We start from the raw sequence: 144,179 nt of genomic DNA, 5'->3' as shown, positions 1-144,179 counted from the left end.
ATGATCTACACACTACTATTTAGTGCTCTTTTGAGCTGGGCCTGAGAAAGCTCATCCTGTCTGTTACAGATGTTGATGTTAACGTGGTTGTTGATTCTGTGATTCTTATTAAATACTCCTTGTGTTTCCTGTTACATCATTGGCCCCTAGCGGCGGGCGGGGTGCACCCCCTGATGGACCCGTTGGCGTCGGGGTCTCCCCTGGCCCGCCTGCCCTACCCAGGGGCAACGCTGGGCACCCCCATCCTGGCACACCCCCTCACTGAAAGCGAGGTGCTACGACAACAGCTCTTCGGTGAGGAAAGGCTTGTTTTTTCAGTCAGTTTGTTTATGTTTCTGTCTGTCTGCCTGTCTGTCTGTCTGTGTTCTATCATGAATATGATACCTAACTATCTTTCTGTCACTATCTACCTCACCTGTCTCTCCTCTTCTCCGCTCCTCCTCTCACCTGTCTCTCCACTCCTCCTCTCACCTGTCTCCCCTTCTCCACTCCTCCTCTCACCTGTCTCTCCCTTCTCCGCTCCTCCTCTCACCTGTCTCTCCACTCCTCCTCTCACCTGTCTCTCCCCTTCTCCACTCCTCCTCTCACCTGTCTCTCCCCTTCTCCACTCCTCCTCTCACCTGTCTCTCCACTCCTCCTCTCACCTGTCTCCCCTTCTCCACTCCTCCTCTCACCTCTCTCCCCTTCTCCACTCCTCCTCTCACCTGTCTCTCCCTTCTCCACTCCTCCTCTCACCTCTCTCCCCTTCTCCACTCCTCCTCTCACCTGTCTCTCCACTCCTCCTCTCACCTGTCTCTCCCTTCTCCACTCCTCCTCTCACCTGTCTCTCCACTCCTCCTCTCACCTGTCTCTCCACTCCTCCTCTCACCTGTCTCTCCCCTTCTCCACTCCTCCTCTCACCTGTCTCTCCCTTCTCCACTCCTCCTCTCACCTGTCTCTCCTCTTCTCCACTTCTCCTCTCACCTGTCTCTCCTCTTCTCCACTCCTCCTCTCACCTGTCTCTCCCTTCTCCACTCCTCCTCTCACCTGTCTCTCCCCTTCTCCACTCCTCCTCTCACCCGTCTCTCCTCTTCTCCACTCCTCCTCTCACCCGTTTCTCCTCTTCTCCACTTTTCCTCTCACCTGTCTCTCCTCTTCTCCACTTCTCCTCTCACCTGTCTCTCCTCTTCTCTACTTCTCCTCTCACCTGTCTCTCCTCTTCTCCACTCCTCCTCTCACCTGTCTCTCCTCTTCTCTACTCCTCCTCTCACCTGTCTCTCCTCTTCTCCACTCCTCCTCTCACCCGTCTCTCCCTTCTCCACTAATCTCACCTGTCTCTCATCTTCTCCACTCCTCCTCTCACCTGTCTCTCCCCTTCTCCACTCCTCCTCTCACCTGTCTCTCCTCTTCTCCTCACACCTGTCTCTCCTCTTCTCCACTGCTCCTCTCACCTGTCTCTCCTCTTCTCCACTCCTCCTCTCACCTGTTTTTCCTCTTCTCCACTCCTCCTCTCACCTGTCTTTCCTCTTCTCCACTCCTCCTCTCACCTGTCTCTCCTCTTCTCCTTTCATCTGTCTCTCCTCTTCTCCACTGCTCCTCTCACCTGTCTCTCCTCTTCTCCACTCCTCCTCTCACGTGTCTCTCCTCTTCTCCACTCCTCCTCTCACCTGTCTCTCCTCTTCTCTACTCCTCCTCTCACCTGTCTCTCCTCTTCTCCACTCCTCCTCTCACCCGTCTCTCCCTTCTCCACTAATCTCACCTGTCTCTCATCTTCTCCACTCCTCCTCTCACCTGTCTCTCCCCTTCTCCACTCCTCCTCTCACCTGTCTCTCCTCTTCTCCTCACACCTGTCTCTCCTCTTCTCCACTGCTCCTCTCACCTGTCTCTCCTCTTCTCCACTCCTCCTCTCACGTGTCTCTCCGCTTCTCCACTCCTCCTCTCACCTGTCTTTCCTCTTCTCCACTCCTCCTCTCACCTGTCTCTCCTCTTCTCCTCTCCTCCTCTCACCTGTCTGTCCTGTTCTCCACTCCTCCTCTCACCTGTCTATCTCGTTCTCCACTCCTCCTCTCACCTGTCTCTCCCTTCTCCACTCCTCCTCTCACCTGTCCTCTTCTCCCCTCCTCCCACCTGTCTCTCCTCTTCTCCACTTCTCCTCTCACCTGTCTCTCCTCTTCTCTACTCCTCTCACCTGTCTCTCCTCTTCTCCACTTCTCCTCTCACCTGTCTCTCCCTTCTCCACTAATCTCACCTGTCTCTCCCTTCTCCACTCCTCCTCTTACCTGTCTCTCCTCTTTTCCTCTCACCTGTCTCTCCTCTTCTCCACTGCTCCTCTCACCTGTCTCTCTTCTTCTCCACTCCTCCTCTCACCTGTCTTTCCTCTTCTCCACTTCTCCTCTCACCTGTCTCTCCTCTTCTCCTCTCCTCCTCTCACCTGTCTCTCCCTTCTCCACTCCTCCTCTCACCTGTCTCTCCTCTTTTCCTCTCACCTGTCTCTCCTCTTCTCCACTCCTCCACTCACCTGCCTCTCCTCTTCTCCAATCCTCCTCTCACCTGTCTCTCATCTTCTCCACTCCTCCTCTCACCTGTCTCTCCTCTTCTCCTCCTCTCAACTGTCTCTTCCCTTCTCCACTCCTCCTCTCACGTGTATTTCCTCTTCTCCACTCCTCCTCACCTCTCTCCCTTCTCCTCTCACCTGTCTCTCCTCTTCTCCTCCTCTCAACTGTCTCTTCCCTTCTCCACTCCTCCTCTCACGTGTATTTCCTCTTCTCACTCCTCCTCACCTCTCTCCCTTCTCCTCTCACCTGTCTCTCCTCTTCTCCTCCTCTCATCTGTCTCTCCCTTCTCCACTCCTCTCACCTGTCTCCTCTTCTCCACTCCTCCTCTCTCCTGTCTCTCCTCTTCTCCACTCCTCCTCTCACCTGTCTCTCCTCTTCTCCACTCCTCCTCTCACCTGTCTCTCCTCTTCTCCACTCCTCCTCTCACCTGTCTCTCCCCTTCTCCACTACTCCTCTCACATGTCATTCCTCTTCTCCACTTCTCCTCTCACTTGTCTCTCCTTTTCTCCACTCCTCTCACTTGTCTCTCCCCTTCTCCACTCCTCCTCTCACGTGTCTCTCCTCTTCTGCACTCCTCCTCACCTCTCTCCCTTCTCCACTCCTCCTCTCACCTGTCTCTCCTCTTCTCCACTACTCCTCTCACATGTCATTCCTCTTCTCCACTTCTCCTCTCACTTGTCTCTCCTTTTCTCCACTCCTCTCACTTGTCTCTCCCCTTCTCCACTCCTCCTCTCACCTGTCTCTCCTCTTCTCCACTCCTCCTCTTACCTGTCCTCTTCTCCACACCTCCTCTCACCTGTCTCTCCTCTTCTCCACTCCTCTTCTTACCTGTCTCTCCCTTCTCCACTGCTCCTCTCACGTGTCTCTCCTCTTCTGCACTCCTCCTCACCTCTCTCCCTTCTCCACTCCTCCTCTCACCTGTCTCTCCTCCTCTCATCTCTCTCCTCTTCTCCACTCCTCTCACCTGTCTCTCCACTTCTCCTCTCACCTGTCTCTCCTCTTCTCCACTCCTCTCACCTGTCTCTCCTCTTCTCCACTTCTCCTCTCACCTGTCTCTCCTCTTCTCCACTTCTCCTCTCACCTGTCTCTCCTCTTCTCCACTTCTCCTCTCACCTGTCTTTCCTCTTCTCCACTCCTCCTCACACCTGTCTCTCCTCTTCTCTCACCTGTCTCTCCTCTTCTCCACTTCTCCTCTCACCTGTCTCTCCTCTTCTCCACTCCTCCTCTCACCTGTCACTCCTCTTCTCCACTCCTCCTCTCACCTGTCACTCCTCTTCTCCACTTCTCCTCTCACCTGTCTCTCCTCTTCTCCACTTCTCCTCTCACCTGTCTCTCCTCTTCTCCACTCCTCCTCTCACCTGTCCTCTTCTCCCCTCCTCCCACCTGTCTCTCCTCTTCTCCACTTCTCCTCTCACCTGTCTCTCCTCTTCTCCACTCCTCTCACCTGTCTCTCCTCTTCTCCACTTCTCCTCTCACCTGTCTCTCCTCTTCTCCACTTCTCCTCTCACCTGTCTCTCCTCTTCTCCACTTCTCCTCTCACCTGTCTCTCCTCTTCTCCTCTCCTCCTCTCACCTGTCTCTCCACTTCTCCTCCCACCTGTCTCTCCTCTTCTCCACTCCTCTCACCTGTCTCTCCTCTTCTCCACTTCTCCTCTCACCTGTCTCTCCTCTTCTCCACTTCTCCTCTCACCTGTCTCTCCTCTTCTCCACTTCTCCTCTCCCCTGTCTCTCCTCTTCTCCACTTCTCCTCTCACCTGTCTCTCCTCTTCTCCTCTTCTTTTCTCACCTGTCTCTCCTCTTCTCCACTCCTCCTCTCACCTGTCTCTCCTCTTCTCCACTCCTCCTCTCACCTGTCTCTCCTCTTCTCCACTCCTCCTCTCACCTGTCTCTCCTCTTCTCCACTTCTCCTCTCACCTGTCTCTCCTCTTCTCCACTCCTCCTCTCACCTGTCTCTCCTCTTCTCCACTTCTCCTCTCACCTGTCTCTCCTCTTCTCCCTTTCCTCTTCCCTTTTCTTTCCCCCTCCAGGCGCTCCGTTCCGTGAGCTGCCCCAGCCCTCCTCTCTGACAGGTTCCATGTCAGCGGCCCACCAGCTCCAGGCCATGCAGCAGGCCCAGAGCGCAGAGCTGCAGATCCAGAGACTGGCCCTGGAACAGCAGTGGATCCACCACCACCACTCCCTCACCCAGGACGAGTACTACAGGTAGCCTACTAATGGGACCAGGGGAGCTGGGTGGGGTGTGGGGAGACTGTGTCAGCTGGAGGTGTGTGTGTGTGTGTGTGTGTGTGTGTGTGTGTGTGTGTGTGTGTGTGTGTGTGTGTGTGTGTGTGTGTGTGTGTGTGTGTGTGTGTGTGTGTGTGTGTGTGTGTGTGTGTGTGTGTGCATCATCCCTGACCCTGTCTCTCTTCTCTCTTCCTCAGCCACTTAAAGAAGGAAAGCGACAAGACCCTGTAAGGGAGGAAAAGAGAGGGGGAACAAGCCCACGGATGACAAACCCACAGGAGGAAGAAAGGAGAGAAATATCTGCAAAGGAAGAAGAAAACAACAAAACAGAAGCACTAAAACAATGAAGGAAGCATCATACTGTAGGAACCTGAAGAGAAATGAACGGATTGAGAAACCTGATGAAAAAAGGGAGAGAGAAGTGAAAACGTTGCTCACAGTCTGTGTTGTCTGTACTATACCATAGCCCCAGACTCTGGGCGCATCACAGCGTATGTTGTACGACTCCAGTCAGTTTTGTATTGTGCCCTGTATGGTATACTAGGTGGGAGCAGCAATATAATACAGTACAGTCTGGTGTAAATGACCTTATGCCAGGAAGAATGTGTACATGAGGCTCTCTTTTATGTCATTGCATGTAGCTAGGCGCTTATTGTGAACTGGTTGAACTCCTGGTTCTATTTTTAGTAATCGCCCTCTCTTTCCTAACAGATGGGTGGTGTGTGAGTATGCATGAGATCAGCGATTAAGAAGTGTCATATTATGTTAACGATTAATAGTATTGTTATTATTATTCATGTCTGTTTGTTGATAATTCTATATACATATTATTTGTATTGTTATTTTATTTTATTACATTTTCATGGTATGGCGGTTTCTTTAGTTTTTTATTGTGAAACGAGATGCAAATGAAGGAAAAAGATAAACTACATAATTTTTTTGGGGGAAAATATATGATCTCTGATGTGGTTATGTACAGTATGTTCTCTCCTCTCTCTCTCTACACGAACACGTGCATTTCTGTCTTGGTTTTTATATAAAACACACATAAAGCATACAGTGACAGTCAAAAGTTTGGACACACCTACTCATTCAAGGGTTTTTCTTTATTTGTACTATTTTCTACATTGTAGAATAATAGTGAAGACATCAAAACTATGAAATAACACATGGAATCATGTAGTAACCAAAAAAGTGTTAAACAAATCAAATATATATTTTATATTTGAGATTCTTCAAAGTAGCCACTCTTTGCCTTGATGACAGCTTTGCACACTCATGATATTCTCTCAACCAGCTTCATGAGGTAGTCAACTGGAATGCATTTCAATTAACAGATGTGCCTTGTTAAAAGTTAATTTGTTTGAGCCAATCAGTTGTGTTGTGACAAGGTAGGGGTGGTATATAGAACATAGTCCTATTTGGTAAAAGAACAAGTCCATATTATGGCAATAACAGCTCAAATAAGCAAAGAGAAATGACAGTCCATCATTACTTTAAGACATGAAGGTCAGTCAATACAGAAAATGTAAAGAACTTTGAAAGTTTCTTCAAGTTCAGTTGTAAAAACTATCAAGCGCTATGATGAAACTGGCTCTCCAGTTTGCGCTTAGTGGGACTATCATTTGTTTTTCAACAGGATAATGACCCAAAACACACCTCCAGGCTGTGTAAGAGCTATTTGACCAAGGAGAGTGACGGAGTGCTGCATCAGATGACCTGGCCTCCACAATCACCCGAACTCAACCCAATTAAGATGGTTTGGGATGAGTTGGACCGCAGAGTGAAGGAAAAGCAGCCAACAATTGCTCAGCATATGTGGTTAACTCCTTCAAGACTGTTGGCAACGCATTCCAGATGAAGCTGGTTGAGAGAATGCCAAGAGTGTGCAAAGCTGTCATCAAGGCAAAGGGTGGCTGCTTTGTAGAAATCTAAAATATATTTTGATTTGTTTAACAGTTTTTTGTTACTATGTGATTCCATGTGTTATTTCATAGTTTTTATGTCTTCACTATTATTATTCTACAATGTAGAAAATATAAAACAATAAAGAAAAACCCTTGAATGAGTAAGTGTCCAAACTTTTGACTGGTACTGTATATCGAATTCCTTTCTTCTCCCTCACCGAACTGTCTCACTCCCTTTCTCTCCCTTCTCCTCTCTCCCTCCCTCTCTCCTTCCCTCTCTCCCTCTCCATTCCCCCTCTCTCCCTCCCTCTTGCTCTCTCCTTCCCCCTTCCCCTCTCATCTCTCCCTCTCCCCCTCTCGTCTTACCTTCCCTCGCCCCCTCTCCTCTCTCTCTCCCCTCTCCTCTCCCTATTTCCTCTCTCCTTCCCCTCTCTCTCCCTCCCTCTCTTCTTCCCCCCCCCTCTCTCCTTCCCCTCCCTCTCTCTGGGTGAGTGCAGCTAATAGGAAAAATATGTATGGGATGAGTGTGAGACAAGAACGTTGTGTAGCACCAGTGAGCACCAGCCCTGTACAGCCAACATTCCAGACCACACTGTAAAAGAAAGAAGGAAACTGATAGGAGGAGCTGGAAGCGTGTGATTTACCGATGCTGTTAGAAGCTCAGGGCTGACTGTGTTCTAGGCTAAATGTGACAAATGCCTCTGTGCTGTTTAGAATAAATGCTCCTATAGTTTGTATTAATAATGTTTCAACCACAAAGAGGCAACTTCACCCTCTTCATACATTACATGTGATGGTGTGACTTACGATTCCCTCTTTATACCAAGTGAAGTTAAAACCATACAGTATTTACATGGTAATTGCATATGCAGCTGGACCGTACTATGTTAGCATGCTACAGTCTGACTATTCACATAAAACTGTTTTACTTTGATCTCTATTTACAGATAGGAACTGACAGGGTGGGTCTTTGCCTTATATTCTGTTTATAGTGCTGTATAGTCAGCCATGCTACCATTCAGAAAAGCTACTGTACTCTGTATTAACCATAGGAATAACATGCATTCAACAAGAGTTCATTAGTAGTAAAGAAGTAATCAGAGGTATATTAGTGTCACACAGTGTTTAACTGGCAAGTGCTATTAGCCTTCTCCTGCCCTCATGTTGAGCTGAGATATTCCATGGTAAGTTGGTTGTGTGGTGTTTAAAGTCACCTTAGATAAGTATGTTGGCAGCATTCCGTATTGTAGCATCTACAGGACGATCCTGACATTCCATTCTGATGACATCAGGGAGATATTCTTAGAGCCATCCTTCACCAGGGCGAGTGAGAAGGACAATGTCAAAGACATAGAAATAGGTTGCATAGAATAAATAGATGTCATTTTACATGGCCTGTCCATCATTGCAGCTTGGGTAACACAGAAGTTCTGCCAAACAAATTGTTACAGTGTAATTACCATTTTATCATGTAATTTCTAAGTAAATGGACATTTCTGTGCCAGGCTTCCCTCGGCTTTCAATCAGGCAAGACTTTTTGTCAATGGTGCTGTCTGTTCTACCGGTAAGTGAACTACTTCTGTGATCACAGAGCCATGGACTGACTGACAGGCTGCCTTGTTTATATACTAATTGGAGTCACAGGCGTTTCAATGTTTCTTGTTTTTGCCAATCTGGTGAAGTATTCTCAGTGTCAGTCAAAGGGGGAGGCTCAGGCTGCACGACACTGAAATCTAATAACTACTCCCTTAGTCGTATGAAAACACACATATAAACCCTCACTCATTAACTCACTCATCCACTCACAAGCTGAGAAATATGCTGTCATGTTGCTCCATGTGATTAAGAACACAGACTCACTTGCCCGTGCGCACACACAAAAACACACACACAGAGACCTTTGTGTCTGAGAGAACCCTGAAGGCGACCAACACTACCTCCCAGACTCGCGACAGACACACATACCAGCGACAGACAGACAGACCAGTGAGCTGTGTTGACAGAGAAACCGCCTCACAGATACCAGTGTTTGCATCACGTTGACATGGAGCTGTGCCGGCAGTGTGGAGAAACCTCAGCTGGACAGGAGTCAGACGTCATCTCTGAACAGTCCACCACCTAAAGGACATCCAGCCAACTTGACACAACTGTTGGACACATTGGAGTCAACATGGACCAGCATCCATGTGAAACGCTTTGACACCTTGTAGAGTCCATGCCTGACGAATTGAGGCTGTTCTGAGCGCAAAAGGGGGTGCAACTCAATATTGTACACTCAGTGTATATTCAGTGTGTTAGAACAGTTAAGACATAGTCCTGTGTCTTGGTGAGCATTTAGAATTCACATAGAAGGCCAGGATCACGCAACACTGCCAGAGAAGATAGAAAATAGCAGGTAAAGACACTTTAATACACATTTTATCAACATTTATTTTGTGCCAATCGGAATGTCTGCAAAGGTGAAATCTTCTAGAATACATTTGGGGGTTTTCTGCAGCTGTATAAAAGGTAGAGAACTGGGTCACAGACCTACTGTATGTGGCAAGTTAATGTGCTGACTGACCTGTGTCTTCTTTGCACATAAAAGGGTTATAAGTGAATTGAAATACAATATCAAATCCATTACCTTCACAAAAAAGGTACAAAAATATAAAAAGCAAACCAAACAAAAATAACCATTGTTTTCAAACCACTCACTCGGCATATAGGAGGTCACTGAAAGTAAAATTCCATCTCATCACTACAGATTTAGGCCAACAGTTCATTTTTCAGCGCTAGCAGCTTGGGCTTCAGTTTTCCATCGTCGAGGTTCAGGAAGACTTTCTGCAGAGGTGCTGCCCAGGGCTTTGGGGTAGTTCAGATGGAGGGAGTAGAGTAGCCCAAAAACAACCACGAGAGCGTCTGGCCAGGAGCGGGAGTTAGTCATGACGATCTCATCCTCAAGGACAACGGATACATGGGCCGGTCTGATGGGTATACCACCCACCACCTCATTGTGCTGGCCCACCACTGAGAGAATGGAAACTCCATCCAGAATACCAGGGTTGATGAGTTCTCCCACCTTAATGACAGAGGAAAAAACTAAGTTTAAAAAACACAATACGAAAGAATGCATTGATAATGGTACAGGCTGTAAAACCAGGTGAATACCTCGCCGATTTTGAAGACATCAGAACTATCCTCTCGTAACAACAAAGGGAGACCAGCCAGGACTGCAGAACGGGCCCCGGTGATGTTCTTTTCTCTCTGTGAAGTGAACTAAAGAGAGCACATTTCACAATGTCATTTAGCATTTAAATAATCCAGCAGGTTGAGCTCGTCAACCCCAACATAGGAGTAATCTAATCTGGTTCCAGTCACAGCTAATAGTTGAAGCACATATCCATGTAGCGCATGGGTGGCCAATCTTATGCACAAAAAGCAGGTGTGGCTGCAGGCTTTTGTTCCAACCAAGCAGTAAACAAAGTATTGGTTAAAGATTAGTTGATCAAGTTGAATCAGGTGTGTCACTGCTTGGTTGAAACAAGAGTCTGCAGCCACACCAAGATTGTCCATCCCTGATCAAGTGAATCCCACTGACCTGCTCGTTGCATACTCTCAGGATGCTTGAGAACTTCCTCATGGGTGGTGGACTTCCCCTCCTTCTCCCTGAACAGGGTCAGCAGGCGGGGCGTGTGGTGGTCCAAGGCAGTGTAGAACGTCTGCTGCAGGCTCTGGTTGGGGATTCTCTGAAACTCAGCATGTACCTAAAGCAAAAGACAAAGCACACAGAACATCCCAATTTATGGCAGTCAGGCAAGTTGAGTCTGCCCTGAGAATTTTGTTACTGATAACCATGATTTGTGAGTACAACCAGAAGCCCATGTGACATATATCAAAAAGGTCTGAACTGCAATGGAAATGTAGATTGTTATGAGCACATGAATGGACAAAGAAAACTTTTCTTAGTCTGCTTAACCTGGACTTCGAGGAAGAGTGCTGGCCAGCGTGTTCTGAGATGCTCTACCGCGGGACTGGATTTAACTATTTCTTTGCGTCGGAGAGCAAATGTCTTCTGCGTGTGTTGATTGATGAGTGGCAGGTCTCGGTTTTCTTTCATCAACTCGTGGACCATCTCCAGCCTGTTTCTCTGTCACTTGGGTATGCGATTAAATTGAAGATTGTCCAAGCCATCCTATCAAGAATGTTGTGTTTTTGATCCCTTGTTATTTTCAGCACCGTTTCATGTCTCAGATATGCACAATTGCCCTCTCTCAGAGCAAACTCAACCTCCATCGATAAAGTGGGTATGACAAATACTTCAGGCCACCTGCCTAACCGCTCTGGTGGGGCGTCCTGTAACTCGCTGGCTGAGACTCCGGTTAAACCGAGGTCTGTATCACGTTGTATTCGCAAAACTTTCACCGTAGCCCTAGAAGGCAAGTCTTCAATGGTCTCTAAGTTGTAGAGCTCATTGTTGAAATCAGGGTCTTCATAAAGAAGACTGAAATCAAACTTCAGATGCAGCTTCTCCTTGAGCGTTGACATCAGCTCATTCAGTGAGTCAGGTTGAGAGGCCAGAATCACTTTCTCTATTCTGTTGTGGTTGAGGATAACTTTCAGTTTGATGGCTTCATTTACAAACCCTTCTGTGTCTATTTGGAATGTGAAATCTGAAGAAAAGAAAGGACACAGCGTCACCGGGGCTTAAAGCCACAGACTGAACTATTTCCATATAATTTCCACTAATAAAATGCCCCTTGATTTCGAAGAGTATTACCTAAAATACAGCTAACAACAACCGCGCGACTGTGTTATAATAAATTGTTTGCTGAAAGGGATAGCTATACGCCCACTGACCAACGCTATGGCTTGGTGATATGTGTTGAGAGCTGGTCAGTGAACCCACCTTCAGAAGTGGATACTTGGTCTGGATCTTCTTTGGAATCAGACTCCAGCCTTTGAATGTGTTTTTCAACCTCACTGATCCAGTGTGAATCCTCTTCCTCTTTACACTGTGCTGCTCAGGGGCAACCTGCACCACAGTGATCGTAGCTTCAGCCTGCTGCTGGCAGTCTGACTCTGGAGGGAAGGAGAAACAGTTGCACATGTAGATCTGTTAAAGTTGGAATCCGTTTTGGTAAAACGGCCACATCCGTTTGCGATATTACAACAACAAAGATGTCACTTCAAACAACAAAGAATGTTTTATTCCCTCAGAGAGCATTGCCTGTGTGATAGAACAGCAGTGTATGTAACTACTACTATTTTCGTCTATTACTTTGCTCAGCCTGGTCTCAGACTAGACGTAACATTGTAAAAGTAAATCCTGGATGTTCAAATGAGTATCATATGTTAAAGTTTGGTATGGTTAAATAAGACAGAAGGTTACTTAAGGCAAAAACGAAAGGGGGGTGGTTGGTCAGGTTGAATGGATGGGCGTATAATGGAAAAGTCTAGTAACCCAAAGGTAGCATGTTCTAATCTCATCACAGACAACTTTAGCATTTTAGCAACTTTTCAACTACTTACTACTTTTTTGCTACTTTGCAACTACTTAGCTAACCCCTCCCCTAACCTTAACCATTTAACCTAACTCTTAACCCTAACCCCTATCCTGTCTAACGTTAGCCAGCTAGATAAAATTAGCATTAGCCACCTAGCTAACTTTAGCCAAAACAAATAGGAATTCGTAACGTTTTGCAAATTCATAACATATTGTACATTTAGCAAATTCATAACATCACACGAATTGTAAATGAGTAACATACACAAAATGGATAATGGACATCCACAAATTATTACATACCATATGAAACGTAACAAAATACTAAATGGAACGTTTCGGAATTACGTACAGAATAATATGAAACGTTGAGACCAGGTTGCATTGCTGGATGCTCGTCTCCTCCTTTTCAAAAACAAAACCGGAATAAATGCAGTGGCGCTGCTTCACACTTTGAGGATCTCAGCTCTAAGGCCAGTTCCTGGACTTTACTATAAATGTAGGTTTTGTAACCGGCACTTTCAATGAAGATTCGCCATTGACAAACATTTTGGATCTGAGTAGAAAGCTTGCTAACGTTATTAGATAGACACCCGTGTAGCTACCCCTCCCATGTTGTATGTGGTTAGACGCTACAAACAATTGACTGTATGAAGCTACATATCTCCTTTATGCAACATCAACAGTCCACGAAGACGTTCTTCTCCTCTTCGTACGGAAAACGTCTACCTGGTACTCTGCTATCGTTTTTTCTAAGAACCCAAATATCTCGTCAGCAGCCGCTGTTAATTTATGGTTGAGAAATTCTCTCAACAACTATCTTTTAGACAGTTTTTATTGTTTATTATCTTCCATGCAAAATTAGCATGCACTTCTGCAGAAGATAAACACAGAAGCGCATGCCCCTCTGTGTAGGGCATCACAAATGATTGACTATCGCCCTCTGCTGGAGTGGAATGCGACAGTCTTCTTCTATGATATCATGGCGGTCCGCGAAAACAAACGTTTAAAGTGCATGTCGCCACCTACTGTGCTGGAGAATGCGATCAATCATGGTCTGCCTAATTCTGTACTACCAAACAATAAATCCCTACTAACTTCTACCCCCCCCAAAAAAAACTGCCACACCACCACAACCCATTAAACTTGATCTATATCATGCTGAAACAATCCACCCTTAAGACTATTCAGCATGTCTACAACCATTTCAACAGTAACATCTGTTACTCCCAATAACAACTTTTGCAGCATCCACAATAACCTTCAACTTGGCATTTCTGCTTTCCACAACCTGAGTCGTGTTGATAACCTTACCAATGAAAGCTAACTTTATTCACTATCAAAGTGTCCTTTGACACAGCACATTCATAAGCACAAGATTTCTGAACAGGTCTCGAAACCATGCCAGGTCCAGCAGAAGCACCAGCCCGACATTAGGTCCACTTAGTAAAGTAAGCTCCGTCATGGAAGCTCCACCATGGAAGCTCCATCATTCCACACTGTAGTTCCACTAATCTGTCTTACAGCCTCTGCATACGATACATCATGACTGATTCTATAGCTCTGAGTCTCTCTCTGCACCTGGGATCCACCAAATGCTGCACTATGCGCCCCCCCCCCCCCCCCCCCCCCCCCACACACACAATTACCTTCACATTGTTCTCACATTCACTGTAATCATGTTCCCCACATATTTCTGTCCTTTACACTGAGCAGCTACATGTCCCATTCTTCTGCATTTAAAACACAGCATTGGGGATGGGACAAATTCTCTGACATTGAAACTGATGAATCCTTTCTGTACTTGTCTAGGTAAAACCTTCTCAAACATCAGCAGCACTGATAAGCCTCAATCACTCTGCTTCCTGTCACATTTCTGTAATATCATCTATGGACATAGATATTGGGACTGCAGTGATGATTCCCCTCAACCTAGTATTGGCGCCAGGGACATTACTTCTAATATTCTTCCCATTAAAACCTCTTTGGGCTAGGGGGCAGTATTTTGACGTCCGGATGAAAAGCGTGCCCAAAGTAAACTGCCTGTTACTCTTGCCCAGAGGCTAGGATATGCATATAATTAGATTTGGATAGAAAACACTCTAAAGTTTCTAAAACTGTTAAAATTATGTCTGTGAGTATAACAGAACTGATATGGCAGGCGAAACCCCGAGGACAAACCATCCCCCCCAAAAAATAAATTCAGCCTACCACTGTTTCTAATGGCTTATTATGAGGCTTAATCCTCCCATGTTGCAGTTCCTAGGGCTTCCAACAGTCTTTAGAAAGAGTTTCAGGCTTTGGGAAAATGAGCTAGAATTTGTAGTTTTTCTAGGTGGCTCCCATTTTGGCTGTAATGTTTTCATGCACGTGGATGAGAACGCGTTCTTTGTTGTTTATCGCCGGTAAAGACAATAACGATTCTCCGTATTAAATTGTATAGTTTATTTACGTAAGTTTGATTATAAACGTTGTTTGACTTGTTTAGATAAGTTTATTGGTAACGTTTGGGATTCATTTTGTATGCATTTTGAAGGAGGGAAACCGGTGGATTACTGAATGAAGCGTGCCAGCTAAACTGAGTTTCTATGGATATAAAGGACTTTATCGAACGAAAGGACCATTTGTGATGTTCCTGGGACCTTTTGTAGTGCCAACAGAAGAAGATCTTCAAAGGTAAGGCATTTATTATATTGCTATTTCTGACTTGCTGGTTGAAATGTTTTTCATGTTTTTCATGCTTTTGTATGCAGGGCGCTGTCCTCAGATAATCGCATGGTGTGCTTTCGCCGTAAAGCCTTTTTGAAATCTCACACAGCGGCTTGATTAACAAGAAGTTAAGCTTTATTTTGATGTATAACACTTGTATTTTCATGAATGTTAAATATTTATTTAAATTTCGCGCTCTGCAATTTCCCCGGATGTTGTCGAGGTGTGCCGCTAGCGGGACGCCTAGCCATAACAGGCTTTCCATCAGGCTACCACAAAATATGAACAATCTACCATTTCCTATGAACTGGGCTAATCTGACTTCACCCATCTCTTTCTGTATTGCATTGGTTAGTTGGATAGGGTGTAAATGAGGCCCTGTGGTCTCATCAAACACAATCACCACTTTCCACTCCCACACATTATTACTCTTGCTTCTTACCTTTGCCCTCTTTATGCTTTCTTTACTAGACCATCCACTACTTTCAGTGTCAACTCTATGCTTCCTATGTCTTTCCACTACCGACCATTCCTTGATCTGCATCCTCCCACTCCAGACCATCAGAACTGACACCCATTCTGTTCACATTCCAGCACAACTGTTGCTTCTCCAAAATGTTCTCCATTTCGTCCACACTACTTGCCTCCATCTCGGCTGTCAGACTTCCAAACTTCTCACGCATCAACAACTCATTCACCCAGTTGACTCCACACAGTTCTCCAGGCACGAAGTCATTCAAACAAACCTCAAATCTTGTGCATCACAACACAACCTCCAAGCGAGCGCGTCCTCCTCTAGCTGACCGAACTCCTCTTTGGACGTCCCTACCCCATGGAAATCTTCTTGGGACGTCCCTACCCCATGGAAATCTTCTTGGGACGTCCCTACCCTATGGAAGTTCTTCGTTTCGTGCAACAGGGTCTGTATAACTCAGTATAACTCACCAGTATAACTCACTAAATGATTAGTGTGTAGATGCAGCCATTTGATAGACAGCTCAGAGATATTTCCACTGCCTTTACAGAGAATTAAAAGTGCTTTTATTTAAAGATTGGAGCCTGTGTCCTTTTCCTAACACTTGTATTGATTTCATCAAATAATGGTTGCTGTTCCCAACATGATCCCGCAATGCTGCCAGAGAAGAGAGAAGCTAAAAAAAAGACACTTCAATGAACACATTATCAGCCATTTATTATTTTCAACATTGGTTGAAAGAAGCAGCTCTCATTTCAGGTGGTATATTTAGTTACCATTGAACATAGCGTAACTGTATCATACCAATTCTCTATACATGTAAATACACATTAAATTATTATTCTTTTTTTCCCCTTGGTGCATTTTGGCATTAGGCTCAGAGGTAAGTATGACATTTGGTGTATGGAAGATCTTGCCACATTAAACACAAGGGAACAAACATTCTGAATACTAGGCTGTTTGCAACATCAGGGCAGATGTGACATATTACCATATATGAACAAGACATATTACTCAAGACCAATGCAAGGTTTATATACAGACAGAGAACAGTGGATCACATCATGTCCTCTGTGTCATCCTATAACTAATGAGCAGGGACTCCTGTTGCTCAGAAACACACTAACTGCTCTCTGTAAGAACGTGATATTAATCAGAGAGCAGTGTCCTGAGGAGGGCTATCTCCTGATTCTCCTCTCACATGTCTCTGTCTGCTGTCTGATTCTCTGTTCCCACACAGGGAACAGTCATGTGTTCTCCTCCTTGTAAACCCTCTTCATGTGGCTCCGTATGGTCTGAATCCATTGTGGCATTGGCCACATTCATGACACCTATATGTTTGTGAGCTGTCTGATGCTTCTTTAACATACTTGATGTGGTAAAGCATTTTCTACACACAGGACACATGTATGGCTTCTCCCCTGTGTGAGTCCTCATATGCACTATCAGAGATGTATTCTGGCTGAAACATTTGCCACAATCTTGGCATTGATGTGGTTTCTCCCCTGTGTGGCTCCTCATATGTAAGTTTAGGTGTCCGCGCTGAGTAAATCCTTTGCCACAATCATGACAGTGAAATGGCTTCTCCCCTGTATGACTCCTCAAATGCCTTTTCAGGAAAGTATCCCAAGCAAAATATTTACCACAAATATGACAACACTTTGCTCCGATGTGAGTTTGTAGGTGATCTATCATACTTTCTGTGGACTGACAGAATTTCCCACACACACCACAAACATGTTCTTTATCCTGTGTGTGCGTTTGCACGTGATTTAATAAAGAAGCCATGGAGTCAAATTGCTTTCCACATACCTTACAACTAGGAGCAGCATCCCAGCTTACACTGGGTCTTGAGTGTGATTTTAGATGGTTCAATTTCCTGTCCTTAACACTATGAGAACGCTGTCCTTTTACTGTCTTTGTTCTCTTTGATTTGAGTGGCTTTAACGTTAGACCTGACAGAGGTCCTCCACTCTCCATCCTGTCAATATGTCCTCTGTTTTCACTCTGAGCTGCAGAACACTCTCTATCTACTGCAGAAAAGGGCTGAGACTCTCTGGTTGGTTCTGATACACCATAGTCTTCTACATAAGGTTCTGTTTTGATCTGTTCAGTTGAGGTGCTGGGTAGAGAGTATCTCTCTTCATGTGAGAACTGAGTTGGGTCCTGATAATAGTCACTTGATACACAGCCGTAAGAATTTATAAACTCGTTGAAATTGTTCTCATCCTCCTGACTGGTCCTTGGTTCATTCTGTTCATCTTTCATCCGTGTGGGTTCTGGGTCCTTCTGCCCCAGACTGGGGCTCCACTCCTGCTGTTCATCAGACACGGTGACCGTGAGCTGCTGGAGGTCTGGAGATAATGGGGAGAAAAACTCAAAAACTGACTTGAGGCGTAGCTAGACTTACGATAATTATATTTTTACAGACCTTGGTTTTGTAAATACTCTACCAAATGTATTAAATTGAAAGCTAATCGTAATTCATATGAAATTAACGTTATTAAAACAAACACACACCTGCTCGTCTATGTAACTTGATCTGTGGCTTAGAACGAATATCCAGCATGCTCCGTAGACGCCTGTTCTCCTCCTTTGTGTGAGAAACCTCTTCCTGGTACTCTGCTATCGTTTCTTCAACGACACCAAATATCTCTTCAGCTGCCGCTATTAATTTCTGGTTGAGAAACACTCTCAGGTACTCCATTTTAGACATTTTTTGAGAAGAAACGCTATCTAGCTAGCCAGGTTAGCCAGCTAGCTACCAACGTAAACAAAGTCAACAAGACAAAGAGCGCTGTCAGTCTTTGTGCGTGCACGGTATAATACATTTTGCACTGTCGCCCCCTACTGGAGCGGCAGGCACAGGTCGTCGCGATCCTGCAGGTGGCGCCAGCTGTGCTGCTTTTGAGAAGAGGGCTGATTACAGTTTTTCTCAGTCGCTTTGGTGCATTTTTCACATCATCCCTAACATGTGCAAAATAATAAGTGCATTTCTCAGAACAATTTGTACAAACTGTAATATACAATAGATGTGTTTCTAAAGCTAGTCAGTCACTAAAAATCCTTAGTACATCTCTCAAAAGTAAATATTCATGCCAATGATCATGTCAGTGTCATCAGAATGATAAGTCATTGAGTCATTGTTCACGAACAAGGTCGTCAAAATGTTTAGGCATGTTGTCAATGGAACTGTGTACTTTGATAGTATTATCTGATGTAAACTTCGGCTACAGTTTGGATGACAGTTACTGTATTGAAAATGCACAAGGCTGCACTTCTATGGCGTATATCAATTTCAACAGTACTATTTACATATTACTGTATGTGGGTTATTGACTGAAAGAGACTGGACAACCCAGGGGGCACAAAGGAAAAACAACTAAATTAGAAAGAAACACAGGAAACCACCCCTAAGGCACAACTTTGCCCGCAGCGCTGTTCTAGTGCTGTCTCTACACATCCAGACGTTCCTGTCTGTCGGCCCACATATTCTCATCCACATCACACCGGATATTTTCCCTTCCGATGCAACGTGGAAAGAATCTTTTGGAATGCCTTATCCATCCTCTGCAGGCGTCTACTGTGATGTCCTCACATGCTGCATCCATTGCAGCCAGCAGGGTCATCTGTGTGTGTGGCTGATGATCGTACACCTTCCACCTCCATGCTGAAAAGAACTCCTCAATTGTGTTAAGGAATGGTGAATAAGGTGGGAGGAATTCTATGAGCATCCTCGGGTGGGTCACAAACCATTGCCTTATGATGTTTGATCGATGGAAACTCACATTATCACAAATGACCACATACTTTGGCAAATCCTCTCTAAACAGACCCCTCTCATCATCAGGGATGAGAGCCCTGTAGAGAGTCTCTAAAAAGTTGAATAGATGCTGGGTGTTGTATGGCCCTATAAGGGGGATATGGGTTAGGACACCATGCTCCAAAATAGCAGCACACATGGTGATATTTCCTCCTTGTTGGCCTGGCAAATCCACAGTAGCTCTGTGACCGATGATATTCCGACCCCGCCTTCTGCATTTGGTCAGGTTGAAGTCAGCCTCATCCATGTATACAAAGTCGTGAGAGGGTTCACTTGATTCCAACTCCATTATACGCTATATCCCAGAACACACAGTTGAATTTGTTTTGGTAAGGAAGAGTGACATAAAATGTACATACACTGCTCAAAAAAATAAAGGGAACACTTAAACAACACAATGTAACTCCAAGTCAATCACACTTCAGGGAAATCAAACTGTCCACTTAGGAAACAACACTGATTGACAATAAATTTCACATGCTGTTGTTCAAATGGAATAGACAACAGGTGGAAATTATAGGCAATTATCAAGACACCCCCAATAAAGGAGTGGTTCTGCAGGTGGGGACCACAGACAACTTCTCAGTTCCTATGCTTCCTGGCTGATGTTTTGGTCACTTTTGAATGCTGGCGGTGCTTTCACTCTAGTGGTAGCATGAGACGGAGTCTACAACCCACACAAGTGGCTCAGGTAGTGCAGCTCAACCAGGATGGCACATCAATGCGAGCTGTGGCAAGAAGGTTTGCTGTGTCTGTCAGCGTAGTGTCCAGAGCATGGAGGCGCTACCAGGAGACAGGCCAGTACATCAGGAGACGTGGAGGAGGCCGTAGGAGGGCAACAACCCAGCAGCAGGACCGCTACCTCCGCCTTTGTGCAAGGAGGAGCAGGAGGAGCACTGCCAGAGCCCTGCAAAATGACCTCCAGTAGGCCACAAATGTGCATGTGTCTGCTCAAACGGTCAGAAACAGACTCCATGAGGGTGGTATGAGGGCCCGACGTCCACAGGTGGGGGTTGTGCTTACAGCCCAACACCGTGCAGGACATTTGGCATTTGCCAGAGAACACCAAGATTGGCAAATTCGCCACTGGCGCCCTGTGCTCTTCACAGATGAAAGCAGGTTCACACTGAGCACATGTGACAGACGTGACAGAGTCTGGAGACGCCGTGGAGAACGTTCTGCTGCCTGCAACATCCTCCAGCATGACCGGTTTGGCGGTGGGTCAGTCATGGTGTGGGGTGGCATTTCTTTGGGGGGCCGCACAGCCCTCCATGTGCTCGCCAGAGGTAGCCTGACTGCCATTAGGTACCGAGATGAGATCCTCAGACCCCTTGTGAGACCATATGCTGGTGCGGTTGGCCCTGGGTTCCTCCTAATGCAAGACAATGCTAGACCTCATGTGGCTGGAGTGTGTCAGCAGTTCCTGCAAGAGGAAGGCATTGATGCTATGGACTGGCCCGCCCGTTCCCCAGACCTGAATCCAATTGAGCACATCTGGGACATCATGTCTCGCTCCATCCACCAACGCCACGTTGCGCCACAGACTGTCCAGGAGTTGGCGGATGCTTTAGTCCAGGTCTGGGAGGAGATCCCTCAGGAGACCATCCGCCACCTCATCAGGAGCATGCCCAGGCGTTGTAGGGAAGTCATACAGGCACGTGGAGGCTACACACACTACTGAGCCTCATTTTGACTTGTTTTAAGGACATTACATCAAAGTTGGATCAGCCTGTAGTGTGGTTTTCCACTTTAATTTTGAGTGTGACTCCAAATCCAGACCTCCATGGGTTGATAAATTGGATTTCCATTGATTATTTTTGTGTGATTTTGTTGTCAGCACATTCAACTATGTAAAGAAAAAAGTATTTAATAAGATTATTTCTTTCATTCAGATCTAGGATGTGTTGTTTAAGTGTTCCCTTTATTTTTTTGAGCAGTATATATTGCATGTTCCTTCCACAGCAATGGAAATGTGTGCAGTTTATGCTTACTGTACTATGTATCACTATAAAATGTTGCTGTAAAGTAGTTACATAGATATATGTTTTACCTGTACATACTGGTACCGTAGCTCCTTAACTCTGTCCTCATTCCTTTGGAATGGTACACGGTACAGCTGTTTCATACTCATCTGGTTTCTATGCAGCACCCTGTCGATGGTTGAGATGCTAACCGTATGGATGTTTTCAAAGACATCATTGTCTTCTATAATGGTCCTTTGTATTTCCCTGAGTCTCATGGCATTGTTTGCTCGGACCATGGTGCAAATAGCCTCCTCCTGTTGAGGTGTGAAAAGGCGTCCTCTGCCACCGGTTTGAGGTAATCTTGCAGTCCTATGTGGGGAAAAATGCAGTGATGCATCGCACACTTTCACATAGACAAAAACTATGCGAACACACATTTTACTGTAAAACATACAGGTGGATGCATGTAAGGTGCAGTATGTATCTGTATAGAGTATATTTCTGTATGCTGTGAAATACAAGTGGACTACTGTAATATGAAGCATTGTAGGAAGTATACAGTATACTGCTTATATACAGTAACTGTGCACTGTACATTGGTGGACATACCTGTTCTCTCTTCGAAACGTTTGAACTATTGAGGACACGGTTGATCTCCCAATATTCGGCTGCACCCTTCGAACCGCCTCAGCCATTGTAAGGCCATGATTGACACCATTGTCTACAATAGTGGCCCTTATGTCATTAGATATGCGCCTATGTCCTCTTCTGCCTCTTCCTCTGTTTTGCCTTCCACCATGCATCCTTGCTCCTCTTCTTCCTCCTCTTGGCTGTTGACCCTGTTCGTTTCCTGGTCCATCCATTATTGGAAAATTGCAACTCTGTGTTGTGGTCTGTCTATATACAGTGCCTTGCGAAAGTATTCAGCCCCCTTGAACTTTTCGACCTTTTGCCACATTTCAGGCTTCAAACATAAAGATATAAAACTGTAATTTTTGTGAAGAATCAACAACAAGTGGGACACAATCATGAAGTGGAACGAAATGTATTGGATATTTCAAACTTTTTTAACAAATAAAAAACGGAAAAATTGGGCGTGCAAAATTATTCAGCCCCTTTACTTTCAGTGCAGCAAACTCTCTCCAGAAGTTCAGTGAGGATCTCTGAATGATCCAATGTTGACCTAAATGACTAATGATGATAAATAGAATCCACCTGTGTGTAATCAAGTCTCCGTATAAATGCACCTGCTCTGTGAGTCTCAGAGGTCCGTTTAAAGCGCAGAGAACATCATGAAGAACAAGAAACACACCAGGCAGGTCCGAGATACTGTTGTGGAGAAGTTTAAAGCCGGATTTGGATACAAAAAGATTTCCCAAGCTTTAAACATCCCAAGGAGCACTGTGCAAGCGATAATATTGAAATGGAAGGAGTATCAGACCACTGCAAATCTACGAAGACCCGGCCGTCCCTCTAAACTTTCAGCTCATACAAGGAGAAGACTGATCAGAGATGCAGCCAAGAGGCCCATGATCACTCTGGATGAACTGCAGAGATCTACAGCTGAGGTGGGAGACTGTCCATAGGACAACAATCAGTCGTATACTGCACAAATCCGGCCTTTATGGAAGAGTGGCAAGAAGAAAGCCATTTCTTAAAGATATCCATAAAAAGTGTTGTTTAAAGTTTGCCACTAGCCACCTGGGAGACACACCAAACATGTGGAAGAAGGTGCTCTGGTCAGATGAAACCAAAATCAAACTTTTTGGCAACAATGCAAAACATTATGTTTGGCGTAAAAGCAACACAGCTCATCACCCTGAACACACCATCCCCACTGTCAAACATGGTGGTGGCAGCATCATGGTTTGGGCCTGCTTTTCTTCAGCAGGGGCAGGGAAGATGGTTAAAATTGATGGGAAGATGGATGGAGCCAAATACAGGACCATTCTGGAAGAAAACCTGATGGAGTCTGCAAAAGACCTGAGACTGGGACGGAGATTTGTCTTCCAACAAGACAATGATCCAAAACATAAAGCAAAATCTACAATGGAATGGTTCACAAATAAACATATCCAGGTGTTAGAATGGCCAAGTCAAAGTCCAGACCTGAATCCAATCGAGAATCTGTGGAAAGAACTGAAAACTGCTGTTCACAAATGCTCTCCATCCAACCTCACTGAGCTCGAGCTGTTTTGCAAGGAGGAATGGGCAAAAATTTCAGTCTCTCGATGTGCAAAACTGATAGAGACATACCCCAAGCGACTTACAGCTGTAATCACAGCAAAAGGTGGCACTACAAAGTATTAACTTAAGGGGGCTGAATAATTTTGCACGGCCAATTTTTCAGTTTTTTATTTGTTAAAAAAGTTTGAAATATCCAATAAATTTCGTTCCACTTCATAATTGTGTCCCACTTGTTGTTGATTCTTCACAAAAATTACAGTTTTATGAGATGCACCTTTGAGCAATTTAGACAACTGGTTGATTGTTGGTTGAACTAACACTTTACATTCCTTCATGAGTGAGGGTCAATTTCACCTGCACCATTCATCAATTCATGTTTTTGTACAAAAGGTCTAATAGAAATGTGTAAAACTATGCTTGACAGTTTATGACAAATAGTTCAACAATTTTGCATGTAATGGCTTATGCAAGGAACTAATGCCTAGATGTTTTGAGGGGAAAGACTATTCAACAGAGAACCATCTACTATATTTTGATCAACATGACATGAGCAATTGAAAATGTGGAAAAAAGCTGACACTTGTACATTATCAATTGCAATATGTACAAAAGCAATTGCAATTTGTTCAAAGGAATAAGAAATTGCTTTAATGATGTGCACAAGAGACTAGATGATTTGGAATTTGTACAAGTAGTATCAAGAATGGCACTTTTGATCTAAGAAATGCACCAAAGCGACTGAGAAAAACTGTAATAGGCAAAATGAATTCACCTCTAATCCCTTTTCATACTAATCATTGATCAGATTGAATAAGTATTTCCCAATCTATTGTTGGAGGTCCTCCAGTGTGCGCATTTCTATTAAAGCCCAGCACATAGACCTACATGTAGTAGACTGCAGAGCTGGTGGCACTGCTACAGCACTACTGGTGCAAATCTGAAGTTTAGATCAACCCTAGATCACAAAAGTACACAAAAAATAAAATACACCATAATGCTATTACTAATTCAACATTCTCATGTCTGCAATTAATTAAAGGAAGAGAAGAGGAGTGATGTACCGTGCCTTCAGAAAGTATTCATAACCCTTGACTTATTCCACATTTTGTTGTTAGTTTGAATTCAAAATGTATTTAAAAAAAAAAACTCTCACCCATCTACATACAGTACCTCATAATGACAAAGTGAAAAATGTTTTTAAAAATACATAAATATCTCATTTAAATAAGTATTCACACCACTGAATCAATACTTTGAAAAAACACCTTTGGAGGTGATTACAGCTTTGAGTTGTCTTGGGTATGTCTGTATCAGCTTTGCACATCTGGATTTGGGGATTTTCTCAAGCTCTGTTAAGTTAGATGGGGAGCGGCGATGAACAGCAATCTTCAAGTCTTTCCACAGATTTTCAATGGGATTCAAGTTTGGGCTTCAGCTGGGCGACTCAATAACTTTTATTGTTCTGAAGCCATTCCAATGTTACTTTGGCTGTATGCTTAGGGTCACTGTCCTGTTGGAATGCAAATCTTCACCCCTGTCCAAGGTCATTTGCACTCTGATCAGGTTCTCATTAAGTATTTGCATGTATTTGGCTCCATTCATTGTTTCATCCATCCTTACCAGTCTTCCAGTCCCTGCTGCTGAAAAGCATCCCCATAGCATGATGCTGCCTCCACCATGCTTCACAGTAGGGATGGTGTTAGACGGGTGATGAGCTGTGTCTGGTTTTCTCCAGACATAGCGCTTTACATTCAGGCCAAAGTGTTCAATTTGTCTCACCAGACCACAGAATCTTTTGCCTTATGATCTGTCTTTCACATTCCTTTTTTTGCAAACTCCAGGCATGCCGTCATGTGCCTTTTTCTCAGGAGTGGCTTCTGTCTGGCCACTCTCCCATAAAGCCCAGATTGGTAAAGTGCTGTAGAGACTGTTGTCCTTCTGGCAGGTTCTCCCATCACAGCCAAGGAACTCTGAGTGGTCATTGCATTCTTGGTCACCTCCCTGACCAAGGTCCTACTTGCCCGGTTGCTCCGTTTGGTTGGAAGGCAAGCTCTAGGCAGAGTCTGGGTAGTTCCACATTTTTTTCAATTTCCCAACGATGGAGACCACTGAGCTCTCAGAAACTTTCAACACTCTAGACATTGTTTTATACCCTTCCCCAGCTATATGCCTCATCACAATTGTATCTCAGAGAACTACAGAGTTCCTTGGACTTCATGGTATAGATTCTGCTTTGACATGCACTTCTTCTTTAAGTTTTTATTGGCGAATCGCAACCAACTGGCAGGTGCATACACCACCACCTACTGTTCTGGAGTGTGAGGCCGGTCACGACCAAAATATACCACTATATTCTCTCAACTAACCCTGAATTTCTAATAAAATAAAATAATTCCCTACAAACCTCACTACTCCCGTCATCCCCACATAAAATACCACCTTCTCCCTATTCCCGTACAACCTCTCTGACCCTGTCAAATAACCTCTCCCTTTCTACATCACACATTTCACAAAATAATGTTCAATTTCCTCTACCATACAGCCATTACACATTCCAGTACCATGCTTCCCTATCAATTTCCAAGAGGAATTCAAATCCATATGCCCTAATCTCATCCTACACAACATAACTTCCTCCCTTCTGTTCCCATTATATGACACTCTCCCCCGTACAGATTTCCTTGTACTATAAAAATGCCTGCCCTTACTACTTTCATCCCATTGTCTCTGCCAGCAATCTAACCCATTTTTCAGAATCAATGTTTTCATTTCCTCTCTACCCAACTGCACCTGTATATCCACAATATTATTTTTCACTGCTTTTTCTGCTATTATATCTACTATATCATTTCCATTAACTCCTTTATGAGCTGGAATCCAACAGAACTGAATTTCAATACCATTTCTTTGTAAGCCCAACAACAGCAGCATTATTTCTACCCATAAATCCTCATGTTCTGACTTTCAAATCAAAATCTAATTTTATTTGTCACCAACACACATTTAGCACGTTATTGTGGATGTAGCGAAATGCTTTCCAGATCTTAAACGACACAAAACAGATGCAGAGTCCGAACATATTGCTATTCTTCCTGGTTGCACCCCTATCCATTGCAATCCAACAATTATCACCACCATTTCTGTTGAATCTACAGATAAATCATTTGTTAGCTTCTTGCATAGATTAACATCGAACTCAGGAATAAATGCACCTGCTCCTGTCTTCCCATTCATGGGATACTTTGAACCATCTGTATGCACTGCAAGACAATAATAAAACTGATTAGTAATATATTGATCCACTATTGTTGCTACATGATCTTGTTCACACCACAGGTTCTTTGATCAGGCTAAAATCGACATGTGGTCTTGTATAAAACCACAGTGACACATTTCCTATTGCCACAGCTGGCCCTATAACAAGCTCCCTGAGTCCATCTTTACAAACCCCTTTTCCAAATCTCTAGGTCAAAATCTCTCTCTTGATGTCTTTCGTATTACCAGCAGTCTTCCAATACTGTCAGTGTAGGATGATCTACCTTACTACCCTTCAGTCTTGCCCAGTACGCTTAACTCTAATTGATAGTGGCATTTCCCCAGTATCTACTTGTAAAGCCTCAACCGGTGTAGTTTTAAGGCACCATCGCACATCCTGAGTGCCCTAGATTGCCTATCTGCCCTCTCTGACATGCACTGTCAACTGTGTTACCTTATATAGACAGGTGTGTTTCTTTCTAAATCATGTCTGAACAATTGAATTGGCCACAGGGGGACTCCAATCAAGTTGTAGCAACAGTTCAAGGATGATCAAAGGAAATTGGATGCACCTGAGCTAAGGGGTGTGCATACGCCAATGAGATATTTCTGTAATTAATTTTCAATACATTTCTAAAAACATGTTTTCACTTCGTTATTATGGGGTATTGTGTGTAGATGGGTGAGAAAAAATGAATCAATTTTGTATACAGTCTGTAACACAAAATGTGGAATAAGTCCAGGAGTTTGAATACTTTCTGAAGGCACTGTATTTCATAGAAATAAAGCCAGTCAATTCAGAGAACTACATGTTTTAATGCACCTCTTGTATTGTCTGAAAGACCCTCCCTACACAGGAAACTACTGCCATGTTGTCAGGAGGATTTTCATCAGGTTGTCATTATGTTTTGTGCCTCTTGTGAATATTCTCGTACCTTCTAGGGGACTTCATCCATTTGAAGCATTTAGCAGCAATCAAATCCAAACAAATGTATTTTGTGACACGCTTTGTAGGCAACAGGTGTAGACTAACAGTGAAACATAATTGCACTGTCTTACAGTCAGTGGATTCAAAACAGGTAAAACAACCACATATTAACAGTCACTGCGAGTAAAAACTTTCCTCAATAAAGCGGCTGAGTGAAACATGTATCACAAACAAGGTCCACTGTCAGTATTTTCTACACTAAACTATTCTGTGCATTGTCATTATGTCTTGCCAAACTTCCAGTCTATGCAAAGCCTCTGCCAGCCATGGCAGTGACGCCTTCTCTTCCATGTGAAATCTCATGCCAGGTTGACTGGGTGCTAGTGCTGAAATACGTCACAAAGATGGCAATGATATGGTTTTTCCCATGTGGATCTTCATGTGTAGTTTCCAGTGATAATTTTGCTTTAAGCCTTGGCCACAATACTGCCCGTATATGGTTTCACCCCTGTATGAGTCCTCATGTGGACTGTCAGATCAGGGTTTCTTATGAAACATTTCCCACAAACAGGGCAGCAATGTGGTTTCTCCCCAGAGTGGCTCTTCATATGCACAGCCAGGTTTCCACTCTGACTGAATCCTTTGCCACAATCATGACAGCGAAACGGCTTCTCCCCTGTATGACTCCTCAAATGCCTTTTCAGGAAAGCATCCCAAGCAAAATATTTACCACAAACATGACAACACTTTGCTCCGATGTGAGTTTGTAGGTGATTTATCATACTTTCTGTGGACTGACAGAATTTCCCACACACACCACAAACATGTTCTTTATCCTGTGTGTGCGTTTGCACATGATTTAATAAAGAAGCCATGGAGTCAAATTGCTTTCCACATACCTTACAACTAGGAGCAGCATCCCAGCTTACACTGGGTCTCGAGTGTGATTTTAGATGGTTCAATTTCCTGTCCTTAACACTATGAGAACGCTGTCCTTTTACTGTCTTTGTTCTCTTTGATTTGAGTGGCTTTAACGTTAGACCTGACAGAGGTCCTCCACTCTCCATCCTGTCAATATGTCCTCTGTTTTCACTCTGAGCTGCAGAACACTCTCTATCTACTGCAGAAAAGGGCTGAGACTCTCTGGTTGGTTCTGATACACCATAGTCTTCTACATAAGGTTCTGTTTTGATCTGTTCAGTTGAGGTGCTGGGTAGAGAGTATCTCTCTTCATGTGAGAACTGAGTTGGGTCCTGATAATAGTCACTTGATACACAGCCGTAAGAATTGATAAACTCGTTGAAATTATTCTCGTCCTCCTGACTGGTCCTTGGTTCATCCTGCTCATCTTTCATCCGTGTGGGTTCTGGGTCCTTCTGCCCCAGACTGGGGTTCCACTCCTGCTGCTCAGGGGAAAACACCTCATCAGACACAGTGACAGTGAGCTGCTGGAGATCTGGAGAGGAGAGGGATGAAATAGAAAATTCAAGAGCTGACTTGACGTACCCAGCTAACAACAAAATGTTCCCACAACTTTATTTGAATATTTCCTTAAGCGTCTCATTCGGTCATTAACTAATGTTTTCTTAGGAATGTTCCTGGGATGTGCAAGGCATGTTTCCAAGAGACCATTCCCTTAATGTCAAGTAGAACATACCCAGAACATGGTTACATGTTCTCAGAACGTAATATATTAATGTTCTAGACATGTTTCATGAGAATGTTGCAAGAACATTTATGTCTCCAGTTTTCTGCTGGTTAGGAGAATATTCCATCAATGTCCCACCAAACATACACAGAACATGGTTGTCATGTTCTCAGAACATGAGATATTAATGTTCGAGGCATGTTTAATAGGAATGTTGCAAAGACATTTGTGTCCACAATATAAAATGTTTTACACATCACGACTTATTACTGTTGCCAAGCCAATTAAGGCCCTGATTGGTGAACCACTGATCCATTCACAACTCTTTGTCTGTTGGCAAGGTTAGGGATACTCATACACAGAGTGCTTTTAAAATACTGTGTTTTCATCTTCCATATTTGACATACATAATTACATTGTGCATGTTCAATTAATCAGTAATTATTATTCAACATGTCCACAACTGGGATTTGAACTCTCAACCCCTTAATTCATGGTACTCCAATCTTCCTGCTACACCATCATGTCTGTGTAAAGTAGGCTGTCAGTTAACGGATTATTCTCTTATTTCTTTTTTATTTTCTTATTCCAGCAATTTAAGGGCTTTCTCTATAGTTGCCTAATATTGATGGGTCATATTAACCTGTTTTAATGATACTTCTGAATCACTATGATCAATAAAATATTTTCTTGGGTGTACTTTTAACAGAGATTTACTTCAAACACTGGTGTGTTGTAACTGTTGCCAAATAATGACTAACATATTGCTAAGAATGTGAGAGTAGGTCGACTCTCCTGCGGGTCTCAAACCAAGGCCACTAGCACCAATGACGAACAACCTAATGACTGTCCCAATGAGGGTTATTTCTAGGGCAGGGCTCGCCAACCCTGTTCCTGGAGAGCTACCCTCCTGTAGGTTTTCATTCCAACCCCAGTTGCAACTAACCTGATTCAGTTTATCCACAAGCTAATTAGGATAATCCGGTGTGCTAGATTAGGGTTGGAGTGAAAACCTACAGGATGGTAGCTCTCTGGGAACAGAGTTGGATAGCCCTGCTCTGGCATGAGCTCATTGGGAAAGGGGGATACCTAGTCAGTTGTACAACTGAATGCCTTCAACTGAAATGTGTCTTCCGCATTTAACCCAACTCCTCTGAATCAGAGAGGTGCAGGGGGCTGCCTTAATTGACATCCACATCTTTGGCGCCCAGGGAACAGTGGGTTATGTGCATTGTTCAGGGGCAGAAAGACAGATTTTTACCTTGTCAGCTCAGGGATCCAGCAACCTTTTGGTTACTAGCCCAACACTCACCAATAGTTAGGCCCTGTGAAGAAGAAACCCTCCTCCCTAGACACTTGAGTAGACCTGAAACAACTTGATATGTGTAAGCAATGGGGTGAATGAACTTTGAAGTAACTCTCAGTTCTGTTAAAAGTACACTCAAGACAAACGTATTGATCCTAGTGATTGAGGAGTATCATTAAAACAGGTTAATATGCCGCACAAACATTAGATAATATAGAAAGCCCTTCAATTGTTGAAATAAGTCAATCAAATCAATGATGAGAGAATGGTCCAATTAACTGATAACTGACACAGACATGGTGGTGTAGCAGGAAGATCTGATTGCCATGAACCAATAGGTTGTGAGTTGAAATCCCAGGTGAGGACATGTTGCATAATAACTACTGTATAAATCAACATGCACAATGTAATCATGTATATGAAATGTGGTAGTTGAAAACAGTGTGTTAAAAGCACTGTGGGTGTGTGAGTAACCCTCATTTTGCCAACAGACAAAGAGCTGTGAGTGGATTACCAATCAGGGTCTTAATGGGCTTGGCAACGGTAACAAGGTGTAATGGTTTTTGGGGGGAGAACGTTTCTTTCGGGATAAATCAGGCGACATACTGACAACTGATACACAGAAATGTTATTGCAATGTTCCCATGAAAAGTGTCTAGAACATGAATATCTTACATTCTGAGAACTTGGCAACCATGTCCTGTGTATAATTCGTGGGACGTTGCTGGAATATTTTCCTAACCCTCTGAAAACCGGACATAAATAAATGTTTTTGCAACGTCCCATAAAGCGCGTCTAAAGCATTAATGTTATATATTCTGATAACATTGTAACCACGTTCTTGATAAGATCTGTGTGACATTAAAGGGAATGTTCCACCTTCAACACCAAAACATGCTAAACGGGTTCTCAGAATGTTTTTGCTAACAAAGATAGAATGTTTCCTTAACTAAAGGAAAACTGGACATTCAAACATGGGACGATTACGGGTAACAAAAAACAATTAAAAACTCAGCTCTAGAATTGTTAGCCGGGTAGTTAGTTGGGTTTAAGATTGAGTAACCTTCTTACAGATATTGGAACTATCTACACTTAACATTGTATTACATTGATAGCTTATCGTGTCTCATATTAAATGAATGTTGAAAATACAAACAAACCTTGTCTATGTAACTTGATATCTGGCTTAGTACGGATATCGAGCGTGAGCCGTAGACGACTGTTCTCTTCCCTTGTGCGAGAAACCTCTTCCTGGTACTCTGCTATCGTTTCTTCAACGACACCAAATATCTCCTCAGCTGCCGCTATCAATCTCTGGTTTAGAAACATTCTCAATAACTCTATTTTAGACATTTGTAGAGAAGGAACGTTGGCTAGATAACTACCAAGTCGAAAATATAAAGAGCGCTGAGGCGAAGCGAGAGGTTTCACTGTCCCCTAACTCTGTCCAAAACAAGCCCAATGCGTTTACATGGGTTTATTTTTTTTACCCAAGGTCGTCGCCTACCATCCCATTGTTATGGCGGAGACATGAGCATCTCGTCATTATATAGTCTTTGTGCGTGCACGACATAATACATTTTGCACTGTCGTCCCCTGCTGGAGCGGAAGGCGCAGGTCGTGAAGCTCCTGCAGTTTGCACCAGTCTATTCTGCCTTTGAGAAGAGGACACTGATTACTGAGCAAAATTAATGAATCTCTCGTCATTTATCAGATTGAATAAGTATATCCCAATTTATTGTTGGAGTTCCTCCAGTGTCTTTACATTTCTATTCTAATCCAGCAAATATACCTAAATGTAATAGACTGCAGAGCTGGTGGCACTGCTACAGCACTACTGGTGCAAATCTGAAGTTTAGAGCAATCATTGCCTCCCTAGATCACAAAAGTACACAAAAAATAGAATACACCATAATGCTATCACTAATCCAACATTCTCATGTCTGCAATTAATTAAAGAAAGAAGAGGGACATATTTCCTAGAAATAAAGAATGACAGTAGATTTCGGGAATGAGATGTTTTAATGCACTTCTTGTATTTTCTGAAAGACTCTCCCTACACAGGACGACTGTCATGTTGTCATGAGGTTTTTTGTCGGGTTGTCATTATGTTTTCTCCCTCTTGTGAATGTTCTTCTCGTATCTTCTAGGGGAGTTCATCCATTTTAAGCATTTAGCAGCAATCATTTCCTTATGTATGTTTTTCATAAAACAATTATATGGTTTCTCTCCTGTGTCAATTGGACTTCTTGCATTTACATTTTGCTAATTTAGTTGACACTCTTACCCAGAGTGACTTAGTCAGTGGATTCAAAACAGGTAAAACAACCACATATTAACAGTCACTGCGAGTAAAAACTTTCCTCAAAGCGGCTGAGTGAAACATGTATCACAAACAAGGTCCACTGTCAGTATTTTCTACACTAAACTATTCTGTGCATTGTCATTATGTCTTGCCAAACTTCCAGTCTATGCAAAGCCTCTGCCAGCCATGGCAGTGACGCCTTCTCTTCCATGTGAAATCTCATGCCAGGTTGACTGGGTGCTAGTGCTGAAATACGTCACAAAGATGGCAATGATATGGTTTTTCCCATGTGGATCTTCATGTGTAGTTTCCGGTGATAATTTTGCTTGAAGCATTGGCCACAATATTGGCACTTATATGGTTTCACCCCTGTATGAGTCCTCATGTGGACTGTCAGATCAGGGTTTCTTATGAAACATTTTCCGCATACACGACAGCAAAACGGCCTCTCCCCTGTGTGAATCTTCATGTGTGTGTTCATATAAGATTTACTGCTGAAACATTTCCCACAAACAGGGCAGCAATGCGGTTTCTCCCCAGAGTGGCTCTTCATATGCACAGCCAGGTTTCCACTCTGACTGAATCCTTTGCCACAAAACTGGCAGCGGTACGGTCTCTCCCCTGTATGAATCCTCTTGTGCGCTGTGAGATCTGGATTTTTTCTGAAACACTTGCCACAATCAGGACAGCGAAACGATTTCTCCCCTGGGTGAACCTTCATATGATCATTCAGCTCAGCACTCCCAGGGAAAAATGCACCACAAACATGACAAACTCTAGCTCCAACGTGGGTTTCTAGATGATCTAACATACTTTCTGTGGACTCTAAGTGTATTCCACAAACACCACATAGACATTCTTTGTCCTGTGCATGCTTTCTTGCATGATTCACTAAAGAAGCTAAGTAGGAGAAATACATTCCACAACATTTACAGTGGATATAGGCACTTTGTTTTCTTACTGTCTGTGATCTCTTTGAAGGTGATCTCTTTGATTTAAGTGGCTTTGAACCTGACAGAGGTCTACTCTCTACCCCTTTGACACATTTCATGTTTTTACTCTGAGCTGCAGAAGACTCTAGATTTTCTGCAAATAGGGGCTGAGACTCACGGGATGGTTCTGATACTCCATTGTCTTCTGCATCAAGTTCTGATTTGACCTGTATCATGTTCTGTTCAGTGGAGGTGCTGTGTAGAGAGTAGTTCCTCTGTGCAGTTGAGGTGCTGGGAAGACAGTACGTCTCTTCGTAGTCTTCACTTTGGGTTTCATAAAGAAGCGAGGACTGAGTCAGCGAGGACTGAGTCAGGTCCTGGTGGTTGTAGTCATATTTCAAAGATGACTCTAGTTCCTCCGGTTCCTCTTTTATCTGTATGTAATGTGGGTCTTCCTGCCCCAGACTGGGGCTCCACTCCTGCTCACAGTGTTGCTGCTCAGGGAGAACCTCCTTTTCAGATACAGGGTGAGTGGGCTGTTGGATGTCTGGAGGGAAGGATTGAGAATTAAATAAAACATCTAAAATGTTGACATGAATAGTATTCTAGTTAGACTGCTAGCTAGGTATTTAGATACTAACATAGCTAGCTAGCTACATTGTCATTGGTCGATAAATCATGACATTGATCAGTTGACATATGCAAAGACCGTTTAAAATATAACAGCTAGCATCCTCAGTCACACACCTATTCTGTGTAATAGTATATCTGGTTTAATAACGATATCCAGCATGCTACGCAGACGGCTGTTCTCTTCCTGGTACACTGCTATCGTTTCTTCAACGACGCCAAATATCTCCTCAGCTGCCATTGTCAATCTCTGGTTGAGAAACATTCTCAATAACTCTATTTTAGACATTTTTTAGAGGAGAAAAGTTGTGTCAGCTTGCTAGCGGACAATTACAGGAACATTTACAACAACATAGCGTTAACAAAGGAGGGCGTTCCTTTGAGCACGGCGGCAAACACATTTTGCACTATCGCCACCTGCTGGAACGGAATGCGACTCCGGTGCTTCAAATTGTCCTTTTTCTCGTCTAAAAAGCTTATTTGGGAAGGGAACGGGAAACAGTCAATCAGTTGCACGTGGTCAATTTCACGCCATATGTATTGAATTCAAAATAAAATAAATCGTGAACATGAAAAATAAAGTTGAGAATGTAAACATTATATTTTCGAGGACGGGTGAAATAATGGATAGAATTGTAAACAAAAATAAGACATCAAAAGCAAAACCCCAAAACGTGTAAGCAAATCATTTTAAAGCGAGTGCAAAACTCTATGACAAATGATGATAATATATATATATATATATATATATATATATATATATATATATATATATATATATATATATATATATATATATATATATATATTTGAAAACAAATGCGAAAATCGTTTTCTGTGAAACTTTCCCAGCAACCAATTATATTGAATTCATTTTGCCTACGCTCTTGCCTGCATGTACTACCTTTTGGTTACGCTACTCGTATCTTTGCTTTCGATGTCTGTTTCTTTGATTTCACTGCCAGTCTTTTCGATTGCGAGTTTTGGCATTACTTTCCGTGAAGGGCGGGGTTTAGAGGAGGCTAAAACAATGAGTTTCCATTGGTCCGCTAGTTTTGGAGTGACGGTTCGTCTTAACCCAATAAATAACATGTTAACGATTTATTTTATTTTGAACTCAATACATATGGCGTGAAACTGACCCTATACAGTGGCACATCTGAATGCATTGAACCGAAATGTGTCTTCCCCATTTAACCCAACTTCTGATTCAGAGAGGTGCGAGAGGCTGCCTTAATCGACATCTACGTCATCGGCACTTACGAAAAAAGATTGCAGTCAGAGTGCAGTACTGCGTCCAAAATAACAGCTTTTTTTACTGGCGAAATGTTGCAGTGTAATTGCAGTTAGAGTGCTGTATAACTACAGTTCAGTTATTCTGCATCCAAAATACCACAGTGAACTGCAGTTTCTGCAGTTTAAAAACAGCAATCATTTTTTGTAAGGGGGAGCAGTTGTTGGGGGTTAATTGCCTTGCTCAAGGGCAGAACAGCGGATTTTTCCACCTTGCCGGCTTGAGGATTCAAACCAACAACCTTTTGGGTACTGGACCAACCCGCTTAACAGCTAGGCTACCTTGATTTTTCAATCAATGACCTGTATAATGATTCTTATTTGAAAAGATCAGTGTTCGCCCTGGATAATGCATTATTCATTTTAAAAAAATGTACACCCTTATTCTCCCCAATTTCGTGATATCCAATTGCGATCCAATTACGATTTTGTCTCATCGCTGTAACTCCCCAACAGGCCCGGGAGAGGTGAAGGTCGAGTCATGCATCCTCCGAAACATGACCCGCCAAACTGTGCTTTTTAACACCCACCCGCTTAACCCGGAAGCCACCCGCACCAATGTGTCGGAGGAAACACTATTCAACTGACGACCGAAGTCAACCTACAGGCGCCCGGCCCGCCACAAGGAGTTGCTAGAGCGGGATGAGCCAAGTAAAGCCCCCCCGGCCAAACCCTCTCCCAACCCGGACGACACTGAGGAAATTGTGCGCCACCCTATGGGATTCCCGGTCGAACCCGGGTCTGTAGTGACGCCTCAAGCCCCTGGATACTGCTTTTATCAATCCTAACCATCTCAGGTCTATGATTACAGGAGGACACAATAGGCATATTCTTCATCACATCCTTATGGGCCTTGGCCACTCCAGAGCCATGTATTTAGAATATCTAAATACATGGCTCTGGTCACACTATAACCTTAAAGGCAGCATATACTAAAACAATATACTATACACTAATTGTTAACACTCACACTTTGTGTCCATCTCACCAGATTACACAGCTTCTCTCAGTTGTACCTGACTGAAGGCATCATTTCAGGTTCTGAGGGACAACTACGACACTGTCCTCACAGCCAAGAACCAGCTCCGGAGCCAAAATTATGCTTTGACTTCAACTCAAGCTGAGCTACAGAAAATGAACAGCTATGTGGCTGTGGTTAAGGACCAACTGGAGAGAGACTACATGTAACTTGTCGCAACCAAGGACCAGTCAGAGAGGCAACACAGAGATCTTGCTGCTTCTCATAACCAATTAGAAAGAGAGTATGAAGGCCTACTGACATCCAACAACCAATTGCAAAAAAACGACATAGACCTGACGGTATCTAAAAACCAACTACAGAGAGAGATAAAAGATCTCACATGAACCAGAGAACAGTCACAGAGAGAACACCTGAACATCAGTGCAGCTTAATGCCTCGGTCACACCGACAGCTTCATTGCATTTTGGTACACCAGAAGTACATTCATTTCCAATGGAATGCTGCATTTGCCTTCCAGCATTGCAGAGGCAGTTGCAGTGCGTTCTGTGTGGTGCATACGTTGGATTTATCAAACTGTATTCCTAGACTGCTCGACAGAAATGGTAGCAGAAGGTAAATGTTGAACTTTTGTTGCAAACATATCCAGATGATGCTGCGTACCATTTTGCGCAAAGACGCTGTTGGTGTGATCAAGACGTTATGACCAGTTGAGGTGAGAGCATGTGAGGGTCGCAGAGACTAGAAACCAACTTCAGTTAGATCTCATAAGTCTCTTTGAAACGGAGGGGATTTTGAACAGAGACTTTGTTGTCATGGCGAGGGATAGGAATTCCCTTCAGAAGATGCCTACAGAGCTGGTCAACTTCCTGCCTGTGGACCGACACTGTCCACTCAGAGACCAGATCACCCAAGGTCAGCAGTGTCTTGATTTATCTGTCCTTCTACATCTATATGCATGAATATGTTATTGTGTGTGTTTGTGAAATGTGCATGTATATGTTCTTGTGTGTGTATGCGTGTTTCTGTATGTTTGTGCATGTGTGTGTGCAATGTGCATGAATGTGTTCTTATGTGTGTGTGTGTGTGTTCGCGTGTTTGTGTACATTCGCCTCACACACCTTGTCTTAAGAGCTGGAAGATTTTGTCCTCCAGGTGTTACTTCTTCTCCACTGAGAGGAGGAGCTGGAGCAGCGATCGGGTCGACTGTGTTCAACAGGGCGGAGACCTGGTGGTCATTGACAGTCCAGAGGAACAGGTGAGAGACATTGTATTGGAGATGAGCAGAGGTGGGTTAGATCTATGGTGCAAGGTGGTTGGGCCCCAAGACAATCTTTACTCTGGTAATAATACAGGACATAATATGCATAGATTATGGCCATTGGATGTATAGAAAATCAATGTATCTCTGTGGACTCCCCCAGGTAGAAAGAGCCCAGTGTAGTGAATGTGAGGGGAGACAGTGTGTGCCTCCACCCTCAGAGAGACCAACCCTTCTCGGAGCTGGAGAAGAGACCTGCAGCATCATGTCCGGATGGATCTGTGAGAGCCCCGCGCTCATATAGTCAGCATTGCGATATAGACACACACATACACAGAGCACATTTATATGTAGCCTTAAAATCCTCCAATAAAATAGCATTAATACATGATCGGGCGTGATTTCTTGTGGCAATAGCATAGCGATGCTGGTCATAGTACAAGGTGAAAACAACATGTACATGAGAGGATATTTATTAGATATTCCGGGAAAAATTATCTGATAGGTCACTATACTGTTTTGAATCTGCAATACGGCCTCATTCACGTTGTTCATGTATAAAATGAGTAGGCCTGACTACAGCATTATCTTCGTCTCCTCGCCAACACGTCCTAAAAATGTAAGTGCAGTGATTGGTTACTGCTTGTTGTTCTACTGCCAGCTCTGCGTGCGAGACGAGGCGTATTCATTAGTTGATTCAGTTGCAAAACGTTTTGTCTGTTGATAAACGGTTTGCAACAAAAACGAGAGTTTCTATTGGACACATTTAGGCAGGTCCCTCCCCACTTCGTTCCGTTTCTGTTTCATTTTTTCTGTTTGCTTCAGTTTGGTTCCTAGAGTAAACTGTTTCCGTTTTGCAACAGACAAAACGTTTTAGAACCGAATGATTAATGAATACACCCCAGCTGTGTTGACAACACCGACCATCGTCGAACAACGAAGGCGAGTTTCACAAAATAACACATTATTTAGCTTTTTGCAACGATTAACAATACTATATTGACAATGAATTACCGCCTTTTTAGTCTTTACATGTATTTGAACGTCTTGATTCATCTTCATGGTATAGTCAGCTGTTGTTGTTGCTAGCTAGCGATAATTTCGTAGCTAACGTTAGCTAGCTAGCTACCCAAATGGTTCCTCCAGCTGGAACTAATTATGTTGATGTTTCCATCTAGCCTGCTATCAAATCGAGACAAATGTAGCAATGTATGAGGGACCATCTCTATTTTGGACCGTTTTGAAGGGCTGTCAATCTAAATGTAAAGTGCATTTTTCTTTCTCCCAGCAGTGGATCGTCTGTTACATAACGTCATTTGTTGCACTGTCAACACAGTTTGTACTTACAAGGTATGGTGGCTCGGCAAGATCTCGAGCTCTCCAACGTAGCCACAACGAAAACGAAGTAGCTTTGTATTTCACATCTCCACATCGCTTATTATTAGACAGCTGCTTGCGTTTTAAAGCCTGTAACAGTGCATGCCAATATCTTATGGTCCATTCGCGTTGTGGCTGCTGGCTGGCTTGTTATTTGATACCTGCTAAACCTAGCCAGTCCTGTTGTTTAGTTTGACATTTTGAGTCGTTACTTCATTGCTACCCACATTGTCTAATTCACTTTATTCTTATCACATAGAAACGTCTGGCCAAGGTGCATTGGGAAAGGATAGCTAGCTAGCTTGTTAACAATGGCAACCATGCGTCGTCCAAGGTACTCTCTCCGAGACTCTCTGTACTGGGATGAGACTGAGTGCCTGACGTACTATGGGATGCTCTCTCTACACGAGATGTTTGAAGTTGTCGGTTCTCAACTGACAGAGACAGACGTTGAGGTGCTGTCATTCCTCTTGGATGAGACCTATCCGGCTGGAGGGCACCCCTTGGACCCAGCTGGCTGGACCAGCGAGCCTGGTGAGGAAGACCCTGAGGCCAGTAAAGGAGTCTCTCCCAGCCCAGTGCTCCTGGAGGCCTGGCGGCGGTTACAGCCCAAGGGTCCTGCCTTGGCCTGCCCTACCGCTGCCCGCCACAAGCCCAAGAGTGGGCTAGAACTGCTGCTGGAGCTGGAGAGACGTGGGTACCTCAGTGAGGGTAACCTGGAGCCCCTGTTGCAGCTGCTGCGAGTCCTGACGCGACACGACCTCCTGCCTTTGGTGTCCCGCAAGAAAAGGAGGACAGGTAAGGGACTGTAACAGAGTGCTGTTCATAACTGGAAGCCAACATGCAGTAATAGAGATAATGTTGTCATAAATAAATACTGCACAGATACACACTGCATGTCCACTCGTGTATACTATCCAACCACACTGCTTTTGATAGAGGAGATCAGTCTCTCCTTGAATTACTTCTCCCAGCTGTGTGTTATCTGCCTGTCTGTCTGCACTCTGCTGTGTCAGTGTCTGACTTTAATCTGCCTCTCAGTATCACCAGAACGTTTCAGAGTGGACTACGGGACAGAGGACAGAAGACAGGTTTGCACATCTGGACTGACTGACCCCTGTGCACAGACAGAATCACATGACGAACACGCCACACAGCAATGGAGGGGGGGTAAGCTACACTCCGGCACAATCTGTGCATGCCTGAACTTGTCTCTAAGAAGTGTCTGTAACTGTGTCTCTAAGAAGTGTCTGTAACTGTTTCTGAAATTGTCTGGATTTGCACCAGTTAAGCATTGCTGGATTTGTGTCTGTCCAATAGGTGTTGACTCTGCCAGGCCAACGCCCGCCCCCCTACGGAAGAAGAGGGGTAAAGGCCGCCGCTGGACCAGCAAGCCCACCGCCCACAGGAGAAGAACGGGCATCCCCGAAACGCCTCCCCCACCTATACCTGAGAAAGTGACCTGCGGTAAGACCAGCCTCCATGCCATTCTCTTTCTCTCTAGTTTCCCTTCCATCTCTCTTTCTCTATTTTCTTTCCATCTCTATCTTTAACCCACTTGCTCATTCACCACACTCTCTCTTGGTTCCTCTCTTGCCATTATACATGTGTCTGAGTCTCTCTCTCTCTGGCTTACATCCATTTTCTATTTCACTTCTAATGAGAAGCTGTAAGCACCATCACCCCAACAGCCCTTAATAACAGTGATGATACTAAAAATCAGCCGAGCTTCTGCCATATCAGAATGTCCCAGTCACCACCTTGTCTCACCAGTAAGTTTGAACTTAAAAATGTCCATATCAAGCAACCTTAAATCCAGCCAGTGCCGTGTTCATGTCCTCACATAAGATAACGACTTCAGTTTGCTCCCTCTGCTCAGCTTATACCCTGACCATAAGCTGACCGTCCCACCCTTGCTGGTTTGAGAATGGTTTGCATGGGCCTCCTGGGAGATCAATACTACCCTGCAGGCATGTTGGACTGAGTGGGCTGTGCTGTAACAATACTGTGAGAGCAGAGCATGTGTGAATGAGTGACCGCTCATCAGTAAATACAACCCATACTGACTGGCTGTGTTTGACCTGGCTTAACCCCTCAACCTGGTCATCATATGCTCTCTGTGGTGGTAAAACTGTCTCACACTCAAACATTATCTATCACCAGGGTTTCAGACAGCGTTTTACACACTCCCAGGGTCTTTGATAGTGTGGCAGGGAGCACACAAACATCCTCACAATGGAGGGATTCTGTAGACGTCCACACAAGGATAGTCTGCTTGCACGGCCAAGCAGAAAACAACAACCTGAAACTGAATGAAATGAAATGGATCTGGTCTGTTGTTTCGTGATGACCGTAGCACAGAGGGGAATTGGGTTGGCTCGCCTACAACTCCCATCTATCAAATATACTAGTCCTATGTCAGCGATTGTCTTCACCATTACCCACTAGTGTCTCAAACTAAATAAGCATCCAGCCTTAATACTTGCCTTTTACCTATCCTGGCCATTCAGATAATGTGGAGGAAACAATGGAAGGAAGCCTCTTTAGGCTATTGAGATGCACCCTGAGAGGAATTCACACACCCAATGCACAGCCGTGTGAGTCAGGGTTTCTGTCTGAGCTCCACACAGCACAGCAGGTTTAGTGTAGTAGTGGGACATGGCATTTCAATGTGGCATTTAACCTTAAACTCACAAGCGTGTTACATTTCGGCATCAACCCACAAGCTCATTAAACAGAGCAAGTTACTCTGTTCTGTGCAGACCAAAATAATGTTAAGCTGCCTTGCTCTTTTGTGACAATACTTGTGGGAAAAATGTATGCTTTAGACCTACATACCATAGCTGCCACACAAGGTTGGAATGCTGCCTCGTAATAACTAGCCTGTGGTCCAGACTGAGGCCCAGGGGAAGGACAGTTAGAGTTTAGAAGACAGTAAACCACCTGTCTTTCACTTTATACGTCCGCTATACGCTTGTCAGCCGAGCTTGTCTTTCTTCTTCATATAGCATAACTACTAGCCTGGTCCCAGATCTGCTTGTGTGATCATGCCACTCCTTGTCACTCATTTTGCATGACAAGGAGTGGAATGATATCTCAAACAGACTGGTATCCAGGCTACATAACTACTGCTGGTGTTCCAAAAAGAGAGATTCCTACCCTTTCTCCATTTTTCTTTCCCTTCTCTCACTTTTCATCTCCCCCACATATCTCTCCCTCTCTCTCTTACCCAGTTTTTTTCAGCTCCTGTTCTTAAGAACCCTGCCTGGTAGGTCTCCTGTCCCTTATGTTGGTAGTACTGTCTGTCTTCTCCTATCCCTAACATAAAGTCTACAGAAAGTCCCGCTGAATTTCTGAATGTGTACTGAACATATAAGTTGAATTGATAGCCTCACACTTGCTGACATCTTCCCAGACCAGGGCCCGGTTTCTCAAAAGCATCTTAAAGCTAAGTTTGTTAGAACCTTCGTAGGAGCATTATTACATCTCAGAGCTGTTTCCCAAAACCATCTAACGCCTGTCTCAGAACACTCATAGAACAGCTAAGTGGGTCTTTATATGCTTTGTTTTTGCCCTCCCGCGTCACTTTATACACAGAAGAGCTCCGTTAAACTTAGAATCACATGGCTTATCCGCCTCTGTGACCATGATAACTTCAGAAAAAAGTTGACAGCAAATACAAGTTGGCAATGTCTTTGCAATTGATACAAACAAGCAGCGTATAAAAATATGCTTGAAATTAAAACAGATGTGCACATGAAAATATATATACAGTAGGCTAAATGGCTATTTCAATCATTTATTGAGTTCTATTTTGCTACTGTACTTGTAGGCTACAGTCTGTAATTTGTCTGTAATTATTTTATCCTGTGTAGCCTAATGCGTGGAACAATGTGCCATTTGGTGATTTAGTGCATTATTACAGGGTAAGGATTAGAATCAGACTCCTAAATATTGGAAGCCATAGGTGATAAGCTTCTAGGAGCTGATCTGTCTTCAGTATTGTGGAATAATTTGGATGTTAAGGTAAGATTTGAGTGGAGAAAGCTGATCTGAGAGCAGCGTTGCCTTTCTTTCAATACTATCAGTATCGACACAAGCCTCAACGACTCGCTTAGCGACCGTTCTCTCTGCATGGGGTTTTGGGAAACACATGTTACATCTTTGGCCGTTATAGGAAAGATGCATCGTTAAAACACTCGTAAACCTAAGTTCAGTCGCTATCGGGAAACTGGGCCCAGGTCAATAGGCCCTTAGCTCTTCCAGTTCTGTTGCTGTACCTAGTCTACCTGACAACCAACTAACCCCTCGTCCTGTGGCTATCCCAGACACAGCCACTCCCACAGCCTGACACTTACTGATGAGTGATACTGCTTATTTATCAACATGATCTGATTTTAACAACTTTTCGCAATCCATGAAGTCTCTTCTTCAGGGAGACAAATATGTTTATGATTTTACACTGGCTTCGTAGTGCTCAAACATAACACTGCAACCCTTTCAAATGTGCCGTTTTGTCCCCGTCGATCAGAACAGCCTTCTCTAAATCAGCTGCACTAAGTTTCCTGTGATCAAACCCAAAACAATCTACTGAAGGATACCTGCCCCTTGCCCTCTGCAGTAGCCTAGCCCTCACAGTCCCAGCCATGTACCATACACAGTGTTGTTGCTTTGCCTCTGAACATGCTGCTGTCTTGACTCCGCATTTGATCCCCACCAGGTTGACTCAGGATTGTGACTCAGATCGAGTAACCTAGAGAGCGGACCTAGAGAGCGGAGAGAAAGGCTGGACAAAAAAAAAAGTCTGGTCTGGCCTTTCACTCTGTCCGTATGATCTGCAGTGTGTGCTCACCTCAGTCGCTCGCTCTCTCGTCAGTCTGGCCCGATGCCCAAGGTAAAGAGGCCCTCCCCCTCAGAACGAGGGGGGGCTGCCACTATGCTCTGTGTTCAATGCCTGTGTATTATTCTAGCTATCCTGTTCCTCCTTACCCCATTCAGAAAAAACAGTATGCTCTCCACAAAGTGTTCTGGAATGTTCCATGATTTTTTTTTGTGTCTATTAATCTAAAGAGGGGTGTTGGCCTCAGTGTTTCACAGAACTGACCAAAGTGTCCTCGAAAATATGCGTAGAATATTCCAGAAGTTTCTTAGTCATCGTAATGCAACCTTGAACCTGACCCCTCTTCTGAATACCATGCTCTGACTCTCCAAATGACTCAAAGCTCAAACTGACTTGAATTTATTTTTCTTAAAGGGGTAGTTCACTTCAAAGCCAAAGTTTGTCAGATGTTTTCCTCAAAAGTGATAACTGAGTGCATATTCCACACTGTCTAGTCTAGTGTATATCCCACTACATGCATAATGAAAACATCTGATTAACTTTAGTTTTGGGGTGAACTACTCTTCTAAAGCAGCCATCAAAATGGAGCCTTTTAACTGAGTCCCAATGGTTCTTGTGGCATCAACTTCAGTAGATACCTCTGGTCAGTGATCACAAATACCTTTCTCAGAATTCAAACAACCCAACTGATTCTGGTTTACTAAAACAAAAAGAGACTAAACCCATTCTGGAATCTCAATTAAAAATGTCAAACTGGTCTCAGAGATCCATTGATCTCAGTCCTCTTGTCAGTCTGAACTCGAATTATATCCTTATATGAACATAAAATGGCCGCCGACAGCTTCTCTGGAACCTTTGCTCGAGCAGTTCTGAGGAAAATGACCCAACGGTGTTGTCTTAAGGGCTGTGTAACCGCATGCTGTATCTCATCTCTGACCCCTGAATTAGCTCCCAGTGTGGGGAGCAGAGATAGATGGGGCAGTCCAGTCCAATGCTGCCTCACAGCATTCAGACCAAACCCATTACTACCTCTATCTTACCAGTCAGTTTGTTTTCACATAATCAGTTCCTTTTCTCAGTTCAAGCGTTTAAGTTACAGTATTTCAGTTATTTGTGGTTACAATTTCTTATGCCAAACTGTAACCTACGATTAGAAGCGACGTAAAACTGTCCACGTAAGCCGTAATGTTATACAGGGGATTTGGAGGCATCAAAAACAATTCAAACTCCAAGTGATTGCCTTTGAACCAGTGTTAAGCTTGCCTGCTTGATCTTGAGAAACAACCAAATTGACAGATATCCAATCCAACTGTGCTTGTCTCTTTCTCTCTCTTTCTCTCCTTTCTCTATGTTCGCAGTTCAAAACAGACCGACTCGTGTGTCAGGAAAAAACATCCTCTCACACACACTGAGAGGGAGAGAACGAACACTAAACGCTCAAACCACACAAACCAAAAAAAGAAAGAGAGCTTTGGTCAAAGGGGAATAGAGAGAGGTCTATCTACCTGTCTCTCTCTACCCTGACCTCTCTCTCTCCCTCCCTCTCTTGGTCTGTCGTTCAGCAGAAAAACGGATCGATAGAGTTGAAGCTCTTCGCACCAAGTGACTCCTCGTAAATGGGTACTTTTCTGTGGGGTGAATGGAGAATCTAACCAACTCCTTGTTTTTAAAGGGAGAAAATGAAAGTTGTCCCTCCTAATGTTCTGTCTAAATGGATCTATCTGTCTCTGATGAAGCGTAAAGTACTCTGTAACCTTAACAAAATCACTATGTTCTCATTGTTTTTAAGGGCCTTCCTTTCCTGGTGCTCTCAGCAAGTCCATTTTTCACAAGTAGGTAGGAAGGAGCAGTCATTTAGAAGTACGGGGACATTGTGTAGTAGGTGTTGATGTCACAGTCCCCACACAGTATGTGATCCATGTCGCTAGACTTGTACATTGCAAAAGTGCACAATTGTTACAGTTTTACTCAGTTTATTATTTATCTGACATGTTTTACCATATCGACAATTGACAGGGGTATTATGCAGTCCTGGTAACTTTCAGATGTTATTAGTTTGAAGCTGACTTTCAGTATCAGCTTCCTCTCAGAGCAGTACTGTGCCTTATCAGCTGCACATCCTGTTTTAGCTGATTTGACACCTTGCTGGCAGGGAGAGATAAATGTATCCCCTAGAGCAGGGTTTCCCAAACTGGGTCCTGGGCCCCCCCCTGGGTGCACATTTAGGTTTCTGCCCTAGCACTACACAGCTCATTCAAATAATCAACTAATCATCAAGCTTTGATTATTTGTGTTAGCTGTATAGTGCTAGGGCAGAAACCTAAATGTGCACCCTTTAGGGTCCCCTGGATCGAGTTTGGAAACACTGCCTTAGGGACAAACCATGTATTTTCTGATGCGAAATGCCCCCAAATTTACAATTTAGACGAGAGGTATCTGTATTTCCTGAAATGGTCCCTGATTTTACATGCAGAAACATCTCCCCAGAGTAACAATGTGGAGATGTTGGTGAGACATTGGAGTAGTGATGAGGGAAGGCAACCCTTCAACTATTTTTCACAACATGTCAGATTATGGGGCTGTGTGCATTTAGTCTTATTTTCGGGACTGTATGCGTCTTACTGTTCTCTATCATTGACAAATGTCCTACGAGCTGCTGTATCAATAGAGACAGAAATGTTCCTTGTACCATAACTTTGCCTCCAGGAAGAAAGAAAACAATTCCAAACACCTTCTGTATCCAATTTTTTTTGTGTGCAAACTAACAGTTGAACTTCATGAAATATGATCATCATATTTGGCCTGATGGGATATAAGACATATTTTAGCGATTTGCAAATCTACTTGCAGTTGATCTTAAGATAGATTTTTGTTATACTGTGTTGTACATCAGAGCATGTTTTCAATGTTGGCAGTAAATGTAGGAGATCTGTCTAACCTGAGGATGTCTTTTTTTCTTTTACCTTTATTTAACTAGGCAAATCAGTTAAGAACAAATTCTTATTTTCAATGACGGCCCAGGAACAGTGGGTTAACTGCCTTGTTCAGGGGCAGAAGACAGATTTTTACCTTGTCAGCTCGGGGATTTAATCTTGCAACCTTTGGGTTACTAGTCCAACACTCTAACCACTAGGCTACCTGCCGTCTAACCTCCCTGATGGTCCAAGTAGTACGTGTTTGTATCGCCTCATTACAACCTTATAAAAGAAAGAAGGAACCAGTGTTTGGTTTTCTCTCTTACAAATGTTAAGAAATTCATAATCAATTCAACATTTGCATTTCTAATGTTGGCATTTTCCAAAGCTGCCCCCTCCAGAGTCTGTCCCCCATGGCCCTGAACAATAATGTGGATGGAGACAAAGAACTCAAATGAATCACATATTCTAAGGCACAGTCATGTCCCTGGTTCATTTGGTACAACATTCCAGTTTAAATTGTCTGGTTCTATTTCTTGTGTCCTCGTTAGAGGAAGCAACTATTTGTCAGTTTCTCCTTTACCCAAACCTGTCTCAGTGTCTTCAGAGACCAAGGTATGGGTAGGTACCCAGGTCCCTGTGTATGGTACTACACATAGCTTTCACTCTTATTCACATCCACAGGTGTTTTGAGATCGAAGACTGTGGTATAATTTTCAATGTGAGGTTTGTGAGTTTTTGGACCTCTGGTCCCCCCATCCTTTCCTTTCTGTCCTTTCCGTTCCATATTCCTTCTCGCTCTCTTTTTAAATCCAGTTCTACTCTTTATCGTTCCTCCATTTTCTGTTACATGAAGTTGGGGAGGGCAAGGTGGGTGGGGTAAATCCAGATACACAGTTTGACAAACTATCCTCCATGTTGGCAACAAACATTCTTTCACAAGAATATTCTAATTTGAATATTTTTTTTCTTGGAAAGTTTGGTGCTAACGTGTTGCCGTGAAACTAATGTATCTCAAACAAAGTTTGCCAATCTATGCACATCTCTGGTGGGGTGGGGTAGTGTGGGACTGGGAAGGTTTGGATTTTTTGTTGCAGCAAAGTCGGAAGGCCGCTGGTTCTGCTGGGCGCTTGGTGAATAATGGCAGTAGAGGACGATGAGACAGAGGTCTGCTTGCCTTTGCTCAGTACAGTATGTATCTCCTGACCCATCTCACTGTGCTGTTGCTGCATGACCGCTAATTCTCCTGTTTCTGAAACAGAACAAAAACACTGAAAGGTTGCTATCCATCCCAAGGGCTGTTTACAGTGTTAGAGTGACCTAACAAAATCCTACAACCCTCACAACAAGTAGCATTTTATTTATGCCTGTTTTGTGCCACCTATAACTCATTAATACTGTAAGTACAGTGTAACAAGCTTTGTAATTACATAGTTATAGATTACATAGTTATAGCTCTAGCTTTCAGTGTGTAGATTACAGTGCCTGTCTGAAATCTCCTGGGTGAATAATTTTACATTTACGTCATTTAGCAGACGCTCTTATCCAGAGCGACTTACAAATAATGATGGGGGTGGACTATTAGAACTGCACAGAGTGGTGTGGTAGTGGGCTTCCCTGATGAATATGCTTGTTATCCATCCTCTGATTTTACTCTAGTACTACAACAACAGCTCTTGGTAGTGGGCGTTGTGAAAAATAGATCTGGTTAGTCATACAGTAAATCCTCAGTGATGCTCTTCTTGACCCGACCAGGTCATATTTGTTCCCACTGTCAGGTTAGTGATGGTAGACGGCCTGGTTGGTATTACATTCACCTCTGTGCTCCACAGCTGTCTTCAGTTCTGCCTTGCCTCACCTGTATCACTCTTAAAGACAGACTTTTGTTATCAACTGTAGTTAATGATACAGCAGTGTCCTACACCAGTAAGTATTTCTATGTGGTATCCTACACTAATCACTAGTTTAATGTCAGATACAGTCCTGTTGAATGTAGTATGCTCTCCTTAAATATTCTTTACTTTGGCACTTGTTTATCAACCCTCCCATAGCCTGTTCTTGACAATTTTTCGGATAATATTCTGTGATTACGGCTTTATTTGTAAAGTTTTCTTATCATTTTCTTTTGTATTTTTGTCCCTCTCTCTCTTCCCTTTGTTCTGACTCAATGATCCCACCCTCCTCCTATTTGATTTTCACTCTCATGTGTACATGATATATCTCACCCCGCTCAATCTCCTGCTTCTACCATTTCCCTCTGTCCCTTTTTGATTGTTTCACCTCTTTGCACCCTAAAATCACCTCTCCTGTCCCTCCTCTACATCTACCCCTCCTCTTCTCTCCTCCCCTACACCTTCCCCTCCACCACCCTCCCTCTTCTACCCATTCCTCTGCTCTCTCTCTCTCTCTCTCTCTCCCCTTTCCTCCCTTCACTCTTCCCCTACCTCCCTCCATCTCCTCTCCTCACCCTCCCCCCTCCCTGCAGACATTCGTCTGCGTGTGCGAGCAGAATACTGGGAGCATGAGTCGGCTCTGCGCGGCGGCGTCTCATCGGACAAGCAGCAGCCCCTGGAGCGGCAGTTTGAGCTGTTCAGTCGTGCCACCTCCGTGCTGCGCGCCCGCGACCTGGGCTCCATCATATGCGACATCAAGTTCTCTGAGCTGGACAACCTGGAGGCCTTCTGGGGGGACTATCTGAGTGGAGCGCTGCTGGAGGCCCTGAAGGGGGTGTTCATCACAGACTCTCTGCGGAGGGCGGCGGGGAGAGAGGGGGTTCGCCTGCTGATCAGTGTGGACCAGGATGACTACGAGGAGGGTCGCAGACTGCTGCTGGACGCACAGGAACAACAGGCCGGCTGCTGGGGACAAGACAGGTGAGCCTCACTGCTCTCTCCATTCTGGTTCTGTTATACTGTGTTAGTAAGCTGGTTTCTTAAAGTACTTATCTGTTGTGTGGTATGTACTGGGGCCATGCTGACCGCTACAGGGGGTGGGGGTCATAGATGTGGACTTGACTGGTGGTCATGAATTGGAATGGCTATGTAATGCCACCAATAACCACTAGATGGCAAACTGCCCACAGGCATCAGAGCCATATACACTTCCTGGTCTCACCAGTCTCACGTTGTCATACTTCCTAGACCCAACCTGAGAAAGCTGGTTATGGACGTTCGGCTCTGACAGACAGACAGGCAGCTGTGTGAGGTTGTGTTAATAATTTTCGGCTCACGACAGTTCACACAACAGTTCTAGAATCCTCAGAGACGATGAATAATAGTTGTAATTCTAACCACCGTCCTCCACTATGTTCCCTCTGCAGGTCATGAGCCCAAGGATAGAGGAATGAAAAGGAGAATAAAATATGAAAAGGAACATTTTTATTTTTTCTTTCCTTTTTAAGTCTGTCATGCTGAGAATAGAGCATACAGCTACTCCTAGGTCAGGGGAATAGTCCCCAGGGAAAACAGCCAAACTTGGAGCGAAGGCAAACTGGACTAAAAGACTTGACACACTGTTCTGTTTGGAATTGATAACACAAGTTGCGCTGAGCCTAGATGCCCTCAGGGCACTGAGGAAGAGACTGCCTTTGTTACACACACCATACATACATACATACATACATACATACATACATACATACATACATACATACATACATACATACATACATACATACATACACACATACACACATACACACATACACAGAGACAAACTAAACTTCCACTGTATCTAACATACACACTCTGTAAAATCATCCACATGAACCATCAGCGCTGCCTGTAAGACTCATTGAAGCCAAGAGACATTTCTTGCTAACAGTGACAGCACAGATACCAACAGGACTGGGTGCTAATGTTGAACATCTCTGGTTATGTTTGAGGAGCGTGTGAGATGCCCTGCAAGGCAAACTTCACCCATCTAAATATTAGTTTGAGTTTCCATTGAAATGTATGATTTTGAAAAGATGAGCGAGACTGCAGCTCTCAGACACTGGGGGAGAGATGATGGGGAAATGACTAAAGCATGAGATTATGTTTAGACCTTTTGGGATAGAATTAGAAATAGATGGCGAAGGGAAGACTACCTGAGGACAGTGTAGTGGACAAATCGCTGGTTCTTCGAGAACCCCAGTCCACACACACACACACCATGATCACAAGCCACTGGTAGTCCCATCACTGTGTGCCATGCTAACCCAGGGCCTGATAGCTGTGGTCAGTGGCCATCTCATCTCAGATGCCAGGAGATGATAGGAGTGATTACCTCTCAACCTCAGCCAACCATGGAGAACTCATCACATCCCCACAAGTTGTTGAACAGCAGCTGGGATAACACACTAGGCTTTGCTCACCCCGGCAGGACAGTGCTTCAGTCAATAAAACTGATGTAGAGGAGATCAAAATCAGAAGGATACATCCTAGTTCCACTCAGCCCTGCCTTGTAGTCCCAACTAGAGTGGCTCACAGAGCGCTGTCTGTCTCTAGTCTAGTCACCCTGGTGGAACTAATGCCTGAACTCCTCTGAGTGGGATCAATAACCCACTCTGTCTCGCCACCACCACCATGGGAGGAGAAGGAGTAAGGGGAAAGAGAGGAGAGGTAGAAGGGGAAAGAGAGGAGAAGGGGAAAGAGGAAGAGGGAGAAAGATCCCCACCTCCATCCCGTCTTTCAGCTCCTGGACCTCCTGGACAGCCGCCTCATCCTCTGGAGGATAAGTCTCCTGATACAACCAGGCTGCCTGGTCTGCTACAGCCCTGTGCCTGGTTCACACGGCCCTGTGTCTGGTTCACACGGCCCTGTGCCTGGTTCACACGGCCCTGTGCCTGGTTCACACGGCCCTGTGTCTGGTTCACACGGCCCTGTGTCTGGTTCACACGGCCCTGTGTCTGGTTCACACGGCCCTGTGTCTGGTTCACACGGCCCTGTGTCTGGTTCACACGGCCCTGTGCCTGGTTCACACGGCCCTGTGCCTGGTTCACACGGCCCTGTGCCTGGTTCACACGGCCCTGTGCCTGGTTCACACGGCCCTGTGCCTGGTTCACACGGCCCTGTGCCTGGTTCACACGGCCCTGTGCCTGGTTCACACGGCCCTGTGCCTGGTTCACACGGCCCTATGGGACCAGGGATGGAGGACTAAGGAGGCACTCAGGAAAACCTTAGTGTTTTGGTATATGTATTCGTTAGTGTAGCTTTGTATTGTTCATAAGAGAAAATAACAAAAATACTGTGTGTTCTAGTTCATTAACTTAGGGTGAACTTTTGTTTAAGTAGCTGGATATTTTTATTTAGGCACTGCGAAGGTGCTGTATATTAGTTTAATATATCAGTGGAAAGTTGGAATTATTTCAAATAAAAATAAATGATTTATCAAAGGTTTCTTGTCTATGATGTAACCGTGCCTTCAGAACATATTCACGCCCCTTGACTTTTTCCATATTTTGTTGTTACAGCCTGAATTTTAAATGTATTAAATTGAGATGTCACTGGCCTACACACAATACCCCATAATGTCCAAGTGGGATAATGTTTTTACAAATGTATTAAAAATGAAAAGCTGAAATGTCTTGTCCATAAGTATTCAACCCCTTTATTATGGCAGACCTAAATAGGTTAAGGAATAAAATAATTAAAAAGAATAACGCAATAAATGTTTAACGTGACTTTTGAATGACGACCTCATCTCTGCATCACACGCATACATTTATCTGTAAGGTCCCTCAGTCCAGCAGAGATTCAACCACAAAGACCAGGGAGGTTTTCCAATTGGTAGATGGGTAAAAAAAAAAAGCTGACATTGAATATCCCTTTGAGCATGATGAAGTTATTAATTATACTTTGGACGGTGTATCAATACACCCAGTCACTACAAAGATACTCCACAATACTAACATTAATTACAGAGTGTAAAGGAAGTTAACTTTGTCATGAATACAAAGTGTTATGTTTGGGGAAAATTCAACACATCACATCAGTGTCTCAGACCACTGAACCAGGGTCTGTAGTGACGCCTCTAGCACTGAGATGCAGTGCCTCAGACCACTGAACCAGGGTCTGTAGTGACGCCTCTAGCACTGAGATGCAGTGCCTCAGACCACTGAACCAGGGTCTGTAGTGACGCCTCTAGCACTGAGATGCAGTGCCTCAGACCACTGAACCAGGGTCTGTAGTGACGCCTCTAGCACTGAGATGCAGTGCCTCAGACCACTGAACCAGGGTCTGTAGTGACGCCTCTAGCACTGAGATGCAGTGCCTCAGACCACTGAACCAGGGTCTGTAGTGACGCCTCTAGCACTGAGATGCAGTGCCTCAGACCACTGAACCAGGGTCTGTAGTGACGCCTCTAGCACTGAGATGCAGTGCCTCAGACCACTGAACCAGGGTCTGTAGTGACGCCTCTAGCACTGAGATGCAGTGCCGCAGACCACTGAACCAGGGTCTGTAGTGACGCCTCTAGCACTGAGATGCAGTGCCTCAGACCACTGAACCAGGGTCTGTAGTGACGCCTCTAGCACTGAGATGCAGTGCCTCAGACCACTGAACCAGGGTCTGTAGTGACGCCTCTAGCACTGAGATGCAGTGCCTCAGACCACTGAACCAGGGTCTGTAGTGACGCCTCTAGCACTGAGATGCAGTGCCTCAGACCACTGAACCAGGGTCTGTAGTGACGCCTCTAGCACTGAGATGCAGTGCCTCAGACCACTGAACCAGGGTCTGTAGTGACGCCTCTAGCACTGATGCAGTGCCTCAGACCACTGAACCAGGGTCTGCTGTGACGCCTCTAGCACTGAGATGCAGTGCCTCAGACCACTGAACCAGGGTCTGTAGTGACGCCTCTAGCACTGAGATGCAGTGCCTCAGACCACTGAACCAGGGTCTGTAGTGACGCCTCTAGCACTGAGATGCAGTGCCTCAGACCACTGAACCAGGGTCTGCTGTGACGCCTCTAGCACTGAGATGCAGTGCCTCAGACCACTGAACCAGGGTCTGTAGTGATGCCTCTAGCACTGAGATGCAGTGCCTCAGACCACTGAACCAGGGTCTGTAGTGACGCCTCTAGCACTGAGATGCAGTGCCTCAGACCACTGAACCAGGGTCTGTAGTGACGCCTCTAGCACTGAGATGCAGTGCCTCAGACCACTGAACCAGGGTCTGTAGTGACGCCTCTAGCACTGAGATGCAGTGCCTCAGACCACTGAACCAGGGTCTGTAGTGACGCCTCTAGCACTGAGATGCAGTGCCTCAGACCACTGAACCAGGGTCTGCTGTGACGCCTCTAGCACTGAGATGCAGTGCCCTAGACTACTGAACCAGGGTCTGTAGTGACGCCTCTAGCACTGAGATGCAGTGCCTCAGACCACTGAACCAGGGTCTGCTGTGATGCCTCTAGCACTGAGATGCAGTGCCTCAGACCACTGAACCAGGGTCTGCTGTGACGCCTCTAGCACTGAGATGCAGTGCCTCAGACCACTGAACCAGGGTCTGTAGTGACGCCTCTAGCACTGAGATGCAGTGCCTCAGACCACTGAACCAGGGTCTGTAGTGACGCCTCTAGCACTGAGATGCAGTGCCTCAGACCACTGAACCAGGGTCTGTAGTGACGCCTCTAGCACTGAGATGCAGTGCCTCAGACCACTGAACCAGGGTCTGTAGTGACGCCTCTAGCACTGAGATGCAGTGCCTCAGACCACTGAACCAGGGTCTGTAGTGACGCCTCTAGCACTGAGATGCAGTGCCTCAGACCACTGAACCAGGGTCTGTAGTGACGCCTCTAGCACTGAGATGCAGTGCCTCAGACCACTGAACCACTTGGGAGCCCATGAGATTTGTTTTTAATTTCCAATAAATTCACTAAAATGTCTTAACATTTTCACTTTGTCATTATGTGGTATTGGGTGTAGATGGGTGAGAAAAATAATACATTTTGAATTCAGGCTGTAACAACAAAATGTGGAATAAGTCAAGGGGTATGAATACTTTCTGAAGGCACTGTATATGGTTGGTTTTGGGTTCATCTGTCTTTGTAAGTCGCATTGAAAGATACTGTTTGGACCACTGTTAGCTGTAAGAACAAGAACTGTAAAGTAATGTACAAAGTGCACACGTGAAAGAGGCATATTTGTTTTTTAACAATGCATTTAATATGTCAACTTAAACAACATGAGGAAAGGGGCTTGTAGCAAACTTTTCAAACTTCCTTTTTTTGCAAAAACACCCACAAAGGAAACATTTCTTATTTAATGTATGTATGCCTGAATTCTACTAAAACTATATGAACCAGGAACTGAAAGTGGATTTTTTTTTACCACAAACCACTAACATCTCATGCTGAGGCTCCAGACCCACATATTTGACAACATTTAAGAAAACAGACTGAAGATGACTTCCTCGTTCCACTTGTGAGTCTTGTGCCAGGCCCTGAAGCAGTTTCTACCCGGTATGAGACAGAGGGCCACCTGGCAGGCCTCACACTGCCAGATGGTCTTCCTCCGCTCTTTCTCCTGTTTACACCACACACAGGCCTTCCTGCCCTGGGTGGCCCTCTGCGACCGACAGACAGACAAGGGGTTGTTCAGCGGGACAGGGCAGCACCTCGCCCTCTTCTTCATCTTCCTCTCAGGGGGGGTAGGAACGGCCGCACCACTGCACCTGGCCCTCTTCCCGTTCTTCTTCCTCATCTTCTTCCTCTCAGGGGATGTGGAAAAGGCTTCACCGCTAGATGGGGATGTGGCTACACCTGACTTCAAGGTAGGGCTTGTCGCTACCTTAGATCTCAAGGTAAATGTAGTTACACCTATCTCACAGGTAGGGGGTGTGGCTGAAGGTGGCCTACATCTAGTCTTCACTGGGTTAGTGGATCTCTTCACCTGCTGAGTGGCAGGTGGGCCAAGGATTATTTTCTTCTTCTTTGACTTCCTGGTTTCTGGAAGTTCAGAGAGAGGGGCTGGCTCCAACTTCCTGAGGTAGAACATGATAGAACAGACACAAATGAAACAGAAATCTTAGAACAGAAAACAATGTGGACAATAGAATCTGAAAATAAGAAATTGAGATTCAACTGACTACATAATAGTGTGACTATAATATGAGAACTAGTGACCTGGTCCTCTTCGGTCTCTTTGTGGCAGGTGGACCTGGGATCTCCAATTCCTTTGACTTCATGCTCTCTGGTGGCTCAGAGAGAAGGCCCGGGGCTGGCTCCAACTTTCTGAGGTAGAATTGACGCAAAAGAAAATCTTAGAATAGAAAACAATATTGACAATGTGGAATTAGAAATTGGGATTAAACTAACTAATGGCGTGAATATAGTATGAAATAACTATGACTAAAGTGTAACCTGACCTGGTCCTCTTCAGTCGCTTTGTGGCAGGTGGGTTGAAGATTCCCGCCTTCTGCTGTGGCTCGATTGGTCTCTGCTGGCTCAGAGAGAGGGACTGGGTCTGGCTCAGAGAGAGGGACTGGGTCTGGATCAGAGAGAGGGACTGGGTCTGGCTCAGAGAGAGGGACTGGGTCTGGCTCAGAGAGAGGGACTGGGTCTGGCTCAGAGAGAGGGACTGGGTCTGGCTCAGAGAGAGGGACTGGGTCTGGCTCAGAGAGAGGGACTGGGTCTGGATCAGAGAGAGGGACTGGGTCTGGCTCAGAGAGAGGGACTGGGTCTGGCTCAGAGAGAGGGACTGGGTCTGGCTCAGAGAGAGGGACTGGGTCTGGCTCAGAGAGAGGGACTGGGTCTGGCTCAGAGAGAGGGACTGGGTCTGGCTCAGAGAGAGGGACTGGGTCTGGCTCAGAGAGAGGGACTGGGTCTGGCTCAGAGAGAGGGACTGGGTCTGGATCAGAGAGAGGGACTGGGTCTGGATCAGAGAGAGGGACTGGGTCTGGCTCAGAGAGAGGGACTGGGTCTGGCTCAGAGAGAGGGACTGAGTCTGGCTCAGAGAGAGGGACTGGGTCTGGCTCAGAGAGAGGGACTGGGTCTGGCTCAGAGAGAGGGACTGGGTCTGGCTCAGAGAGAGGGACTGGGTCTGGCTCAGAGAGAGCCTGGGTCTGGATCAGAGAGAGGGACTGGGTCTGGCTCAGAGAGAGGGACTGGGTCTGGCTCAGAGAGAGGGACTGGGTCTGGCTCAGAGAGAGGGACTGGATCTGGCTCAGAGAGAGGGACTGGATCTGGATCAGAGAGAGGGACTGGGTCTGGCTCAGAGAGAGGGACTGAGTCTGGCTCAGAGAGAGGGACTGGGTCTGGCTCAGAGAGAGGGACTGGATCTGGCTCAGAGAGAGGGACTGGATCTGGATCAGAGAGAGGGACTGGGTCTGGATCAGAGAGAGGGACTGGGTCTGGCTCAGAGAGAGGGACTGAGTCTGGCTCAGAGAGAGGGACTGGGTCTGGCTCAGAGAGAGGGACTGGGTCTGGCTCAGAGAGAGGGACTGGATCTGGCTCAGAGAGAGGGACTGGACTGACTTCCTGAAGGAGGTGGTCAAATGTGTAGTCACACTCACAAATCATGAATTGTTCATTTAATTCAATTGTGTGACTCTGTTACTCACAGGGTTGGGAAAAGGCACATTCTCTTTGGGGTGATATTGGGGCTAAAACAATGGAAATGGGTTTAGATGCATGTCAGGTGTGTTAATACGATTTTTTTATAACAAAAAACGAGAACTGAGCATTTAGAATGTTTGATACTTGCCTACTGGTGTCAGTTGGGCCATCATGAAACTTCTCTGCATCCTGTGTGACAGGTGGTCTGGGGAAAGTCTTCTTCTTTGACATCCTGGTCTCTGGTGGTTCTCTGGTGGAGTCAGACACAGGGACCGGAGCTGCATCCTCCTCCCTGAGAGAGCAAATGTATTACAAAAACTGAGTTAAAGGTAGACTCAGCGATATGACGTAGATGCAGAAAGTAAACAGCATAGTAGGTCAATTTCCACAACAACTAAGCGTTGAAACGCAAGGCTCAACTTCTTCTGCTGTTTTGGTCCACTGGCTGGGTCTGGCTCAGAGAGAGGGACTGGGTCTGGCTCAGAGAGAGGGACTGGGTCTGGATCAGAGATAGGGACTGGGTCTGGCTCAGAGAGAGGGACTGGGTCTGGCTCAGAGAGAGGGACTGGGTCTGGCTCAGAGAGAGCCTGGGTCTGGATCAGAGAGAGGGACTGGGTCTGGCTCAGAGAGAGGGACTGGGTCTGGCTCAGAGAGAGGGACTGGGTCTGGCTCAGAGAGAGGGACTGGGTCTGGATCAGAGAGAGGGACTGGGTCTGGATCAGAGAGAGGGACTGGGTCTGGCTCAGAGAGAGGGACTGGGTCTGGCTCAGAGAGAGGGACTGGGTCTGGCTCAGAGAGAGGGACTGGGTCTGGCTCAGAGAGAGGGACTGGATCTGGCTCAGAGAGAGGGACTGGACTGACTTCCTGAAGGAGGTGGTCAAATGTGTAGTCACACTCACAAATCATGAATTGTTCATTTAATTCAATTGTGTGACTCTGTTACTCACAGGGTTGGGAAAAGGCACATTCTCTTTGGGGTGATATTGGGGCTAAAACAATGGAAATGGGTTTAGATGCATGTCAGGTGTGTTAATACGATTTTTTTATAACAAAAAACGAGAACTGAGCATTTAGAATGTTTGATACTTGCCTACTGGTGTCAGTTGGGCCATCATGAAACTTCTCTGCATCCTGTGTGACAGGTGGTCTGGGGAAAGTCTTCTTCTTTGACATCCTGGTCTCTGGTGGTTCTCTGGTGGAGTCAGACACAGGGACCGGAGCTGCATCCTCCTCCCTGAGAGAGCAAATGTATTACAAAAACTGAGTTAAAGGTAGACTCAGCGATATGACGTAGATGCAGAAAGTAAACAGCATAGTAGGTCAATTTCCACAACAACTAAGCGTTGAAACGCAAGGCTCAACTTCTTCTGCTGTTTTGGTCCACTGGCTACCACGCTGGAACAGTGTGAAGCAAACCTGTGTACATGCGCAGATACTGTGTGTGACTATATGAGAGCGTGAAGCCAAGTGCTCTGCTGGTTAGCTACTGCATAGCAACCTAGCGGTGCCAAAACCCCTGGTCTGCCTTAGAAAGCCTATATAAAGTATGATAGCTAGAATGGCCAAACAATTTTTTTTAAACATCTGGTTTGGCCGCTAAAATGTGTTTATTATGATCAAGTTCGATCCCACAGTGAATTATTTTAAAGTTCGCTACAAATCCATATATTACATTAAATACGGATCCATTTTGACTACTAGTCCTCACAGGACAACATTTTAAAAAATACTTTTTTTTTACTCTTAATTTAACTATGCAAGTCAGTTAAGAACAAATTCTTATTTACAATGACGGCCTTCACCGGCCAATTGTGCGCCACCCTCTGGGACTCCCAATATGGCTGGTTGTGATACAGCATCGATTCGAACCAGGGTGTCTGTAGCGACGCCCCTAGCACTGACATGCAGTGCCTTGACCGCTGCACCACTCGGGAGCCCAACACAGACCAGACCAATGGACTGACACAGACCAATCACAGGCCGGCAGCCTACGAAGAGGTGTGCGCCCTCATGCACGCTCTTTGCACATGTCTCTAAGGCAGGATGAAAACGACTTCATCGAACATTATCCTTTGCTAATTTTGGCCACTTTCTCGATTATCCTTAGCAATGTTGGTGCCATTCAGCCCCATTAGGCAGGTCATGACTAGAAGGGATCCAGCTTTTGACAAATTAACATCAGATTTTACTTCGTAGCAGGTTAGGAGAACTTACACAACAGGTTAGGATAATTAACAGCAGGTTAGGATAATTAGGTTAAGGTAAGGTTAGGAAACAGGTTAGAGTTATCTAAAATCCCAAAAGATTCAACTTTTGATGCTAATTTGACAAAAGCCGGATACCATTTAGCCATGACCCATTCAGCAATATGGGGCGTTTCAAATTCAAATATTTCCGGCTTCATGAGCCATCGGGATTTTTCCATAGGGATACGAGGATGACATCGGTGCTATCGCTATCTAATGGTTTTAATGTCTATGGGGAGGAAAGTCTTGCATCTGGCTCATCTCAATATCTGTGGTGCTGCTTGTGGAAACGTTATTTCGCTGAATCTACCTTTGATATAGAAAACAGTAGGCACGTGTAGCCTATTAATTCACACTTACTCACAGGTCAAGAGGTGGGAAAATCCAAAGACACCTTTTCAGTCGTCTGGTGACTTTTGGACTAAAACAAAGTAAATAGATTTAGATGCATGTGTGGAGTATACAGTTTAAGTCAGAAGTTTACATACACCTTAGCCAAATACATTTAAACTCGGTTTTTCACAATTCCTGACATTTAATCCTAGTAAAAATTCCCTGTCTTAGGTCAGATAGGATCACCACTTTATTTTAAGAATGTGAAATGTCAGAATAATAGTAGAGAGAATGATTTATTTCAGCTTGTATTTCTTTCATCACATTCCCAGTGGGTCAGAAGTTTATATACACTCAATTAGTATTTGGTAGCATTGCCTTTAAATTGTTTAACTTAGTTCAAACATTTCGGGTAGCCTTCCACAAGTTTCCCACACTATGTTGGGTGAATTTTGGCCCATTCCTCCTGACAGAGCTGGTGTAACTGAGTCAAGTTTGTAGGCCTCCTTGGTCGCACACGCTTTTTCAGTTCTGCCCACAAATTTCCTATAGGATTGAGGTCATGGCTTTGTGATGGCCACTCTAAAACCTTTGTTGTCCTTAAGCCATTTTGCCTCAACTTTGGAAGTATGCTTGGGGTCATTGTCCATTTGGAAGACCCATTTGTGACCACGCTTTAACTTCCTGACTGATGTCTTGAGATCTTGCTTAAATATATCCACATAATTTTCCTCCCTCATGATGCCATCTATTTTGTGAAGTGCACCAGTCCCTCCTGAAGCAAAGCACCCCCACAACATGATGCTGCCACCCCCGTGCTTCACGGTTGGGATGGTGTTCTTCGGCTTGCAAGCCTCCCCCTTTTTCCTCCAAACTTAACGATGGTCATTATGGCCAAACAGTTCTATTTTTGCTTCATCAGACCAGAGCATATTTCTCCAAAAAGTACGATCTTTGTCCCCATGTGCAGTTGCAAACCGTCGTCTGGCTTTTTTATGGCGGTTTTGGAGCAGTGGCTTCTTCCTTGCTGAGCGGCCTTTCAGGTTATGTCAATATAGGACTCGTTTTACTGTGGATATAGATACTTTTGTACCCGTTTCCTCCAGCATCTTCACAAGGTCCTTTGCTGTTGTTCTGGGATTGATTTGCACTTTTTGCATCAAAATACGTACATCTCTAGGAGACAGACCGCGTCTACTTCCTGAGCGGTATGACGGCTGCGTGGTCCCATGGTGTTTATACTGGTGTACTATTGTTTGTACATATGAACATGGTACCTGCAGGTGTTTGGGAATTGCTCCCAAGGATGAACCAGACTTGTGGAGGTCTACATTTTTTTTTACGAGGTCTTGACTAATTTCTTTTGATTTTCCCATGATGTCAAGCAAAGAGGAACAGAGTTTGAAGGTAGGCCTTGAAATACATCCACAGGTACACCTCCAATTGACTCAAAATATGTCAATTTGCCTATCAGAAGCTTCTAAAGCCATGACATCATTTTCTGGAATTTTCCAAGCTGTTGAAAGGCACAGTCAACTTAGTGTATGTAAATGTATGACCTACTGGAATTGTGATACAGTGAATTATAAGTGAAATAATCTGTCCGTAAACAATTGTTGGAAAAATTACTTGTGTCATGCACAAAGTAGATGTCCTAACCGACTTGCCAAAACTATAGTTTGTTAACAAGACATTTGTGGAGTGGTTGATAAATGAGTTTTAATGACTCCAACCTAAGTGTATGTAATCTTCCGACTTCAACTGTACCTAAAGGTAAAGGTCTTTAATCATAACTAATTTAGTTAAAACAGAAACTCTTTAGTGCCAAGGCATCCGCTGTTTGATGAGATATCGTCGGCATCGTCAAAGGATCCAGAGCGCCTGTGTCCAAACGTCTTCTTAAAAAGCAGATGTGCTTAAAACATGAATGTTGGCTGCAATTTCTTACAAACTTGCCATTTTATATATTCTATTTTTCATACCCAACCTTTAACTGAAATGGAAGCGTTGCTATTTTGTTTCATCAGTTCTGGACATGTTTGGTCCGAGCCGAGACGCATGCAAATTGGAGCTAACAGGTTTTCAGTGTATAAAAAAAGAATAAGCTAAACATACATCTATATGTATATTTCATAACTCACCTCTTGGTCTTATTCTGGACATTAAGCTTGGTCTGTCCACTCTGGTCCTCGCTTTTCATCTCCGGAAAGGACAGGTGGGCTTTTTCAGCCCGCGCTCACAATTGTTGGGGTCTAGGTTTTCGACTGGTGCCAGCAGGAATAATATCAGCTGCTCAACAACTATACAATTCATCCGCCCGCTGACTCACTGATGTTGGTCAATTAGTTCCCCGGCGTTTCTAATGTTCAACATAGGCTACTATCTAAAGTTAGAAAGACTAAAATAATATTGCAACATTCTTAAATCAAGGTACTGAAATCTATATTATGCACAGTCAAAATATAAACAACCAAGGTTAAAATATAAACTACCCATCTCTTTCTTCCAGGTGGGCCTGTGGTCATTGTGCGAGTGACTAGTGAATTTGAAAAGGTAGGAAGATCCATCCATTTTGTGTGTAAACTTACTGTACAAAAAAATATGTGGTGTAAATTTGGTTACATATAAATAGAGACCCAAAGCTCCTCATTTTGCCTAAAACCACCTTTCTATGGGCCTGTTCCAAAGTAGCATTTAGTTGCGCAGCTATATGCTATTATAGTGTGAAGCTACGAAAATAGCCTAGGCTACCACATTAACATATATTCTGGCAATTTGGGTAACAGGTAGGCTATGTTGTGTGTGTTCTGCAGCGGTGAAAACATCATTCATTATTTTCCTGTTCTCTCCATTCCCGCCATGACGGTAAACGTCTTATTATTAAACGTCACATTATTACGTGTTTCGCGGTTCACAGTTATGATGACTACCTTGTTTTAGTGTGGATCACAACGTTGATGTAACAATGTTATGGGTAATAATGTTGCGTTCTGACCACGCCCACCCTTAATAAAGCTTAGGAATTTTCAAATGTCTTCATAGTTTGATCAGCAGACATGGAGAACAGCAAAGGGGACCAAACCCCAGAGAAAAATCTGATTGGGCCTTCACTGCCTTTCTCAGAGGCTGTATTATTCGATGGCCAGCCAGACTGCCAGAGGTATCCCTTGATGAACAGAGAGATGTTTGGAGGCCTGTCCTTCTCAACACCAAGCCAGGAACCAGGGACACCCAGGCTCATGCGCACCAACTCTGACTTCTGCAGAGAACTGAAGGGTCAACTGAAAGGCTGCTTCGATGGTCCAGCTCTGAGCAGTGACTTCCTCAATGAAGACCCTGTCTCTCTAAAAAATGATTTTTTCAAAGAGTTAGAGGATCTAGGCCTGGAGAACTCTGGGGCATCATGTTCAACCATGGAGGAGCCCCAGCCTGCTGTGACCAACACCATGCTCCTGGAGACCACCACCCCTGAGCCTGGCTCTCCAAGCCAACCGCCAACTGTCTTCTCTGTGGACCTGGCCGCTGAGACTGCCCCTTCCCTTCAGGAGCTCTTCCAGCCACAGATGTTCCCTGAAGTGTTTGGACCAGGCTGTGGTATAAGTTGCACTGCCCTGCTGCTGCCTACCAGAACACCCCCTGCTGGTTACTCACCAGCCTGTGGATCCACCCAGGGCGATGATGGACCCAACAGGGGCTCTATGAACAACCTCAGTCTGGACCCGAACTCAGCCTCGACAACACCGCTACTATCCCAGCATGCCCTGCTACAGGCGGAACAGGCTCAGTGCTCTCAGCTCTGCCGTGACTCCATCTTTGAGCCAGGGTTTAGCCCAGCCCACCCCTGGTCCCAGGTGGTGAAGTTTGATGCTACCCCCCAGGCTCCCACCACCGCCACCACACATCTCTTCGACCACATGGAACCCACTGACGCCACCACTCTGCTCTCCCAGCCCAGCAGCCCTCTGCCAATGAGCACCAGGGACGCCGGCCAGATCCACATCCATGTCACCGGGGTCAATGAGATGGTTGTCATGGTGACGGAGGTGGAAGGAGAGGAGGTGGAGGAGCTTCAGAGCCTGATGACCATGGCGCCCCAGTCGTCGTGCTGCCAGCTGGTGATGGAACAGCCAGAGAATGCAGTGAGAGAGGAAGAGGGGGGTGAGAAGAAGGAGAAGCCTGGATGCTGCTGGAGTGGAGGGTGCTGTTTCTTCTCTTGCATGTCGAGCAAAACAGAGCAATGAATAAAAATAAGTATTTGTTTTCATTATTACATTTCTATCTGTTGTGTGTTTTTATGACTTACACAGAGTGTTCAAAACATTAGGAACACCTTCCTAATATTGAGTTGCACACCCTTTTTGCCCTCAGAACAGCCTCAATTTGCCAGGGCATGGACTCCACAGGGATGCTGGACCATGTTGACTCCAATGCTTGCCAAACTTGTGTCAAGTTGGCTGGATGTCCTTTGGGTGGTGGACCATTCTTGATACACACGGGAAACTGTTGAGCGGGAAAAACCCAGCAGCGTTGCAGTTCTTGACACAAACCGGTGCGACTGGCACCTACTACCATACCCCGTTCACTGGCACTTAAATCTTTTGTCTTGCCCATTCACCCTCTGAATGGCACACATACACAATCCATGTCTCAATTGTCTCAAAGCTTAAAAATCCTTCTGGATTTAACAGGTGACATCAGTAAAGGATCATAGCTTTCACCTGGATTCACCTGGTCTGTAATGTCATGGAAACAGCAGGTGTTCCTAATGTGCTTTTTCACACCGCGCTCACAATTGCTGGGGTCTAGGTCTTCGACGGTCTAAAGATAATAGAGCTGGAGCTCTCTGGGGAAGGAATTACTGTTCACTTGAAGCAGGCTAGGCTGTCTCCCATTCTGTTTGTGTGGTCAATTCTGCTGTGTCTATGTTCATGCACACAGATGTCTACCATTATTATCAAGGAATTTGTTGCACAAAAATCAGTAAATCCACCAAAAGCAAGGTGCTCATTCATTCTTTTTTTCTGTTAAATAATGTTGTTTCTGGCCTGCAGATGGCAGCATAAGGTGAATAGTCCATTTGAAGAGAGCTGCATATAGAAAAAGCCCCTCTGAATACCCAGAGGTAGGCCTATATGTCCGGTAAAGGAACTGTGGATCTAACTTCTGTTCCAGGTCATTGCGTTTTAGGAATTGGTGGTCTATGAATATTGACATTTTAATATTAATTGATTGATATGCTATTAATAGGTTATTGTCTATTAATTAACCAGCTTTTAAGCGCCATTGGCCCTTCAAAATGATCTGTGACAACAAATGTGTCACCTCTCATAAACATGTCAGGAAACCTGTTATTCTATATGCCGTCTTTATACTGTATGGAATCATACAGAATACAGAACACAGCCAACACTGATGATTATACTGGGTGTTATTACCATATTATCAAATGTTCATTTTGAATTAGATTTCTTAGAAATGTGGAAATCTGTCCTCACACTCTCTTAAATGACAATCTCTGCATCTCTCTAACACACACACACACACACTATCCCTCTTGCTCTCCCGGTCTCACATGCACGCGCCTCTTTCTCCTCAGCACCAGCACCACAAACACCACGTCGCCATGGAAACCGCTGAGAGACGTCGAGAGTGAGAGATGGGAAGGGGAACGCGAGTTGTGGAGAGAGATGGAGAAAGAGCGAGAGAGGAGAGCAGAGGAGAGAGAGGGACACAATGAGGACAGCAAGGGAGACATGGAAGGTTAGGGTGTTACCTACCATAAGGGCTGGCGCGTGCTCCCAGCCCCCGCACCCCAAAACACTGCCAAACCCCCTTCACCTCTAACCTTCCCCCAATTTCTAATTCACAGCCCCCACCCCAGATTATGTTCCCCTTATGCCCTTCCTTCCTCCCTTTTTCCCTGGCCCCCCATACACACACCTCTCCCCATCTTTGCACTCCATCCCTCTCGTGTTCAGACAGGCAGCTCGCATGGCGGGGATAGAGACGTTCACCGATGGAAGCACTGGTAAATTTTCACCTCCAAAAAAAGATAAAGATTTCATTTAAGGGCTCAACTTTGCATAGTGATAACTTATCATTGCATTCTGCTTCCTCCCATGTTTCCCCTCTGCCTCTTCCCATCCTCTCTAAACCCTCCACCTTCTTCTCAAGTATATTGCTTTTCTGTTTCAATTCACAACCAGAAAGACTTTAGTCCAATTTCGAGGCCAACTTGCCTGTGTCATAGAGAGTGAGAGAGAGAAGGAGATGGACAGAAAAATAACGGCCTTAATGATTTCTTGCGCGGGCAGGGATTTTATTTTTATTGATTAGAAAATAAATGAATTCATGTGGGCAACCCTTTCCCTCTGTCCCTCTCATACCCCCGCTCTCCTTCTGTCGGTGGGCGAATGGCGCTGTCATTCACCTGCTCTGCATGCTGTATTTCTGGCTGTGAATCGCGCGAATATTTGATTTGGAATATGAGTTCGCTCTACATTATGTATGCACGTGCATCATGTGTCTGTCTGCGCTTGCATTCGTTGAATGCGAACATTACGCATAGAATGTTTCCTCTTATCGGTTATTGATGTGATATGCTCTGTGTTGTGATTGTAATGTCTGTTTACATAGCAAGAGTACATTTATCTTTGCTTTCATGACTGGGGTTTGCGAGGAGTCATTTGATTCAGATGTCCAGCCGTAACGTTACATAACCGTGAGTGGTTATTGAAAGTCGTTTTTGAAATAGGCTACAACCCGAATTCAGTGGAATCCCTTGATGCCGCTATGAGCCTTTTGTTGTTTAATTGTGTATAGTCTTCAAATGTCTGTCATGAGAGAAAAGCCTATATGTTCACCCACTCAGTGGACACGAATAGGCTATTATTTGCCCTTGACTGTGACAGTATAAAGACTATGTGTATTTAGTGTTATTGGGTTGGATTTTTAATCAATGTGGTCGATATTTGTTCGGCAGTTTCCCGATCGCCGCATATAATAGGCTACCTACCACAATAACACGGCCCCTACACGGCCAGTAAGAGTGGTAGTGCTGTTGTAGGGCAGATAGACCGCAGAAGGGAAATCGATGGACAGAGTGAGTTAATTATGAGAAAATCAATTAAGAGGAGGGGATTGAGCCTTTATAAGGCCGAGCATCGAGACAGAGCACCCGCAGAGGAGGAGAGCTGGGGACGCGGACACACTCAGTCTGCAGACTCTCCTCTATCATCTCGCTCCTGACTCTAGCCAACTGAGCGTTCTATGGGATGTAATTGAACAAAGGCAGTGTGATCTTATCTCTTTTAACCAAAATCTATTCATGAAATATAGTGTTGATCACTGTGTTGAAATGATGATTGTCACGTAGGCTAGTTGTGTTTTGTGTTTTTATGTAATGTAATGTAATATGAAGAATTGCATCATCCTGGGAGTCGTTGCTATTTGAAACACAGTCTTCTGACACATAACTGCAACTGGGCAGCAGTGTGTGCCTACAACACACACCACACCTCTGCTGCCCGGTTGCTATGTGTGTGCGTGCATGTGCAAGTGTCCATATATTACTGGTGTTGGCCCGCTAACGTTCCGAGAACCTATTGCCATTTAGAGGTCATTATGTGGCTCCACGTGCAGTGGTTGATCCACGGACAACGTGCGGTGTAAATAGAGGGACCAAGGACTTGGAGGTACAGACAGACAGGCACGAGAGAAAAAAGACACAGGAAGACATGATTCACAAAATATTCCCCAGATGCCCCAGGAAGCCCCCCCAAACCGTAGTCCACTGGTTAATGAGCAACAGACACTGGTCAGTGGTCAGAGACGGATGTTTCAGACAGGGTTTGAGCTGAGACAGAGAGAGAAGCATTATCATATTATTAGTTATGGCCATTGATAGGCCTAATTGTCAACCACGCAAACACACTTGTAATCAGATATTGGGTGATAGTTTGTTAGCTGGAATATAATGTTTAAATATTAACGATCTTGCTGCTATGGGCTATATTTCGGTAAAGTCCACACAATACACAGGTCTACAGTCCAGTGTTGGCTATTTTAATATAATGGGCTTACATCTCTATATTTGCCTACATAGGCCTACAATATTATATAATAATGTGGTGTAAAAAATATATAATGTTCGTGTGTAGTGCCGTGCTTATTAGTTATTTGGTAAAAATGCAGAAAGAATTGTGTGCACCTAAAGTATTCAAATTAGATTTAATACATTCCACATCAAGTAGGCCTATACTGTATCGCTCTCTCATTTTTTACATCTCAAAGTCGTGATGGTGATGAGCTTTAAAAGTATTCAGTTAGCCTGCAGATACAGAGGCTATGTATTCAATAAGCATATGAAGCAAGTCTGGTTAGCGTTATTATTCCCCGATGTCTTTTAAGTTCGGTAAAGGGAAAGCCCGCTCTGCTCTGTTCTTAATCCAGTCAATTGACTAACGATGATAATTTGAGGGTTGGTTGTTTGATTAGGCTATACATCTCTCTTTAACTAGTAAGAATACAATATGTCAAGTTTAAACGTCAAGTGAAAAACTATGGTGTGTGTGTGTGTGTGTGTGTGTGTGTGTGTGTGTGTGTGTGTGTGTGTGTGTGTGTGTGTGTGTGTGTTAAAGCACTTGAATATGTGCACTGGAATACAATTAAACACGATTTGCTGAATATGATTATGTAATAGCATATGCATATTTGCATTCAAAATTCAGTTGATAATACAAAAAACGAAAGGAAAGTCTTACAATTGCACTACCCTATAATAATAATAATAATAACAATAATAATATTTTAATGCAGAATTTAATGCTCTTAATACGATAGGCCTGTTTGAACGCAAATGAGAGATAAGACAAGGAAAGTCATTGAATGTAATATAGTTTCAAGAAACCCCAGAACTTCCAGAGGTAATTTTCAGAATGTTCATAGTATTGTGTTTTTAGGAAAGTCATAGGAATAAAGTAGGCCTCTCTAAAATGACGAACTAACCCTAAACTAGAAAACGTTAGGATTTCCTTATCATGCTTTATAATAGGCTGTATTTCCTAATGCAAACATGTCAAATACCCATGTATCTGTGAATATGGAACGATATTTGCGTTTTAAAAAGCCCTCCTTTTCGCTGGAACACTAAATGTTCCACATAGCATGTTTTCAAACGCATAGGCAATGTGATTCAGTCCCCTGATTCCAACCACAGTATGGCTGTTCTGAGTTTCAGTGTTTTTATGCCTATTTCTGGAATATTTAAAAACCATGAAACAAGGCTTTAACGATGTTATTGCTGTCAGGTGAAATATATATTCCTTAGCATTAGCTATGTAGGCCTATATTCATTTTGTATATTTATATGTATTTCTTCTTGTGCACTAGGCTACATTGCGTTTCATTCTGCTTATTCATTTGCGTTGTGTAACTTTGACACTATCTGCAAGGTGTTTTGCGCCATGTGTTGGTGTGCATTCTTTCACACGCGTTCAAAGACACTGGACTTCTCTTACAAAAGCAGATTGTTCACATAGGCTACCCTATAATTATAAAGTTTACCCTGCATGACGTAAATTATTGCATGAAGCCCAGATGCTGCAAAAAGCCTATAACGTGTGAAAAAGCCTATAACGCGTCGGAAGGAATCTGCATCAGTTTAGCATAATGACACAGGAGAGATATTTCAAAGAAAACATTTTCGGAGGATGAATGGAGAATTGTTAATACATAATATTCAAATCTACATTGCAATATATATATATATATATATATATATATATATATATATATATATATTAAATGCTTTCATTTTATATTGCCCAGGGAAATATTCATGGAGATAATTACACAGCTTCTACTAATTTATTGTTGCTCTAATATCAAGATATACACCATGCATAACGGGACAACGTTTAACCACATTGCAATGAAACTTGCATATTAAAGAATATATAAAAATTCTGAAGGAGTGTCAGAGTCTTCATTCTCTAGTCAATAGATCTAAAAAAGAATCTCAGAGATGATGAGTTTTAAACACAAACCTCATATACCACAAACATGAACTAAATGTGTTGATACGTCGTTTACAATAGATGCTATCGGACCAAATGTCTTTGAACTGGAACTCATGATCAGAATGAAATAAACTACGATATTATAATTCCAATAAGCAAAAGCTGTGTAGCCTACAAGTCTACGTCGTTATACATACCATACGACATGAAATATTCAATCAAACTGATGTGAAACAAACTGCTGTTCATCTATTTTCCTGGACTGTTCTTTTGTAAGTACGTTCTCTAGGCTTACTGTATGTCAGAGAATACTTCGGCTACCTATCCAAATATAGGGTAAACGTAGCCTGTTGTGTTAGAGGTTACAAATGTTTTTAAAACAGTCTTTCCATTGTATAAGTTATTTTTGATGTTGCAAAACGAAACCCTCAATTGATCTAAACCGGTGGTTATGGTTGGTGAGTTGTCTATATAGGATATTTTTATGCAACCGAACAGGCTAAAAGGATTGGGCTATGCAATGTAGCCTAATATCTGAAACCAAGTCCTAAATCGTTTCTTGGGACCTTATAGATTAGAACTCAGTTGGCAGGTGTACTTCACAAATCCTCATAGGTTTATTGCACCAACTATTTTCAGTGTCTCAACTTTACAAGTTGTAGGCTAAGATAACTTATAAAACGAGGATACATTGTCTATAGATTTTTCGTTATAGTTCCGATCATTATCATCACCACAGGCCGTACTAAAATGAATCAATTTTCTGCGCACGATTCTCCCAGCAAATGGTGTTGGGTCTCTCCGCGGCCCGGAGCACAATGCAGTAATGACCCGCGGGTCAAAGGCCGCTTGGTCAGTCCCTCAATTAAAGCGGAAAAATTGCAATTGCACGTCGTAGCCTTTCTGCGACAAGAAGGGGCCAGTGTTGACCGTTAGACCTCGGGATATGTGCCATATTGCTATACGTTTTTTTTCCCACCATACTTCTTCACTTCGTTCGACTTAAAAATGCATTCAAACATGGGTTAAATCAATTACTTTTGTTGGATTGTATTTAACATATAGAGCCCATATTTTACAATAAAGTAATTTAGCAATATAAAATATCTGCAGTAGGGCTATTTAGAGAGGCATATATATTTTTTAGAAGTTGTAGACTATGCCTTTATAAAAGCTGGTGCATACCCTCGTCAGTAGGCTATCATTGTTTTTAGTTGGAAATATTTTTCGGGAAATATTAAATAGGTAAAGTGGATGAATGAATTACAGTGGAAATATTAATCACATTTTTGGGGGGAATGTAAGCTATATGCCTATTGTAATATATGTTAATGAAATTGATCGTGGTGATTTTGTTTTTGTGATAATTTGATGCTGCGGTTGTTCAAGATATCGCTTGTTATTTTCCACTCCACACCACGTGATATAAATGTCATGAACCCTCCAGCGTCGGTGGCTATTGAATAGTATCCGATTCCTATATAATTCATGACTAAATCACGATCATTGCTCGATCGATTGACTTGATAAATTCTTGTAATCATCCGAAATTTTCGCATTGGCAAAAGCGTTGACTTTCTTGCCAAACGAGCTTTATCTGCCAATAGGTTTTCAGTAAGTGACAGGAAAGAAGTGATCAATTGATCAACAATGACCACAATGAAAAGGCTCTTGTGAGGACACACATGCCCTTTCTGTGAGTGTGTCTGTGGTCTGTGTGTGGTTAGAATATGATCAAGCCTGGGGTCAGAGTTCAGGATCATCCCAGACAGACACGACCCTGGGAGACAGAGTGACCTCTGCGTTTAAACTGGGGTGTGGGAGGAGAGAGAGGACAACAGGGAAGGAGAGATGGACAGGGAAAGGAGAGAGGAACAGGAGGAGGAGCAAAGGGTAGGAGACCGAGGGACAGGGTGAAGGAGATGAGGAGAGAGGAGGGAAGAAGGAGTGAGATAGGGACTGAAAGGTGGCGAGAGAGGGAGGAAGAAGCGAGATAGGGAGTTGAAGGGGAGAGGTGAGAGAGCAAGAGAGAGAGACAGACAGATCCACCCACAGGGATGATCATTGAATATAACTTGGTTTGTCCATGTATGTTCCAGCAGCGGTCTGGTCTGGATGTGGTCCCTCCTGCTCCTGCTGCTAGATGCAGTGAATTAACACCTGACCTTGGCTTCTGACCCCACTCCCCTTCCCACTGCTACACACAGCTACCCCCAGCAGCAGCAAATATGTGTTATCTAGCCTGGACACACACACACACACACACACACACACACACACACACACACACACACACACACACACACACACACACACACACACACACACACACACACTTACGAGCACACAATGTAGTGAATTATATAGTGAATATATGTGGAAGTGGATTGAGAAGATGTTCACTTTACACACAACCCCCTGATCCTGCTTTCTAATCCCACAGTCACAACCCAGATCCTGCCTTCCAATCCCACAGTCACAACCCAGATCCTGCCTTCCAATCCCACAGTCACAACCCAGATCCTGCCTTCCAATCCCACAGTCACAACCCCAGATCCTGCCTTCCAATCCCACAGTCACAACCCAGATCCTGCCTTCCAATCCCACAGTCACAACCCCAGATCCTGCCTTCCAATCCCACAGTCACAACCCCCAGATCCTGCCTTCCAATACCACAGTCACAACCCCAGATCCTGCCTTCCAATCCCACAGTCACAACCCCCAGATCCTGCCTTCTAATCCCACAGTCACAACCCCCAGATCCTGCCTTCCAATCCCACAGTCACAACCTCAGATCCTGCCTTCCAATCCCACAGTCACAACCCCCAGATCCTGCCTTCCAATCCCACAGTCACAACCCCCAGATCCTGCCTTCCAATCCCACAGTCACAACCCCAGATCCTGCCTTCCAATCCCACAGTCACAACCCCCAGATCCTGCCTTCCAATCCCACAGTCACAACCCCCAGATCCTGCCTTCCAATCCCACAGTCACAACCTCAGATCCTGCCTTCCAATCCCACAGTCACAACCCCAGATCCTGCCTTCCAATCCCACAGTCACAACCCCAGATCCTGCCTTCCAATCCCACAGTCACAACCCCCAGATCCTGCCTTCTAATCCCACAGTCACAACCCCAGATCCTGCCTTCCAATCCCACAGTCACAACCCCCAGATCCTGCCTTCCAATCCCACAGTCACAACCCCCGGATCCTGCCTTCCAATCCCACAGTCACAACCCCCAGATCCTGCCTTCCAATCCCACAGTCACAACCCCCAGATCCTGCCTTCCAATCCCACAGTCACAACCCCCAGATCCTGCCTTCCAATTCCACAGTCATAACCCCCAGATCCTGCCTTCCAATCCCACAGTCACAATCCTGAGAGATCTCAGTGTCACTGCCTTAGACCATAATGACCATGAAATAATAATCTTATCCCTACGCACTGACCAGAGAGGTAAAGCAGCTGTCACCCCCACAAACCAGCCCCAGACCCATCCCTAGCCCCAGCTCAAACCCTAGCCCCAGACCCATCCCTAGCCCCAGACCCATCCCTAGCCCCAGCTCAAACCCTAGCCCAAACCCATCCCCAGACTCATTCCTAGCACTAGACCAAGTCCCGTCCCTTGCTCAAGCCCTGGGTTCAATATGCCCTTGCTCCAACCCCAGCCCCAGTCCAGTCTCCTAACCTCATTGTCTTCTGCTGGACTGATGGTTACACTGTGTGATAAACTGTCCAATGGTCCCTCGGTCATTACATGATGCAGTACTGGCATCTGACCTGTGAGTGGCAGTAGAGAGCAGGTGGTCTGGCTCGGTTAGGTTTCCTAACGATCTTCCCAGTTAGACAGAGGAGGAAGGGAGTAAAGAGGTAGGGAGCAGCGCAGAGGAGAGGAAGGAAAACAGATGAAGCAGAAAAATACCTATTTTTATCCCTGCCCTCTCTGTCAAAGCTCTTTGTCTGTCTCTTCCTTCACTCCTCCTCTCATTTTGTCCTTCTCTTTCTCACTCCCCCAATCCTCGTCCTTTTCCACACACTTGTTCCTTAATCCCAAATATATCTCTCTCACTACCCCTGTCTCAATTGTTCTGATTCTGCCTCTCTCTACTCCTCCTCTATCACTCCCAAACATGCCACCTCTCAGTAGAACCCCTTTTAAACACTTGGTGTTTAATTGGATAGTACAAGTACTGCATATATGTTATTATGATGTTTTGTGTGGTAGATGTACTAGTAGTGTAGCAGCAGTTAATGTTGCTGTACTAAACTAATTTGTCTATTTTTGACATATTTCTTTATTTTTCTTTCTCTCTCTCTCCTACCATCTACTCCTTTCAGTCTTTCATTCTTTGTCATCATCCATCCATACTGTTTTGGTCTCTTCTCACCCGCTGCTTACCTCTCCTATTCTTCTGTTTCTCTATGTGTAGTTCATATTACTCTGTTAGGCTGTGACAAAAATGCCACAATCACCATTGACTCAGTTGCTATTTAAGTGAATTAAATCAAACCAATTATAACATTTATAAATTATTATAGAGTTTGTTACCACAGTCTGAACCTCATTCTCTTCAGTGTACCTGCTAGGGGAGAGTGTTTTTGTCTTGGCGTGGCAATATCGAGCTCACACCCATTTTAGACACTGCAGCCATTTTGTAGAATGTGTTCAATTTTCTGTGATTTGGCTGCAGTCGTCAGTCTCTCCAGTTGGCCAGTGTTGCTTTCTATTGTGTTTGGGTTCTGTTGTGGTACAAAGATACATAACTATTGATATTACAGTGTTCTTACCTTTATATAATCAATTATGTGAACATAAGAGATGTATCATTGGGATTAAATGTCTACTCTTCTAAATGGCCACTTCAAAAGGGTTAGGGTTATGGTTAGGGTTAGAGTTAGGGTTATGGTTATGGTTAGGGTTAGGGTTATGGTTATGGTTAGGGTTATGGTTAGGGTTAAAGTTAGGGTTATGGTTAGGGTTAGAGTTAGGGTTATGGTTAGAGTTAGGGTTATGGTTAGGGTTATGGTTAGGGTTAGGGTTAGGGTTAGTGACAATACACTGTATTTAAACATATACCTCAGCTGTTTTTAAATTGATTCGGTGGGATCCGTGGCTCTGTCAGTCGGTTACCAAATCAAATGGAATGTTGTTTTTAAAATCTTTCAATGGTTTCAATAGTGCAGCATTTCATTGTGTAAAGCAAGCAATGAAAGACTCGAGACGAAAGAGCTTCGGAGAAAGACGCTTAAGGGGAAAATATCTCTGAGAGGGATAAGAGAGCCAAATACTGAGTCTGGATCATTTCCCCATATCCTCCTACTTTGTATGGTGCAGATATTGGACCTAAAGCGAGAAATTTGGATTCCGTTTCCTTATAATGGCAACATGTGTCTGTCAGACTGAAATAGGTCTGTTATATGGAACCAATGCATCTAGACTACTCTACCCTTCCTCTCAGCAGGCCCTTTTTCCATCTCTCTTTCTCTCCATTTCTCTGCCTCCCCACCCTTTCTCCCTCTCCCTCTCTCCCCTGCCTGTCTCCTTTCTCTCTCCTTCTTCCCTTTTCCCTGACGTCTCCTTCCCCATCATAGCCATGGCAGCGTAGAGGGAAGGGTTATGATTAGGCTGTAAAGCAGAATCATGTTTGCTATGCCCTGGCTGCATGCTGTCCATGATGGACCAATGCTGGATAGACAACAGCATGGAAGTAAATCTGACTGGAAAATAAATCCAGTTCAATTCATACGCCTCTCACTTTCATTATCCCTGTGTGTTAAACGTGTGAAAAGGGATTGGTGAAAAGGATGTCAGAAAGAAAGAGAGAGAGAGTTCTGTTGGGTGCTTTGCCTGAGCTGTCACAGTCCAATGTGTTTGTATGATTATCAAATTCCCAACACAAATGCACAGATCCTATTGCGTTTTGGAGATATCATGTTTTAAATATGATTTATGTTTGTCTTTATCATGAATATCAATATGATTTGACAGATTTGCAGAAAATCTATTTCCAAACATGCATGAATCCTACTTAGCTTTGAAGATATGATTTGTAGGATGTATTTAATGCAGTAGATTGAAACTAATTCATAAATGAACCCTGTTTATCTGGAGATAGCTAGCCTTTTGAATACCATGCATATGAATATGATTGAGCTTTTTAAATATAATGTATATGAGTATGATTTAGGGCTGTACTGTTTGCAGTAGCCTGTAACTGTCTGTCAGAGCGATCTCACTGATGTACTGCGGCTAGCTGCTGTGTTTGTTATAACTCATCCTATTTTCAGCCTTTCATTTTTTACACAAGGGGAAAATGAGGAAGAGAACAAAAGCAACATATGAAAACTAAAACATGACAGAGAGGAGAGAGAGAGAGAGAGAGAGAGAGAGAGAGGAGAGGAAGGAGAGGAACAGAGGAAGGAGAGGCAATCTATAAAAACAAGAGGGCTTTCAAAGTAAAGGATGAAAGCTAGTCCGGCTGTTCTTTTTGACAAATGATCCTTGTGTGGTGCAGCCCTAAAGAGACAGGTAGTGGTACATAATGTTTTGCTTCTTGAGAAGACTGTGGGTAGTTTTGGCTGAAGACTGAATAACACAGTAGTAACAAATTTGAAAGATGCTCTTTTTCCAGTTTTGCAGAGCAATTTGTATGTCATGACCATCATTTCTATCAGTATGATTAAAATATAGGTCTATGTGGTATGATGGTCAATGACAATGACATAATTCATGTCTAAATATTTATTTCAGTGGTAAAAGTAGTCTGTGTGAATTCCCATTGATAGAGTTACTACCATAGAACTGCAACCCATGGATATCTATGTTATGAGTAGACACTTACAGTTCACTCTCACTCCCCTTAATGGAGGCCAGTGCACCAATCAGAGACACCTGCATTAGAGTGAAACTGCCATCTACTCACAGCCATTTTGAGTCCCCTCCCTGACCCTGCAGTCTAGCTCCAAAGGTAACATCCATGCTATCCTGTCTCTGACTAGAGAGACAATGAGGCCTGAATACAGAGCACCGCTGGGGGGGGTTAGAGACATTCCTTGATGACTTAAACATTTCAGTCATTTAGCTTACGCTCTTATCCAGAACGACATGTAGTAGCGAGTGCATACATTTTCTTACTTCCCCCCCATACTGGTCCCCCGTGGGAATCAAACCCACTACACTGGTGTTGCAAATACCATGCTCTACCAACTGAGCCACATGGAACCTGTATTAAAGATGCACTCCAGCTATTTTGCAACTTGTTGTTGAAAGACACTATCTCACGTGTAACTACAGTGATGTACACACACCCAGGGGTGAAAAATAGTGTTGAGCAAAGAAAGTGGATTAGGCCATTCAAGGAGTTTGTCTGATGTAGCCCTCTGATGTCATCAGCCTCCCCCCTTTCTTGAGGAATAATAGAGGAACAATAGAGAACAAGAGAGGAAAGCCCCCCCCCCCCACTTGTACCATGTCATGACTTACCTGGACCACCTATTGAGATGTACCTTTTGTTAAGTAGATCAGGTGTTAAATGAGCTGAAAAGGAGACTGGAGTGCCACTTTAAACTAAACTATAGTATGAAGTTCTCTTACAGGGAATCAGAGTCTGACAGAATGTCAATCTGTGGTGGAATGTGTGTGTCAGTGTTGGCGCATCCGTGTATTTTCAACTCGCGTCTCCTGGCGTATCAATAGGTTAATAGCCGCGGTGTCAGTTTCACAGACTGCCTGATTAGTTCTGTGTTCACTAATCTAGACCCAGCCTGGGAACTATTGGCTTCCCTATTGATTTTAGCACGGTGAGCAGCCACAAGATAGAGGGAGGCCAGCTCTATTGATTGACCCCAAATTACCCCCCCCCCCCCCCCCCCCCATCAACGTCTCCTCGCTCAATTCCTGCCTCCTTATTGGACGTCTGGCCTGAAAAACACTCAATCTGATTGGACGGTTCAGTGAGGTAGATATTCTTGGTTGGATCTTCCAGATTTGTAAAGAGTTGGTTGTTTTTGGAGGTGAGTCAGGTGTTGTTGATGGATTGTGTCATGGGGTTCAGTGTGTTGTTGTGTTGGATTAAAGACAGTGGGAATTTCTGGATTTCCTGGAAGATTGACTCAACTGAATGAAGGTCAGATTTGTCTGTATGTCAGAATCCAACCAGTCGTGTGTTGTTGCCTTCCTCCACTCTGACTGTAGTTGATGACTTGGGGGATCAGGTTGTGATCTGATTTAGGAATCAAACCATTTGATAAGAGAATCATCCCATTGATGTCACTGTAGAGCCCTGTGCTTGGTTCTCACTACACCACAGTTGTGGGTTTGTGTCTGACATTGGCCACATACAGTATTCTGGATATTTTCTTTGGATAAAAGCATCAGATTTTATCATCATATTATTATTGTTTGGTTTCCTCTAGAATTACACGAGAATTAGAAAAAGCCAAGAAGATACATTTATCATGAATTCATCGTAAAAGACTGATACTTGATGCATGCCAGAACCCAGTTGTCTTTGGTGTGACCACCTCATCTGTTCCCTGTTGACCTCTGTTTATTCCCATCCCTCACTCCTCCCAGCCTCGCTCCACCTATCCCTCTCTTCCCCCGACTAAGCTTGGGGCTCTCCCTCCTGATCCTTTCCTTCCCATCTATCACTTCATCTCATCCCTCTCTGTCTGCCTCTGATATCCCCCTCCCTCCATCCCTCTCTTCCTGCCTCTGTGTGTAAGCAAGAGAGAGGAGGTTGTTCAACATTTTTCTTCCCCCTAATTGTTTTGACTGGGCTGATTGGCATCCCGATTAGTCCCATTGATTTCCTGGCACTAAGTTCATTGATTTTTACATTTCTTATTGATCCCTGCTCTAAATCTCCCACACACTCACTCACACACAGCCTTGCTGCTCGCAGAGGGAACGAGGGAGTGAAGAAGACTGCAGGAGAGAGGGGAAGAGAGAGAGGGTTAGGTAAACACACTGGCCAGTGACACTACAGTGCATTAAAAGTGAGAGAAACAGAGAGAGAGAATGTGAGGATGAGCTGGGAAACGAGAGAGAACGAGAGAGATTCCATTTAACCTAGAGACTGACATTTCATGAGTGGGCACAACTATATGGTAGATGGATGGATGGATGGATGGATGGATGGATGGATGGATGGATGGATGGATGCATGGATTTTATTTAACCAGGTAGGCCAGTTGAGAACAAGTTCTGATTTACAACTGCGACCTGGCCAAGATAAAGCAAAGCAGTGCGACAGAAAACAACAACACAGAGTAACACATGGGATAAACAAAAGTACAGTCAATAACAATAGAACAATCTATATATAGTGTGTGCAAATGGAGTAAGGAGGTAAGGCAATAAATAGCCCATATCACATTGGGTGAGGCGGGTTGCCGGAAGGTATATTTCATTTAAAAATGGAAAAAGAGATTGAAATATATTGAAATATATACCAAAAAAAAGACGAAAAAAACTAAATTTACATGGGACAATGACAAACACGTCTGCACTGCTACGCCATCTTTATGGTATGGAGTCAGTCTGTCTATATGGCATGGTGTCAGTCTGTCTATATGGCATGGTGTCAGTCTGTCTATATGGCATGGAGTCAGTCTGTCTTTATGGCATGGAGTCAGTCTGTCTATATGGCATGGTGTCAGTCTGTCTATATGGCATGGTGTCAGTCTGTCTATATGGCATGGAGTCAGTCTGTCTATATGGCATGGAGTCAGTCTGTCTATATGGCATGGAGTCAGTCTGTCTATATAGCATGGAGTCAGTCTGTCTTTATGGCATGGAGTCAGTCTGTCTATATGGCATGGAGTCAGTCTGTCTTTATGGCATGGAGTCAGTCTGTCTATATGGCATGGTGTCAGTCTGTCTATATGTCATGGAGTCAGTTTGTCTATATGGCATGGAGTCAGTCTGTCTTTATGGCATGGAGTCAGTCTGTCTATATGGCATGGAGTCAGTCTGTCTATATGGCATGGTGTCAGTCTGTCTATATGGCATGGAGTCAGTCTGTCTATATGGCATGGAGTCAGTCTGTCTTTATGGCATGGAGTCAGTCTGTCTATATGGCATGGAGTCAGTCTGTCTTTATGGCATGGAGTCAGTCTGTCTATATGGCATGGAGTCAGTCTGTCTTTATGGCATGGAGTCAGTCTGTCTTTATGGCATGGAGTCAGTCTGTCTATATGGCATGGAGTCAGTCTGTCTTTATGGCATGGAGTCAGTCTGTCTATATGGCATGGTGTCAGTCTGTCTATATGGCATGGAGTCAGTCTGTCTTTATGGCATGGAGTCAGTCTGTCTTTATGGCATGGAGTCAGTCTGTCTATATGGCATGGAGTCAGTCTGTCTTTATGTCATGGAGTCAGTCTGTCTATATGGCATGGAGTCAGTCTGTCTTTATGGCATGGAGTCAGTCTGTCTATATGGCATGGAGTCAGTCTGTCTTTATGGCATGGAGTCAGTCTGTCTATATGGCATGGTGTCAGTCTGTCTTTATGTTATGGAGTCAGTCTGTCTATATGGCATGGAGTCAGTCTGTCTATATGGCATGGAGTCAGTCTGTCTATATGGCATGGAGTCAGTCTGTCTATATGGCATGGTGTCAGTCTGTCTTGATGGCATGGAGTCAGTCTGTCTTTATGGCATGGAGTCAGTCTGTCTTTATGGCATGGAGTCAGTCTGTCTATATGGCATGGAGTCAGTCTGTCTTTCTGGCATGGAGTCAGTCTGTCTATATAGCATGGAGTCAGTCTGTCTTTATGGCATGGAGTCAGTCTGTCTATATGGCATGGAGTCAGTCTGTCTTTATGGCATGGAGTCAGTCTGTCTATATGGCATGGTGTCAGTCTGTCTATATGTCATGGAGTCAGTCTGTCTATATGGCATGGAGTCAGTCTGTCTATATGGCATGGTGTCAGTCTGTCTATATGGCATGGAGTCAGTCTGTCTATATGTCATGGAGTCAGTCTGTCTATATGGCATGGTGTCAGTCTGTCTATGTGGCATGGAGTCAGTCTGTCTTTATGGCATGGAGTCAGTCTGTCTATATGGCATGGAGTCAGTCTGTCTATATGGCATGGAGTCAGTCTGTCTTTATGGCATGGAGTCAGTCTGTCTATATGGCATGGAGTCAGTCTGTCTTTATGGCATGGAGTCAGTCTGTCTATATGGCATGGAGTCAGTCTGTCTTTATGGCATGGAGTCAGTCTGTCTATATGGCATGGAGCCAGTCTGTCTTTATGGCATGGAGTCAGTCTGTCTATATGTCATGGAGTCAGTCTGTCTATATGGCATGGAGTCAGTCTGTCTTTATGGCATGGAGTCAGTCTGTCTATATGGCATGGAGTCAGTCTGTCTTTATGGCATGGAGTCAGTCTGTCTTTATGGCATGGAGTCAGGCTGTTTATATGGCATGGAGTCAGTCTGTCTTGATGGCACAGAGTCAGTCTGTCTTGATGGCATGGAGTCAGTCCGTCTTCTTGGCATGGAGTCAGTCTGTCTTTATGGCATGGAGTAAGTCTGTATTTATGGCATGGAGTCAGTCTTTCTTTATGGCATGGAGTCAGTCTGTCTTGGTGGCATGGAGTCAGTCTGTCTTTATGACATGGAGTCAGTCTGTGTTTATGGCATGGAGTCAGTCTGTCTTTTTGGAGTCAGTCTGTCTTTATGGCATGGAGTCAGTCTGTCTTTTTGGAGTCAGTCTGTCTTTTTGGAGTCAGTCTGTCTTGATGGCATGGAGTCAGTCTGTCTTGACGGCATGGAGTCAGTCTTTCTTCTTGGCATGGAGTCAGTCTGTCTTGATGGCATGGAGTCATTCTGTCTTCTTGGCATGGAGTCAGTCTGTCTTTATGGCATGGAGTCAGTCTGTCTTTATGGCATGGAGTCAGTCTTCTTGGCATGGAGTCAGTCTGTCTTGATGGCATGGAGTCATTCTGTCTTCTTGGCATGGAGTCAGTCTGTCTTTATGGCATGGAGTCAGTCTGTCTTTATGGCATGGAGTCAGTCTTTCTTTATGGCATGGAGTAAGTCTGTCTTTATGGCATGGAGTCAGTCTGTCTTTATGGCATGGAGTCAGTCTGTGTTTATGGCATGGAGTCAGTCTGTCTTTTTGGAGTCAGTCTGTATTTATGGCATGGAGTCAGTCTGTCTTGTTGGAGTCAGTCTGTCTTGATGACATGGAGTCAGTCTGTCTTGATGGCGTGGAGTCCGTCTGTCTTCTTGGCATGGAGTCAGTCTGTCTTTATGCCATGGAGTCAGTCTGTGTTTATGGCATGGAGTCAGTCTGTATTTTTGGAGTCAGTCTGTCTTTATGGCATGGAGTCAGTCTGTTTTTATGGCATGGAGTCAGTCTGTGTTTATGGCATGGAGTCAGTCTGTCTTTTTGGAGTCAGTCAGTCTTGATGGCATGGAGTCAGTCTGTCCTTATGGCATAGAATCAGTCTGTCTATATGGCATGGAGTCAGTCTGTCTTGATGGCATGGAATCAGTCTGTCTTGATGGCATGGAGTCAGTCTGTCTTTATGGCATGGAGTCAGTCTGTCTTTATGGCATGAAGTCAGTCTGTGTTGATGGCATGGAGTCAGTCTGTCTTGATGGCATGGAATCAGTCTGTCTTGATGGCATGGAGTCAGTCTGTCTTTATGGCATGGAGTCAGGCTGTTTATATGGCATGGAGTCAGTCTGTCTTGATGGCATGGAGTCAGTCTGTCTTTATGGCATGGAGTCAGGCTGTTTATATGGCATGGAGTCAGTCTGTCTTTATGGCATGGAGTCAGTCTGTCTTTTTGGAGTCAGTCTGTCTTGGTGGCATGGAGTCAGTCTGTCTTTATGACATGGAGTCAGTCTGTGTTTATGGCATGGAGTCAGTCTGTCTTTTTGGAGTCAGTCTGTCTTTATGGCATGGAGTCAGTCTGTCTTTTTGGAGTCAGTCTGTCTTTTTGGAGTCAGTCTGTCTTGATGGCATGGAGTCAGTCTGTCTTTATGGCATGGCGTCAGGCTGTTTATATGGCATAGAGTCAGTCTGTCTTTATGGCATGGAGTCAGTCTGTCTTTTTGGAGTCAGTCTGTCTTGATGGCATGGAGTCAGTCTGTCTTTTTGGAGTCAGTCTGTCTTTTTGGAGTCAGTCTGTCTTGATGGCATGGAGTCAGTCTGTCTATATGGCATGGAGTCAGTCTGTCTTTATGGCATGGAGTCAGTCTGTCCTGATGGCATGGAGTCAGTCTGTCTTCTTGGCATGGAGTCAGTCTGTCTTTATGGCATGGAGTCAGTCTTTCTTTATGGCATGGAGTAAGTCTGTCTTTATGGCATGGAGTCAGTCTGTCCTTTTGGAGTCAGTCTGTCTTCATGGCATGGAGTCAGTCTGTCTATATGGCATGGAGTCAGTCTGTCTTTATGGCATGGAGTCAGTCTGTCTATATGGCATGGAGTCAGTCTGTCTTTATGGCATGGAGTCAGTCTGTCTTGATGGCATGGAGTCAGTCTGTCTTTATGGCATGGAGTCAGTCTGTGTTGATGGCATGGAGTCAGTCTGTCTTTTTGGAGTCAGTCTGTCTTTATGGCATGGAGTCAGTCTGTCTTTTTGGAGTCAGTCTGTCTTTTTGGAGTCAGTCTGTCTTGATGGCATGGAGTCAGTCTGTCTTTATGGCATGGCGTCAGGCTGTTTATATGGCATAGAGTCAGTCTGTCTTTATGGCATGGAGTCAGTCTGTCTTTTTGGAGTCAGTCTGTCTTGATGGCATGGAGTCAGTCTGTCTTTTTGGAGTCAGTCTGTCTTTTTGGAGTCAGTCTGTCTTGATGGCATGGAGTCAGTCTGTCTATATGGCATGGAGTCAGTCTGTCTTTATGGCATGGAGTCAGTCTGTCCTGATGGCATGGAGTCAGTCTGTCTTCTTGGCATGGAGTCAGTCTGTCTTTATGGCATGGAGTCAGTCTTTCTTTATGGCATGGAGTAAGTCTGTCTTTATGGCATGGAGTCAGTCTGTCCTTTTGGAGTCAGTCTGTCTTCATGGCATGGAGTCAGTCTGTCTATATGGCATGGAGTCAGTCTGTCTTTATGGCATGGAGTCAGTCTGTCTATATGGCATGGAGTCAGTCTGTCTTGATGGCATGGAATCAGCCTGTCTTGATGGCATGGAGTCAGTCTGTCTTTATGGCATGGAGTCAGTCTGTGTTGATGGCATGGAGTCAGTCTGTCTTGATGGCATGGAATCAGTCTGTCTTGATGACATGGAGTCAATCTGTCTATATGGCATGGAGTCAGTCTGTCTTGATGGCATGGAGTCAGTCTGTCTTGATGGCTTGGACTCAGTCTGTCTTTATGGCATGGTGTCAGTCTGTCTTTTTGGAGTCAGTCTGTCTTTTTGGAGTCAGTCTGTCTTGATGGCATGGAGTCAGTCTGTCTTGATGGCGTGGAGTCAGTCTGTCTTTATGGCATGGAGTCAGTCTGTCTTTATGGCATGGAGTCAGTCTGTCTTTATGGCATGGAGTCAGTCTGTCTTTTTGGAGTCAGTCTGTCTTTTTGGAGTCAGTCTGTCTTGATGGCATGGAGTCAGTCTGTCTTTATGGCATGGTGTCAGTCTGTCTTGATGGCATGGAGTCCGTCTGTCTTGATGGCATGGAGTCAGTCTGTCTTTATGGCATGGAGTCAGTCTGTCTTTTTGGAGTCAGTCTGTCTTGATGGCATGGAGTCAGTCTGTCTTCATGGCATGGAGTCAGTCTGTCTATATGGCATGTAGTCAGTCTGTCTTGATGGCATGGAGTCAGTCTGTCTTTATGGCATGGAGTCAGTCTGTTTTTATTGCATGGAGTCAGTCTGTCTATATGGCATGGAGTCAGTCTGTCTTTATGGCATGGAGTCAGTCTGTCTTTATGGCATGGAGTCAGTCTGTCTTATGGCATGTAGTCAGTCTGTCTTTATGGCATGGAATTAGTCTGTCTTGAATGCATGGAATCAGTCTGTCTTTATGGCATGGAGTTAGGCCGTCTTTATGGCATGGAATCAATCTGTCTTGAATGCATGGAGTCAGTCAGTGTGTAGAATGCTGTGGCTGCTTTTTACATTGTGGTGATGGTGACAGGACTTTTGTTTGCTCTGCTGCCAAGATTACAACAAACACACACAGACGATGAGACTAGAGAACTATCCAATGGTCACTCTTCCTGACTGCTCTTCCGAGATGAGAACTGAGAACATACAGACTCAGCACTCACACGCACACACTCATACACACACACTTAAACAGCCTCTAAACACAAACACACTAATAAAGACGCTCATAGTAATATACCTGTCTTTGCATATATGCACTTACATGCAGCACAATACGTTTTCATTTTGTGTAATTAAGTAATACGGCATCTCTGGGGTTTGTGGTATATGGCCAATATACCACGGCTAAGGGCTGTTCTTATGCAGGACGCAACGCAGAGTGCCTGGATACAGCCCTTAGCCGTGGTATATTGGCCATATACCACAAACCCCAGAGATGCCTTATTGCTATTATAAACTGGTTACAAACATAATTAGAACAGTAAAAATAAATGTTTTGTCATTCCCTGTCACGGCTGTCAAGGATTGGACCAAAATGCAGCGTGTTCGTAGTTCCACATATTTATTAAAAGTGAAACTGAATGCAATACACTGAAATACTTGAAAATACAAAACAACAAACCGTGACGCAGAGAGGACAACACACTACTCAAAAGACAATAACCCACAAACAATGAGAAAAACCCCTACTTAAATATGATCTCTAATCAGAGGCTATGAGGATCAGCTGCCTCCAATTAGAGATCAACCCCAAACAATCCCAACATAGAAATAGACAAACTAGAACCTAAACATAGAAATAGAAAACATAGATTAGCCCAAAACACCCCCTGTCACACCCTGCCCTACTCTACTATAGAAAGTGACATTTTACTAGGGTCAGGACGTGACAGTACCCCCCCCCCCCCCCCCAAAGGTGCAGACTCCGAATGCAAACAAAAACTCAACAAAACAACCACAAAAACACAAAGGGAGGGTAGGGTGGGTGACTAATGTCTATGGCGGCGGCTCTGGTTCCGGGCGTAGTACCCCCACCGCCCGCTGATCCCCCCGCTTCTGTATGTCTGGAGGAACCAGACCATGGATCATCGCCGGAGGCTTCGGACCGCCAACCGCCGCTGAAGGCTCCGGGCTGCGGAGCGCCGCTGGAGGCTCCGGGCTGCGGAGCGTCGCTGGAGGCTCCGGGCTGCGGAGCGCCGCTGGAGGCTCCGGGCTGAGGAGCGCCGCTGGAGGCTCAGGGCTGAGGAGCGTCGCTGGAGGCTCCGGGCTGAGGAGCGTCGCTGGAGGCTGCGGAGCGCCGCTGGAGGCTCCGGGCTGAGGAGCGTCGCTGGAGGCTCAGGGCTGAGGAGCGTCGCTGGAGGCTCCGGGCTATGGAGGCGCACTGGAGGGAGAGTGCGAGGAGCAGGAATCGGTCTCACCGGACTGGAGAGACGCACTAAGGGCCGAGTGCTCACAGCAGGCACTGGCTGTACCGAGTTATTGCTGCGCACTGGAGGAATAGTGCGAGAAGCAGGAACAGGACACCCCGGACTGGGCAGGCGCACTAGAGGCCTGATGCGTGGGACTGGCATAGGAGGTGCCAGACTAGTAACACGCACCTCAGGGCGAGTCATTCTTCACTTGTGAAAGAAATAATTCTCACCTGGCTCAGAGAAAAATAAAGGTATTGAAGGAGAATGGAATATGGAGAGGAGAAGGCAAGGACCATTATAAAGAAGATGGAGGAGAGAAGAAAGGGTTATGGGTGGGTCATATATTCTCCTGTCTTTTAAAAAATATGTATGCATCTGTCTTGTGGTTGTTTGTGTTTGTGGAGGATGACTTATCAGATTGAAGCTCCATTCAGGCCTTCGGTCAGCCAGGGGAAGCAGGCACGCACCTTTCTCTCCTACCCTTTGGAGAATAGGAGCCTTGAATTTGAATTTCACAGTCAGGGAGCGAGAGAGAGGGAGGAGGGGGTTGAGGTGGGATTTGAAGCAGGCGTCGTTGAGAAAGGGCCGGCAGTGTGCGTCCCTCCCCTTCCCCCCTACTAGGGGCCCCGATCGATACCAACTCTGAGCAATAAAGCTTTCCCCCTGTCATCTCAGCAGAATACAAAGCAGAATGGAGAGAGAGAGGGAGAGAGGGGGGAGAGAGAGAGAGAGAGAGAGGGGTGAAAAGCTGTTCCGCTAGCCAGACCAATTTCCTACCCCCCTCAACCCACAACCACCACTCCTTCCCTCCCTCCCTCCCTCGTTCAATCGCTCTTTCTCTCCTCTCCCAATGCACACCGTGTCCCTGTGCTCAGACTGTAGAAGGCTGATGTCTCTCCATTATAAATAGAACAGAATATATAAAGAATACAATGAGACTCATTATTCCTCTGATTATCACAGGGACAGAAGGAGGGATGTAGGGAGGGAGAAAGGGAAAAGAGAGGTAAAACATCCAGAGAATTGGATGGATGAATGGTGAGCACAGAACATGCTAGTGGTAGGATAGGATAAAGGGAGTGAGGGAAGATGGGATGGAAGGTAAAGGAAGAGGGCGAACAGGGGATGGGGATACGGGAGGAAGGATTACACTGAGAGAAAGAGGGATGTACTGATAGAGGTAGAGAGGGAACAGGGGATGGGGATACGGGAGGAAGGATTACACTGAGAGAAAGAGGGATGTACTGATAGAGGTAGAGGGGGAACAGGGGATGGGGATACGGGAGGAAGGATCACACTGAGAGAAAGAGGGATGTACTGATAGAGGTAGAGAGGGAACAGGGGATGGGGATACGGGAGGAAGGATCACACTGAGAGAAAGAGGGATGTACTGATAGAGGTAGAGAGGGAAGAGGAATATTGATGAGGAAAGGCAGAACAGAGAGAGGAAGACGGAAAAGGTGAGCGAAAGAGAGAGAGAGAGCACAAAGCAGAGTGTGCTAGGCAGAGAGAGAGGGGGAGAGAGAGGGGGGGGTTAGAGGGTCAAGCAGCAATCCCTTGAATTGAGAGCCAATTACATTAATTGTAATCTAGATTTAAAGCAGACAGCTACAGCTGTGACACACACACTATACACTATGTGTAGACAGAGAGGAGCACTTAGGCAGACAGACAAAAGACAGGGAGAATGCATTCTGTTTCTGTAACCTCCGTTGTGTGGATGCTTGTGTGTGAGAGAGGGTCGAGGTGTAAGTGTACTGTTTGTATAGCTGTGAATGTGTGTGTGTGTATGTGGGGCTGTGTTTTCAGTGGGGCACATTCTCTCTGTTCTTCTCCATTGAATGGCAACACAGGAGTCAGCCGCCAATCAGCCATTGTGCTGCCGCCAATTTCATAACATTTCTCTATGCTGACCCCCACAACGCTACTGTGTATATGTGTGCGTTTCACCTCAATCCGGCACCCTCTCTCACCCCCTCTCTCACCACCTCTACCTTTCCCTCGTTATTTCCCCCTCTGTCTCTTTCTCTCCTTTATTGGAAGAATATAGTGTAAATCCTTCATCTCTCATTTGTTTCTCTACCTTTATTGTCCCCTCTCTCCATCTCCTCCTCTCTGTCTCGCTGCACTCGTTCACCAGGATACCTGCTCTCTTCCCTTCTTTCTGTCCTCTTCTCTTTCAGCCCTCTTTTCTCCTAGAACTCACCACTCAATCTATATGTTGTTACAGCCCTCTATCATCCTCCCTTCTTCTCTGCTTCCTGTTTGTTTTCGCCTTCCTTCCTTCCCCTCTCTCTCTCTCTCTCTCTCTCTCTCTCTCTCTCTCTCTCTCTCTCTCTCTCTCTCTCTCTCTCTCCTCTCTCTCTCTCTCTCTCTCTCCTCTCTCTCTCTCTCTCTCTCTCTCTCTCTCTCTCTCTCTCTCTCTCTCTCTCTCTCAATTCAATTAAATTTCAATTTAAGGGCTTTATTGGCATGGGAAACATATGTTTACATTGCCAAAGCAAGTAAAATAGATAATAAACCAAAGTTAAATAAACAATTTAAAACAATTACAGTAAACATTACACTCACAAAAGTTGCAAAAGAATAAAGAGATTTCAAATCACATTATGTGCAAATAGTTAAAGTACAAAAGGGAAAATAAATGAACATAAATATGGGTTGTATTTACAATGATGTTCGTTCTTCACTGGTTGCCCTTTTAGCCAACTCTCTTTCTCTTTGTTTCTCTCCCTCATCCCTCTCTCATCATCTCCCTCCATATCCCTCTCTCTCTCTTTCTCTTTCTCCCTCATCCCTCTCTCATCATCTCCCTCCATATCCCTCTCTCTCTCTTTCTCTTTCTCCCTCATCCCTCTCTCCCTCCCTCCGCCCTGTGCATTCCCTGGGGAGGTCAGTAATAATGGTAGTGATGGAGTGAGAGAGGGAGGTGCGATTATTGTCTTGTCGGGAGTCAGACGAATCGATCGGCCCAGAAATATGAGGCGCGAGAAAGAGCTGCTGTGTCAGATACAATAACCACCAGCTCCCAGGGGCTTAGAACAACACACACACACACACACACACACACACACACACACACACACACACACACACACACACACACACACACACACACACACACACACACACACACACACGTTCACTAACCAAACACACATTTCATACACTGACGCAAACACACACATTCATTTGTACAGACAGAAACATAAGCATACATATATACACCCACCCAACGGCATCCTCTCTCTCTTTCGTTAACACACAGACGGATATATACTCGTCTCTCTGAGAGAACCGACAGGCACACAGGATGATCACATGGCTTGATATCAGATTTACAGTTACACTTCTTTATTCATACATTTTCCTCCACACGTAGACAAGGACATGACGATAAAATCTCTCACACACCGCTCACACACGCATGTATAAACAGAAGTAAACACACACACACGCGCACACACACACCGAGACCTTTCGCTGCTGTTGCCTGGCAACGCATGTCCAATCAAGGTGCAGAGCAGTGTCCAGTGATGTCAGAGCTGCTGCTGACCAGCAGAGAGAGAGAGAGGGAGAGAGAGGGGGAGAGATGGAGGGAGAGAGGGAGAGAGGGAGAGAGAGGGGGAGAGAGAGAGGGAGAGAGAGGGGGAGAGAGAGGGAGAAAGAGAGAGAGAGGGAGAGAGAGGGCGAGAGAGGGGGGAGAGAGAGAGAGGGAGAGAGAGAGGGGGAGAGAGAGGGAGAAAGAGGGAGAGAGCAAGAGAGAGGGAGAGAGAGGGAGAGAGAGGTTGTTAGTGTATGTCATGTACATGTGGATGCATATGTGTCAAATAGAAAGTTCGAATTTAAAGGATAGTGAAGCTGTTCAGAAAAAAGTGTTGTGATGAGGGGACAGAGAGGAGGCAAGAGATAGAGGGGGGCCTGGTGAAGGTGAAAGAGGAGGCGAGAGATAGAGGAGGGCCTGGTGAAGGTGAAAGAGGAGGAGAGAGATAGAGGTGGGCCTGGTGAAGGTCAAAGAGGAGGAGAGAGATAGAGGTGGGCCTGGTGAAGGTCAAAGAGGAGGAGAGAGATAGAGGAGGGCCTGGTGAAGGTGAAAGAGGAGGAGAGAGATAGAGGTGGGCCTGGTGAAGGTCAAAGAGGAGGAGAGAGATAGAGGAGGGCCTGGTGAAGGTGAAAGAGGAGGAGAGAGATAGAGGAGGGTCTGGGGAAGGTGAAAGAGGAGGAGAGAGATAGAGGAGGGTCTGGGGAAGGTGAAAGAGGAGGAGAGAGATAGAGGAGGGTCTGGTGAAGGTGAAAGAGGAGGAGAGAGATAGAGGAGGGTCTGGGGAAGGTGAAAGAGGAGGAGAGAGATAGAGGAGGGCCTGGTGAAGGTGAAAGAGGAGGAGAGAGATAGAGGAGGGTCTGGTGAAGGTGAAAGAGGAGGAGAGAGATAGAGGAGGGTCTGGTGAAGGTGAAAGAGGAGGAGAGAGATAGAGGAGGGCCTGGTGAAGGTGAAAGAGGAGGAGAGAGATAGAGGTGGGCCTGGTGAAGGTGAAAGAGGAGGAGAGAGATAGAGGAGGGCCTGGTGAAGGTGAAAGAGGAGGAGAGAGATAGAGGAGGGCCTGGTGAAGGTGAAAGAGGAGGAGAGAGATAGAGGTGGGTCTGGGGAAGGTGAAAGAGGAGGAGGATGGAGAGGAGGGCCTGGTGAAGGTGAAAGAGGAGGAGAGAGATAGAGGTGGGTCTGGGGAAGGTGAAAGAGGAGGAGGATGGAGAGGAGGGTCTGGGGAAGGTGAAAGAGGAGGAGAGAGATAGAGGAGGGTCTGGGGAAGGTGAAAGAGGAGGAGAGAGATAGAGGAGGGCCTGGTGAAGGTCAAAGAGGAGGCGAGAGATAGAGGAGGGCCTGGTGAAGGTGAAAGAGGAGGAGAGAGATAGAGGTGGGTCTGGGGAAGGTGAAAGAGGAGGAGGATGAAGAGGAGGACAGAGAGAAAGATACTATAGATTCAAACCGCACAATCATTTACATTTTTACGTGATAATTAATACAGATGATTTACTATCCAACTGACCATGATATCTCCTCATCCTATAGCCAAGTAATGATAACACTTTCTCTTTCAGTCTACCATTGCAGCTCTGACAGAGTTCTGTCTGTCTAAACTAGCTGGACTGTGTGTGTGTTATTACTGGTCACATGGTAGAGACAGGTGTTATGTTGTTCTCACCCCCTGCTGGTTTCCATACACCACCTAAACCTCTCACCCTCCTACCAGTACAGTTTATAATCCTGGAGCTCCACACACACACACACACACACACACACACACACACACACACACACACACACACACACACACACACACACACACACACACACACACACACACACACACACACACACACACACACACAGTGGTGAGACAAACACACATTGTTGGTCCAACTCCAGTGTAAAGATGAGGATGTGTGTATCTGTTCTGGACTCCCCTGTGGTGGCTGTACAATAGATGGGAGCTCCAGAGAGATGTTGAATGGTCCCTGTACTGACCCATTCTGGACACCTCTCCTTTCCTCTCTCTTTACCTCTCTCCCCCTCCTTCCCTCCTTTCCTCTCTCTTTACCTCTCTCCCCCTCCCTCCCTCCCTCCTTCCCTCTCTCTTTATCTCTTTACCTCTCTCCCCCTCCCTCCCTCCTCCCCTCCTCTCCCTCTCTCTCTCAGTGACAGCGGAGTGATTGATGTTACTCAGAAGGCCCCAGCCTCCCCCTCCCCCTCCCTGGGGTCCCACTATCAGATTGTGTGTGTGTGTGTGTGTGTGTGTGTGTGTGTGTGTGTGTGTGTGTGTGTGTGTGTGTGTGTGTGTGTGTGTGTGTGTGTGTGTGTGTGTGTGTGTGTGTGTGTGTGTGTGTGTGTGTGTGTGTGTGTGTGTGTGTGTGTGTGTGTGATTTTGTTTTTATTTCTGTGTATGTGTTTTTATACCGTATTAAAATGTATATAGTTAAATCGATACAATTTCATGAATAACTGAGTTATTATTAATCAAATACAGCAGTGTGTTTCTGAAATTCCATGAAAGGATAATTTCTTTATGTGTTGTTGTATGTCATTGTATTGGTTCCTAATCATTATGTTATTATACTTATCATGTCTGTGATATTATGTTGCCCAAATAAGGGCGTCTTACCCCAGCATCCTCAGATTAGCCAGAACGGAGTGTCGTTGGGTCTGGCTGTCATGGTAACCAAGGCTTAGACCTCCTCAAAGGCAGGAAGGACCCCCTTGTCCCTGGACATGACACACACACACACACACACACACACACACACACACACACACACACACAGGGGAGAGGGGGATGGTGGTAGTAGGGCCACGGCCAAATCCAGGCTGCCCAGACGACCTCTGACCCATAGACACAACCCTTCCCTACACGCAGTCTGTCACTGTCTCTGGACATCCATAACTGTTGGGGTCACCACCTTCTAACACACACACACACACACACACACACACACACACACTTGAGAGCTCTCCATCGATAGTTTTTGAATTAGTGAAGAATGAGAGAGAGAAAGAATGAAAGAAAGGGAGATCGAGGGGAAATGAAAGAAAGGGAGATAGAGAGAGAGGGGGAATAAAAGAAAGGGAGATAGAGAGAGGGGGAATGAAAGAAAGGGAGATAGATAGAGAGGGGGAACGAAAGAAAGGGAGATAGATAGAGAGGGGGAACGAAAGAAAGGGAGATAGAGAGAGGGGGAATGAAGGAAAGGGAGATAGAGAAAGAGGGGGAATGAAAGAAAGGGAGATAGAGAGAGGGGAAATGAAAGAAAGGGAGATAGAGAGAGAGGGGAATGAAAGAGGGAAATCGAGAGAGAGGGAATGAAAGAAAGGGAGATAGATAGAGAGGGGGAATGAAAGAAAGGGAGATAGAGAGAGGGGGAATGAAAGAAAGGGAGATAGAGAGAGGGGGAATGAAAGAAAGGGAGATAGATAGAGAGGGGGATTGAAAGAAAGGGAGATAGATAGAGAGGGGGAATGAAAGAAAGGGAGATAGAGAGAGGGGGAATGAAAGAAAGGGAGATAGAGAGAGGGGGAATGAAAGAAAGGGAGATAGATAGAGAGGGGGAATGAAAGAAAGGGAGATAGAGAGAGGGGGAATGAAAGAAAGGGAGATAGATAGAGAGGGGGAATGAAAGAAAGGGCGATAGATAGAGAGAGGGGAATGAAAGAAAGGGAGATAGATAGAGAGGGGGAATGAAAGAAAGGGAAAGAGATAGAGAGAGGGGGAATGAAAGAAAGGGAAAGAGATAGAGAGAGGGGGAATGAAAGAAAGGGAGATAGATAGAGAGAGGGGAATGAAAGAAAGGGAGAGAGATAGAGAGAGGGGGAATGAAAGAAAGGGAGATAGAGAGAGGGGGAATGAAAGAAAGGGAGATAGATAGAGAGGGGGAATGAAAGAAAGGGAGAGAGCTAGAGAGAGGGGGAATGAAAGAAAGGGAGATAGATAGAGAGGGGGAATGAAAGAAAGGGAGAGAGCTAGAGAGAGGGGGAATGAAAGAAAGGGAGATAGATAGAGGGGGGAATGAAAGAAAGGGAGAGAGCTAGAGAGAGGGGGAATGAAAGAAAGGGAGATAGATAGAGAGGGGAATGAAAGAAAGGGAGATAGATAGAGAGAGGGGAATGAAAGAAAGGGAGATAGATAGAGAGGGGATGAAAGAAAGGGAGATAGATAGAGAGGGGATGAAAGAAAGGGAGATAGATAGAGAGGGGGAATGAAAGAAAGGGAGAGGAAGAGGGGGGGTCACAGTTCCCTCTCCTTGGCCTTGGATGGATGCTACAGCGGATGTTACAGTGGAATTTATTGCCAATACTGCCCTCATGTGGCTGACTCATGCTACTTCAGAGAAACCCATATTTCCACTGTAGTAGTGAATTTAAGCTGGTTGGTCAGCGGTAGTGCTCAATTTTTCCTCCGTTGGAGGAGTGGGGATGAGGGGTAGTGGTTTATGGGGATGTTGTGATGGCTCACATCTCCCGCCTCATGTGACAGCCAGATCTATAACAGAAACACAGTCTGAGTAGGTAGAACCAACAAAAGGGCCAATATAATGAAAACTGTTGAGCATGTGGATTAAATGTTTGGTAACACTTGACTTAAAGTCGATAGCAGGTATAATGCTATATCACTTGTTATAAGCATGTAAGTCTCTAACTGGCCAGGCAGTTTGGGCTCCCAAGTGGCGCAGCAGTTTAAGGCACTGCATCTCAGTGCTAGAGGTGTCACTACAGACCCTGGTTTGATTCCAGGCTGTATCACAACCAGCTGTGATTGGGAGTCCCATAGGGCAGCGCACAATTGGCACAGCGTTGTCCGGGTTTGGACGGGGTAGGCCATCATTGTAAATAAGAATTTGTTCCTGACTTGCCAAGTTAAATAAAATACAAATAAAAGTAGTGCACTGGAAAACATTTAGATCTCAGCTAGATATCTCTTAGAATGTGTTGACTAGACGTCTTACCAAGGTAAATTATCTTAGTGTGGCAGACCATTTTTCCTACTTTAACCTACAAAAGGTTGAAACAAAACAAATGATCTTGATGCATTTCCTGGGTAAGCAAAATCAGCTTGAAACAAGTAAATGCATTTTCTGGGTGAGCGAGATCAACTCTAAACAAGTAATGTTCAATTAATTATCTCAATACAATACAAAAAAATCTAGGTAGAATATCCTTTTTTTGCGGTGTGACTGCAGTAGTGTCAGCCATAGGGTTGTTTTCGCTGAGCTGTGAGTGACAGTTTCCAGACACACTGTCACTTTCCACTGACTGTCTTCCCCCTCTTCTTTCTCCTCTATTTCTTAGATCTCATCCTCTCCCACTCTTTAACCTCGCGTGTCCCCCTTTCTCTTTCTGCCCCCACTTCCTACTCTTCTTTTGTTTACTTCCTCTTCTCTTTCTCTCTCTCTCTCAGGATGTGGGGAGGGGGTGGGGCATGTGTGGGGGCGTGGATAACAAGAGGGAGGAGAATGATTTTTATCACTCCTCCGTTGGGTTCCAGTGAGAGAGAGAGAGAGAGAGAGATAGATAGATAGATAGATAGATAGATAGATAGATAGATAGATAGATAGATAGATAGATAGATAGATAGATAGATAGATAGATAGATAGATAGATAGATAGATAGATAGATAGATAGATAGATAGATAGATAGATAGATAGATAGATAGATAGATAGATAGATAGATAGATAGATAGATGATAGATAGAGAAAGAAGGGGACTCAGACACTCAGACAGATATGACCAAGACAGCAGCTCTAGCAACCATGGACTTCTGCAATATGTGGGTAGAAGGTGAGTCTGTGCCTCTCCCTGCCTTCATTAGCACGGCCCAATTAAGCTCGCCGTGTGTGTGTTTTTGTGTGTGTGTGTGTGTGTCTGTCTGTGTGTGTGTGTGTATCTGGGCTGAGCCAATTGATTAGCACCACTGGGTCTAACGAGCATGGCTAATTAGAGCACATCAAAGAGAGGGAGATGGATGGATGGAGGGAGGGAGGAGAGGAGAGGATGGAGGTGTGGATGTCTGTCGCAGGCAGAGAGAAAGGTCAGATGTGTCTCTCCAGGGTGGACAGGGATGCAGTGTGTGTGTGTGTGTGTGTTTTCTCCTATCCCTTGTCATTACAACTGTTTAAACAGAGAACCTAAAGCTACACTTTAGTTATGTGTCCTACATAACAGCATTAGAAGTGGTCTTTAGACTTTACACTTTAGTTATGTGTCCTACATAACAGCATTAGAAGTGATCTTTAGACTTTACACTTTAGTTATGTGTCCTACATAACAGCATTAGAAGTGATCTTTAGACTTTACACTTTAGTTATGTGTCCTACATAACAGCATTAGAAGTGATCTTTAGACTTTACACTTTAGTTATGTGTCCTACATAACAGCATTAGAAGTGGTCTTTAGACTTTACACTTTAGTTATGTGTCCTACATAACAGCATTAGAAGTGGTCTTTAGACTTTACACTTTAGTTATGTGTCCTACATAACAGCATTAGAAGTGATCTTTAGACTTTACACTTTAGTTATGTGTCCTACATAACAGCATTAGAAGTGATCTTTAGACTTTACACTTTAGTTATGTGTCCTACATAACAGCATTAGAAGTGGTCTTTAGACTACATATAGATTATCACGTTTTAATTTCAAATTAAGAGATGATAGAGAAATAGTTTCTCAAAAATACATTCACAGGAAATGATTAATCAGTAACAGAAAAACCTATCAACAAACATCAATAGTATTACTGAATGTCATGAATAGTCAGGTACAGATAACATCACAGAGAATCATTTACGGTATGTGTGTGTGTATTCATTTGATGGGAATGATTCATGCGATGAAGCACCTTGTCACTTCTCACATCGACATGGACAGTGATGAATTGGGCTTTTTAAAACCAACCCCTCTGTACATTCCTGTGACCAGACCATGGTGACCAGACCATGGTGACGGGATGACACATCATATTGTGGTGACCATGTAGTACAACATCACCGCTGGATAGAGAAGGATGTTACTCAGGTGAATAGTTGACTTGACGGGGGAACTACAGCGTCTCATCTATGCTTTGAATTGCACACAGACAACACAGTTGATTGTCAGTATTCATTGAGAATACACCAGTCATAATGTTAGGGTTTCAGTGTGCAGTTTGTTAACTGACAGGATTAGCACACAACACTACTGACCTGCCAGAGTTTCACTGACAGTTGTAGTCAAATGACTCTACACTTTTGTCATTGAATGATTTCATAGCAATAGTGAAATATGAATGGGAAGTTTAAAAGTTTCATCAGTAGACTTAATTTCCCAGACCCCCCTTGGCGCCAGCGTGATCTCCTTAAGCAGGAAGTGAAGGTTCAGTTGAGGTCAGTTTCACCCAAAATACCCCTGGGAGAACACACCATAGAAACAGAATGCATAGAACATGTAATGAAAAGGCATATCATGCTGTGCACTATGCAACCGTATACAGCAGTTTACAGTACAGGTTGTGAGACTGTCCTATCTAGACATCCATTTCTATGGCACATACATACACCTATTTGTTAGGTGGTGAAAAGGCTTCTGAGAATAGCTTGTCTTGTTCCAACGGCAGCAAGAGGAGAGACTATAAAGGCTGACATGTGTCAGTAGTTATGTGTCTTACAGTGGGGCAGTTCATGACGGTTTGATGTAATCACAGAGAATGTTGCCAGTGCTGCGATAGTACAATATTATGGGCCTACTGAGCCGTTCCTTATGTATCAGAGTAAAGATACCATGTATCTAAACCACCACCAGAAAACCTCAGCTACTGCAGTTTTGTCAGTGTCACGTGATACAGTGAGGGAAAAACGTATTTGATCCCCTGCTGATTTTGTACGTTTGCCCACTGATAAAGAAAGGATATAATTTTAATGGTAGGTTTATTTGAACAGTGAGAGACAGAATAACAACAAAAATATTCCGAAAAATGCATGTCGAAAATGTTAGAAATTGATTTGCATTTTAATGAGGGAAATTATTATTGTTATTCAAATACGTTTTTTCCCTCACTGTAGGTGCCCATGTTAGTATTATTACAGCACCTATTGATAGATTACATTGACAGTATTTCTCTGTGTGCGGGCGGGCGGGCGTGCAGGCGTGCGTGCAGGTAGCCTAGCAGTTAAGAGAGTTGGGCCAGTAACCCAAAGGTCGCTGGTTCAAATCTGTGAGCCAACTAGGTGAAAAATGTGCCCTTGAGCAAGGCACTTAACCCGAATTGCTCCTGTAAATTGCTCTGGATAAGAGCGTCTGCTAAATGACTCAAATGTCTGTCTGTGTGTTGTGCGACATTGACAAAGCATCAGAGTAATATTAATAGTCTCACTGACAGTAAGTGTTGGGTTTAGCACTGCGTTCAAGATGGTGTGAGCTAGGGGAAGTAGAGGGGGAAGTGAGAGAGACATACAACACACCATGATACACCATATACCACTAACACTGTATATACACTACTACCCTCACTACATACCACTAACACTGTATATACACTACTACCCTCACTTCATACCACTAACACTGTATATACACTACTACCCTCACTACATACCACTAACACTGTATATACACTACTACCCTCACTACATACCACTAACACTGTATATACACTACTACCCTCACTACATACCACTATCACTGTATATACACTACTACCCTCACTACATACCACTAACACTGTATATACACTACTACTCTCACTATATACCACTAACACTGTATATACACTACTACTACCCTCACTACATACCACTAACACTGTATATACACTACTACATACCACTAACACTGTATATACACTACTACCCACACTACATACCAATAACACTGTATATTCACTACTACCCTCACTACATACCACTAACACTGTATATACACTACTACCCTCACTACATACCACTAACACTGTATATACACTACAACCGTCACTACATACCACTAACACTGTATATACACTACATACCACTAACACTGTATATACACTACATACCACTAACACTGTATATACACTACATACCACTAACACTGTATATACACTACTACCCTCACTACATACCACTAACACTGTATATACACTACTACCCTCACTACATACCACTAACACTGTATATACACATACCACTAACACTGTATATACACTACTACCCTCACTGCATACCACTAACACTATATATACACATACCACTAACACTGTTTATACACTACTACCCTCACTACATACCACTAACACTGTATATACACATACCACTAACACTGTATATACACTACTACCCTCACTATATACCACTAACTGTATATACACTACTACCCTCACTACATACCAATAACACTGTATGTACACCTCTACCCTCACTACATACCACTAACACTGAATATACACTAGTACCCTCACTTCATACCACTAACACTGTATATATACTAATACCCTCACTACATACCACTAACACTGTATATACACTACTACCCTCACTTCATACCACTAACACTGTATATACACTACTACCCTCACTACATACCACTAACACTGTATATACACTACTACCCTCACTTCATACCACTAACACTGTATGTACACCTCTACCCTCACTACATACCACTAATATTGTATATATACTACTACCCTCACTACATACCACTAACACTGAATATACACTAGTACCCTCACTTCATACCACTAACACTGTATATATACTAATACCCTCACTACATACCACTAACACTGTATATACACTACTACCCTCACTACATACCACTAACACTGTATATACACTACTACCCTCACTACATACCAATAACACTGTATATACACTACTACCCTCACTATATACCACTAACACTGTATGTACACCTCTACCCTCACTACATACCACTAATATTGTATATATACTACTACCCTCACTACATACCACTAACACTGAATATACACTAGTACCCTCACTTCATACCACTAACACTGTATATATACTAATACCCTCACTACATACCACTAACACTGTATATACACTACTACCCTCACTACATACCACTAACACTGTATATACACTACTACCCTCACTACATACCACTAACACTGTATATACACTACTACCCTCACTACATACCACTAACACTGTATATACACTACTACCCTCACTACATACCACTAACACTGCATATACACTACTACCCTCACTACATACCACTAACACTGTATATACACTAATACCCTCACTACATACCACTAACACTGTATATACACTACTACCCGCACTGCATACCACTAACACTGTATATACACTACTACCCTCACTACATACCACTAACACTGTATATACACTACTACCCTCACTACATACCACTAACACTGTATATACACTACTACCCTCACTACATACCACTAACACTATATTATATACACTACTACCCTCACTATATACCACTAACACTGTATTATATACACTACTACCCTCACTACATACCACTAACACTGTATACACACTACTACATACCACTAACACCGTATATGTACTACTACTCTCACTACATACCACTAACACTGTATATATACTACTACCCCCTAATACCCTCGTAAAACTGACCATCCTATCAATCTTCGACTTCGGCGATGTCATCTATAAAATAGCCTCCACCACTCTACTCAACAAGTTGTATGCAGTCTATCACAGTGCCATCCGTTTTGTCACCAAAGCCCCATATATTACCCACCACTACGACCTGTACGCTCTCGTTGGCTGGCCATCGCTTTATACTCGTCGGCAAACCCACTGGCTCCAGGTCATCAACAAGTCTCTGCTAGGTAAAGTCCCCCCTTATCTCAGCTCACTGGTCACCATAGCAGCACCCACCTGTAGCACGCGCTCCAGCAGGTATATTTCACTGGTCACCCCCAAAGACAATTCCTACTTTGGCTGCCTTTCTTTCCAGTTCTCTGCTGCCAATGACTGGAACAAACTGCAAAAATCACTGAAGCTGGAGACTCTTACCTCCCTCACTAGCTTTAAGCACCAGCTGTCAGAGCAGCTCACAGATCACTGCACCTGTACATAACCCATCTGTAAACAGCTCATCCAACTACCTCATCCCCATACTGTATTTATTTATTTATCTTGCTCCTTTCCCCCCCAGTATCTCTACTTGCACATTCATCTTCCTCACATCTACCATTCCAGTGTCTAATTGCTATATTGTAATTACTTTGCCACCATGGCCTATTTATTGCCTTACCTCCCTTATCTTACCTCATTTGCAGTCACTGTATATAGATTTTTCTTTTTTCAACAGTATTATTGACTGTATGTTTGTTTATTCCATGTGTAACTCTGTGTTGTTGTATGTGTCGAACTGCTGTGCTTTATTTTGGCCAGGTCGCAGTTGTAAATGAGAACTTGTTCTCAACTAGCCTACCTGGTTAAATAAAGGTCAAATAAATAAAAATATATATACACTACTACCCTCACTACATACCACTAACACTGTATATACACTACTACCCTCACTACATACCACTAACACTGTATATACACTACTACCCTCACTACATACCACTAACACTGTATATACACTACTACCCTATATACGGGGGGCCAGCACAGAAAAGAAATGTATGAAATGTATGCATTCACTACTGTAAGTCGCTCTGGATAAGATCGTCTGCTAAATGACTAAAATGTACATGTAAATATACCACTAACACTGTATATACACTACATACCACTAACACTGTATATACACCTCTACCCTCACTACATACCACTAACACTGTATATACACTACTACCCTCACTGCATACCACTAACACTGTATATACACTACTACCCTCACTACATACCACTAACACTGTATATACACTACTACCCTCACTACATACCACTAACACTGTATATACACTACTACCCTCACTACATACCACTAACACTGTATATACACTACTACCCTCACTACATACCACTAACACTGTATATACACTACTACCCTCACTATATACCACTAACATTAAATTGCTTCCTCATATCTGAGTTGTTCGGACTAAATTAAGATATGGAGAAAATCTGTCTATTTTAGAGGGATCCTTCCTGTGGTTAGATCTGAAGTGCATGTCATTGGTGAGGAACAGCCAATGGGCTTTTCTGTCTGACCACTGCTTCCCCTAGCAGACCCTGTGTTTGTAGAAAAAAAACTCCTGACTGTCACAAGCAATATACTGCCCCTGCCTTCCTCTGTTCTGTGTTAACCAGCCTGGATATAGCTTGTTCAATATACTGCCCCTGCCTTCCTCTGTTCTGTGTTAACCAGCCTGGATATAGCTTGTTCAATATACTGCCCCTGCCTTCCTCTGTTCTGTGTTAACCAGCCTGGATATAGCTTGTTCAATATACTGCCCCTGCCTTCCTCTGTTCTGTGTTAACCAGCCTGGATATAGCTTGTTCAATATACTGCCCCTGCCTTCCTCTGTTCTGTGTTAACCAGCCTGGATATAGCTTGTTCAATATACTGCCCCTACCTTCCTCTGTTCTGTGTTAACCAGCCTGGATATAGCTTGTTCAATATACTGCCCCTGCCTTTCTCTGTTCTGTGTTAACCAGCCTGGATATAGCTTGTTCAATATACTGCCCCTGCCTTCCTCTGTTCTGTGTTAACCAGCCTGGATATAGCTTGTTCAATATACTGCCCCTACCTTCCTCTGTTCTGTGTTAACCAGCCTGGATATAGCTTGTTCAATATACTGCCCCTGCCTTTCTCTGTTCTGTGTTAACCAGCCTGGATATAGCTTGTTCAATATACTGCCCCTGCCTTCCTCTGTTCTGTGTTAACCAGCCTGGATATAGCTTGTTCAATATACTGCCCCTGCCTTCCTCTGTTCTGTGTTAACCAGCCTGGATATAGCTTGTTCAATATACTGCCCCTGCCTTCCTCTGTTCTGTGTTAACCAGCCTGGATATAGCTTGTTCAATATACTGCCCCTGCCTTCCTCTGTTCTGTGTTAACCAGCCTGGATATAGCTTGTTCAATATACTGCCCCTGCCTTCCTCTGTTCTGTGTTAACCAGCCTGGATATAGCTTGTTCAATATACTGCCCCTGCCTTCCTCTGTTCTGTGTTAACCAGCCTGGATATAGCTTGTTCAATATACTGCCCCTGCCTTCCTCTGTTCTGTGTTAACCAGCCTGGATATAGCTTGTTCAATATACTGCCCCTACCTTCCTCTGTTCTGTGTTAACCAGCCTGGATATAGCTTGTTCAATATACTGCCCCTGCCTTCCTCTGTTCTGTGTTAACCAGCCTGGATATAGCTTGTTCAATATACTGCCCCTGCCTTCCTCTGTTCTGTGTTAACCAGCCTGGATATAGCTTGTTCAATATACTGCCCCTGCCTTCCTCTGTTCTGTGTTAACCAGCCTGGATATAGCTTGTTCAATATACTGCCCCTGCCTTCCTCTGTTCTGTGTTAACCAGCCTGGATATAGCTTGTTCAATATACTGCCCCTACCTTCCTCTGTTCTGTGTTAACCAGCCTGGATATAGCTTGTTCAATATACTGCCCCTGCCTTCCTCTGTTCTGTGTTAACCAGCCTGGATATAGCTTGTTCAATATACTGCCCCTGCCTTCCTCTGTTCTGTGTTAACCAGCCTGGATATAGCTTGTTCAATATACTGCCCCTGCCTTTCTCTGTTCTGTGTTAACCAGCCTGGATATAGCTTGTTCAATATACTGCCCCTGCCTTCCTCTGTTCTGTGTTAACCAGCCTGGATATAGCTTGTTCAATATACTTCCCCTACCTTCCTCTGTTCTGTGTTAACCAGCCTGGATATAGCTTGTTCAATATACTGCCCCTGCCTTTCTCTGTTCTGTGTTAACCAGCCTGGATATAGCTTGTTCAATATACTGCCCCTGCCTTCCTCTGTTCTGTGTTAACCAGCCTGGATATAGCTTGTTCAATATACTGCCCCTGCCTTCCTCTGTTCTGTGTTAACCAGCCTGGATATAGCTTGTTCAATATACTGCCCCTGCCTTCCTCTGTTCTGTGTTAACCAGCCTGGATATAGCTTGTTCAATATACTGCCCCTGCCTTCCTCTGTTCTGTGTTAACCAGCCTGGATATAGCTTGTTCAATATACTGCCCCTGCCTTCCTCTGTTCTGTGTTAACCAGCCTGGATATAGCTTGTTCAATATACTGCCCCTGCCTTCCTCTGTTCTGTGTTAACCAGCCTGGATATAGCTTGTTCAATATACTGCCCCTGCCTTCCTCTGTTCTGTGTTAACCAGCCTGGATATAGCTTGTTCAATATACTGCCCCTGCCTTCCTCTGTTCTGTGTTAACCAGCCTGGATATAGCTTGTTCAATATACTGCCCCTGCCTTCCTCTGTTCTGTGTTAACCAGCCTGGATATAGCTTGTTCAATATACTGCCCCTACCTTCCTCTGTTCTGTGTTAACCAGCCTGGATATAGCTTGTTCAATATACTGCCCCTGCCTTCCTCTGTTCTGTGTTAACCAGCCTGGATATAGCTTGTTCAATATACTGCCCCTACCTTCCTCTGTTCTGTGTTAACCAGCCTGGATATAGCTTGTTCAATATACTGCCCCTGCCTTCCTCTGTTCTGTGTTAACCAGCCTGGATATAGCTTGTTCAATATACTGCCCCTGCCTTCCTCTGTTCTGTGTTAACCAGCCTGGATATAGCTTGTTCAATATACTGCCCCTGCCTTCCTCTGTTCTGTGTTAACCAGCCTGGATATAGCTTGTTCAATATACTGCCCCTGCCTTCCTCTGTTCTGTGTTAACCAGCCTGGATATAGCTTGTTCAGACATCTGGGCCTCGATGGTTTTCATTGGTTTGGTTTAACTGATTCAGACCTGGGTCTCCAGGCAAGTGGACTCTCTGGCCAATCAACAACATGAATCAATCATTGAACTACTGTGGAGAAATGAACCCCAGCAGCTCTACAGACATTGAGGCCTGGTATTGAATAGCCTTGTTGCTATTCAATACACTACATGTCAATAATAGTGTCCTAGACCGCTGCGCTCCTGAGTGGCGCAGCAGTCTTAAGGCACTGCATCTCAGTGCTAGAGGCGTTACTACCGACCCTGGTTCGATTCCAGGCTGTATTACAACGGGCCATGATTGGGAGTCCCATAGGAAGGTGCACAATTGGTCCAGCGTTGTTAGGATTTGGCCGGGGTAGGCCGTCATTGTAAATAAGAATTTGTTCTTAACTGACTTGCCTAGTTAAATAAAATAAATAACATTTAGTAATTGTTGGTAAATGTGTTCAGTGTCTCACTACTACCCCCTATTGGTTGGTAATTGGTCCTGCTCAGAGTATGTGAGTGGAGCGGTCAGAAATCAAGCTCATAGCTGTTGGAGCGGTGACTACTTGGACCTACCAAACCAAATGATTTGAATGAAAAGTATTTTAATAAACATGAAAAGGGGAATGTGAGAAGCGCTTATAATATTAAATAGGCTACATGTCATATTAAACAGCATCTAAACACTCTAAACAGGTCTGGAGCCAGATAGGGAGCCTAAGAAGGAACGGAAACGAATTATTTAGGCTATATTATTTAATTATTTCAAGGCTATAGCCTACAAAGAAATACATTGTGAAGCATTTGCGAGCGCGACACACTAGGCTGGTAGGGAGTCAATGACATTAAGCACTCAACATTTAAACAACATTTTGTTGTATTAAAAATAAATCATTATACTCTATAAATTGAGCATATAGGCTGTGACTAACTTACAAATTAAATGAAAAATGCCTTATTAAATCAAATCAAATGTTATTGATCACATACGCATGGTTAGCAGATGTTAGTGCAGCGAAATGCTTGTGAAGGACTAGAAGCGAGGCAGCCCTCTGTCAGCGCCATCTTTCTATCAGGCTCAGTCTACAGTGCCTTTGAATTCATTTTTAGAAACACCAGTTTGGCCAGTCTGTGGCTTCTGTCTCAAGCGATGGTTCCTGGAGAGCAGGCCAGCAGCAGAGAATATCCTCTCTACACCTGCAGAGCCACTGGGGATGATAAACACTCTGTTGGCCACCCCAGGCTGGGCAGAGATGCAGAGTTGTTTGAAATGTTTTCTATAGGTAGGCCTTAAGGTTTATAGGCAAAATATGCCAGGCCTATTGGGCCAAAATCAATTATGCCTATTGTATTGATAATAGAACAAAAAGTTACGAAAACATTTAAGAAATCCGATTTTTTGTTTATAAATACTTTGATACAATGACAGACTTAGTTATCTACCCACCTTGTTCCTTTCTTTTAGCATGCGCACATAGTAAGTACACCATCATGCTTTTGGGATATATGTCTTTTCAGATTCCACAATGATTCTTTAGTTGTGGACATTACATCACCACACTCCCTCTCTTCTTTGTTGTGGACATTACATCACCACACTCCCTCTCTTCTTTGTTGTGGACATTACATCACCACACTCCCTCTCTTCTTTGTTGTGGACATTACATCACCACACTCCCTCTCTTCTTTGTTGTGGACATTACATCACCACACTCCCTCTCTTCTTTGTTGTGGACATTACATCACCACACTCCCTCTCTTCTTTGTTGTGGTCATTACATCACCACACTCCCTCTCTTCTTTGTTGTGGACATTACATCACCACACTCCCTCTCTTCTTTGTTGTGGTCATTACATCACCACACTTCCTCTCTTCTTTGATTACATCACCACACTCCCTCTCTTCTTTGTTGTGGTCATTACATCACCACACTCCCTCTCTTCTTTGTTGTGGACATTACATCACCACACTCCCTCTCTTCTTTGTTGTGGACATTACATCACCACACTCCCTCTCTTCTTTGTTGTGGTCATTACATCACCACACTCCCTCTCTTCTTTGTTGTGGTCATTACATCACCACACTCCCTCTCTTCTTTGTTGTGGTCATTACATTACCACACTCCCTCTCTTCTTTGTTGTGGTCATTACATCACCACACTCCCTCTCTTCTTTGTTGTGGTCATTACATCACCACACTCCCTCTCTTCTTTGTTGTGGTCATTACATCACCACACTCCCTCTCTTCTTTGTTGTGGTCATTACATCACCACACTTCCTCTCTTGCTCTTGGTCCTCATCTTTGTCACCTTGATTTTGCACATGCGTGTTTGATAAGTTTCTTTATGAAAATATTTAGCAAACTCCATGACAGTAGCTAAAGCAAGGGACTATAGCAGCAGACAAATGCATGCTGGGCCGGGCAGGCCCTGAGCTCCTGAAGTGAGCGCTACTGGAGCACTATTGGAGCTAAATTGGAGCGGGCTAGAAGGCCAACACTCCAGCCTTTGGGAATCTCGCTCCAGGCTCCAGTTAAATTGGGCACACTCAGCACCCCTCCACTCACATACTGTGGTCCTGCTCCATAGCTCAGAGGCCAATACAAGGGAAGTCTCTGTAGTACTATGCCATTACTCATATACAGTACCAGTCAGAAGTTTGAACACCTACTCATTCAAGGGCTTTTCCTTTATTTTTACTATTTTCTACATTGTAGAATAATAGTGAAGACATCAAACTTTTGACTGGTACTGTAGATAATAACCTGTTACGGACATAGTAGCTTACTTAGTCTGTTGGTTGTATTTGTTAATTTGTGTTGTCGTTTCACAGTTTCATTTTGTTATGACTTGAAAAGGTGAAACTGGATTTTGTCATCTTTGAGAATAAAAAAACAAGCATTTATGTTACTCTGAGCACTCATCCTATATACTGGAACCGAGAGAGAGAGAGGGGGGAGAAGTGATAGAGAGAACTGTGAGGAAGGGGGAGAGAGAGAGAGAGAGAGGGGGGAGAAGTGATAGAGAGAACTGTGAGGAAGGGGGAGAGAGAGAGGGGGGGGGAGAAGTGATAGAGAGAACTGTGAGGAAGGGGGAGAGAGAGAGGAATGTTTTTAATAATGCAGGTGGCAGATATAATTAGTTGTTCGTTGGGTGGATTTGCATGTTTTCATAAAAGGGAAGTTGGTGTGAGGGAGGGAGTGTGTCAGCAAAGACCAGTGTCTGTGTAGATATTGTGGCTTCTCATAAGTAGTTAATACAGTAACTGCCAAATGAAACATCTGTTACGGTAACTTATTTTAAAAATAATTAACTTAACATAATTCACTTTTTATTTTATTTACAGTGAATTGTGTACCCCTCACCGCCCCTCTCTCGCTCTCTATCTCTTTAAATCTTTCTACCCGCCCCAGCCCACTCTCCCATTCCACCCCGTGTTCCTCCTCTCTCTTTCCCTCCCTCTCCCCCTCACACCCCTTGATTCTCTGTCTATGGGGACAGTCCCAGCCCTGACTGACTGTCTGTACAGTAGAGAGGAGAGGAGAGGAGAGGAAGGAGGAAGTGTTGTGGTGTAGTATAGCGGGGTGGGGTGTGGTGTGGTGTAATGATGACACTACAGTGAGTAACATCAGTATAGAGGTGTCTAGTAGGGTTCTGTTCCCACTCAAACCTCTGTAGCACCTATTGTTAGACCAAACAAACACCTCTGTACATATAGGAAAGAATGAACGGAGGCTGCACAGCAAAACATATCACCGCATACACAAAAGCCAATACTGCGGTGTGATCTCATTTCAGCACCCGTAGCATCAACCGAAAGCATTTGCACTTTCTATTTTTTCTATTGCTATGTGATTATCTGTATAATGCTTCAACTGAACCTGAACATGCTGACTCACATGTCATTAGTCATTAAACCTAATCATCTGCTCTCTCCGTCTCTCTCCTTTCTCCCCTCTCTCTCTCTCTCTCTCTCTCTCTCTCTCTCTCTCTCTCTCTCTCTTGTCTCTGTCTCTCTCGGTCTCTCTCTCCCTCTCTCTGTCTCTCCCTCCCTCTGTATTTCTCTGTCTCTCTCTTGCTCTCCCTCTCTCTCTCTCGTTCCCATAGAAATCAGGATGTCAAAGCCAGTTGAGGTTGAGAACACAGGGGCTGACTCTCCAATGGAGAGCACAGGTATTTGTCTGTCTGTCTGTGTGTGTGTGTGTGTGTGTGTGTGTGTGTGTGTGTGTGTGTGTGTGTGTGTGTGTGTGTGTGTGTGTGTGTGTGTGTGTGTGATGAATTTCTAATTGTTTCCTATCCCCCCACACAGACTCAGAGAGGAATGGTCCTGACTCAAATCATCAGGTTAGTGTCTGCTTGGTTCTTCACCTTCATTTCAGTACTGATATCACTGGTAATATACTGTGCATTCAGACCCCTTGACTTTTTCCACATTTTGTTACTTTACAGACTTATTCTAAAATTGCTAAAATTTGTTTTTTTCCCCCCTCGTCAAGCTACACACAATACCGCATAATGACAAAGCAAAAACAGTTTTTTAGAAATGTTTGCAAATGTATTAAAAATAAATAACTGAAATATCAGACCCTTTACTCAGTACTTTGTTGAAGCACCTTTGGCAGCGATTACAGCCTCAAGTCTTCTTGAGCTACAAGCTACAAGCTTGGCACACCTATATTTGAGGAGTTTCTCCCATTCTTCTCTGCAGATCCTCTCAAGCTCTGTCAGGTTGGATGTGGAGCATCGCTGCACAGCTATTTTCAGGTCTCACCAGAGATGTTCGATCGGGTTTAAGTCCGGGCTCTGGCTGGGCCACTCAAGGATATTCAGAGGCTTGTCCCGAAGCCACTCCTGCGTTGTCTTGGCTGTGTGCTTAGGGTCATTGTCCTGTTGGAAGGTGAACCTTCGCCCCAGCCTGAGGTCCTGAGCGCTCTGGAGCAGGTTTTCATCAAGGAGCTCTCTGTACTTTGCTCCATTCATTTTCCCTCGATCCGGACTAGTCTCCCAGTCCCTGCCGCTGAAAAACATCCCCACAGCATGATGCTGCTGCCACCACTATGCTTCACCATAGAGATGGTGCCAGGTTTCCTCCAGACGTGACGCTTGGCAATCATGTTTCTCATGGTCTGAGAGTCTTTAGGTTTTGGCAAACTCCAAGCGGGCTGTCATGTGCCTTTTACTGAGGAGTGGCTGAATGGTGGAGTGCTGCAGAGATGGTTGTCCTTCTGGAAGGTTCTCCTATCTCCACAGAGGAACTCTGGAGCTCTGTCAGATTGTGTAGATTGATGAGGAAAAAAGTACATTTGATCAATTTTAGAATAAGGTTGTAATGTAACAAAATGTGGAAAAGGTCAAGGGGTCTGAATACTTTCCGAATGCGCTGTACCATTAGGAAACATAATAATCAGTTAGTCATGTTCAATGGTGACAATCATGCAGCAGTCTAGTCTTTTTTATGATCATTTATGTTTATCTGTACTGATGGTTCTTGTCCTTATTACAGCTTCAGCAGATGAAAATCAGTCCCTTTCACCTTTCTCCAACCCTCAGCAGCAACAAGGTGTGTGTGTGTGTGTGTGTGTGTGTGTGTGTGTGTGTGTGTGTGTGTGTGTGTGTGTGTGTGTGTGTGTGTGTGTGTGTGTGTGTGTGTGTGTGTGTGTGTGTGTGTACATGTGTGTTTTGTGTGGCCACACTATAGAGTATTTTGCAACATTTGCATACAGATTGACAGGTATGCAAAACAGTCAGACTAGCCAGTTTGGACATGCCCATTCCAGGAAGAAGGGATGACTATCCCTTGTTTCTAAAGAAAAGGCAGGCACCTTCCTGTTTGGCATGCAGGTTACCACAGCAGACAGAGCAGAACAGTCAGCTTCGTTTAACTGTATCCCTCGTTCTCTCTCCTCCTCTCAGAATAAGATGGAAGAATGTGGTGAGATGTCCCCGGGCCCTCCTCCCCACCACAGCCACGCCCCCTCACAGACGCCCCTCCCACACACACAGCTCATGCTGACTGGCTCCCAACTGGCAGGGGTAAGACAAGGAGGAAGAGGCTTAACAAACAAAACACACATTGATGCACACTCTCAAAAACACAGACACATGCTTATTGTCTGGCTTGAGTTCACTGCTTTATACTTTATTCCTTTTCTCTGCTCTTTCACATACCCTCTGCATCTCTCTGCCCTCCCTCCCTCCCTCCCCTTCTTTCTCTCTCTGTTCCTCTCTCGCTCTCTTTCTCTGTGTCTCTCTCTCGCTTGGTGTCCCTTTCTCAGTTGACGGCTCTCTTGCCGGCTCAGCAGCAGTTGTTACTGCAGCAGGCTCAGGCTCAGCTTCTAGCTGCAGCTGTGCAGCAGTCTGTTCAGCAGTCCAACGCAGCTCACGCAGCTCACGCAGCTCATGCAGCCCACGCAGCCGCCCAAGCCAATCAGCAAGCTCAGGCAGCCGCAGCAGCCAATCAACATGCCCAGCAACAGCAGGCGGGACAGACAGGGCAGCAGGGCCAATCACAGCCCCAGGGACAGGGACAGAGCACACAGGAACAGACAGGTCAACCTGTCCCTGTCCCGCCCACTCATCCCCAGCTCACCCTCTCTCAGCCAATTCAGCTCACCGCCCAGGTACTGACAACCAATCACAAGGCACATCCTGGCTGGGAAGAGGTGGGGAAGGGTCTTGATTCAGGAGACAGTCTGGGATCCTCCGTTTTATTGATCTTTTCTTTTATTGCTTGTGTTGCTCTGCTGTTCTTTCAGTCTTTTCTCTTGGCCTCTATATGAAGGGGTTGTTTTCATTTGTTCTCTGTACATCTGTGTTCTCTCCACTCTGACCCCTCTGTTCTCTCCATCTCTGACCCCTCTGTTCTCTCCATCTCTGATCCCTCTGTTCTCTCCATCTCTGATCCCTCTGTTCTCTCCATCTCTGATCCCTCTGTTCTCTCCATCTCTGATCCCTCTGTTCTCTCCATCTGACCCCTCTGTTCTCTCCATCTCTGACCCCTCTGTTCTCTCCATCTGACCCCTCTGTTCTCTCCATCTCTGATCCCTCTGTTCTCTCCATCTGACCCCTCTGTTCTCTCCATCTGACCCCTCTGTTCTCTCCATCTCTGACCCCTCTGTTCTCTCCATCTCTGATCCCTCTGTTCTCTCCATCTGACCCCTCTGTTCTCTCCATCTCTGACCCCTCTGTTCTCTCCATCTCTGACCCATCTGTTCTCTCCATCTCTGTTCTCTCCATCTCTGATCCCTCTGTTCTCTCCATCTCTGATCCCTCTGTTCTCTCCATCTCTGACCCCTCTGTTCTCTCCATCTCTGACCCCTCTGTTCTCTCCATCTCTGATCCCTCTGTTCTCTCCATCTCTGATCCCTCTGTTCTCTCCATCTCTGATCCCTCTGTTCTCTCCATCTCTGACCCCTCTGTTCTCTCCATCTCTGACCCCTCTGTTCTCTCCATCTCTGATCCCTCTGTTCTCTCCATCTCTGATCCCTCTGTTCTCTCCATCTGACCCCTCTGTTCTCTCCATCTCTGATCCCTCTGTTCTCTCCATCTCTGATCCCTCTGTTCTCTCCATCTCTGATCCCTCTGTTCTCTCCATCTCTGATCCCTCTGTTCTCTCCATCTGACCCCTCTGTTCTCTCCATCTCTGATCCCTCTGTTCTCTCCATCTCTGATCCCTCTGTTCTCTCCATCTCTGACCTCTCTGTTCTCTCCATCTCTGACCTCTCTGTTCTCTCCATCTCTGACCCCTCTGTTCTCTCCATCTCTGATCCCTCCATCTATGATCCCTCTGTTCTCTCCATCTCTGACCCATCTGTTCTCTCCATCTCTGACCCCTCTGTTCTCTCCATCTCTGACCCCTGTTCTCTCCATCTGACCCCTCTGTTCTCTCCATCTCTGACCCCTCTGTTCTCTCCATCTCTGATCCCTCTGTTCTCTCCATCTCTGATCCCTCTGTTCTCTCCATCTGACCCCTCTGTTCTCTCCATCTCTGACCCCTCTGTTCTCTCCATCTCTGACCCCTCTGTTCTCTCCATCTCTGACCCCTCTGTTCTCTCCATCTCTGATCCCTCTGTTCTCTCCATCTCTGATCCCTCTGTTCTCTCCATCTGACCCCTCTGTTCTCTCCATCTCTGACCCCTCTGTTCTCTCCATCTCTGACCCCTCTGTTCTCTCCATCTGACCCCTCTGTTCTCTCCATCTCTGACCCCTCTGTTCTCTCCATCTCTGATCCCTCTGTTCTCTCCATCTCTGACCCCTCTGTTCTCTCCATCTCTGACCCCTCTGTTCTCTCCATCTCTGATCTCTGTTCTGTCTTCCTGTCTCCCTGCAGGACATCCAGCAGTTGTTGCAGCTGCAGCAGTTGGTTCTGGTACCAGGACACCACCTGCAGTCTCCTCAGTTCCTCCTCCAACAGCACCAAGGGCAGCAAGGTGGGCTCCTCGCACTAGCCACTACCACTGGTTCTATTCTATTGGGACAGTGCCCTGAAGATGGGCTGTAGATGTTCCAACTATCAACAAACAGATTTCATTTATTTAGAAGTGCCAACTGTTAACAACCATTAACAGGTTCTTCAACTGTCTAATACTAGAATGCCTATTGGATTCTCTGATCGACCATGGAGCTTTGTGGAATATTACATGTGTTGTTTGTTCACATAACTGATCATAGGCCTACTGATTCCCTCACTTCTTCACTCCTCAGGACTGCTATCAACACCAAATCTGATTCAGCTACCTCAACAAAACCAAGGGAGCCTCCTGTCCGCTCCCACCAGGCTGGGGCTCCAAGCACAGGTAGGACAACAGAGGAAACACCCAGGCTTTGAGAGAGGCTACAGGCCCGGCTCTTTCCAACAAACATCTCTTCTCATCATTCTGTCATATCCAGTAAACGCCTCTCTTCTGCTATATAATTCTCGCTCTCCCACTCTCTTTTTCCTCCTCCCCCTCTCCCCCTGTAGAGAGACAAGACTATGGAGGGCAGTGGGGTCATGACCTCTGTGTCCTCTGTGACCTCTCACCCCGAGGAGCCCAGTGACCTGGAGGAACTGGAGGTGTTCGCCCGCACCTTCAAACAGAGACGCATCAAACTGGGCTTTACACAGGTACGCCTTTCTGTGTGTGTGTGTGTGTGTGTGTGTGTGTGTGTGTGTGTGTGTGTGTGTGTGTGTGTGTGTGTGTGTGTGTGTGTGTGTGTGTGTGTGTGCTAACTCCCTGTTTTCCTCCCTCCCTCGCTCTCTCAGGGTGACGTGGGAATGGCCATGGGGAAGCTATATGGGAATGATTTCAGCCAGACCACCATCTCTCGCTTCGAGGCCCTCAACCTGAGCTTTAAGAACATGTGTAAACTCAAACCACTACTGGAGAAGTGGCTCAATGATGCAGGTGAGAGGGGAGGGTGGGGGATGAAGGAGAGGACGGGAGGATGGGAGGGGAGGAGAGAGGAGAGGGAGGATGGGAGGGGAGGAGAGAGGAGAGGGAGGATGGGAGGGGAGGAGAGAGGAGAGGGAGGAGAGAGGAGAGGGAGGATGGGAGGGGAGAGAGAGGAGAGGGAGGATGGGAGGGGAGGAGAGAGGAGAGGGAGGATGGGAGGGGAGGAGAGAGGAGAGGGAGGATGGGAGGGGAGGAGAGAGGAGAGGGAGGATGGGAGGGGAGGAGAGAGGAGAGGGAGGGGAGGAGAGAGGAGAGGGAGGATGGGAGGGGAGGAGAGAGGAGAGGGAGGGGAGGAGAGAGGAGGGGGAGGATGGGAGGGGAGAGGAGGGGGAGGATGGGAGGGGAGGGGAGAGGAGAAGGAGGATGGGAGGGGGAGGATGGGAGGGGAGAGGAGAGGAGGGGGAGGATGGGAGGGGAGGGGAGAGGAGAAGGAGGATGGGAGGGGAGGGGAGGAGAGAGGAGGTGAGGGAATTGGTAAAGGAGAAAGGTGTATGACACTTTGAATCAATCAATACATCAGTTGATTAATTAACCAATCCCCAAGTTGCATTAATCTGGAGAATGAATGAAACTTTATTTGTAAAAAATGTTTCAACTCTTTTTATTGGTATTTCTTTTCACAGTTATAGGAAACAATGCTTGAAATACAGTACATTGCACATGGTTTTATACATTCGATATACCATGGAAATGAGGTAGGAATGTATATGCCCATACAAAAATATAAAAGACTTAAGTAATACATTCATAACAAAACATTAGAAACAACAAACATGGCTCATCTTCAAAACGAATAGAACAATTATAATAATAAGACAGGCTAATATTAAACATTCACAAAGGTGAGATTAAATACAAAGCTAGTGTCTCTACACAGGTAAAGAAAGGTTGCCACATTTTGTAGAATTTGTCAGAAGAAGGGTATATTTTATCTTCTCCAATTTACTGAAGTGTAAGAGATCTTTAATCCACACGAAATGAGGAGGAGAGGGCGACTTCCACAGAAGTAAAATCAACCTTCTTGCCAACAAAGGCTACAAAGTCAGATGTGTGTTTTGGTAGTGTTATAGTATCAGGTATTACCCCAAATAATGATGTTATGGCAGTAGTTGCAAAAGGTACCTGTAATACTTTAGATATGGTATCAAAGATGGCAGACCACTAGTTATGTAGAGAAGAGCAGGACCAAAACATACGTATTAATGAAGCAGGAACTTGCCGACACCTGTCGTAAACAGTGTGGACATCAGGATAGATGTTAGAAAGCCTGAGTTTAGTCCAGTGAGTGTGGTGGAGGATTTTGCATTGGATCAAACCATGTTTGGCACAAATAGAAGAGGAGTGGACATGATGCAGAATACCTTCCCATGTGTCATCAGTCAACTCTGTTTACCCTGATGAAGACAGCTTGTCTGTGGAAACGTTGGTTATTAGGTTATTACATTATTGCATCTGAGCCCCTAGAGTGTGCGGCTCACCTTTTCTTTTCCGGGTGTTCTACTCATCTAGCCAGCACCTCGCCTAAACAGGTGTTCTACTCCTCTAGCCAGCACCTCGCCTAAACAGGTGTTCTACTCCTCTAGCCAGCACCTCGCCTAAACAGGTGTTCTACTCCTCTAGCCAGCACCTCACCTAAACAGGTGTTCTACTCCTCTAGCCAGCACCTCGCCTAAACAGGTGTTCTACTCCTCTAGCCAGCACCTCGCCTAAACAGGTGTTCTACTCCTCTAGCCAGCACCTCGCCTAAACAGGTGTTCTACTCCTCTAGCCAGCACCTCGCCTAAACAGGTGTTCTACTCCTCTAGCCAGCACCTCGCCTAAACAGGTGTTCTACTCCTCTAGCCAGCACCTCGCCTAAACAGGTGTTCTACTCCTCTAGCCAGCACCTCGCCTAAACAGGTGTTCTACTCCTCTAGCCAGCACCTCGCCTAAACAGGTGTTCTACTCCTCTAGCCAGCACCTCGCCTAAACAGGTGTTCTACTCATCTAGCCAGCACCTCGCCTAAACAGGTGTTCTACTCCTCTAGCCAGCACCTCGCCTAAACAGGTGTTCTACTCCTCTAGCCAGCACCTCGCCTAAACAGGTGTTCTACTCATCTAGCCAGCACCTCGCCTAAACAGGTGTTCTACTCCTCTAGCCAGCACCTCGCCTAAACAGGTGTTCTACTCCTCTAGCCAGCACCTCGCCTAAACAGGTGTTCTACTCCTCTAGCCAGCACCTCGCCTAAACAGGTGATCTACTCCTCTAGCCAGCACCTCACCTAAACAGGTGTGCGTTTCTTTCGCCTCTAGATTCATCAGTCAACTCATCACCTAGATCCTGTTCCCATAAAGTTTTAATAGCTGCGAATGAAGGATTGTGAAGAGAGGAAATTTGATCATAGCTATAAGAAATAATACCTTTTACTGTTGGGGATGGTGGGATAAATGCATCAGTGGGAGGCCCACAGGAAGACTGGGGAATTGAGAGGTCATGTCATGGACAAAGCTGCGCACTTGTAGATATCTAAAGAAATTACTATTCGGAAGGTGGAATTTATCTGAGAGTTGTTGGAAAGATGCAAACGTGCCGTCAATAACGTTATTTCTGAGTAGAGGGGCCCTTGCAAACCAAAGTGATGTCTAAACTGGTTCCAGATCTTGAGAGTGGTTTTTACTAAAATGTTTTAGGTATAACTTGAAGTAGCAGAATGAATAGGGGAATGTGCCAAAGCAATCAGTGAAGATGGCATACATGAGGAAGATTCTATCTTCAACCATGCTGGAATGATATGTTTGGTATCTACACGGATCAAGTACTGAATTACACGGAAGTTCCAGACTTCCAGATGAAGTGGGAGATAATCCCATCTAGTTTGCGGAAAAAGATTTGGAAATAAAAATAGGTTCACATTGAAAGAGGTAGGAGAATTTAGGAAGGGTATTCATTTTAACCGAATTAATTCGACCAGCTAATGATAGGGGGAGTAGTGACCATCGTTCAAAATGTTTCTCCACCAGAGTAAGGAGGAGTAAAGTTAACCTTTTTAAGGCTATCAAATTTGTCTATGACATGTACCCCCAAGTATGTACATTTGTTGAGAACTACTCTGAATGAAAATGTGTGTAATGGGTAGTTACGAGCTGCCACATTTAAATGGAAAAGCTTGCTCTTATTCAGGTTTAACTTGTAACCAGAGACTAGCCAAATGCATTAAGAACAGATAGCACAATGGGTAAGGATACATCGGGGTTTGAGATATAGAGAAGCAAGTCATCAGCATAAAGTGAAACCCTTCGTTTGATGTCGCCTCTGAACACTCTCGTTACATGTGGGTTGGATCTGATTGAATGTAACCTTGAGTTAATGAAGATATATCTGTAGAATGAGGATACCAGTTTGTGTGATTTTAAATCATCCCACTAATCAATCTCTCTGTTTGACAGAGACCATGTCCACAGACAGTACTATGCCCAGCCCCAGCTCTCTGTCCTCTTCCTCAATGGGCTTTGAGGGCCTGCCGGGCCGACGCAGGAAGAAAAGAACCAGCATCGAGACTAACGTCCGCGTGGCCCTGGAGAGAGCCTTCATCACGGTGAGAGACATGACAAATTGTCGTGGAAATTCTACACAGGGACAATCAGCGCGATGGAGAGGTTCCAACCAACTCAATGCACCAAGTACACATGTCAATCAGGAGCTCCACCTGGGGCAGCCCCGTAACGTTTGGGATGCATTTTGAAGGAGGGAAACCCTAATACACAAATAAACTATATAATCTAAGATGGAGAATCGTTATTGTCTTTACCGGAGATAAACAAAAAGAACGCGCTCTCTCGGCCATGCACTTGGAAACACTACAGCCAAAATGGGAGCCACTTAGAAAAACTACAACTTTTCGCTCATTTTTCCAAAAACCAGCCTGAAACTCTTTCTAAAGAATGTTGGCATCTAGTGGAAGCCCTAGGAACTGCAATCGGGGACGATTTCGCCCTATTATAAAAGTACCAGCCATTTCTTTGATGGTTTGTCCTCGGGCTTTTGCCTGCCATTTCAGTTCTGTTATACTCACAGACATTATTGTAACAGTTTTAGAAACTTTAGAGTGTGTTCTATCCAAATCTACCAATTATATGCATATCCTAGCTTCTGGGCCTGAGTAGCAGGCAGTTTACTTTGGGCACGCTTTTCATCCGGACGTCAAAATACCGCCCCCTATCCCAAAGAAGTTAACAACTGGATCCGGGTACAAATATAATATATGGTCTCAATAACTGCTCTCCTAAGGCACCTGCCTCAGGAAGCCTTTCAAATGTAAAATCATTGATAAACATGTAAAAAAACTTGGTAGTGGACATTCCATCAGTCCTGGAAGAAAGAAAATAAACTTAATCAGGTTTACTGCTCTTGTAATCATTGTCATTTTGACCTGTTGCATTGACATACAGTTCTGTACAAAATGTCCCTGGGACATAAACTAGTCAAAATATGAAACCTGTTGTTTATCAAATCTGCTAGGACCTTCAAAAGGTTGGTGCTGGCTTATCAGCTCAATATTCGGTACTAAAACATTTACTTGAATCTACTTCAGTTCTGGACACAGTTCCACGTAATGGAAACAGATTATAGTTTTAGATGACATTACTTACTTAAATCACTGGTGCTACCCAAACTATAGAATTGATTAATAATAATTGGAAATTGTCAAAAGCGTGTCTTATTCAATTATTATTACCTCTGTCCCAAATTTAAATCAATCAGTTTATTATCCAGATTTCAATCAGCTTAACACGTCCTTTCCACACTCACACAACTTTCAAATCCACATTCACTTATTCCCAAACACACTCAGTAATCACCCTTATTACTCCATGTGCATCTTCAACGATTCTCCTGTCAATACTACCTATGCACCATATGTATCTTTCTATACATATAGAATAGCCTCATATTCGGAATTAATACTCTCTTCTTTCATATCTCCATACAGAATCCCTATATAACGTTATACATCTTTAGTTATTCATGTCCACACCACTAGCAACGATCACAGTGCAGCAGCCCGAGAGGTACACATATCATATTCTCAAGGAAATCTCAGTGTCCGGGGGCATCAATGAATATTGTTACAGCACTTACCCATCTCAGCTGTTACTCTCTCAAACTTTTCAATTGCTTCTCCTGTCAGTGCTCACTGTCTGTAGATCGATGGGTGGTGGTGGATGCCATATGTATCTTCAACAGTTCCCAGTGGTTCTCGACCACAGACACTTCTCTAATAAATGCCTACAGACAATTGTCAGTGGGGCCTCTGCCCTCACTCAAGCCTTCTCCTAAGACTAGCTTGCCGTTACTTCCTATACATATATAACAACCGTAGATAACATTATAGATTGAAGAATTCAGATCACAGAACTAGTTGGGGCATTCTTTCAGACACGCACCTCTTTCACACTCTCACATCCACATTCACTTCATTCTATTACTTGACTTAGGACTAGTGGTAGCCTCCTCCATTTAGATCTTTAGTTTTATTGGTTTTATTAGTATTTTTTCTATTTTTATACAAATTCATTTAAATTTACTTCCTGAAATCAGAAGACGCATCCCTCAATTGTTCGCGGATGATGTGTCTCCTCCTGGGAAGCTCACAGTAAGGGTCTGGGCTGGTCTTGTCATCTTTTGGTCAGATGAGAATTTCCCTCACGCTTCATAAAATATGCCATCGGTTTACCTCGCAGACCCCCACTGAAAAGCTCCGCAGGCAGATTCAATCATCCTGTTTGTTGACGCCAAATTATTGTGGAAATTCTACACAGGGACACTCAAAGCCAATCTTAAATGAATCATTGGTTATTATCAGCGCGCTGAAGAGGTTCCAACCAACTCAATGCACCAAGTACACATGTCAATCAGGAGCTCCACCCGGGGCAGTGCCGTTAGTTCTCTTAAAGACGGACAAATTATATTTGCATATTTTAGCTTGTTCATCATTCATAATTAACGTTTGCTTCCTTCATGTGACCGACCAATACTGGTTCATGCATGTGACGGACCAATACCTCATGAGGCTTCTTCTCTCTAAGCTGAGAACATGAAACTCAGATATCCCTTTCTCAAATCAAGGTTCTGGGCATACTGCCAAATTGCAGATACTGATGCACATGGAGTAATAAGGCTGATTACTGAGTGTGTTTGGGAATAGTACTAAGTGAATGTGGCAGTAGCATAGGTAGTAACGACAGAAGAATCTTTGATATGAAAGAAGAGAGTATTATTTTCAAATATGAGACTATTCTATATGTATAGAAAGATACAGTGGGGGGGGGGGGGGGGGAGTATTTGATCCCCTGCTGATTTTGTACGTTTGTCCACTTACAAAGAAATGATCGGTCTATAATTTTAATGGTAGGTTTACTTGAACAGTGAGAGACAGAACAACATCAAAAATCCTAAAAAACGCATGTAAAAAATGTTATAAAATGATTTGCATTTCAATGAGGGAAATACGTATTTGACCCCTCTGCAAAACATGACTTAGTACTTGGTGGCAAAACCCTTGTTGGCAATCACAGAGGTCAGACGTTTCTTGTAGTTGGCCACCAGGTTTGCACACAACTCAGGAGGGATTTTGTCCCACTCCTCTTTGCAGATCTTTTTGAGGCTGACGTTTGGCAACTCGAACCTTCAGCTCCCTCCACAGATTTTCTATGGGATTAAGGTCTGGAGACTGGCTAAGCCACTCCAGGACCTTAATGTGCTTCTTCTTGAGCCACTCCTTTGTTGCCTTGGCCGTGTGTTTTGGGTCATTGTCATGCTGGAATACCCATCCACGACCCATTTTCAATGCCCTGGCTGAGGGAAGGATGTTCTCACCCAAGATTTGACGGTACATGGCCCCGTCTATCGTCCCTTTGATGCGGTGAAGTTGTCCTGTCCCCTTAGCAGAAAAACACCCCCAAAGCATAGTTTCCACCCACATGTTTGACGGTGGAGATGGTGTTCTTGGGGTCATAGGCAGCATTCCTCCTCCTCCAAACACGGCGAGTTGAGTTGATGCCAAAAAGCTCCATTTTGGTCCCATCTGACCACAACACTTTCACCAGTTAACCTCTGAATCATTCAGATGTTCATTGGCAAACTTCAGACGGGCATACATATGTATTCTTGAGCAGGGGGACCTTGCGGGCGCTGCAGGATTTCAGTCCTTCACGGCGTAGTGTGTTACCAATTGTTTTCTGGGTGACTATGGTCCCAGCTGCCTTGAGATCATTGACAAGATCCTCCCGTGTAGTTCTGGGCCGATTCCTCACTGTTCTCATGATCATTGCAACCCCACGAGGTGAAATCTTGCATGGAGCCCCAGGCCGAGGGATATTGACAGTTCTTTTGTGTTTCTTCCATTTGCGAATAATCGCACCAAATGTTGTCACCTTCTCACCAAGCTGCTTGGCGATGTTCTTGTAGCCCATTCCAGCCTTGTGTAGGTCTACAATCTTGTCCCTGACATCCTTGGAGAGCTCCTTGGTCTTGGCCATGGTGGAGAGTTTGGAATCTGATTGATTGATTGCTTCTGTGTACAGGTGTCTTTTTTACAGGTAACAAGCTGCGGTTAGGAGCACTCCCTTTAAGAGTGTGCTCCTAATCTCAGCTCGTTACCTGTATAAAAGACACCTGGGAGCCAGAAATCTTTCTGATTGAGAGGGGGTCAAATACTTATTTCCCTCATTAAAATGCAAATCAATTTATAACATTTTGGGCATGCGTTTTTGTGGATATTTTTGTTGTTATTCTGTCTCTCACTGTACAAATAAACCTACCATTAACATTATAGACTGATCCTTTCTTTATCAGTGAGCAAACGTACAAAATCAGCAGGGGATCAAATACTTTTTTCCCCCACTGTACATATGGTGCATAGGTAGTAACGACAGGAGAATCGTTGAAGATGCACATGGAGTAATGAGGGTGATTACTGAGTGTGTTTGGGAATAGTACTAAGTGAATGTGGATTTGAAAGTTGTGTGACTGATTTGTTCAGTCACTTGCATGAACACAGAAATTGGTTATTAGAAAAGCACAAACATAAACATTTCCATCACAATATCACTGACATAAGTTCTTCATAGCACTGTCATACAGGAGACATACATCTTAAGCTGACATAACATCTACACGGCTTGTTCTGTAGTTTCTGCCCTCAGAAGAACACTATATCACCGTGATATCAGTGAGGTGATATAAGGCTAAGTGTGTATTAGTACTAATGTGTCCATCTCTGTCTTTCCCGTGTGTCAGCAGAACCAGAAGCCTACCTCAGAGGAGATCCTGTGTATCGCGGACCAGCTCAGCATGGAGAAGGAGGTGATCCGCGTGTGGTTCTGCAACCGCCGCCAGAAAGAGAAGCGTATCAACCCCAACAGTGCCACCCCTCCCTTGCCCAGCCAGCTCCCCCAAGCCCCACCGATACACAAACCCCCTTGCTACAGCCCACACATGGTATGGCCTGACCCGCATGATCCCCCTCTCCCAACCTTAGCCATCACAATTCTCCCCCATATATGAATGGTGTGTCCCGCATGTCATAGTGGATGTTCTTCTGCACCCCCTGTTCCAATATGCAGATGGTACTACCCAACCTGCATTGCTTTAGTGCTTTGCTATTACACATTAATAATCCTATCCCATTTATCCCTTTTTCTATTGGATAAAGCTAAGTATAGATACTCTTAAATATACACTCTCCTCCTCTTTTTCTCTTTGTCTTTCTCGCCTGTCTCTCTATCAGATGTCCAGTCAGCTGTCCAGTCAGCTGTCCCAGGCAGTGACCAGCCTCAGTACCACATTGACCACCATGTCATCATTCTCCCCTCTGACCCCCAGTGGTCCCACCCACTCATCTCTCAGCTCCGCCTCCTCTCCAGTGACTCCTCCTCCTCCTCGCAGCACAGCCAGCCCAGCCCCTCCCAGCCACAGCACACTGAGTCTCAACACAGGGTGAGTATGCACCTGCATACAAAGTGTACACTTTGGCCACTGTGCTTCACCATTGGTACAGTATTCAGTTCACCTGCAGTTTGCAGCAAATGTTAATCACACCCACACATGATTGACACACACTGATCCGTGACACTGCTACTTCTGTGCAGCAGTACTTTCTAACCTGTGTGTGTGACTGTGTGTTTTGTGTCCACAGCTTATGGCGTATGGGTAAAAAGAATGGTGACGTGTCTAACTACATCACCGATTTTGCTGCAAACTTGAGGTGAAGACAACAGAGACACACATACCTATACTGTACACCCACCCACCCACCCACCCACCCCCCCCACACACACACACACACACACACACACACACACACACACACACACTCCCTCTCTTACAGGAATATGATCGTCCGCACAACAACACAAGGTTCACAAGCAAGCATTTGGATTCGTAGCTCATAAAAACAAGATATGAATCAAGATGGTGTGTGTGTATCTGACCTGTGGGTTTCTCCTGCAGTGTGTCTGTGTTCAGGTCCCTGAGTCTGTCCTCTGTCTGTTCTGCTGCTAAACCTGCTTCTCTCTCTCCGTTTCTCCTGCGTATGTAAATGGGTTTCCTCCTGTGTGTGTGTGTGTGTGTGTGTGTGTGTGTGTGTGTGTGTGTGTGTGTGTGTGTGCATGTAACACAGGAACACTGTGATGGGAGTAAACACAGGGAACCAGGCTCTGAACCAAGCTCTCCTCAGCAACAACCCTCTGGCTACTATACAAGGTGTGTTAGAGGGAGAGAGAGGTGTAGGGAAGGAGGGAAAAGAGAGGAAGAGGGAAATAAAAGGAGGAAGAGAGAGAGACAGGGGGAGAGAAAGTGGGAGAGGCAGGGACAGTAATTTGAGGTACAAAGTGATAATAAAGGTAAGTAATGTTAATGAATGCTAGACAGAAAGAATGACAGAGATGATGAGAGGGACAGTTAGAGCTGATGAGATGAATGATAGATCATCTGATGGAAGAAACTGGAGAACTGGTGAGCAGGGCTATGACAGGGATGTCCCATCACTCCAACATGTTCATCCCCGTGTGTGTGTGTGTGTGTGTGTGTGTGTGTGTGTGTGTGTGTGTCTTTAGTCTGTCTTTCATTCTTTTTCTCTCATTCATCCACTTCTTCATTTAATCTCTATAGTAAAGTATATAGTAAATGTAGTTATTTCACAGTAGGTATATTGACGTTAACTCTCATCTCTCTCCCTCCCTTCTCAGCCCTAGCAGCCAGTGGTGGCCAGCTGCCCCTTTCCAGTCTTGAGGGGGGCAGTAAGGTGTTGCTGGGTGGTGCAGGGGGGCAGGGAGGGGGTCTCCAGTCCTCCTTCTTCCTCAACCACCCAGCTTTCCTCCACATGGGCCAAAATCCTGGTGCTGGATTGATCAGCGCTGCCGTAGCCAAAGCATCCCAGCCCTCCCCTTTCCCCTCCACCAGTAGCATAAGCCCCACCCCCTGCTCCCCCTCCCCTTGCTCCAGCCCCGCCTCTTCCTGCGACTTCAATGAATTGGCACACAGCCCATCCTCGTTGGGAGGGGCTAAGATTGAGTGACACAGCCAAGCGCCAATCAGAGAGGAGGAGGAGAAAGGAGGAAACGACAACCTCGCCTTTCAACCAAAGCTATCTCTTTTATCACTCTCTCTCTCTCTCTCTCCCCCCGTCTTTCAATGCCAAAAATACACAGAATGAAAGAGAGGAGAGGGGGGGAGTCAGAAGTGAAAAGGGGAGAAGGGGGGAAAGAGGAAGATTGAAACCAAAAATCTTTATCTATCCAAAGTGATGGAGGAGGCATCGTGGGACTGTTTAGTCAATACTGAGTGATATCGCACTTCTCCTTTCTGTCTCTCTTTCTTTCCTGGGAAAATAAACCAATGACAAATAACAGGAGTAGAGATATGCGTCGAATCGTGTGAACCAAAAATGACAAAAATAAACATTACTGTGTGTTTTTGGGGAATGGTGGCAAGGACAGAAAAAAGAAGTGGAGGATTTTCTTTGAAAAGCTGCAGGTCTGAAAGAGGAGGAGATGGGAGGAGGATTTTAAACCAAAAATGTACCTGAGGAGGAGAAGAGGAACACACGATGACAAAAAACAACAACCATACCAAAATTCCAGAAACCAAAAATACGGAAGGAAAAGCTTTATCCAAACGACTTGTACATACTGATCCTATCCAGGACCAGCACTCTGCTACACACACACACACACACACACACACACAATATCCACAGCCGATCACATTCATCCATCCATCCGATCAGTCATCCACCCATCATGTCTGTCATAGTCTGTCACTCACTTTCACTGCAATTATGTTGTTTCTGTGGGATATTTTAGATTGTTGTAAATGGTTGATACTGAACGAGCCAAGCTTACAGGTGTGTCTTTGTTTGTGTTTTCCTACCTCTGCTTCTTTGGGTATCTTATCTCCCCCTTGATTTCCAATAGTTTACTGATAGCGTTGGAGTCTGTCATCATCATCATCTTGTGCCATTTACTTCATGTTGTCAGAGATAATAATAAGAGACAAGAGGGAACAAGAGATCAGGCTTAGTGTAGCAGTTTGATAAAAACCTCTCTCCGTAATTACTCACAACAAAATGACTCACTTGATGAAATAATATTAGACTTAGACTCAATGTAGTCCTTGTGAATGGCCAATTCACCACGATGACAGTATGAAATTGAGCATGATTGGAGATTTAAACTAGTAACATTGAGGCAAGAAAGAGGTAAATTAATACAAATTTTAGTTTGGTCATGGACAGGTCTGTCTTACCTTGTCAATCAGCCATCTGTCTCGACACGCAGTAGAGAAACAGAGATCAAAACCTGTTTAATGTTTAATATATGTTGTTTTTATTGTTCATCATCCCTCCATCCATCCCATTTTCACTGTCATTTTCCACCCAAATCTGCCATTATTACACGTTTAAACCAAAGCATTTGTTACTCTTCAGAGGAGTCAGCCATGACATTAACACTCACATACTGTAGGGGTTGGGGACACACCCTACCCCTCCCGCTGAACCCCCCTAGTTGACCCCTTCCATCTCCTTATGCCTGAGAGGGTCACTTCAAAAGGACAGAACCCTCACCCAACATAAAAGGGGTGCATACGGGGAGGGGATCGGATGGTGCGATGGGATCAAACATACAGAAAGAGGGGATGTCAAGTTTTTGTAAGAGGATACCAAAAATACAAACCAAAAATGTCAGAAACAAACCAAAAAGAAACACAGCCAAATATGGATGGGGGCGGGGGGGGGACAAGGGTAGGTTTTTACAGACTGGAGCTGACACCTCTGTCTGTTATCCAACTAACTGGGCTTCAGTGGCCCTCTCTAAACTGTGTAGCACAGCTGGACAGATGAATGGATAGATTGATGGATAGAACGGACAGATTCCCTCCCTCTCCCCTGTCTTTCTTTCACTCCAAACTCAGCTCTTCTTCTCTGGTCCTGGATGGAGAAATCTCTAATGACCTCATTGAACTGAATCTTCTAAGTCAGTTTTTATTTTTCCAGTTTGTTGGTTTATTTTGTATTTTATTTGTTTGCTGTGTCTCTTGAAGCTGTTTATGTGCTGTTCTTTAGTGCTTACTCATTTGGGATAATAATGTATTCGCTTGCTACAACAGCTCCTTATTTTTTCCTAGTTGTTCTAGAGATTTTATCAGGTGGTTGGAAAAATACTGTGAAATGTAGCTTCCAGATTTTTATTAGATAAAAAAAAAAAAATGACTGTCTTGGCAGAAAAAAAGACACAGAAAAAGTCCAAAACAAGAGTTGAAAAGCAAAACGTGCAAACCAAACACCAAATACCAAACCAAACCAAAAAGCCAGGAAAGGACTAGAGATGGTCCAACTGCCGTCCCTGCCGTTGCATTGGGGCTCACACTTTTGATTGTGTCAATTTATCTTAAGTGTGTGCGTATGTGCGTTGTGTGAGGGTGCGATATTGTGTGTGTGTGTGTGTGTGTGTGTGTGTGTGTGTGTGTGTGTGTGTGTGTGTGTGTGTGTGTGTGTGTGTGTGTGTGTGTGTGTGTGTGTGCATCCGTTCTAGAAAGAATTCAGTGGAGTTTACAAAATGTCCTCCCTTGCACGTTTACCCCCATTATCACACACACACACACACTTCGGCAAAAATGTACAGTAGAGTTTAAAATGCATCCAAAGAGTATTTGGTTTGACACACAGAAATACAGTTGTCAAATGAGAATCCTTAATGAACTAATCTATTTTAGATGTGGGGGTTCTAACCACGAGGTGAAACCTTTCCTCAACATTAACTCTTAGACGGAATGTATCTGTTAGTGCTTCTATAGATTTTGTAGAAAAAAAGATCTATGTCCTAATGCTTACTTATTGCTAATGTATTGAAAAACATACAAAAAATATCTTAAAAAAACATTGATGATAATAATGACTTGATTTTAGACCAAAAATGTTACTCTCTCTTGATATATATTTGGTTTATTTTTCTTTGTCGATCATTTAGGACTTTTGATTGATTGTACTATTTATTCATCTTAAGTTTGATTGATTTAAGCTTATATTGATTTCTTCTAATTATTTATTTGTTATTTATTTATTCTAGAGTCTTTTTACAGGGGATATATTTTGGGGTATATATTTATAATATATATTACGGGGCTGTGACCAAAAATCCTGCTGAAGTACCTTCTCACTTCTTCAAACCAGATACATGCAACCACAGGTCTCACGGGGCCTAGGAGAACATGGTCAGTTTGACCACAGACTCACTGCGACTACTCTTAAAGCTCTTAAAGGGGTGGGGGTGAGCTCACTGAGACTCTTTGAAAAAAGGATGGGGTGAGCTTACAAGGGGCAGCACTGTGTCTACATAGAGCACTTCAGTACGACCACCTAACAGCGTTTTCTCAGTAATTGCAGGGCAGGGAAAGGTCATGGGAATAGGAACGTCAGCTTCATATTGATGTAAACTTAAGCAATTCAATGTTTTCAGGTGTTGAATGCTGTCTTTCCTAAATATGGGGTTAATTGTCCTAAGGATAATGATATTACTAGTGATGTCCTTATTGTATGATTGATGAGTAATGACTGGTGAGATGAGAGGGTCAGAGCATCTGGGTGTTTCTGGCTTCACGTGCGGTCTTGTGATGTTGTGTTTAGTTGAAGTGGGGATAGGGAGCCTCAGTAGGGTTCTCTACAGCCTTACTACAGTCCAGGATTGTTACTGGAGACCCCCACCCAGGTGGGATCAAACCAGTCAGGAGTGAAACTTTTAAAACATTGCATTAATAAATCTCAAAGCTTTAGAACTGGAGTTTTTCCCATTATGATGTATACCATATGCTTTGGACCGATCAGGTTAGAGGGATTTATATCCCGGATGTACGCTTAGTCAGCGCTGCCTATCAGATAGTATATTGTATGTTTGAATATAGCCCAACGCTTCTGGAAGAGAGCTCCGCTGACAGGGATGGTCAGGCAGGCAGATTGTTCTTAAAGATACAGTGCTGTTCCCTCACAACCTCTCCTCTCCTCATGAGAAATACACTGAAAGCTTTAAACAGCTACCAAACCAAAAAACGAGTTAGAAGATGCATTGACTGGGGCAAAGGAACGTGACAGAGGGACATGTTTTCTTTTCTTTCTGTTTTTACTTTTCTGTTATGTTGGTAGGTTTTGTTTTCCACATCTACTGTAGGAGGTTAAAGAGAGATATACCTCATATACTCTAATGATAAACCAAATAGATGAAAGCTTTAAAAAAAAAGGCAGGGTTCGTGTGGGGATCGGGGTGTGGGGTGGGACTGTGTGTACATGTGAGTGTGACCATGGATGGCCAGAGCGAGGCTTGGGTCCGGCAGAGTTCAAAGGTAATGGGGTCAGAGGTCACATTTCCTGTGCCCCATCCAAATCAGGAGACATATTGGGTAGCAAGTTGTATGCCAGCCCTCTCTCTGTGGTTCCCAGTCCACTCCCCCACACACCTCTCTCTCAGTCTGGTCTGAAGAACAACCCCCCGCTCTGTACAGCCCTCTCTCCATCCCTCTCTCCCCTACTGCTCCCTCCCTGCTGAAACGAAACACTCTCCAAGTACAAGTTTTCCATAGACACAGATCTAGGATCAGCTTACCTTCCTCCAAATCCTAATCTTAACCATTGAGGGCACATAACACTGGCCTTAGGTCAGTGTCTATGGAGCAATTTTGTCCTACTCCTTAACACAAAGCTTTTTTACAGGGGCTAGCCTCTGGGTACCCAGCGTCTTTAGGTGATTGGCTGGATGTTGTGTTGTTTAGATTATTGACTGGATGTTGTGTCCGTCAGAGATGTGTGTGGCAGCGAACGCAGAGGGGTAGGTGACTGGGGAAGGGCTGAGACTGTGGTCGCTAGGTGACGCATGCATACACTCCCCCAAGGTGGAAGTCCCCATTTCTCCCTTGCTCTTTTCTTCTATAATGAGGTGTAAATCAGTTTAGGTCCTCTACGTCCTGGTAGGATGCTGCTTCTGCGGATATCAGGGTCTTAGGGATCACATGTAAAGTGTAGGTCCTTTCAGTAGGGATACCCCCCCAAAAGAATGATACCAAAGTTTATGCCCCACTGTTGGATACGGCACCATGCACTCACTCCCTAAAACCCTGCTGTTTACCAGTGTCTGCACTATTGGAGCTAGGAACACGAGAATTTCGCTACACCCGCAATAACATCTGCAAAATATGTGTACGTGACCAATAAAATGTAATTTGTCCATTCAGAGACTACACTTCTCCTATAGACTGAGTAGTCACCTGGCCATAGGTGCAGATCTAGGATCTGTTAACCTTTCCCTAATCATAGCTATTAGTGTAGGGAGAACACAAAACTGACCTTAGATCAGCACCTAGAGGCAACAAATCCTACTCCCTCTACTATAGCCTGGGTCAACATTATCACAGCAGAGTTTAGTCTGGAAGAACATCTCCAGACTTTTTTGGCATTAACCATTTTGTACATTTGCACAGTCTGAACATCACAACATTGATTCAGTTCATGGATGAATTCCTTGTAGTCTCAGCGAAGCACCTTAGCAACCGTGTCAACCGAGAAACAAAGGAAACTGAAATGTAGAAATCGATATTGCAACCTGGACTCAAGGATAGACGTAACATAGTAAATGGAAATCCGAGACAGTGTAATTAGTATGAGACCAGGCTGGAATGTATTTAAATTGGAGCAGAACAGGCAATGATTAACAGTTTACTGATAGATGACAGAACATAGTGTAGATGTCAAGGCAGGAGAAAGCAAAGGGGGACAAAAAGACTATCAGGAGCAAAGAAAACAAAAAAGGAGGATGACTGATATTCCTCGAACCTACTCACTTCCATACTTTCTCTCTTTCATCCTTTCTTCATTCTCTCTCTTGTACAATACAGCTTCAGTCCAAAGTTCCTTAAGCAAGACAGCAAAGTCCGATCGTACAGAATAAAACCAAAGAGTTCGACATTCCTCCTCTCTTTCACAGACAGCCACTGCATCCCTCTTTCCTTCTCTCCTTTCTGTCTATTCATCTCTTTTCTGCTTCAACCCCGTCACCTAGTAATCCAGTTTCTGACCTCAGCTATATCAATGATGATAATAATAATAATAATAATGATTAAGATAATGATAAAAATGTATATTTTTAAGTATTTGTCATTGGAAAATTACCTTAAGCTTCTCGTAAATATGATGATGATGATAATGATGACGATAATGACGTTTCTCTTGGTATCTCTGTAGTTGTTCTGATCTTTTTTGAGTTTCGTCCTTTTTGCTCGTGCTGCCAGAGTAATTCTGATGATCCCATGATCCTCTCTGAGTTTGTTGACCCTGTCCTTTTAGTTCTGTCTGTCGCTTACCACTGTCTGTCTGTCTGTATTCCTGTCTGTCTGTATTCCTGTCTGTCTGTATTCCATGTCGCTCTCTGTGTTCGTTGGGCAGAGGGAAGAGCTACATGTTACAACCGAAAATGTGATGTTTGTGGGAGAATTCTGTACGAGTCGTTAAGGAGAGTTTTTCCAGGGAATTCCAGACTTCTTTGGTGGTTTGTGGGGAGGGGTTAATAAACGGAGGGAGGAGGGAAAACTGTCATAACTGCTATAACTGTTCTGTGGAAATAAGTCCCCAAGGTGTAGGTGTGTGTGTGTGTGTGTGTGTGTGTGTGTGTGTGTGTGTGTGTGTGTGTGTGTGTGTGTGTGTGTGTGTGTGTGTGTGTGTGTGTGTGCGCCTCAAAATGTATTTCATCTGTTAGCTAAGCAACAGGTTTGTAAACATTGGCTTGATTGGTTGATTTACTGTTATTCAACATGTAGTTCATTTCCCTCTATCTGACCTTCAACCTTTGTTGTTTGTTTCCCTATCCGTTTTAGTGTGTGTGTGTGTGTGTGTGTGCTCATCCTCTCTCCTATCATTTGTTCTACCATCCTGTGTCTTACATCATGTGAGCAGTCCTCTTTTCTCTCCCTTCTCTCTGTCTCTCCCTCCCTTCTTTCTTCTGGTAGCAACTTAGCCTTTTACTGTGTTAATCTTTAAAACAAAAACAAAAAACAAGAAAAATATCTCTGCTTGTTCATAGTACAGTGTTGTTCATTTAAAGTCATTTTTGTAACTGAAAGTGTTTCATTCATCCAAATAAAAACAGGAGACCAAAACTGTACAGATGATCCTGGCCTCTGGTGTGTTTAAAACAGTACAGTACACTCTAATATCTCTAGATCACTTCCTCATCTCTATTATAGCTCTTGTTTTAGAATGTTTGTCTGGCATTGTTTTGTTCTAGCACTGTGATAACCCTGAAGGTCTTAAAGGAAATTCAGCTCAACATGCTCTAGCAGTAGGGCCACCACTAGGTGTCAGCTCAACATGCTCCAGCAGTAGACCACCACTAGGTGTCAGCTCAACATGCTCCAGCAGTAGACCACCACTAGGTGTCAGCTCAACATGTTCTAGCAGTAGACCACCACTAGGTGTCAGCTCAACATGCTCCAGCAGTAGACCACCACTAGGTGTCAGCTCAACATGTTCTAGCAGTAGGCCACCACTAGGTGTCAGCTCAACATGCTCCAGCAGTAGGCCACCACTAGGTGTCAGCTCAACATGTTCTAGCAGTAGACCACCACTAGGTGTCAGCTCAACATGCTCCAGCAGTAGACCACCACTAGGTGTCAGCTCAACATGCTCCAGCAGTAGACCACCACTAGGTGTCAGCTCAACATGCTCCAGCAGTAGACCACCACTAGGTGTCAGCTCAACATGTTCTAGCAGTAGACCACCACTAGGTGTCAGCTCAACATGCTCCAGCAGTAGACCACCACTAGGTGTCAGCTCAACATGTTCTAGCAGTAGGCCACCACTAGGTGTCAGCTCAACATGCTCCAGCAGTAGGCCACCACTAGGTGTCAGCTCAACATGCTCTAGCAGTAGACCACCACTAGGTGTCAGCTCAACATGCTCTAGCAGTAGGGCCACCACTAGGTGTCAGCTCAACATGCTCTAGCAGTAGGGCCACCACTAGGTGTCAGCTCAACATGTTCTAGCAGTAGACCACCACTAGGTGTCAGCTCAACATGCTCCAGCAGTAGGCCACCACTAGGTGTCAGCTCAACATGCTCTAGCAGTAGACCACCACTAGGTGTCAGCTCAACATGCTCTAGCAGTAGACCACCACTAGGTGTCAGCTCAACATGTTCTAGCAGTAGACCACCACTAGGTGTCAGCTCAACATGCTCCAGCAGTAGACCACCACTAGGTGTCAGCTCAACATGCTCCAGCAGTAGACCACCACTAGGTGTCAGCTCAACATGTTCTAGCAGTAGACCACCACTAGGTGTCAGCTCAACATGTTCTAGCAGTAGACCACCACTAGGTGTCAGCTCAACATGCTCCAGCAGTAGGCCACCACTAGGTGTCAGCTCAACATGCTCCAGCAGTAGGCCACCACTAGGTGTCAGCTCAACATGTTCTAGCAGTAGACCACCACTAGGTGTCAGCTCAACATGCTCCAGCAGTAGGCCACCACTAGGTGTCAGCTCAACATGCTCCAGCAGTAGGCCACCACTAGGTGTCAGCTCAACATGCTCCAGCAGTAGGCCACCACCAGGTGTCAGCTCAACATGCTCTAGCAGTAGGGCCACCACTAGGTGTCAGCTCAACATGCTCTAGCAGTAGACCACCACTAGGTGTCAGCTCAACATGCTCTAGCAGTAGACCACCACTAGGTGTCAGCTCAACATGCTCCAGCAGTAGACCACCACTAGGTGTCAGCTCAACATGCTCCAGCAGTAGACCACCACTAGGTGTCAGCTCAACATGCTCCAGCAGTAGACCACCACTAGGTGTCAGCTCAACATGCTCCAGCAGTAGACCACCACTAGGTGTCAGCTCAACATGCTCCAGCAGTAGGCCACCACTAGGTGTCAGCTCAACATGCTCCAGCAGTAGGCCACCACTATGTGTCAGCTCAACATGCTCTAGCAGTAGACCACCACTAGGTGTCAGCTCAACATGCTCCAGCAGTAGGCCACCACTAGGTGTCAGCTCAACATGCTCCAGCAGTAGACCACCACTAGGTGTCAGCTCAACATGCTCCAGCAGTAGGCCACCACTATGTGTCAGCTCAACATGCTCTAGCAGTAGACCACCACTAGGTGTCAGCTCAACATGCTCCAGCAGCAGACCACCACTAGGTGTCAGCTCAACATGCTCTAGCAGTAGGCCACCACTAGGTGTCAGCTCAACATGCTCTAGCAGTAGACCACCACTAGGTGGAGGCCTGGAGCTGATTATCAGTGACAGACCAACAACTGATGAAACCCAGCAGATGAGCAGTAGTCACGCAGCAGACCTGGACAGAGAGGAGAGGAGTCTGACTCTCTCTCTTTCTGTCCTCTACTGAGTCATAGGACATCTGTTGATTGACAAACATCACTGACTGTGTTTGGCCCTTTCTCCGTCTGTCGCTCTCTGTACGTCTGTGCGTGCGCATGCTGAGTGTGTTTGCCAGTGTGTGTGTTGTGCGTGGCATATGCGTGCGTGCTGAATGTGTGTGTGTGTGTGTGTGTGTGTATGTGTGTGTGTGTGTGTCGTGTCTATGTGCAACAGTAGGAGGTGGAGGACTCTGTGTGGTAACAGTGTGTGAGTGTGACAGCAGCTTTCTGACGCCCACCGCACAATGACTCACTGATCATGTTGTGTACATAGGATCATATTACTATGGTGACAATCTGGGCCCATATTGACCGATGGAGTCTGCCAGTGTGTCAATCAGTGCATCCAATTTAAAGGTCTTCAGGTCCCTTACCACGTCCGCGATGCCCCGTTTAGGATGGTAAGGATCCAAATGTGTAGCAAAGGTAACCCAAGTTTGAATATAATATCGTGACTTGCTCCCTCTCAGTCCTTGAAAGGATAGATTGGTTGTAGCAACTGTCAGTCATCTCTCTGAATGCTCTCCTCCACTCACGCTGAGTCTCAGTCAGCACCCTCCTGCTGCTCCCACCCCCTCACCGTACATGCAGCAGTTCGCGCGTGACTAGGGTGGGCACAGAGAGGGCCTGGAAGCACGTTGCCGTTCTCATCCACACAGTGGGCACAAGACTGGAGGCACACACACGCACACACAAGCAGAACCACACACACAAGCAGAACCACTCACACAAGCAGAACCACACACACAGAACCACACACACACGCGCAGACACACACAAGCAGAACCACACAAGCAGAACCACACAAGCAGAACCACACACACACACAGAACCACACACACACACAGAACCACACACGGAGTGGGCACAACAGGGAAACCCGTCCACCCAGGCATTACACATCACTCACAACAGCCAGAGTACAGAGAAATCTACTCCAGAACAGTAAGTAGCTGTGTTGAAACCAAGGCTGTACCCCTCAACACTGATAGACATACCAACAGAACACACTCCAGGACTACAGAACAGCACCCACCCTGGAGGGGGAGACCTACTGGTTCCAACAGTAGGGCATAAACTTTGTTTACAATAAACACATTTAGCACAATTCTAAACACAGTATGCTATACAGTGTCAACTTAATGTTAGTTTTGTTAGCATTTACTGTACACCGTAACTCTCCACAATATAAAAGCTACAAAGGGAATAAATCCATTTGAACATAACGTGTTACATCAGCACCCACCACAAATGAACCCATTGTACAGAACTTCAACTTTTTTTAAAAGCACACACAACACACTCACACACGAGAGGAATCCACAACCCACCCCTGCAGTTATGACACATTACTACACCACCCACAGCCATGCCCGGGTGAGGGAGGGCAGCACACACCAGACTCACCAGTGGAACACAGTAGTTCCATGTTCCAGTGAGAGCAGCCCGCCCCTAGACTGACACTGCTACTGGCCTGTCACACTATGACACATAGCTGAACCACCCACAGACCTGCTGTCTACATGCCAATGATGCCACACAGCACAACTAGAAGGATCAGGGTCCCAACCACAGCCTCCTAGTCTTAGACCATTCTATCTGAACACACTCCGACTGGCTCTGAGAGCATGAGATGAACAGGGCATGAGTTTCATTTGGTAGTGGGGTGAGGGGGTGATGAAAGGGGTGTAATCCGGTAGGAGGGGGTGAGTGGCCCTGTGGCCCTGCTCTGATGATGTGATGGGGATGAGAGAAGGGGCGAGGGGCGGCCCTGATTGGATCTGACTCAGACCTCTCTCTCTCTCTCTCTCACCCAGCCAGCTCATCTGAGAGGGGTACAGTTGCCTGATCTAATTCTAGCCCTGCTATGACATGTGTAGAAGAGATAGGGGGAGGGGGAATACATGAAGAAAGGGGGGTAAAAAGGAGAGAGGTAGAGGATGATACAATAGAGGAGAGAGGTGGTTTTGAGAGAGGAAGGGTGAGAACAATTTGGTCAGTGAGGGGTTAGAGGGGGGAGAGAAGGAATGAGAGGGGGAGTAGGAGGGTGAGAGAAGGGAAGCTCACAGCTGTGCCAATAGGAAGAGTTTGTTCCTCTGTGAGATACAGGAGACACTGTCAACACACACGCTATGCTCAATATAGCAACTGTCACAGTGCCAGGCATACCTCTCTCTCCTTTTACACCCTCTCTGCCTTGCTCACGTTCTCCCTCTGTCTCTGCCCACACCCAGCGCGACCTTAAAACCCCCAAATTAACTTCCTACTTTATATCTCTCCTTTCTACTCCTGTCAGTGTCATGTCTTGATGGCTAAATGAACATGGTCTTTCTGCCATTAAAGGCCCAGTGCAGTCCAAAATGTGATTCACCTGTGTTTTATGCTGTACATACTGTACTGCCACACTATGAGGTTGGAATAATACTGTGAAAATTCTGATAATGGATTTTTATTGTAAGAGCCGTTTGATAAGACTGCCTGAAATTTGAGCCTGTTTTGGCGGGAGGAAGTTTTGGCCTGCCTGGTGGCATTACCAGCATCAATTGGTTAATAGACCAATAAGAATGAGAGTTCCAAAACTCAATAACAGCTAGTTTTCAGTTTCCCCCTCCCCACTCTGACCACTCCCAGACAGTCCTAGCAAAATTCTTGCTTGAGAAATTGCGGTTTGCTAAAAATATAGATATTTTTACCATTTTAATTGAAAACAATCACAGTAAGGTACTTAATTGTTACCCAGAAATGATTTGCTATTGGGATAAAAAACAGCTGCATTGGACCTTTAATTCTCTTACTCAGTGTATTACAGGCTTGACACACTGCCAGACATTGGTTTAATATAACATACATTCTCTGTGCCTCTCTCCAGTGCTCACATTACCCTCTCTTTCCACCTCCCCATTTTAATACGGTCCACCCTGCACACTTTTCCAGACTGCAAAATGAGCTTTTTGTTCTTTACTAGCTCGGTCATTGCCATGGTAATCCTACATTAAATGTGTGGCTTTCTGTCTAGCTCTAGGGTGATGGAAATAGTGCCCAGGGCTGGTTTTAAGCTGGCATGCATTGGAATGCCAGTGCTACATAGAAGCTGTCTTCTAAAAGAGAGAGTCAGGTGGACTTCTGTGGGTATACTAGGACACGTATTGTGTGTGTGTGTGTGTGTGTGTGTGTGTGTGTGTGTGTGTGTGTGTGTGTGTAAGCGTGGATTCTTTGCATGTCACCGGCAAAACTCAATCTGTGACATTCCGTTTACAATCATCAGAATACCCAGAATTGTTTACTTCCTCATTTATCAGTCCTTCTTCTCCCCACCTTAACCCCCCTACTGTTGCCCCTCTCTCTTCCTCTGTTACGTCTTCTCCACTGTGACTCCCGCCCCTTCTCTCTCCCTGCTCCACCGCTCACTGTGGTAATCCCATTACTCATGTGCAAATACCAGCTGGTAGAGAGAGGGACAGGGAAAAGGGAGGCAGAAAGAGACTGGGGAAAGGGAGAGAGGATGGGGGGTGAACATTAAACATGAAAAAACATGAACATAAGAAAGAGAGAAAGTGAGTGAATAGTGAAAAGGGGACCGTTATAGATGAGAGAGAGAGAGAGAGAGAGAGAGAGAGAGAGAGAGAGAGATAAAGGAGTAGAAGAATGGTGAGAGACTGAACATGCACACAGGGAAGCTGTGTAGAGAGCGCATGCCAATGCCACAGGTAGGGAGACTACAGAGGAATTCTCCTGCTGGACAATGTTGACTGACACAAAGGACATACGTACAGACAAACCTCAAATTGGTTGAAGATGATAGAGACCTTAAAACTTGACTCTAGAAGCAGAGAGAAAGAAAGGCAGAGACAGACAGACAGAGAGATGGTGTGATCCTGACGGTTGGAGTGGCAAGCTTGAAAATAAACAAGTTATTTGATGACAAAGAGCCCATTGACTCTCTCTACTCCTCACTCTTATTCTCCCCATCTCTACTTGCTCTCAACACTTTCCCCCTCTCCCTTCTTTCACAGGGGCATCAACCGCCACCCTCCAACACCCCGGCAACTTGTTGTCCTTTCAACTGCCAACTCTTTCATTCTTTGGCCTCCTCTAATCCTTCTCATCTACTTGAACCCTCTTTCCCAGTCCCCTCAAAGTGTCTCTCTCTTTCCAAGCTGAGGTGTTAAGTAGACATTTTTATGATAATAATAACAACAATGTGGTAATACACTGATTGAGAAATCAAGGTCAAAAGGATCATAGCTTTTACCTCTTAGGACTAATATCCCTTCTTGTGTGTGTGTTTGTGTTTGACGTCATCAGCCATATGAATCATAGCATATTACACCATATTATGCCCTGTTCAGGTATTTGGCCTAATCCTGGTAGATAGCCACTGTTTGCTGTAGGCCTAATCTCTGTGTGTGTGTGTGTGTGTGTGTGTGTGTGTGTGTGTGTGTGTGTGTGTGTGTGTGTGTGTGTGTGTGTGTGTGTGTGTGTGTGTGTGGGGGGCAGACCTGTGGTGCGATGCTGAGTGGGGTACCACACCCATTGTCCCTGGTAATTACAGAGTAATCTGTGTTGGAGCGCCACAGACAGACCAAGGGAGGCATTAGGGCTCACAGTATACTCAGTCCTGGCTCTCGGAGACACACAGGGTGTGCAGGGTTTTGTTCTGGCCCAGCACACTAACACTGCCGTATGGGCTACGAGACTGAGCTCTCTACGGGTCTGTAGGTTTTCCTAAATCAGGGTGGGCCAACCCTCTACTGAATAAGGAGTGTTAGAGATGGGTTGGAAAAAAGCCAACAGACACTGCAGCTCACTGGGAGTCTAGTTCTGGACACCCCTACTTAAAGGGAGAGGGATGTTTTGGTGTAAATCTACCAGGTTCATCCAGGGTTTGGGGGGGATATGGTCTGGTGATATTGAAGGGGGGCTGGAGGGTCTAGCTGGGGAAGGGGGTCAGGGGGTGATGTTTGTGGGGTGCTCCAGTGTCCCGGTTCTTTCTGTCTTTCTCTCCACAGCGTCTGTCTGTCATTCCCATTAGGAACGGAGAGACTCTCCAAGCACGGAGGGAAGAACAGGATAAAAAGCAAAGAGCGAGAGAGGGAAAGAGAGAAAGAGGGAAGATTAGGCAAACGTGTGGGAAAGCATGAAGGTGTTCTAAAATCAGGATCTGAGGAATGACTCTTTCAGATGAACACGTCCTTACGAGTAACCGTGGCTGAGAATACTCTGTCATGGAATATCAATAGAGATACATCAGTACACAACCAACAGCAGCATCCAGGGAACCTTCAAGCAGGATTTCAGCCAAGAGACTGGACCAATGTGTTTCCACTGCCCTATCCAGCCAGTCAACACAACAAAACTGTGGTAGAATGTATGTTACTACACAATAACAAAGTTGTGAAAACAAATATTAGGTAACATAGGAAAAAGGATTAGCTTTGAATTGTTACTCATTAATCTTTCCTCACACATTATTCACCTGATAGAAACAGGACTCTCTTGATATTGGCATGAATGTCATTGGCAGTCCTTGTGCTTTTATATTGACATGCTGTAATTAAAAAGATGACAAGTCCTGTTGACTTTGAATTCAACAGTTGTTATGAAACATGATCAGTGGGTTTTATGTAAAAACAGTCTGGAGAATGTGAGTAATACATTATGTAGTTAACACAAGTACATAACCTTGACAGCATTGTAAGACTTCAAACTTGACATGAGAGAAAGACTGAGGGATGGAGAGAGAGGGAGAAAAGGCGAGGTAGGCAAGGGAGAGGCGGCGAAGAACAGAATGAGAGGAAGAATAAGAAAGAGGTGTGAGAGAGAGGGGGGGGGGGGGTGATGGCACAGCAACAGAGGGTGGAGTGGGAGAGAAAAAGAATACTCAGACTCTTTTGCTTTGGCAATATTTACCTGTATTTCATGCCAATAAACCACATTGAATTGAAAAGGGAGAGAGGGGAGGAGAGAGGGTCGGGGGAGGAGAAGATAGAGAGCAAGAAGTGGAGGACATGGGAAAGAGTGAATAGAAAAGAGTGGGGAGAGAGAGAAAGGTGAATGATAAACAGAAAAGGGTCAGCCGGCAAGAGGGAGGAGGATTACAGAGGTGGGAGAGGGGTGGAGGGTGGGAGGGAGAATGACAGGGTTGGAGGGAGGAGGGAGAACGACAAGGGGTGGAGGGAGGAGGGAGAACGACAAGGGGTGGAGGGAGGAGGACAGGGATGGAGGGTGGGAGGGGTGGAGTAGGACAGGGGTGGAGGGAGGAGGACAGGGGTGGAGGGAGGAGGACAGGGATGGAGGACAGGGGTGGAGGGAGGAGGACAGGGGTGGAGGGAGGAGGACAGGGATGTAGGACAGGGGTGGAGGGAGGAGGACAGGGGTGGAGGGAGGAGGACAGGGGTGGAGGGAGGAGGACAGGGGTGGAGGGAGGAGGACAGGGGTGGAGGGAGGGAGGAGGACAGGGGTGGAGGGAGGCACTGTGTGTGTTTATCAGTGTTCAGAATGTACTGTGCTGTAGATTTCTATGAAAATGTAATCTCCTCTACTTGGGTTACCATAGAGCACCTTTTAAAAGGGGGGAGGACACTCGTACACATGAATGCACACACACACGTGAGCAATTGATAGATGGACAGAAAGGCCATTTGTTCTCCACCGTTTTAATGGTTTAATTTCATGTCTCATCCCTGACTCACTCTTTTTCTTTATTCTTCATCTCTCGCTTCTCTCTCCAACCATACTTCCTCTGTGAAGAGCTTGGGGGATGCTGAAGTGCTCTTCAAATGAAAGAGCGATATGGAGATAGGAGGAGAGGTGGATGGACAAAGAGAGGACAACAGAATGAAAGAGATAAGACTAGAGAGACATAGGCAGAGAAAGTGAGTGAGGACAGAGATGAAGAGTGAGAGAGAGACAGAAAGAGAAAGAGGGGGGCAAGAAAACAATGCTGTGGCTAATGTTCCACTAAATGTGGTTGACAGGGACTACTGGCGTGGGAAAACACAAGGCTGGCCCTTCTGCTCTGGAAGAGACAGGACGGGATGGTGCTCGCTGTTTCCTGGATTTGGGAATGCTGCGTCCCAGATAGAACCTCTCTCCCAGCTCTCTGATGCTTATCTGGGAAAACAGAGTGAGTTCCTGCCCTCCTGAAGAATAGCTAGTGGAGGACAGAGAGATCCTGTTTGTAAATCACACCATGGGAAGAGGGCTTGTTAAATGTGTTTTACACAGCAGTGTTATCCTGTTGATGTCCCTGCGCATTGGTCTATGTCACACACACACAGTAGATGACCCTTTACTGTGCTGTTCTTATGAGCAGCTGGGGTTGTACATAGGGCTCATGAGACACACTTCACCTGCCATGTATGACGCCACCTCTCTCACATGCACATGTTGACAATGTGACAGTTCTGCATCAGTGCCACAGACTAGTGCCTGAGTGACAGGACACCAGGTTGTATATTTGCAATACTTTCTCCTAACTAGCTGATGACAAATATAGCGAGCTGGCGCCATGCATGTAGGCCATGAAGCTGGACATTTCATAAGGTGATATATCTTATATTTCGGATATGATCGTCTCTCGGTTTCAGAGGCAGCCCCACATGGTGTTCAATGGAAGGCCTACGCTTTCTAAAAGGTCTGAGACGGCAGGTGGCCAGGGACTATCCCATCACTGCCACCAAATGCAGCAGGGAGGTGTAGTAGACAATGTGAAATAGAGGGGGAAGTCTGTATAAATGTGGTTTAGTTCCTGTTGCAATATGCTCAGAGTCTAGTGTTATAATGCCTTGTGCATTTGTACAGTGGTTTAATAATCTGGCCACATCAATAGATACAATTACCATGAAATGAAAAGAGATAATTAGAAGAAAGTACCTGCGATTGACGTAAAAGGACGTGATGACGGCCTAGAATCGTAGGACGCGGATATGATGTCACCACGGCAGTGTCGCTGTGGCGGTCTCTATGGCGACGCCGCAGCAGTGACGCCACCCTGGCTCGTGGTGAGTGGGTGTGACCCGCCCCTTAGAGCCCCCCTCTCCCTCTCCGTGTGGGCGGCCCGGTGAGGAGAGAGCGAAACACGACACCCGAGAGAGAGGAACCGGGGGGAGGAGAAAGAGTAGCCACAGAGTACAGAATGTTAGTGAGTGGAGGAAGAAAGAAAGTCTAAAGAGAGGCCGACTGCTATTCTACAGAACGGTTATTTTAGCGACGATATGTCAAACAACGGGGAAGATGCGATTGAGATGGAGTAAACAACTCGACAGTTCGTGAAAGTATATGCAAACAAGGAAAGAAGGGTTTTCGGTTCGTGTGCTTGTCGGGACGGTTGACCGTGTTCCGCTGCACCTCGAACAGGACAAGCCCAAGTTGCCGTGGGACAAACAGCAGTGAGCTACATCAACTGAATGCGATTCGGGAAAGTAACGTTACCTCGATCGCTACAGTTGGGGAAGGGTGTATTGGGAAAGAAAGTGGAAGCAAAGGGGCCCGCGAGTGGAGCAACGGTGGAAAGTTTAACGTTAGCTTGTTCCTCCCTCGTTTTTCCAATCCGAACCAAAGGAAGAGCTCAGACTTTTCCTTCCACAAACGCTACTGACTTGAGATCCATCAAGCTCGCTAGCTAACGTTAACTAGCTTGCAACACTCAAAATGAAAACCCCCGGAGATTCGGGTAAGTTTGTGCAAAACACAAGTCGACCACTTTTGTCTGGATGAACTTGATCATGAACTTGCTGGTTGTCTTCGCCTGTTTTTCGGTCTGTTGTCAATTATTAAGTGGTGAACAAAAGTCATAAGTTGTTAAATACATTTAACTAACTGGTTAGCTTGCTAACATTAGCCGTGTATTTGACAGTTAGCTAGCTGACGTGAGTTCATTGCATTGTAGCTATACAGTATTCAACACGTTCTCCAGTTATGTTGGATATGTTGATACATTGTAGCTATACAGTATTCAACACGTTCTCCAGTTATGTTGGATATGTTGATACATTGTAGCTATACAGTATTCAACACGTTCTCCAGTTATGTTGGATATGTTGATACATTGTAGCTATACAGTGTTCAACACGTTCTCCAGTTATGTTGGATATGTTGATACATTGTAGCTATACAGTATTCAACACGTTCTCCAGTTATGTTGGATATGTTGATACATTGTAGCTATACAGTATTCAACACGTTCTCCAGTTATGTTGGATATGTTGATACATTGTAGCTATACAGTATTCAACACGTTCTCCAGTTATGTTGGATATGTTGATACATTGTAGCTATACAGTATTCAACACGTTCTCCAGTTATGTTGGATATGTTGATACAACTGAAGTTGATGCAAAAGTGTTGTTTATACTTACTGTGTCTAGTTTGCTGGAAATATATCAATGTGGATTGATTGTCGACCTGTTGATGTGGCTGACGTTGAGTTGCTTTAGTCGAATTTAGCGAGACATTCAAAATGGAAGCTTTTGCAAGCGGACATCCACTTTTTAATGCTCGATTTGTAGTTAATCATATGAACCAGACACTTTATGGAAGATTAGACCTAGCTACCGGGGTTGTTTAAGCGTTTTGTCAAATTTGATCATTTACAGGGTTCTGCTTGTTTGTCATCCTATGCATCCCGTCAAGTTTGTATTTCTCCGCTGTTTGGTCGAATGGGCTTTTACATATGTGGCCACATTTAGCCACCGTCAGGATCTATTTTATCAGAAACAAATGTTGTTTTATGTACGACCCTGTCATAATCGGAATCAGATTAATTCGTGCTTTGTTTGTATCGTGCTTCAATAAGTTCTGCAAAGTACCTGTGCACGGACCCAGCGGTGGCATGTT

General features: G+C 44.8%; 5 protein-coding genes and 1 long non-coding RNA gene across 17 annotated transcripts in view; 4 read left to right on the top strand and 2 right to left on the bottom strand.

Moving 5' to 3' along the window:
* Positions 1–7,407, top strand: part of LOC106605862 (uncharacterized) — a 47,704-nt gene extending 40,297 nt beyond the window's left edge. For both annotated transcript variants that reach the window (XM_082975509.1, XM_082975508.1), the window contains exons 8-10: positions 151–294; positions 4,561–4,735; positions 4,954–7,407. In XM_082975509.1, the coding sequence (XP_082831635.1) occupies positions 151–294; positions 4,561–4,735; positions 4,954–4,987 (353 nt within the window). In that variant the 3' untranslated portion in view covers positions 4,988–7,407. The remainder of the gene's footprint in view (positions 1–150; positions 295–4,560; positions 4,736–4,953) is intronic.
* Positions 7,408–9,079: 1,672 nt separating this feature from the next.
* On the bottom strand, positions 9,080–13,083 carry LOC123743155 (uncharacterized). 2 transcript variants are annotated; one of them, XR_014392401.1, is made up of 6 exons: positions 12,501–13,083; positions 11,552–11,724; positions 10,622–11,315; positions 10,244–10,409; positions 9,814–9,921; positions 9,080–9,724 (listed from the first exon to the last, which is right to left on the bottom strand). It is a non-coding gene; the product is annotated as an uncharacterized LOC123743155 (long non-coding RNA). The 2 variants fall into 2 exon arrangements; XR_006769965.2 differs by lacking the exon at positions 10,622–11,315 and having other exon boundaries at positions 12,501–13,074.
* Positions 13,084–27,357: 14,274 nt separating this feature from the next.
* On the bottom strand, positions 27,358–31,964 carry LOC106597663 (uncharacterized). Its single transcript, XM_014188821.3, has 2 exons — positions 31,604–31,964; positions 27,358–28,945 (listed from the first exon to the last, which is right to left on the bottom strand). The coding sequence occupies exons 1-2, from the start codon at positions 31,794–31,796 to the stop codon at positions 27,957–27,959; spliced, it is 1,182 nt and encodes a 393-aa protein (XP_014044296.2). The 5' UTR covers positions 31,797–31,964; the 3' UTR covers positions 27,358–27,956.
* Positions 31,965–37,264: 5,300 nt separating this feature from the next.
* LOC106605858 (DNA-binding death effector domain-containing protein 2) lies at positions 37,265–52,353 on the top strand. 5 transcript variants are annotated; one of them, XM_014201835.3, is made up of 10 exons: positions 37,271–37,497; positions 37,738–37,840; positions 38,007–38,785; positions 39,135–39,193; positions 39,480–40,018; positions 40,262–40,390; positions 40,541–40,687; positions 49,461–49,848; positions 50,116–50,179; positions 50,295–52,353. In XM_014201835.3, exons 5-9 carry the CDS (start codon positions 39,532–39,534, stop codon positions 50,153–50,155), a joined length of 1,191 nt encoding a protein of 396 aa, XP_014057310.1. In that variant the 5' UTR covers positions 37,271–37,497; positions 37,738–37,840; positions 38,007–38,785; positions 39,135–39,193; positions 39,480–39,531; the 3' UTR covers positions 50,156–50,179; positions 50,295–52,353. The 5 variants fall into 5 exon arrangements, with proteins under 5 accessions (XP_082831631.1, XP_014057310.1, XP_082831633.1 ...); XM_082975505.1 differs by having other exon boundaries at positions 37,265–37,497; positions 39,135–40,018; XM_082975507.1 differs by lacking the exon at positions 50,116–50,179 and having other exon boundaries at positions 37,293–37,497.
* Positions 52,354–65,995: 13,642 nt separating this feature from the next.
* On the top strand, positions 65,996–132,073 carry LOC106595289 (POU domain, class 2, transcription factor 2). Of its 6 annotated transcripts, none has more exons than XM_045718730.2 (16): positions 65,996–66,112; positions 109,068–109,133; positions 109,270–109,304; positions 110,464–110,520; positions 110,874–110,993; positions 111,236–111,580; positions 113,290–113,389; positions 113,664–113,755; positions 113,923–114,066; positions 114,205–114,346; positions 117,821–117,969; positions 122,676–122,873; positions 123,163–123,371; positions 123,571–123,639; positions 124,054–124,136; positions 124,622–132,073. In XM_045718730.2, exons 1-16 carry the CDS (start codon positions 66,076–66,078, stop codon positions 124,948–124,950), a joined length of 2,175 nt encoding a protein of 724 aa, XP_045574686.1. In that variant the 5' UTR covers positions 65,996–66,075; the 3' UTR covers positions 124,951–132,073. The 6 variants fall into 6 exon arrangements, with proteins under 6 accessions (XP_045574686.1, XP_045574687.1, XP_045574692.1 ...); XM_045718731.2 differs by having other exon boundaries at positions 66,002–66,112; positions 117,836–117,969; positions 122,673–122,873; XM_045718729.2 differs by having other exon boundaries at positions 66,007–66,112; positions 122,673–122,873.
* A 10,174-nt stretch (positions 132,074–142,247) lies between these two features.
* LOC106576393 (Ets2 repressor factor like 3) overlaps positions 142,248–144,179 on the top strand; it is an 80,104-nt gene continuing 78,172 nt past the window's right edge. Inside the window, 1 exon segment of the mRNA XM_045718726.2 lies at positions 142,248–143,016. Coding sequence (XP_045574682.2) covers positions 142,995–143,016 — 22 coding nt within the window. The 5' untranslated portion in view covers positions 142,248–142,994.

Source organism: Salmo salar, chromosome 05, assembly GCF_965601325.2.
Source record: "Salmo salar chromosome 05, fSalSal1, whole genome shotgun sequence".
Classification (NCBI taxonomy): Eukaryota; Metazoa; Chordata; class Actinopteri; order Salmoniformes; family Salmonidae; genus Salmo; species Salmo salar.
This window is presented reverse-complemented; position numbering and strand designations above follow the sequence as displayed.

Bases quoted from the DNA above. Each gene is read 5' to 3' on its own strand.
- LOC106597663 (XM_014188821.3), bottom strand. From the start codon at position 31,796: ATGTCTAAAATAGAGTTATTGAGAATGTTTCTAAACCAGAGATTGATA. The intron at 28,946-31,603 runs GTTTGTTTGTAT...TCTCCTCTCCAG, and splicing joins TATCAAGTTACATAGACAAG to ATCTCCAGCAGCTCACTGTC.
- LOC106595289 (XM_045718729.2), top strand. From the start codon at position 66,076: ATGGCGGGGATAGAGACGTTCACCGATGGAAGCACTG. The intron at 109,305-110,463 runs GTTAGTGTCTGC...TCCTTATTACAG, and splicing joins GTCCTGACTCAAATCATCAG to CTTCAGCAGATGAAAATCAG. The intron at 113,756-113,922 runs GTAGGACAACAG...CTCCCCCTGTAG, and splicing joins GGCTGGGGCTCCAAGCACAG to AGAGACAAGACTATGGAGGG.
- LOC106605858 (XM_082975505.1), top strand. From the start codon at position 39,532: ATGGCAACCATGCGTCGTCCAAGGTACTCTCTCCGAGACTCTCTGTAC. The intron at 40,019-40,261 runs GTAAGGGACTGT...TCTGCCTCTCAG, and splicing joins CCGCAAGAAAAGGAGGACAG to TATCACCAGAACGTTTCAGA. The intron at 40,391-40,540 runs GTAAGCTACACT...TCTGTCCAATAG, and splicing joins CACACAGCAATGGAGGGGGG to GTGTTGACTCTGCCAGGCCA.